Source organism: Neltuma alba, unplaced genomic scaffold (assembly GCF_004799145.2).
Source record: "Neltuma alba isolate B1F8T4 unplaced genomic scaffold, ASM479914v2 tig00012615_pilon, whole genome shotgun sequence".
In the NCBI taxonomy this organism is placed as follows: domain Eukaryota; kingdom Viridiplantae; phylum Streptophyta; class Magnoliopsida; order Fabales; family Fabaceae; genus Neltuma; species Neltuma alba.
Window position 1 is genome coordinate 353,061 of NW_021637057.1, and position 144,179 is coordinate 497,239.

General features: G+C 32.8%; 11 protein-coding genes and 2 pseudogenes across 17 annotated transcripts in view; 7 read left to right on the top strand and 6 right to left on the bottom strand.

The window, feature by feature from the left end:
* Nucleotides 1-10,680: 10,680 nt before the first annotated feature.
* Nucleotides 10,681-15,201, top strand: LOC114729238 (protein MANNAN SYNTHESIS-RELATED 1). Its single transcript, XM_028916225.1, has 6 exons — nt 10,681-11,009; nt 12,559-12,688; nt 12,804-12,874; nt 13,418-13,503; nt 13,840-14,419; nt 14,564-15,201. The coding sequence occupies exons 1-6, from the start codon at nt 10,911-10,913 to the stop codon at nt 14,840-14,842; spliced, it is 1,245 nt and encodes a 414-aa protein (XP_028772058.1). The 5' UTR covers nt 10,681-10,910; the 3' UTR covers nt 14,843-15,201.
* Nucleotides 15,202-17,338: 2,137 nt separating this feature from the next.
* LOC114729202 (calcium-transporting ATPase 9, plasma membrane-type-like) lies at nt 17,339-34,650 on the bottom strand (annotated as a pseudogene).
* A 2,857-nt stretch (nt 34,651-37,507) lies between these two features.
* LOC114729204 (60S ribosomal protein L7-2) lies at nt 37,508-55,773 on the top strand. 4 transcript variants are annotated; one of them, XM_028916186.1, is made up of 8 exons: nt 37,508-37,513; nt 45,399-45,400; nt 54,299-54,477; nt 54,576-54,673; nt 54,768-54,825; nt 55,033-55,112; nt 55,196-55,298; nt 55,381-55,773. In XM_028916186.1, exons 3-8 carry the CDS (start codon nt 54,301-54,303, stop codon nt 55,594-55,596), a joined length of 732 nt encoding a protein of 243 aa, XP_028772019.1. In that variant the 5' UTR covers nt 37,508-37,513; nt 45,399-45,400; nt 54,299-54,300; the 3' UTR covers nt 55,597-55,773. The 4 variants fall into 4 exon arrangements, with proteins under 4 accessions (XP_028772019.1, XP_028772017.1, XP_028772018.1 ...); XM_028916184.1 differs by lacking the exon at nt 45,399-45,400 and adding an exon at nt 53,564-53,605; XM_028916185.1 differs by lacking the exons at nt 37,508-37,513; nt 45,399-45,400 and adding an exon at nt 51,664-51,668.
* Nucleotides 44,533-45,558, top strand: LOC114729229 (uncharacterized). The gene is made up of 2 exons (XM_028916214.1): nt 44,533-44,805; nt 44,995-45,558. Exons 1-2 carry the CDS (start codon nt 44,533-44,535, stop codon nt 45,556-45,558), a joined length of 837 nt encoding a protein of 278 aa, XP_028772047.1.
* A 1,937-nt stretch (nt 55,774-57,710) lies between the features above and the next one.
* Nucleotides 57,711-65,776, bottom strand: LOC114729203 (mannosyl-oligosaccharide 1,2-alpha-mannosidase MNS1). Its single transcript, XM_028916182.1, has 14 exons — nt 65,218-65,776; nt 63,375-63,422; nt 62,735-62,923; nt 62,152-62,264; nt 61,650-61,715; nt 61,361-61,532; nt 60,748-60,837; nt 60,231-60,355; nt 60,000-60,065; nt 59,644-59,752; nt 59,448-59,546; nt 58,708-58,788; nt 58,456-58,626; nt 57,711-58,365 (listed from the first exon to the last, which is right to left on the bottom strand). The coding sequence occupies exons 1-14, from the start codon at nt 65,371-65,373 to the stop codon at nt 58,126-58,128; spliced, it is 1,725 nt and encodes a 574-aa protein (XP_028772015.1). The 5' UTR covers nt 65,374-65,776; the 3' UTR covers nt 57,711-58,125.
* A 10,460-nt stretch (nt 65,777-76,236) lies between these two features.
* Nucleotides 76,237-77,706, top strand: LOC114729206 (B-box zinc finger protein 32). Its single transcript, XM_028916187.1, has one exon. It carries the CDS (start codon nt 76,693-76,695, stop codon nt 77,419-77,421), a length of 729 nt encoding a protein of 242 aa, XP_028772020.1. The 5' UTR covers nt 76,237-76,692; the 3' UTR covers nt 77,422-77,706.
* A 2,908-nt stretch (nt 77,707-80,614) lies between these two features.
* Nucleotides 80,615-88,690, bottom strand: LOC114729230 (beta-glucuronosyltransferase GlcAT14C-like). Its single transcript, XM_028916215.1, has 4 exons — nt 87,539-88,690; nt 85,900-85,975; nt 82,534-82,649; nt 80,615-81,198 (listed from the first exon to the last, which is right to left on the bottom strand). The coding sequence occupies exons 1-4, from the start codon at nt 88,086-88,088 to the stop codon at nt 80,615-80,617; spliced, it is 1,326 nt and encodes a 441-aa protein (XP_028772048.1). The 5' UTR covers nt 88,089-88,690.
* A 1,261-nt stretch (nt 88,691-89,951) lies between these two features.
* LOC114729192 (kelch repeat-containing protein At3g27220-like) lies at nt 89,952-95,335 on the bottom strand. 2 transcript variants are annotated; one of them, XM_028916166.1, is made up of 7 exons: nt 95,017-95,335; nt 94,223-94,411; nt 93,727-93,956; nt 92,577-92,747; nt 91,813-91,918; nt 91,372-91,578; nt 89,952-90,397 (listed from the first exon to the last, which is right to left on the bottom strand). In XM_028916166.1, exons 1-7 carry the CDS (start codon nt 95,209-95,211, stop codon nt 90,227-90,229), a joined length of 1,269 nt encoding a protein of 422 aa, XP_028771999.1. In that variant the 5' UTR covers nt 95,212-95,335; the 3' UTR covers nt 89,952-90,226. The 2 variants fall into 2 exon arrangements, with proteins under 2 accessions (XP_028771999.1, XP_028772000.1); XM_028916167.1 differs by lacking the exon at nt 89,952-90,397 and adding an exon at nt 90,423-90,664.
* A 9,175-nt stretch (nt 95,336-104,510) lies between these two features.
* LOC114729231 (L10-interacting MYB domain-containing protein-like) lies at nt 104,511-105,546 on the bottom strand. The gene is made up of 2 exons (XM_028916216.1): nt 105,232-105,546; nt 104,511-105,149 (listed from the first exon to the last, which is right to left on the bottom strand). The coding sequence occupies exons 1-2, from the start codon at nt 105,544-105,546 to the stop codon at nt 104,511-104,513; spliced, it is 954 nt and encodes a 317-aa protein (XP_028772049.1).
* Nucleotides 105,547-114,630: 9,084 nt separating this feature from the next.
* LOC114729193 (uncharacterized membrane protein At1g16860-like) lies at nt 114,631-120,018 on the bottom strand (annotated as a pseudogene).
* Nucleotides 120,019-127,355: 7,337 nt separating this feature from the next.
* On the top strand, nt 127,356-128,252 carry LOC114729232 (uncharacterized). Its single transcript, XM_028916218.1, has 2 exons — nt 127,356-127,511; nt 127,737-128,252. The coding sequence occupies exons 1-2, from the start codon at nt 127,356-127,358 to the stop codon at nt 128,250-128,252; spliced, it is 672 nt and encodes a 223-aa protein (XP_028772051.1).
* Nucleotides 128,253-133,999: 5,747 nt separating this feature from the next.
* On the top strand, nt 134,000-135,032 carry LOC114729195 (ylmG homolog protein 1-1, chloroplastic). Its single transcript, XM_028916171.1, has one exon. It carries the CDS (start codon nt 134,071-134,073, stop codon nt 134,764-134,766), a length of 696 nt encoding a protein of 231 aa, XP_028772004.1. The 5' UTR covers nt 134,000-134,070; the 3' UTR covers nt 134,767-135,032.
* An 8,114-nt stretch (nt 135,033-143,146) lies between these two features.
* Nucleotides 143,147-144,179, top strand: part of LOC114729194 (uncharacterized membrane protein At1g16860) — a 5,363-nt gene continuing 4,330 nt past the window's right edge. For 2 of the 3 annotated variants that reach the window (XM_028916168.1, XM_028916170.1), the window contains exon 1: nt 143,147-143,324. The gene's annotated coding sequence lies outside the window, so the exon portion shown is untranslated. Of the gene's footprint in view, nt 143,325-143,489; nt 143,922-144,179 lie in introns of those variants that run through there. The other variant, XM_028916169.1, reaches the window with a different exon arrangement.

Here is a 144,179-nt window from a genome sequence, read left to right on the forward strand (position 1 = left end):
GCTTGGGTAAACATACCATGTATACGGGCTTCATGTAGACCCCTAATTAGGGCTTATAATGTGTATTAAGGATTCAAATCTTTCTAATATAATTTAAAAAATCCAATGATATAAAATCTGCGAAAACAATTGAATACATGAAAGAAAAAGAGTATATGAGCATCTAATTTTTTACTTTGAGAGAGAGAGAGAGAGAATATAATTTTTAATTAGACAATACTTACTTCAGCTTCCTTACATAAAAAACGTGACATGTTTGAGTTATTCTTGATTTTTTTTCTTTTTAATTATTGATTAAATTCTTGAATTTTGACTCACAAATGTAGTTCTGGTATTTTATGGGGTTAATAAGTTAGATGAATAGAGTTATTTGGAATAAAAAAAAGGATAAGATCTCACTTCTTCTAAGTCAAAAAAGTACAAAAAATAAGCATTTTCAAATCAAAATATAAACATGAATTAATAATTATAGAAAAGTTCAGAAACTAAGAATATACATCTCCTGTCCTAAATATAATACCCATTTTATAGTATAAATATAAGACCCATTTCGTGGTGTAGTTTGTACTATAAAATGGGTCTTATATTTAGGACTTGAGGAGTATTGATGTAACTCTAATGATCTTATGGACTACACTATAAAATAGGTCTTATATTTAGAAACGGAAGAGTATTAATGTAGCTCTAATGATCTTATGGGCTTTTTAATCCAAGGCATTGACATGCCATCCGTAATGTTTAATTTCGCAATCAGAATAAATTCCACAGCGCTTCTCATACAATACTCTACTAACTCCACTACTTCTAATAGAAGCAACTTTATCTATATATATATATATATAGACACACACACATTATATATATTTATATATTTTTTCCTGAGGTCTGCGAGAATTTTATAGTTGAAAACTTTAAAATGAATCTTCACGCCAATCACGCGCAAAGGAAAAAAAAAGGAAAAATTGCAAATAAAGACCCCTCAATATATAAAATAGCAATCAGGGACCTTGAATTTGAAAAATTGCTCACAAGGACCCGGTCCCAATTTGCAATTATGAAATCATGACCAAATTACCAAAATACCCCTCTTTAATTTTTTTTTTCAAAAAAGAACACCACTGCTTCGCCGGAATCCGGCCGCCTTCGCCGGAATCCGGCCGCCGGAGCTCCGCCACCTCGGCCGCCAGCCGCCGGAGCTCCGATGCCGGCAGCCGGATTCCGGCAGCCTTCCTTTATTATTTTTTTTTTGAAACTGTTTTTTTTAAAAAAAAATTGGGGGGAAGTGAGGTTGATCCCCCAACCTCATGCTTCCCAAAATTAGGAATGACCATTGAGCCAACAAATTTTTGCTAACATTATAATACAAAAAAAAAATAAGTTAACTCATTTACTCTTGTTCCAGATGATAACAAGAATACATTTGAAAATAACAAGTTCTGATTATAAAATAACAAGTCTGGGATTAAAATTTAACAACGCGTTTTTTTTTATAACAACACACTGTTTCAGGTGATAACAACAATACATTTAGAAATAACAAGTTCTGATTATAAAATAACAAGTCTGGGATTAAAATTTAATAACACGTTTTTTTTTATAACAACACACTTTGTTGCAGGTGATAACAACAATACATTTGAAAATAACAAGTTCTGATTATAAAATAACAAGTCTGGGATTAAAATTTAACAACACGTTTTTTTTTATAACAACACACTCTTTTTCAGGTGATAACAACAATACATTTAGAAATAACAGGTTCTGATTATAAAATAACAAGTATGGGATTAAAATTTAACAACACGTTTTTTTTTTATAACAACACACTCTTTTTCAGGTGATAACAACAATACATTTGGAAATAACAGGTTCTGATTATAAAATAACAAGTCTGGAATTAAAATTTAAGAGCACCCTTTTTTTTATATAACAACACATTTTATTCCAAGCGATAACAACAATACATTTGAAAATAACAAGTTCTGATTATAAAATAAGAAATCTAAAATTAAAATTTAACAACACATTTTTTTATAACAATTAATTATTTTATACTTTTGAAAAATAAATTATTTATAACTTATAAAAAGTATTTTAAATCTATTTAATTTGCTAAAAAAAATAATTTTTATCTCCAATTTATAATCAAAACTTGAAGTGTAATTTATTATAGATTAAAAATACTTTTTTATTGTTCAAATTTATAAATAAAATTTAGGGAAAATGACAACACACTTTTTTAATTTTTTTTAAAAAATTTTTAATCTATATATCTATACAACTCATTATAAATCAAACTACTTCTTATAAATTATAAATAGTATAATTTATTGTAGATTAAAAATACTTTTTGATTGCTTAAATTTATAAATGAAATTTATCTATAATTTATAATTAAAAATACTATTGTTTTAAATATAAAAACTATTTTTAATATTTAAAGAATGAAATAATAAATTATACTATAATATTTAAATACTTAATAATAAATTTTAATATTTAAAGAATGAAATAATATAAAAATATTATAATGAGTTATATAGATATATAGACTAAAAATTTTTTAAAAAAATTTAAAAAGTGTGTTGTCATTTTCCCTAAATTTTATTTATAAATTTGAACAATAAAAAAGTATTTTTAATCTATAATAAATTACACTTCAAGTTTTGATTATAAATTGGAGATAAAAATTATTTTTTTAGCAAATTAAATAGATTTAAAATACTTTTTATAAGTTATAAATAATTTATTTTTCAAAAGTATAAAATAATTAATTGTTATAAAAAATGTGTTGTTAAATTTTAATTTTAGATTTCTTATTTTATAATCAGAACTTGTTATTTTCAAATGTATTATTGTTATCGCTTGGAATAAAATGTGTTGTTATATAAAAAAAAAGGGTGCTCTTAAATTTTAATTCCAGACTTGTTATTTTATAATCAGAACCTGTTATTTCTAAATGTATTGTTGTTATCACCTGAAAAAGAGTGTGTCGTTATAAAAAAAAACTTGTTGTTAAATTTTAATCCCAGACTTGTTGTTAAATTTTAATCCCAGACTTGTTATTTTATAATCAGAACCTGTTATTTCCAAATGTATTGTTGTTATCACCTGAAAAAGAGTGTGTTGTTATAAAAAAAAAACGTGTTGTTAAATTTTAATCCCAGACTTGTTATTTTATAATCAGAACTTGCTATTTTCAAATGTATTGTTGTTATCACCTGCAACAGAGTGTGTTGTTATAAAAAAAAAACGTGTTGTTAAATTTTAATCCCAGACTTGTTATTTTATAATCAGAACTTGTTATTTCCAAATGTATTGTTGTTATCACCTGAAACAGAGTGTGTTGTTATAAAAAAAAAACGTGTTGTTAAATTTTAATCCCAGACTTGTTATTTTATAATCAGAACTTGTTATTTCCAAATGTATTGTTGTTATCACCTGAAACAGAGTGTGTTGTTATAAAAAAAAAACGTGTTGTTAAATTTTAATCCCAGACTTGTTATTTTATAATCAGAACTTGTTATTTTCAAATATATTCTTGTTATCATCTGGAACAAGAGTAAATGAGTTAACTTATTTTTTTTTTCGTATTATAATGTTAGCAAAAATTTGTTGGCTCAATGGTCATTTCTAATTTTGGGAAGCATGAGGTTGGGAGATCAAATCCCCCCAACCTCACTTTCCCCCAATTTAAAAAAAAACAGTTTCAAAAAAAAAAATAAAGGAAGGCCGCCGGAATCCAGCCGCCGGCATCGGAGCTCCGGCGGCTGGCGGCTGAGGTGGCGGAGCTCCGGCGGCCGGATTCCAGCGAGGCAGTGGTGTTCTTTTTTGGAAAAAAAATTAAAGAGGGGTATTTTGGTAATTTGACCATGATTTCATAATTGCAAATTGGGACCGGGTCCTTGTGAGCAATTTCTCAAATTCAGGGTCCCTAATTGCTATTTTATATATTGAGGGGTCTTCATTTGCAATTTTCCCAAAAAAAATTAATAGAGAAAAATCACATTATTTATAAATTATAAATATTGATGCTCATAACAAACTCCATAAAATTATATATTTTATTTTTTCTATGCTTCTATTGTCATTACATGTTTTATAAGATTTAAATATTTATTAAGAAATAATCAAAATGCTTAAAAAGTTTTTTCAGTAATTGTTGTCGTACGAAATTTGGTCATGGGCATTTGAACATTTTTATCCGAGAAGACAATAATAAACAAGCAGAAGCAACCCTATATGACAGTGAGCATTAGGTTTGAAAGGAAAAATAAGGGCATGAAAGTAGAGCAGCATAGATGAGAATATTAATATAGATATATACTACCTCCGATCCTAATTATAAAACCTAGTTGACTAATTTGAGGAGATTAAAGAAAGAATTTAAGTTAGTTATTTGTAATAAATAGGTGTTGTCTTTCCTAAAATATCTTTACTAATCAACTATATTGGTTAGAACTACAATTATTATAAGGACTACCTTGGAAAAAAATACATAAATATGAGAGACAAAGTGGATTGGGGTCTTATATTTAAGACCAAGATAAGAGTCAAACAGGGTCTTATATTAAGGACCAGAGGTAGTAGTCATACAAGAAATAAAATTCATAATAAATATACATATGGAGAATAGTTGACATGAAAGGAAATAACCATAGTGCAACCAACAAAAAAGAAAAAGAAGATAACCGCGGAAAATTTTTAGTAACAGATTGGAGATAACCATTGTTACATGCATAATTTTCTCTGTAACAAAACCCCGAAAAAAAGAAAGAAAGAAAGAAAGAAAAGGTAGACACAGGCATATGTTTATTTCTATTATCTTGATATAATTGATTTTATTGTTTTTTAACCAATAATTGATTTTATTGTTGACTCTTGTTAGTTTTTCTCAATCATAAATGTTAGTCCCTATACTCATAATCTATTAATTATGACTCGTATAAAGATGGATTAGACAACATATAAGTTGCCAAAAATGCCAAATGTAAAAAATATTACTACTTCTAATCTTTAATATAAAAACTAAATAACTAATTTGTAAATATTAAGAAAGTTAGTTAAGTTAATTTTTTTGTCAGAATTAGTTAAGTTAATTATTTGTAACAAATAAATATTATTTGTCTTAAAATACTTTTGTTAATTATATGTATTAGAATGAAAACCTCTTAACATGTGCAATCATAATATGGACAATTTTGGGTTATTTAAAATTATAAAAAGGATAAATTGAATTTGAATCATCTAAGACTTTGGATGGTCTATATTAAGATAAACATGATACTATACTTTAAGTTCTGAATATAAGAGCTAGTCAGAGATTTAATTTGATTATAAATATAAGATCTCAATTCACCTTGTGACACGTATTTATTTATTTATTTTCAAATAGTTCCTATTATAATTGTTCTTTTTTTTTTTTTTAATGTCAACCGATGTGAGTTGACAATATGGGTTTTGTTATTTTGTCCTTGGAGCGTAGTCATAGATGACGTGTTTAAGTTAAGGAGAAAGAGGAAGAAACATGCAACGTGGCAAGGCTTAGTGGAGAGTTGAGAAAGAAAAAAAATTAACAAAAAATAAAATAAAAGAGGGCAGCGGGCAGGGAAAAAGAAAAGGAGAGAAGCCTCATCCCTTAGGATCTGTTTGGTTTGAGGGGAGGGTAGGGGAGGAGAGGGAGGGCGGGGGAGGGGAGGTTTCATCCTCACCTTGTTTGGTTTGATTAAAAAGGAGGGGAGGGGAGGTTATTTAATGATCCCTTGTTTGGTTCAAGGAGGGGAGGGGAGAGATAGTAATAATCAATTTACCATTTTACCTTTACATATTAGTTTATGTTTTTTATTGATATATTATATAAATTAATTTACATCTTAATTTAAATCATATAATTTAATAAAAATTCAGTCTTATCATGTTAATATGTGTATTAAAAAAATTGGTACAGTAATTTTTATTCTAATTAATATAATAATATATTTAAAATAATCAAATTAATAAATTTTATATGCTCTAAGAAAAATGAAATTTTATTCTCTTTAGGCTATCTTTTTTTCCAACTTTAAAATATATTTAATAAATAATATATTTATAAAAAACAATTAATTTTATAATATTATAATTTTTTATTTAAATAATTTTTATTTTTAAATAATGTTTTATAATATATTTTTAATTATAATAATGTATTTATTTTTTATTTTTTTACTTAGAATAATATATTTTTTATTTGAAATAAATATTATAATAATATATTTTATGGGTAGAAGTGGAATATTGAAAAAACTATAAGGGCATAATGGTCCAAAAATTTGGCTCCCCTCCAAAAACCCCCAATTTGAAGGGGAGCCAAAATGAGGGGAGGGAGGGGAGGGAAGGGGACATTTTAGTTCCCCTCCCCTCCAAAATTTTTAACCAAATGAGGGGAGGGGCTCATTTTCCCTCCCCTCCCCTCCCCTCCAACCAAACACACCATTAAGGAAGAAGCATACGATGATGTGGAATGATGGGAACAGTGTGGCATGGGGCCACTTGGCAGTCAAAGAAGGGGTGATTGTTTTTGGTGTCACGTGTGTGTCAGACATGATTAACGAAAATGTTGTAACTTTTGCCTTATGATCACCAGTACGATTATGACCTCTCTTTGGATATTTTTTCCATTCAAATTTGAAACAAATTTCATTTCATTATGGATATTGCTACGTTTTACCAATTTTTAGAAGGACATTGCCAAAAAAAAAATTCCTGAAATCCATCGCTTCTCAACAAAAATTTTCATGATAAAATTGAATCTTAATCCATTATAAATAAAAAAGATTGAACTAATACTCTTTGTGATTCAAAATACTTCTCCGGTCCTTAATATAAAACTCATTTAACTAATTTAATTAGATTAAGGAAGTTAGGTAAGTTAGTTAATTATAAGAAAAATGACATATTTTTTCTAAAACACCATAATCACCTTTCTTAATACCTCATCTCCCTCTTCTATTTGATTATGGTTGATAGAGTATCCATAGGGGTAATTTGGAAAAAATTGATAAATATGAGAAATGGGTCTTATATTTAGGACAAAAACTAACTCAAGAATTAGGTCCTATATTAAGGACCGGAGGAGTATAAATTAAACTTTATCCATTCATGTTTATTAATAAATTAGTTAAAATCAATTTAAAACAATAAATATATAAAGCATGTATTTTTCTCTCCAAATATGTCCTTATTAATAAAGAAAATAAGTAAAAGATGTAATAAATGAATCTAAGAGGAAAGAGAATATTTAGAGATAAAATTAGAAAAAAGTTCATTAAATAGTTAGATAAAAGTAATGTTATCTTATAAAAAAAAAACCAAATTCCTTCAACAAAATTTAACTTATATTTTGAAATAGAGGGAGTATTATCTATGAATAAAAAAACTAGGAATTTAGAATAAGAACCTCACAATATATTGAACTAATTACATCTAGTGTTCAACAATACTTCGAATTGCTTTGTATAAAAAAGAAATGCATGTGCATATTAAAAAAATTATTGGAAAACAGAATTGAAAATTAATGATTATAAGGTTATCTTTAACAAATTAAAATGTCAATTTTTATTCATCAATAAACGAATATCACTTATAAATTAATTATTATAAAATTATAAAAAAAAAAATATAAGCATCATAATTATTGAAGTCATGAAACTATTCGTATTCTTTTATAAATAGAGAGATCTCATTTACAAATTAGTAGAAAAAGAATTGTATATATAATTTTTTCCCCCTTAAATAGATGAATCTCACTTAAAAATTTAGTGGTTGAAAAGTTATAAAAATAAAATAATTTTGAAAAAAATTGGAAACTAATGAACAAAAGGATTAAATTATTAAAAAGATATTTGATCCTTATTTTAGTGTTTTGAAATATTTCGGTCTTATCATTGAATTAATCAGTATTTCAGTCTCCAAATATCATTCACTAAAAAATAAAATAATGTTCAGCATCGAAAAATGATAAATAATAAAACTTGGTTTCTTAATGCAAATTCACCAATTCAAAATGATGCGGTGAAATCAGGAGACAACAAAAGATCCCAGCCTGCGTTTAACATCGTAAATTTCAACTCGTAATGATAAAATAATCATGCCGACAATACTTAATTCAATTCACTTGATAAGTAATTGACTCATGAGGAATTTGAATTTTATTGCCCATACAATGACATTATTAATCAGCCTCGAAGGCATATTTTGATATTAATGAACCTTTAACATCGAGCTCACCTAAACTTTTTCTGATTAAAAAAAGAAAGTTAACGTCTTTAAATATCTCAAAAGTATCTACAATAGAGCATTCAATATTTGAAAGTTTTTTAGTTCTTTTTATGTGCTGAAAGTTTATTTTTTTAGCAAATATACATGACTATTATCCATTATTAAATTTAATCATTAAATTATGTGGTTTCACCTCGTGTCTTTTAACATTTAAACTTAGAGAGTGTTTGGTAATCTTTAAAAATGTTTTTCCGTAAAACAAGACAAACTCTTCCACATATTTACTTCGTAAATCATAAAAACATTTTTAAAATCATAGTTTGGTTTCTATCCAAATACCTCCTTAACGATAAATAACGGTTTAAGACAGAAATTGTATGAAACAACTTTTTAAGTATGTTAGAGCAAAAAAATCTTTTGAGTATACTTTCATGATATTTAATGGCTTTAATCCTAAAAAAATGATATAATAATCCTAATCCCAATATTAATAACAACAACAACAATTATCACACTTTTGATGAAAATAATAATAATAAAGTGTAGATGTCATCGAATCTTAAATGATTCTAATTTACGCATTCAGACATTTTATCTAGTAAACACGCGCGGTCCACGGCTTAACAAAATCCTTGTCTTTGTCCATTATTTACGTTTCTTTAGATTACTCTCTATTATGTTAAAAAAATTATTCTAGTATTTAATGTTATACTTATAGACTAATCTAAATTCAAATTACATCAAATCTTTTTAAATACAAAACTCTCTCTCCTTCGCCCCCCTCTCTGTGTTTTTTTAATGATAACAATAAAAAAAATATTATGTATCATTTTATTTTTGTAAATAAATTTGATTTTTTTATAAAAAAGTTATAAAAAATAAAAATTACAAATTTAGCTTAAGAACCTCTCTTATTGTGGTTCTTTTGCCCAACCCAAATTCTACGTACATTGTAGTTTATCGTTGACATGTTTCTAATAATCTAACTGATAACTCCGCATTTATATATAATCTCAGACACAATAATATTAAATTCATTATTGAAGTGAAAAAACATTTTCCTCTTTAAAATGATTTATATATAATGTTTGTAATCAAGTTTGAAATGGTGGCAACAAAAAACAAGTTTGATTATTTAAAATTTTATCTAAATATATTTTGTATTAACTCTCCTAAACTTTTATTTTTGCATTCATATAAGCCCTCAAAGATGGAATTATATGCAGATAAATTTCTTAAATTTTAAGCCAGTCGCAAATAAATAATAATAGAATGGGTGTTATTTGTATAAACGTAAAAGTTCAATGAGATTTATTGTAAAATTTTAAACATTAAAAAAGTTATCTACGTTTAACGTAAAGTTCATAAAACTTTTATATAATTTAACTATATTTGAAATCTTTAACATTAAAAAATTAATATTCATCACATTTCATTTGAAATTTTGAATGAAAACCAACAATTTAAAACTTAAATAATTCATAACTATTTGTCATCATCTTCAACTACTCCTACCACAACTATAAAGCGAAATCCAACCTTAAGATTCTTTTCATACATTGATGTTACTCAAATTTAGCTCTTTTAGTATGACAATATTATTATCTTAATTAATCCCTTGTATCAACATCATCAAATACTCACATTTGAATATATCACTATTTGAATAATAAAAATGAACATTCTTTTGTTTTTTTTTCCCTGCTTTTGGATTCTTTCATAATTAAAAAAGTTTTTTTTTTTTGCAATTATATAATCCAAAGTTAATCGAGTAAATCAAAATTAAAAGCCAATGTTTTAGGCGGATTAGTTGGTAATTAGCCAATCATTATCCTCCAAGTTTCATTAGTCAAAATGTTCCATTTGAAATGGACTTATAACTACTATAGGTTACTCTATCTATTCCCTAACATGCACACTTAATAACATTTTCTATTTGTTTTCTTTTGTTTTTTTTTTAATTTTTTTTGAATGCGACTCTTCAATTACTTAAATCAAATAAATATCAGTCCAAAAATATCAAATAAATAATATACTTTATATAGTCTATTCTCTCTTAATGCATAAATATATGAATATCAATTATCCTAGCCTAATTTTTTATTTTGATAAAAAGAAATGGTTTGGTGCATTTGAAGACCAATAAATGTGAAAAGAAAAAAGTATAATAATTGGATGAATAATGATAAAATGTGAACTCGATATGAAGAGACTTTTTTTTTACATGAAAAAGAGACATTTTTATGTATTTATTTTATGTTAATGTATAATTAAAATTAACATTATATCTTAGGCAGCACATCAATTTTGCGGGAAAATTGTCGGTGATGTTACATTGTTGTGAGAAAATTGAGCTTGGATTTCTACTTAACACTCGTGAATTTCGCCGCCATGCGTTTCTCATATTCCGCTCTGAAAAGCTTTCTGGGTCTCCTAATTCTGCTGAAAGGTCAGATTTTTTTCTGCTTAGAAGTTTAGGGTCCCTCTGCTTTTCGCCAAAAAACACAAAAAGGAAACAAAAAATGAAAAAGAGATAAAAGAGAAAGGTTTCTTGAGTGTTCTTGAATTGTTCTCTTTCTTTTCACATTTCTGTTCAAAAGTGAGGAATTGAGGGATTGGGAGAGTGAGGGGTATCAGAAGAAGCTGAAGCCATGGGAGTAGATTTGAAGCAAGTGGTGGCTGCTGTACTCACCCTCGCCATGTTCGTGATGCTTGCAAATATGATCAAGAGAGATCATTTTGACGCTGAAGTAAGATTGTCTCACTCATTTTCATCTTCCATTGCACAAATTTCTTTCAGCTTACCTTCCTTTACTGTTTCTCTTTCGTCTGGCTTTCAATGTTGTTATCTTTACCTCCTTCCTTCTCTCTCTCGCGAACTCAGATATAGATGTGTTTTGATTTCACTAGCTGGATTCAACTAATTGAGCTACTCGTTCGGCTTCATTTTGTTCCCCACCTTAGATTTGGTGTTATCTGGTTAAATTTAGTATGTAACAATGTCAAATTATGCATTATTTCATGTTTGAAATGGAGACCAAGTGATTCAGATGGGTTCGTATGCTTCAAAATTACGATGAAACAAACAGCTGTCAAGTAGTCTTCTGAATTGCGGAGATGAGAATGCAGGAAAACTAAAGGGGCATTGAAGGGTGAAACCCATTATGTGCACATAGAGAAAGTAGCTCGTAGAGATGATAGATCCTTTAGTTTACTGACTAGGAGACAATTATTGAATATTGAGCGGGATATTTTATGTTTAACAAAACAATGGTAAGTATTCATGCCAGCAATGCTAAAAACTCTACTCGGATACCAGCCATTTACTTGTTTGAATTTTGATAACTTATTATGAATCTCGCAATATTACATGAAGTCAGCAAATCCTGAAGCTTCAACATAAGAAGTTAAGGCTTAGTGTAGCACACTTTCAGTTTGTTGCTAAGATTGGAAGTTGCGGCAGTGTTCCTGCTCATAGAAAAGGATCACTAAACTCTAAGGTTCAGTTTGGCTTGTGAAATAGGACTCCTATTCTGTCACTGTATTGTAATATCTATATTTAGTGTCAGATGTAGAAGGAAAGTCGCGAGGAGTCAAAATTTTTTTTACAGAGGATTGTGAGGGGGGGGGGGGGTAGATGTAAGAACATAAGGTTCACTTTTCATCCTGAAAATTATTTTTATTCTATTGTCCATTCTCTATGGCATCTACCAAATGAGCCCTAATAGCATAATTAAGAATCTGGACGGATTTAGTAAACTTAATTTATGCGGCTCGTACTTTCTCTATTGAATTATCTTTGAAACTTAAATCTATAATTAATTTCATTCGATCACATTGTCCGTCTCTCCCCCCATCCTGTCTCTCAAAAAATTTAAAATAAATAAATAAAGAAGTTTATTTTAATATTTTCAAGTTCTTTTCTCTGCATTTTTATGTCACAACTTTTTCAAGTATACAAAATGATTCATGAAAAGCTACAAGAAAACAGAATTTCACTAATACTCGTTTGTATTAACTTCTACATATCCTTCCTCTATATTTGTGTGTGGGAGGCTGCCGGTTCAAACTCGGATTTGAGAGGTGAGAGAAAAGAACTTTCACCACCAAGCCACAAGTTCGCTAGGCCTCTATTTATACTAATAGGGTTATGAAGTTCATTCCCTAGATACTATTTCCCTATTTACTCTTAATTACTTCTAATCCTTAATCCCATATAACACAGACAGATAATGATCATTAAGTTACAGTTACGATTAATCTACTTCACTGTCCTTGTTTTACCTTTTGCTTTACAAGGACGCACTTCCAGGAGCAGAGGGTGCTAACTTTGTGAGCGCAAAGCTTGATAACTACTTAAGAAAGAGGGCAGCACCGTGGAAAGGAGAAGCGGACAAGCTAAAACCATGCTGGCTAAAGCCTTATGCAGGTAAGATTTGATTTTATGGCTTCCAATGAGTAAGAGGCATATTAAACATATTAAAATCAATTGCATATGCTCAATCAGTTTTTCCTTATTAATTCACATTTTTCTTATCTGGCAGATGATGTGGAACAGACCAAGGGGTTTGTTATCTTTTCATTGACTAATGGCCCTGAATACCACATTTCTCAGGTATCCGATTCAGCCATTCTGGCCAACTTGATGCGAAATGCTTCTGTATGAGCTGCATTTATGTTCTATTTTTGAAACCTCGGCAAAATTAACCGAAGTCTCCTTTTCTCACCCAGAAATTTTAAAATAAAAATCTCAAGCTTTCTTCTAATGAATTCTGGTCTCCCCATTAAGTGTAATTTTTGCTATGTATATTACTGATTGTATTATAGTCTAATTGCTCAACCAAGTTATCTTTTCATGAATCGGTGGATAAAGTTCAAGTGGTTATTTCATTCGCCTCTTGACTCATATATTATCTAATATGTTCACATGGAGGAGGATAAAGTGGAAGGGAAGCAAAGTGAAAAATCTCCTTTTTGTCATTTTATTTGATTTGGTTTTGAATAAGAATTTTTTCTTTACTTCTTGTTCATTGTCCTTTATCCCAGCGTGCTCAGTCCAAAAACTTTTTTGTTACAAACACCATCTCTCCCAAAAAAAATAAAATAAAATAAGATAAAATAAATTCCCTTTACTCTCTAATTTTCTAGTGGTATTCAGATTGCAGACGCAGTGGTTGTTGCTAGATATCTTGGGGCGAAGCTTGTGCTCCCTGACATTAGAGGAACCCAACCTGGTGACAAGAGGTTTGTGATAAACTTCCTACTGAAAGGGATTTTTTGTTTTTGAAAGAAAAATTCTTCACCTTATTTAATTCTCTATCTATAATAGTTCTCTTTAAAATGTAATACCACTGCTTGGTTTCCAAATAGCTCATTAAACCATTAGGTGTGAGCTATTTGTGCTGATTATGCTGACAAGATTTTACTTTTGAACTCTTAGTTTCTTTTCCCGGTCTCTATATGCAGGTCTATTGGAACTTATTTTTCATCTTCACCCATACTAATTTATGTTTGGCTTCTTTATTCTACTTTTAGTTAGGACAAGTGCTTGTTACTAACTAATGTTATTGATATGTACAGGAACTTTGAGGAAATTTATGACGTTGACGCATTCATGAAAAGCATGGAAGGAGTTGTGAGAGTGGTAAAGGATCTTCCTGATTACATATCTTCGCAGAATATTGCTGCTGTGAAGGTCCCTAATCGCGTCACAGAAGACTACATAGCTGCCCGTGTTGAGCCAATTTACAGATCCAAAGGGAATATCAGACTTGCAACTAACTTCCCTTCAATAAACATGCGAAAGGGAGGCAAAAAAGGCGATAGTGATTCTGTTGCATGCTTAGCGATGTTTGGAAGTTTGGAGTTGCGACCAGAAATACATGAATTGATTGAGTCAATGGTTGAAAGACTAAGAACCTTGAGCCAGAATTCAGATGGTCGGTTTATAGCCGTGGACTTGAGGGTTGACATGTTGGATGGGAAGGGTTGTGAAGGAAGTGACAATAAACAAGAGAAAAGCTGTTTCAATGCACAAGAAATTGGAGTATTTTTAAGGAAGATTGGTTTTGACAAGGATACCACAGTATATGTGACTGGGTCAAGGTGGGATAGCAGCCTAGATTCTCTGAAAAATCTGTTCCCTAAAACTCAAACAAAGGTGAGTCCTTTTTTTTCTGCCTGTTTCATCTCTCTCACACACACATGTACACACGCACAAGTGCGCACACATTTTTGTCTAAACCATATCCATTGGAGCAGTCAAAGGGAGATTCTGAAATCTTTTGAGGATTTTTAAATGTAGGATGACATTATGCCCGAAGAGAAGAGGTCAAAGTACTTGGATTCTGAAGGTTATGAATTTGAGAAAGTGATTGACTTTTACATTAGTACTAAGAGCGATGTTTTTGTTCCAGCAGTCCCAGGTCTGTTCTATGCTAATGTGGCTGGAAGGAGAATTGGTTCTGGCAAAACCCAGATATTTCTTCCAGCAGTCATTTCAGATTTTTCGTTTTCTGCAACCGACTTCATCTCCCCTTATGTCTACAAGAAAAACCACTTCGCATACTCTTGTTACTGTTAAAATGTCAAAAAAAAAAAAAGGTGTTGGAAAGTGTTCTGAAGCCTCAAATATGGTTTTGCCTATTCAAGTTTGTGAGAGTTCACAGTAAAAGGATGTGAAGGGGGGAAGGAAGGGTTCATTCGAAAGAAGTAACTGGTATTTGGTATGTACACAGGAATTTCCGTCCATCATATGCAGTTTGTAAAAGTATTGTTGCCTCGTATGATTATTCACAGTTGGTGAAACTGGTGAGATGCATTTTTTGTTAGTTGGTATGGTGTTTGCACATGTCATCTTTATTACTCTCTTGTGGTCAAAGATGTTTTATTAATTGCAAAACATGGAGGAACCATTAGAAAGAGTTCATATCATTTACCAAATATTCAAAAGAAACTATTCCAATTCTAGCTGCGTTTAGGGCCAATTTTAGTTTTGATATATGATACTTCTTCTTGTTCCAAAGGTAAGAGTTGGATAACTAATTTATAGAAAATTAGTTAAATCAGTTATTTGTAAATAATATGTATCGGTTTTCTTAAAATATCTCGTTCCATTATTTGTATGAAAATTATCCCCAATAATAAAAATCATAGTTAGTATTGTGCAACCAATAGGATAGTTTGGAGAAGAATTATAAATTTGAGGTACAAATTATATTTTAGGGTCAAAGTAAATCCTTCTACATTTAGGACGGGAGGGAGTAAAATATATAACAATTTATGCTATCTATAGGCTGTTAATAGTTAAACTTATTCTTTAGATTCTGGGCGATAAACAGGAAAATGTGTTTAGTTATATCTAAAATGGATCAATAGATCCAGCTTATGCCGTACCATGAATTTGGAGCTTCCCATCCCTATTAAATCATATTCATTTTATCCAAGACGAGGCCATGAGTACTCTTGTGATGAAATCTTGCAGTTTATGTCCTTTGGTGGCCGCTAGTTCTTGCTGCCACCATTGCAAATAGTTATTGTTACCCAAAATTAAAGAGAATTGAATCATTGAACGATTGAAGGTAACTAGGAGTGGTGGAGGTTGGTGAAGTGTTGTTAGCTTTAATTGACGGATAGAATGGAGCTCTCATACCATAAAAACGAAAGGTGAAAGTGACAAAAAGATGGTAAATGGAGACTCTGATCTTTTGTAGCTCTAAACTATCTTGCAGGAGGAAGCCGGATACTGTGTGCGTGAAGAGAAGGCGTTTTTTTTTTTTTTTTGGGGGGGGGGTTGTTGTTACAGAGACTTCGAACTTGAAAATTGATGTGTGTGTGTGTGTGTTCCTTAGAATAAAAAGTTACATTACACAAGCTTCCTTCTACTTTTAAGATTTCGTTTGGCCATTGAATTATTATTTAACTCCAAAATATCCCATGTCATTACAAACGCTAATTCCAAGTTGTGAAATTCTAGTTATATTAGCTTAGTGGGGGGAAAATGGCGAGTTTATGCCAAACAGAAGTCATACAATGAAACAGACATTTTACTATTTGTGTATTTTTATTATTTCCAAGAGTCAATGCTAAAAAGCAGTTTAGTAGTCTAATGTTTATATAAACATTAGATTTAATCAAGAGATTTATATATATAATTTACGAGAACTTGGTGCTAAAAGAGTAAAGCTAAAAGACCCAGTCAAGGAAAAACAAAAGGTACTAAATTAAAAATTGGGAAAAAATATAAATACATTAATAAGGCAAAGTATTTATAATTGTTATTGCAGTTAATTTCAGACTCCACGCAACAAAGGATCTAAAAATTGAGAAATTGAAATGGACTCTTTAACCTAGAAAATAAACGGGAAAAAATGAAGGTAAACACACCACACATTATATTTCTTTCGCTAGGAACATGTATCTTTTTATTCAAAGCAATTTTATTTAAGACACTGTTAGAGACAAAATATGAACACCTTTTTAATGAAAATTTAAGTATTGATTCATGATTAAAAGTCAAATTGGTATATGCCTCAATGAAGAGGCATGAAAATGAGCCATGTTCGTCAAGCCAGTTTATGCAGACTCGAAAAGTTATTACGACTGGTTTTGAAAATCATGGAACTCTTCTGCAATCAATTAGGCTTAAAAAGACTAACCCTAATGGGCCTAGCAAGATCACAATTCTTGTTAGTGCTAGTAGTATGAAGCTACCAGTGATGGGAGTGGAGGTGATTTGTATAAATTCTCGATGAATTTTGATTGCAATTTTATGAATTTAGTCATAAATTTTGAATTAGATATTTATTTATTAAGCGATTTTTAAAAAACAGTATATGCTCTATGACCTAAAGTTAAACCGATATACATATAATATCAAATTATTAAATGACTAAAAAACAAATTTAAACAGCCTAATTTTATGACGAGTTAAATCATATGCAGACATTTCAAGGTATAAACAGTCATGAATCATTTTCTCCATATATTAAGTTTTATTAAAAAGTTGGCAAAAGACTTTTATTTAAAAAATAATGATTAAAAAAAGGCAATATGGAAACAAAATTAAAACAAATGCATATGTAGAAAAGTAATAGCTTATTAAAAAAGTAATAATATGTCATTAAAATATTCAACTTGTGATGCTAAAATTATAAGGTTATATATTTGGAATAAATATGCTCATATAAATAATGCATAAGCTGATCCAAACAATCACAAGTCCACTTCAATCTTCCGTGTCATTCGGCTTTGTCCCTTCGATCTCATCATTGCTTGTTTTCGCTTTTTATTCTCAGCTTCTTCTTCCATCTTTGATCTCCTTTTAACTTCTTCAATCTGCTTGATTTTTTTATATTATCTATTTTCATATTTGCTCTTCCTTTCTTCCCCTTCATTTACTGCCACTTGCTGGTTTTATTTCTGGACGAGATCTACCCGTCCGATTCCCCACTACCTACTTGCTCTGGTTCCCAGTTTTATTTTGATTCCCAAAAACCCAATTTTAAATACCCAAGCTGCTTCGACTACCTAAACGATCTGATGTTGTGAGACGGCCCATTGTCTTCAAAGGTCGTCCGCCCGGTCCAGTCCGAGCCTCAAAACACTGGCTCATATAGGCTTGGGGCCGAGCTTCTAAAATGGTGTTCTTCAGACTTACCCTTTTGGGTCCCAACGCTTCAAGGGCCAGCCCTAATTACCAGGGCTAGCTTCAACTTAATCAGACCATCTCCTAACACTATCTTGATTAGATATTGAATATACAGTATTCTACAAAGGAAAGAGTGAGGCAAGTAGAGTACTAATAACTTAGTATGGCTGGCGATCTCTGGGAGAACCTAGGCTATTTGAACACTTGTAACAACGCACGAGGCTTCCAGCACCGCCTCCATGGCTTCAAAAAGTACCGTGACACTGGTGTTTTTGAAACTGGAATTAATTTTCCCACTACAGCTAGAGGCCAGCTGCAATCAGCCCAGAAAGAGAAAAAGTGGTCAGGATTCAAAACTGAAAGCTGCTATATGGTGTTAAGACTATATGAGAAGGCTAACCTGAACAGCCCTATAGCAAGAGAAATAAGCCACATCTTCCAATTAAGCCTTACAGTTGATGTGAACTTGCCAAGGAACTCAATGATGAGTATCTGACGAATAGGAATAGAGTTAGCAGTGCTTGCAAACGTAAATTATATAAATGAAATGAGACATGAAGTGCCAACTCACCTGAAGTACAAAGGTAATTGCAACAATTCCCATGAAGAGGCGGTTTTTAGTCACTCCCCGGAAGACATTCATTTCGTCTGGTTTCCGAGCGTTGAACTCATTGAATATCTATATGTTGAATCATTACAAAATTGTGTAAGTAGAACTGGATGAATAAGACAAAGGGAAACAAGTTCTTTTAGGTTTATACTCTCAATCTTTCTCATATAATGAGGTAGAGGTTGCTGAAGCACGAGTCAGGTAATCGATACACTTTATTAAGTGATATGGCGTGTGGTGCATACAAAGCAACTGTAAGTTACACCGACATTTTTGTAACACCATAGTCCCTCAAATCTAATGACCTACTGCATTCTCACGTATAATCAATTCAAATATGCTGCTCATGAAATTAAAGAGCACGGTAAAAATTCCGTTATAAAATTGGGCATCTCATGGAAGATACCAGAGTAAATTATGGCACTTAAGTAGGGAACTAGTCCGGTAATAATTAACTATGATGATCGGTGAAAATGAAACCCCAGGCCAAAGGACAGCAAACATGCCAAAACAAAAAGAAAAATTCCGACAATATATATATGGACTGGTTCAATATTCTTATTTACATATAAAATTCACTTACTTGGCAGAGGACAAATGCATTGAATATCAAAGTATTCTTCAGTTGACGCGTACGAGCCCTAGAGTTATGCATTTGTAGAATTTGATCGCCGCCGAAGTTCAGAACAAGCAGAACCGTAACTTGATAAAGAGCCTTTAATGACATATCAATGAATTAGACAGGCCCCTAAAGCTTAATGTTCCAAATTCTACGATAATCCTAGCAAGTCTATTCATAGAACAAAATAAATTTTACCTGTACGAGCAAGTTCCTCCACATGACATTTGTTATAAGAGATTCCCTACAAGCCAAATATAAGTCCACTGTAAAAACTTTGCATTCATTTAGCCTACAAATACTTCCAAGATTACAGAGTAAATCTGACCATCACAAATCCAATTAAGCTTTCAACTTCTGTTTTTAAAAAAAAAAAATCAAAATCATATGCAAGAACACAAATAGAGAGGTTGGGCAGACTTTAAGAGTGAATGTGGAGATTGTAAAGGCACTTGAAAGGTAAATAAAAGAGAAAAGGGTGCATGCAAACTTTATGATAATCTATTACCGCTCATTTTCATGCTTTGGAAGGAAAATAATAGAAAGAAAAATGTGTAAAGCTTCATGGAAACACAGTTGTTTTCTTGGGAATACTTGTTTTGAACATAATCTACGACTTTTCTCTCCTCAATTTTCACCTGTACAAGAAACATGAAATAAGACTGGGTTGTTCCCTAGGCTTCCTTGAAACAAATGAATTCCCAAGGGAATGTATTCATTAGATGTACAAAAAGGACCGCACAGCTGTTTGAGGCTAATGTATTAGCCATGTCACCTTGTATGTTTTCATTTTAGCGCCAGAGTCACATAACTCTAAAACTAAGATATATATATATATATATATATATATATAGCACATTCAGAAAGCCGATCCAAACCTTCTGCCGACTGGTGATCTGTGCATAAGATGGTCCGTTGGCGGTTCAGTTGCCAATGCAAGGGCCCCAAGTGTGTCCATGATAAGATTGACCCACAAAAGCTGTGCAAATAGCAGCTATATCAGTAACCAATATGATTGTGCCCTCATTGCTATGTTATTGATTAGCCTATAACAAGTTAAAGATATATCGTATTTCTCAATAACACATGCGACATAGTTCTGAACAAGAACCATATCAACAGTTAACACATTCAGCAAAATCATAATTAAACGGACAACAATTTGGACTAATCAATCCCATCATTTTCCTTGTGAGCATTCACTAGAACAAACAAGACTTGATAGCTACTTTTTGTACGCATAGGATGCCTAATGACAGCTTTGCTTCCTTTGTAACAGGCTCAACTCACTAAGTCGAGAACACTACATGATCAAACTATGTTGCTTTCCTACATTGTCATTTGTCAATGTACTAAAATCAGGATGTCATCTCATCAGCAAGAGCATGCAATTTTGGGGTGATCAAACGATACAGTCATCCAATTTTACATGCAATATTAGTGTAAGAAATTATGCCAGCTCAAGCAGATTTAGGCCCTATTTGGGAGCATTGTTAGTCTTCTTCTACTACTATTGGACTGAGAAGACCAAGTTATGGTAAAATTATTGTGATAGCGCGTGTACTAGTGTGCTTACAAGGCAAAAGGTGCTTCGAGAGGTATATGAGGAAATGCTTCACCTTGAATGTTAACATTATCCTTTCTTCAATATGATGTATTAATTAAATTGTCATCTTAAATATTTATGTCAAGGCTACACTAATTTCTGTCCAAAATTTATTAAACATGATGCAATTGCAGCTGCTTTTACTGTTTTTAGCCCCAAAAAAAAAAAATTATAGATTTCATTCCACAGTAATTTTATCACATCATGATACAGTGTTTTTTAATTTCAACAGCAGTTTTTGAAAAACTATAACATTCCATAACAGAGTCCTGATGAGAAATAGAAAGAACATTCAGAATTCCATGGCCTAAAACACATGTTAAGGGCCCATGAAACGGTGAAAGGGTAGGACTGGGGGGGAGAGAAGGGCTTTCGGTCGATCACCAAAACAAGAGTCATATTCTTCTGGGGTGATGCATGATATATAAGCACATTATTAATTATTATATTATTATATCAGGTTTTACATATGACACCACACAGTAACTTGACTGTTTTTTATAACTGAAAAAATAAAATATTAAAAACAAACGATAGAAATAAGAAAAGAGAGGCACCTGTACTGCATTTAAAGGAACATCACCAGAAGATATTGCAGCCACAACATTTATAACAAGAGCTGCGACATTAACAGTGAGCTGGAACTGGATAAATTTCTGAATATTTGCATATACAGAACGGCCCCATCGGACAACCTACACAAATGGTAGACATCATATCCAAATTAAATATTAGGTTTGGGCCACTCGAGTGATATTTGTGTCTTAGATTGAAATAATCTTTCCCTAGGCAAAATGAAGCCAAAAACCCAGAACAAAACTACCTCCCCTACATCTGGTAAGTTGTCATGTCTCTTGAACAGTGTAAGTTTAGTCAATTATTTTAAGAGTATGCGTCAAAAGATACTATGCAAAAGCTGGAGTAACATGGCAAGGAACATGATATTCTCACTCGAGCATGAGATATTTCACGAGTTAACCACTGGGGAAAAAAGAACAAGCACAAAAGAAGACCACATAAGATGCTCATGAGATGATATTACTTTCTAACCTTTACAACTGATGCAAAGTCATCATCCAGAATTATGATATCTGAGCTTTCTTTTGCAACTTCAGTTCCTTGAATGCCCATTGAAAGACCAATATCTGCCTAAAATACAAGATAGTAAAACATGACATGAAATGTATAAAAATATATATAGATTATTATAGTAACTCACTGATAAAATACCACCTAAATCAAACAGATGAATGCTCAAAAAATGCAAGGAAAAAATTGACAACACCAAGGACAAGTCTCGTGAATTATTTGAAGCTGAAAGCTAGAATGCATCAACTTCACTATTATGCAGTTTAACAAGTTCGATAAATTCTACTCTCATATGGCCGACTATCCGTGAAAATAAAAATCCTATTGATGAATTGCACAACAAAAAGCAAAGATCAAGATACTGGCCAACCCCCCCCCCCCCTTTTCTGTTTGCCTGTGTTTCAATTGGTAGGTCAAAGACAAACACATTGAGATCATTTACTTTTGGTCCATGACCTCACCTTCCATCGTTCCAAGGAAGGGGATGGGAATCTGTAAAAGGCCTCTTTAAGGCGTAGGAAATTAAATTTTTTTGTTGGAATAAAGGAAATAAAAATTTATCAGATGACACTTTAGTTTATTCTATTTTATTTCAATATTTTAATTATTCTTCAACTTCAATTATCCTTTTTTTTTTTTTCGTTTCTTGAACTCTACATAAAGCATCTTCATTAATTACTTGAAAGTTAATTCCCCCCCCCCCCTAACTATTTTACATTTCTTTCCGTCTGGTTCTGTATCATGTAGCCTACAGAAAGCATACTTGAATGCATAACGTTCTTTTGCATAAAAAATGTTTTCAATGATTATAACCATAAATTCACATTCAAATTTGCAGGCGTTACTTATCCACAGTTTGCAAATGCAACATAAGCATGCTTCTATTGACAAGACTTCAAATGCCATGAAAAAGACAGACCTCATGAAGTGCAGGTGCATCATTAGTGCCATCTCCTGTGACAGCAACAACTTCTCCTCCCTTACGCAGTGCTTGTACAAGCAATAGCTTGTCATTTGGAGAAGATCTCCCCATAACCTGCACATATTAACTAACTCACTATTAACAAAAATTTTGCAACCCCTAGCAATTTATGTTGGAGGAAGTTAGTAGCAGGAGGATTTGCAGCTAGAGTAAAAACCAAAAGATAAAAAATCATAGGAGAGCCTTACTGTTATTCGTTTAGCAACAAGTTCCCTTTCATTTTCAGATAGTGAACGGAATTTCTTTCCTTCAATCACATTCGGCTCAGCAAGATCTTCATTTGAAGAAAGTATCCCACACTCCAAAGCTATTGCCTTTGCCGTCTGAATATTGTCTCCAGTAACCATGCGTACCTATGAGTAAACAAACATAAAATATGTTCGGTTCTCTTGATGATTTGGATTAACATTCATCCCATAACTAGGTGGGGAACCGTGCGTTGTGTGTGCGGAGGTTAAGCCTAATTGTTTCACAGCATTGAAGATTGCGGCTCCTATAAATTACATGCTTTATATTACATATTTTGACATTGATATTGATATCAAAAGCCACATTGTAATACTGCTATTAACTAGTTTCACATTAAACTCCGACCTAAACATGAAGATTTTAAGATTTAACCATTAATATGAAACTAAACTCATTAAGCATCAAACAGAAATATGATAAATTACCTTAACCCCAGCTTTAGTGCACATTTGGACAGCATCTTTGACTCCAAGGCGACAGGGATCCTGTACACACAGACTTATGCTAGCTTAGATGAGGGCTACATTGGAAATTGAAGGCATAAGGAAGTCAAATTTTAGTTTCATTATATTTCTGCCGCATAACGCTTTTGCTAGCTGCTATTTAAATTCTAGATCTAAATCTATAGCGTCAAACACAACATGAAGTAGCAATGATTTGATTATATAATTTTGTTTACATTGATAAGTTACTGCCTAATCGTGCCTGCAACCAATGCCCGTCATGGGGACATAAAATACGATGACTTTTCTGCAAATAAAAGGAAAACATATTGTCGAATTTTACCTTTATGCCAACAATAGCAAGCAAAACAAGCTCATGCTCGGGCAAGGACCACTGAGCCAAATCCTCCTCATTAGAGGGAACCTTGTCCGTTTCATATGATCTATATGCAATTGCAACACAACGCAAGCTGCGAGCAGCCATGTCATCAATAGCTTCCTTGAAAAAGTCCTGAAAAAGAATTTTAGAGATATATATTATCCCATTTACCCAAAACCTGGAATAACATCAAACGGGTCCTAGTTGCTATATCATAAAAGATCATTAGTCTCTTCTAAAACTAGGTTACAACCGAAATTATGTGCTTTAATGTGTTAGGCATATATACCCATCAAACATTCATACACAAATCAAATCTAACAGAAATTTCCATGATTTTTTTTTTTACCTCAAGAAATTTCCAGGAATTCGAAGAGTTAAAGTTGAGACCCGGAAGAGAAGTTTAAAGTTCTAAACTGTTTAATAGTGTATAATGAATAAATGAATTCGTGTTCAAGAACAATACGTCAGGTACGAAATCTCCTTTATCATTTTGTTAAGGTTGAGTCCGACTTAACTGAAACATTATAACCACGTTGGTATGCATAAACTGACTCAGCAGTAACCTTGTTCCATAGTTTTTCAGGCGAGTTAACTATCAAGGGTAAAATTTCTTGTATTCATGACAAATTTCAACCCTTTAGGAAAACTTTAGTATTTCTTCACACTAGGTAGCTTCTAACCTCTCCATCAATAGATTGCAAGTGACCATTTGAATCAAGATATCGGGTACATGAGCCTAGAACTATCTCCGCAGCTCCTTTCCAATGAATGTGTACACTAGAGTCCACCTGCCATGAAAATTGGAGTCACTATCTAATTATCGTGGAAAATATATGGACAAATAAAATCAATGAATCAATAAGAGGCATATATAATAGAAGTCAATGTTATGTTTGTACACAGTAAATCCATAAACTGTAACACCCAAAAAAAAAGAAAAAGTAAATATGAAATATCAACGGATTAAAAATAGATAACAGACCAAATAACACCTCTGATGATGACTTATGAAATATAATAAAGAGTACCAGCTTCAGCGCAACACCCCCTCGCTTTTTGTCAGAGTTGAAGGGAAAGACATGTAGAATTGTTGAATTTGATTTGATAAGATCGAATTTCATTCCCAACTGTCCCAAGAAAATAATGTGCGTGTTAGGATAAACTCTAGATATATGTGCATGCATCTTAGCAAGGGTACCTTAACAGCCCAAGAAAGGATTGCCTTTTCCGTAGGAGATCCGGAAATCTCTGCTTCTCCACCACCCTATTAAAGCAAGTCACAAAATGTGATGCCAACTAGATTTTAGTTCAGTGATTTAGAGTTTCTTTTCAAGAACACGCATAAAATTGTAACATATAACTATTTGTGCAAATGTCCGTAACCTATCTACAAGAATCGCAAGATAATACTCCTGTCTAATTCTAACGATAACTGCAATGAAAATCAAAAAAGAATCCTAGATAGTAGATATTACCGGAAAATGTAGTAGAAAGCCGTACCTTTGGCTCAAAAACACTTCCACTAGTATTCTGTGCAACGCCCTCATTTATTAGAGATATAACTTCTGGATGCAAATTAGGCAAGTCATCTGGCAGGTTTATATTCTTCTTCCCAACATATGCCTCAACTACAGTCATCTAAGATGCCAGAAAAAAAATATATAATTAAATCCTAATGATTGAACGATTGTGAACAGAATCTACAAAATGCAGATGCCTGAAGTTAGCATAATCAATTAATGACTTGTGTACAAATTGCAAAACTCAGACTATAAAATAGGATATATGTACAAGTTGAATGTGCATTAGCGGGTCTGTTAAACAAATTGAACACGTATATTGAACTTATGATCTACTCTACTAGTCACTTCTCTCTGTTTCTCCAGATTAGGATTGAGAGAATTTTCTTTTGCATATCAGAAAGATGGAAATGAACCCACGTTGATCCATCAATCCAAAATATAGTAATAATATGGTATGATATTCATCTTTAGAAAGCCATCCTGTTTAAAAGTCTGAAAACCATTGACATAACTATTTAACAATAACCCCAGGAGTAGCACAACTAAACTGAAAAAGTTTAGCAATGGAGGATCAATAGATGTGTAATAAACCTTTAATTATCCTGACTAACAAGAATATTAGCTGAATAACCTACATAAACTCCTAAACCTATTATTTATCTTTATAATGCAGAATATGGTCATTTCTCTCCAGCTTATCCAAGGTTCACAATGCGGAACCCACCTGATTCAATGTCAATGTTCCTGTCTTATCACTGCAAATTGTTGTAGCAGAACCCATAGTTTCACAGGCTGAGAGCCTTCGTACCTACAGATTCGTGGTTGTTAGAAAGAATGTTTAAAACATACGGAAAAGAATTGCTAAACCATTTCACTGAAGAACAAGTGATACCAAGGCTTTGTCTGCCATCATCTTTCGCATTGAATAAGCAAGGCTGTCATGAGAGTAAAGGGAAGAAAAATAACAAAGATCAGAAGAAATCAATAATATGAGAGGCCTAGCATTGGCCCCAACTTCTGTTGCCGAGTTAAATACCAGCAACTGATACATACGTTAAGGTAACAGCCAATGGAAGACCTTCAGGAACTGCAACCACCACAATTGTGACCTGTACGGCACTATGCTTAGTAAACAAACCCATTAAAACATAGAAAAGAAAGGGAGTAGATGTAGAGAACATGATCCAGAACTCGCACATACAGCTATGGTAAAAATTTTGATGACCCCATCAACTGCACTACTGATACTAGTCTTTCCACCAACAAACTCAACATGTCCATCCAGATCCCTTGTGTTCCCAGAAAAGTATCTACAATTCCAAAGCCATAACATAGCCAGTGAGAGATGGCAGAACCTTTACTCAGAAGTAACAGCCTACGAAAAGAATAAACTTAGTGTACCTTCCCAAGAGGACTGCCAACACAATAACAGCTACTGAAAGCCCTACTATACCAATAAAAGTCGCTACTCCATTCAAACGTACCTATCATGTAAAAGATAAAATATTAAAAAGAAAAGGAAAAAAGAGAGATGGTGTTCGGACATGTCACAATGCATGACATGACTATGCTAGACTATTATTTGAAAGTTATACGAAGGACCGAATGGAATGACAAAAGTAAGGCATAAGCAATGTATTCTTAAATGAGCAGGAAACCTGCAAAGGAGTCTCTTCGCCGGTATCCTCCGAGATACTTGCCATCAACAGTCCCCACTCAGTATTGATACCAACACCAGTTACCTACAGATAACAGTACAAGTCATGAAGGTGACGTGAAAATTAGTGAGGTCCGCTGCAACTAAATAAGAGTCTAGTATACATGTTAAGATCTGAATCACAACGAAGTTGTCAATAAAATAATTATAAAAAGAATCAAATGCATTGCAATATAAAGGCACGATAAAACTATAAAATTACTAATAAATAAAGCAACAAAAAATTCTGAATAGAAAATCAGGCCCCAAGTGTTTGCCACAAAAAAAAATATCCAATTAAAATATTTAAATTTGATATAGCAAAATATTTTCATAATCAGACATCCCAGCATGTCCTCAAAGAGATAGATAATTATATTGTGTTGGCTCAAAAGTCCATTTACAGTCCAGATTTAAAATCGTACAACAGTACATCATCAGACTATTAGCATCAGTCATTGCTCTTCTGCATATAATTACCAGCATAGCACCAACTCCATCTGCTACTTTGCAGCCAGACATCAAGAATGGTGCTTTATGGTCTTTGTGAACCTGCATAGCACTCACTGCTTGAGAATCAAAAGATACAAAATTCAATAATTATGCAAAGAGAAGGCATAAACAACATACAATTTTGCTTTCACCAGTCATGCTGGATTCATCAATGGCAAGTGAGTGGCCAGTGATTAAAACTCCATCAGCAGGAACCTGAGTACACCCCACGGAGTAAAAAATATGAAAAGATAATAATTCAAGTTCCAATAAAACAAACTGAAATTTAATTCACCTGATCTCCTATTTTAAGAGGCACAACATCACCAACAACAACATCAAAAATTGATATCTTTACTGTTCTACCACCTCTAATGACCTGCATAAGAGTTCAAGAGGATATGATCTGTTTAGCTCCCCAGTGATGAGTTGTGATCAAATAATATATGGCCACGCACCTCTAGTTGTATATTTTGTTTTTCTGCATTCAAATTCTGAAATTGCAGAGATTGCCGATAATCACTGACAGCTGGTAAATGAAAGGGCAGAAGGGACGAAATAAATTTAGTACAAGAAATGAAAAATCTTATCCATTTCAGGGTTACTGAAAAACAGAAGGCCAGAAAGAACATATATATAAATTACAACAAATGAACAAAAAAAAAAATGATTTACTTTGTCGTCTAAATCTGTTTGCTAATACCATGAACACTAATAAAAGCTTAGATAAGATTAAAACTGAAAGAGAAGATTAACATCAATACCTGTAACTACAATGACAAGAAAAACTGCAAAAGCAATGCTGCCCCCATCATACCACCCTTCTTTCAGACCCTACCAAATACAAATGAGGGGGATTGATAAGCCTTGATGAATAATAATTATTTTGATAGAACTGGTATACAAATATAGGGACAAGAATAATCATGACAAAGAACCAAAAGACAATCACTTACAGGGAAGCAAGGAGAAAAAGGAGTTCTCAAAAATGAAGAACGTAAGTATAGCAAACAAGTAAAATTTATTAATCCCGACAGCAAAAGAAGCCAGAACGGAATACTAATTTGTCAAAGGAATCTGCTCAATTCACTTCACATACTACTAATACTGGACAATAATCTGTATTTAATATCAAATTTATAAGAAACGGCACTATTCATAAGCCATTCTCAGATTTCATGCAATGGATAAGGCCCACATTTAGTTTTCCTAAAAGAAAGATTAAGGTAGTCACAATTTTTATGTTAATAATTTGATAAGTTTATATATTTAAGTAGTGCGTCCCATCTGACAACAATTTAGTTTATTGATTTCTTCATTTTAAGGATTTTTTTTAAAATGTTACAAAATCCTTAACGCTCGTATAATATACACAAGTTCTTTGACAAAATGGTTTGAGGGGGCTACCACATTTCGTGCTTCTCATAGTTGTGTTATATATGAGTCAACTTGTTCTTCGAATATAGACACTCTAGTCTCTTCCCCCAAATGGCATCACTCAATTGAATTTTGCATAACGACTCATCATATGAAAGAAAGTGTTTTAGACCAAGAGCTGGTCAAACAAATTTATCTCAAAATATTCTTAGACTTTTTTATTTTCAAGAGAGGCCAATGCCTCACATAGCTAAATGCAAATGTCCCCAGAACCCAGGTTCTCCCATATCCTTCCGCAAAAGTAGAAACCATTGAGTATTGACAATCCGCAATTTATGACCGGAATTGATGACAATGAGAAAACATAGAACATATGGGTGTTAAGACAACCTCTGTTTTTATTCCAAGTACTAATGACACTGCTGCTGCAACAATCAATATGATGAGGGTCAGATCTTGCCAAGCTTCCCATAAAAACCTCTGTAAAATAAACCACAAAAAGTTATCATCAGCGGAGCAAATTAGCATCTAATTCGTCAATTGTATTTTAGAATATCACAAGTTAACACCATGGCAACGTACAAAGAAACTCCTCCCCTTCTTCCGAGGATAAGTATTTGTTCCAAATGCGCTTCTCCTTCTTAATAGATCATCATTAGTACCATTAATTCCTTTCTCGGGACTTGATTTTAGTAAATTTGATAAACCTTTAACCTGAGGAAGTAACCATTGGATTACATTAGCAAAATAGTAACTTTTTCATTAGTGTAAGAACCCCAAAAATTATCTCAAGCAGACTTGCCCCTCCATATTGCTCTAAAGCAGAAAGGTCATGATCCTTAAACATTGAGACAAGTTCTTCCAGTTCAACAGCAAAATCACCGACACTGATTCGAGCTGGGGATAGCGCTGATGTAGTTATAACTGCATTGTCCCAAATATACGTTAAGAAACCATGGGTTCTTCAAAATGCAAAAACTTGCTATCATGTATGAGGAGAATTCCAGTTTCAAAAATAAACCAAGTTAACTGGCACTGACACTTCGCAAAATTGAAAGCAAGAAAGCAAGATTCCGACAACGGAATGCAGATTGGTTATAATACAGTGTTTGGCACATTGAACTCCAAATATATTATTACTGTAGTTTTGCAGTGGTGGGTCACCGCAGAAATTTCTAAAGTGCAAATGCGCTCAGTAATATCATACAGATTACAACTTATGTTACCCAAATCTAGATAATTCAATAATTTCTCAAACCATCATTGGTTGTCTGCTATTAGTTTATAAAAAATTTGCAAACAAAAAAAATCAACAATAAAAAACCACAGAAGAAAGACAAAATAAAAGAATTTTAGTCATAAACCGTTTAAGTTACACCAGAAGGAGAACTAAATCATGTTCATCACCAAGCTCATGAGTTTTAAATTGAGGCACCTAGAACAAAAATGAGCAACAACTAATCGCAGATGCTGAAGAACTGCAATGCTAGTGCTAAATTCTTCATTATTTTAGAATTTCTACCAACAATTGACCACTTCGATTGATTTTCTGTCAACTGTGTCTACAAATTACAAGCACAACCAACATCTGATTTGTTAGTTATTTGTTACAGTTACAGCGGGTTTCTTAACAATAAACTAATTATTATTAAAGCTCAAGGTAAATGAAGTTAACAAATCATTAAAAAAAAAAAATTAAAATCGAATTTTAGAAGTATACCTATTTCACGTTCACCAGCCAATTTGAAAAGCAATGCCGCCTAATAGAACAATTAGTTATTAATTAGAAAAGAACAAGATGGTTAGAAATTTGAGGCAACAAGATTATCAGATTCAGAAACTTTACTCTTATGACTTGTGCGTGGGCTCTAATCAAGTTTTTCTTTTTTGTTTCTCTTCTTCTTTTTTCAAGTCCAGAGTGTAGCGGAAACGCCGTGAGGCATTAAGCACTAGTGCTGCTTGCTGCAAATGAGTGAAACTTCAGTTCAAATGCCTTGCAAGTCACACTACGCCTACAATTCCTTGCTGATATTACATCAGTATAACACATGAACGTTTATCACTCGTACAAGTTGGTAAATTAGAAATTTAAAATAATCGATTTGTTTTTTGGGACCTGGAGAATGGTTACAGTTGAGACACGCTTTACAAGCTGTCAATATTTGGTGCCAGCTCACACTATATATGAGTCAGATTTGTCTTTTCAAAGATTCAATACTTTCCATTTCAGGCCAGAAAAAAAGTGCCTTCCGTCTGGTCAATTGACTGTAATGAGTTTCATTTTTCAGCTCTTCCATTAATATTTGACATATATTATTATGATTACACCAAGTGAATGCCTTTGCAAGTTGTTGATTTTCAACTCATTCTTTTCTTTTCAAACAAACTAAGCATGCATGCGTCCGCAAAAATGCATACATTAATGGCTCTAAACAGTAAATAGCAAAAAAAAAAAAAACCAAAGAAAGAAAGGAAAAAGAGAACTGTGACCGACGAGGTAGTAAATAATCAAATCAAAACGTCTGAAATCTAGACGTCCAGATTATTTTCATTCAGTGAAACAAAATCACACAAACAAAGGCATATATGCACACTGAATCAATGAAAACAATGTCGGCGGTAATATACATAATGCAGTATAGGCACAACACTAACTAAGCATCATGCAAAATGCATACGAATGTGGCATTGTGATAAAGAATTCCAGAAATGGAGTCCAACCAGATTCATGCAATATACATCAGCTGATCTATCTACACAAAGACGAATATGTGTCTGCTGGAGATCAGAAAGAACAATGTATTTAATTGCATGCTTACTCTCCATCGCTGGAGCGCCTCACGAGGCGCATTCTTGGTTTGAGCAATATCGAAAGGATCTTCCGGATCCACCGGCGAGTCGTCGTCCTGATCATGGACATCAATGTGGTGGCAGGTGGAGGTAGAAGGAGAGTCACCGCCAACCGGCGGATGCGAGGCGACGGTGATGTTGAGGAAGCCATTATTATCGGAGGCACCGTTGGAACCTCGAGATGTGGAGGTCATAGTTATGCCGTCACCAATCGGAAATCAAATGGTGACTGAAATATATGTTAATCATCAATTACGCGCGCGAGATTTTTGAAGAAGAACCGAAGGAGCCAGCAAAATTGATCGCGACGTTCTAGCTGTTCATGCGGGGCTCGCCGTTTCAGCATGCTGAGCCATTGGAACGGACTGATAACTAATATATCAAAATTAAACAATGTCATTGCTTTTTACGTAAAATTATAAGAAAATAGAAATAAAATAAAGTGAAATAAACCAAAGAGTTTGGGTGTGGACGATGTTCGCTTCATCTGTTGGCTTTTGGTGGATGCAAATGTAAACGAGATTTAATGGGTGTTTGACAACACATAAAAATATTCTTTTAAAAAAAATTTCCGTACAAACTCTTTTACCATGAAAACATTTTTAAAATTATAATTTAATTTCTATCTAAATACTCTCTTAAATAAAAAGAAATAAAAATTTCAAGATACAAATAAGCACATAATATGTATTTGTAGTTATTTAGTATTAGTATATATGTACACTACCTCCCGGGAGCTAATAAAGAGGTTTTCTTCAATTATAAACATAAAGATCTTAACCTAGGGTCTGTTTGAGATAGCATTGAGCCTGTTTGGATAGCATTCAAAAACACGTATAAGCACGTTTTATATAAATGGAGACAAAACTTTTCTCATATATTTACTCAAATTTCATAAATCACAATTAAAAAAACTACTTATAAACTATTTTAAACAGGTCCAAGCACTTATCAGTATGTTTCATATAAACCAAAAAAAATTCCTTTCACATACTTATCTAATATTCCGTAAATTATAATTGAAAAACTACTTATAAGCTATTTCAAATATACCTCTATTGTCTTATAGATTTATAATTATTCCCTCAAAATTTCCTAGCACAAATTAAAAAATGCCATTAAGAGATAATTTCTTGTGCAAATAACTATAAAGGCACTTTAGATAAATCAAAACATATCTTTTATAAACGATTAAGTTAATTAGTCATTTTAATATTTACAAATTAGTTAACTAATTTTTATTTATAACTGAGATCATAGTGTAAATTAGTTTATTAAAAATATGTTTAAATATTTTAAATAAAACAACCATCCTGCACTAATCAAACACCTACATTCAAATTTTTGGCAAACAAAATACCTATATTCAAATAAAAATTTTACTTTCTTCTTAAAACATTAGGGGACAAGAAAATACGTAAACAGCATGTTATTATTACAAATATCCAGAAGTCTGCTTGTATCACTCCTTTAAAAATATTAAATCTATGATTTCATACTTGAATGAAATCGCATAACACATGAAACCAAACAGGCACTTAAATGTCCTATATTTTATGCTTGTGTCATTGTAAAGATACATCTAAGTTTATTTTGGTTAGAACTGATCCATTGCAAAAGAGAATAATTTCTCTTGGATAAGCTAAGGGGGTTAAGAGTATAAACTTTGACAGCAAATGTTGTTTCATGTCTCAATTGTAATCAAAACTTCCACCAAATAATACTCCTCCGGTCCTTAATGTAGGACTCAAGTGTTGAATTGGTTTTGATCCTAAATATAAGACTCATTTCTTATATTTATCAATTTTCTCTAAATTATCCCTATGGATACTCCCTCAACCATAATCAAGTAGAAGAGGAAAAGAAAGTATTAAGAAAGATGATTATGGTGTTTTAGGAAAAATATGTCACGTTTCTTATAATTAACTAATTTACGTAACTTTCTTAATCTAATCAAATTAGTTAAATAGCTCTTATATTAAAGACCGGAGGAGTAATATATAAGCCCTACCAGTTATGCCATAAGTAACATATAGATTTCTTTTTCAAAATACTGCTTCTGGTCTTTAGTATAAGAACTAGATAACTAATTTATAAATATTAAGAAAATTAATTAAATTAATTATTGATAATAAATAAGTGTTATTTTTTTAAAATATTTTTATTAATCAGGTGTGTTTGACACTATTTCTAACTAGGATTTAAACCTTACACAGGACTAAGGGAGTGTTTGGGAAACCCAAAACCATGATTTCAGAAACACTTTTCCGCAAAACGAGGTAATCTCCTCTACATATTTACTTCGTAATCCGTAAAAGCACTTCTGAAACCATGGTTTGGTTTCTATCTAAACACCCCCTAACTCTTTCTTCTATATTCAAACCCCTTGGTGCTTGCCATCACCTTTACTTTGCCAATAGCTTTTTATTCTAATAATATAAAAACTCTTGATACCGCTTATAACCTCTATCTATCTCTTTTTAAAAAGTTAGAAGGCAAGAACTAAGAAGTAACTTATAAATAGGATCTAAATCATGACCTTCTCCTTATAAATAACCTTTCACGCCATTGGACTATAAGGTTATCATTGTTTTGTGCCTCTTTGAATGAAAGAGAGACCAAAACTTTGCCTTTTATTATGGCGAGGCTAAATGACAAAATCATTGAACTAAAATTTATAAGAGAGAGAGAGAGAGTACCGGGAGGGATAAGAGAGAGCGTATTGGATGAAGATGAGGGAACATAGAGTGTGGTTCTGCGAAACTTGCCTTAGGTCTGCGGCAGCATTTGGGACGAAGGAACCCGATGAACAAGATTGGAAATGTGCGAGAGCATAGGGGAAGAACTTGACCTTTCGAGTGAGCTTTAAGCTTTCACGAAGTTTCCACGAAACTTCCCCTACGGCCATTCATGATTGATTTAAAAAAATCAACAAAAAAAAAAAAACTTTGAAATTACCGACTCAAAAAACAAAAAAATTGTTCTCACACTTTAATAGATTTTAACAGCACTTGATTTATAAATAACAGTATATTCTTGCAGGAATTTTTTGTTTAAAATTTAGTAATTTTAAGTTTCTTTTTGAGATTCTCCCTATTTATTATTTCAAGAGTCGTTAATAAAAAAATTTTAAGATAAAAAATAATGACATTTTTCTCGTGTTTTATTTTTTTTTCTTTATTTTGAGTAGGGTGTCTGTAATTTTAGTTTTATTTGTTCATTATATTTTATCTATTTTAGTAGAATTTGATTTTTTTATGGTCTAATTATTTAAAATTAATTAAGAGTTCAAATTCAGCCATAATGGTTTAATCATTTAATAAGCTACTCAAAAGGAACACTGGGGTCAATGTTTAGTCATTTAATTTAGTTTAATACTATTAAAATGAAGAAGTGTCAATGGACATTTGGCTTTGGTTTTTTCCTCAATTAGTGATAGACACTGCACGCGGTAGTATCTGGTATAAGTTGGGTCAGCAATTCAACTTTCTAAAAAATTGCTAGTTGGGTTGACAAGACAAGCACCCGATTTATAAAGTAATTATGTAAAATTATGATTAATTTAAGTATATACTTTTATCAAAACAAACTAAATTTGATCTACAAAATTTTATAATTTAAAAATATTTTAAATATTTAAACACCGTAAAAAAAAAAAAAAAGGTAGATTGGCAGGCCAACCAATTAAAGTCATTCTATAATCCGTTTGATGACAGGGTCCAGTTTGAGGCAGGTATTTTTCAGTCTGGCCCACCAAAGATCATATCTACGGCTGTCCAGCTTGCAACTGGCGTTAACCAGTATTACGAAGTATTCCTCCAGTTTAAACTACAAAATAAATCTCGGATCGGACTAAATGCTAACAACTCTACTGAGGCTCACGAGAACTTTCTGATCTGGGAGCTGACGTCAAATGGAGAGTGGTGGGTATTTCTGTCTCTGCGTCCGCATCACCGTGTGCGTCGCGCTCAAAACTGTGTCGTTTTCAGTACTGAGCTGGTTTTTTTTGGTTTTTTAAATTCCTCCGCTTCTTTCTTCTTTTTTCCCATTTATGAGTTGGTGTCTTGGTGGAATCAAACTCATTAAACCCAAATTATTCAAATTTAAATTGAAAGGTTCAGGTTTAATTTTTTTAATTTTATTTTTAAAGAAATTATTTTAACTGATATAAAAATCTAAAATAAAAATACTTCCTTAACTGATATTATTAGAAAAATAATCTTTTATTTGAAAATAATCAATTAAAGATTTTGAATTGGGATAGTTTAGATTACATCTTGTCTAGGTTAGACCTAGAGGGTTGATATCCAATAAAATTGGATACTACTACTTCCAGTTCTAATTATAAGAGTTAGTTGACTAATTTGAGGAGATTAATAATAAATAAGTGTTGTCTTTCCTAAAATATTCTTGCTAATCAAGTGTATTGGTTAGAACTATTATTATTAGAAAAACTACATTGGGAAAATATATATAAATATGATAGACAAAATATATTAAAATTTTAATATTTAAGACTAAAATAAAAATCAAATGAGATTTTATATTAAAAACTTGAGATAGTACTACCTCCGGTCCTAATTATAAGACCCAGTTGACTTATTTGAGGAGATTAAGGAAGTAAGTTAAATTAGTTATTTGTAATAAATAAGTGTTGTCATTCCTAAAACATCCTTGCTAATTAAGTGTATTGGCTAAAACTATCATTATTAGAAGGACTATCTTGGAAAAAATGTATAAATATGAGAGACAAAATGGATTGGAATCTTATAATTAAAACCAAATAAAAAGTCAAACGGAGTCTTATATTAAGGACCGGAGGTAGTATTAAAGATAGGAGTTAGGATCATAGAAGGTAACTTGTAGATATTTACAACGGCGGGCAGCATTAAAGTGTGTCCCGTGAGAATCGAGGTTCTGAATTTTCTCCTCGTTGTGGGGCATCAGCTTTTATGATAGTTGGAAGTTAAATTTAGTTTATAAGATCTTTATCATTTTAATTAGCTTTTCAATTTATCTCATTTAGTTAAGTATATATACTCTTCCGATTCTAAATACTACTTCTGTTTCTTAATATAAGATTCTTTTGACTTTTATTTTGGTTCTAAATATAATATCTAAATTTATTTTATCTCTTATATTTACTCAATTTTTTCTAAGATAGTCCTTGTAATAATTATAATTCTAGTCAATACACTTGATTAGTAAGGATATTTGAGGAAATATAACACCTATTTAGGACAAATAACTAACTCAACTTACTTCTTTAATCTCTTCAAATTAGTCAATTAACTCTTATAATTTAGATCGGAGGTAATATATAATTTTTATATATACCAGTATAATAAGAACTTTATATTTAGGACCATAAGCGTATTATACCAAGGATAGGAGCCAGGATCAAGGAAGGCAACTTGCAGATATTTATAACGGCAGCCAGCATTAAAGCATGTCACGTGAGCATTGAGATTCTGAGTTTTCTCCTCATGGTGGGGCATCAGCTTTTATGAAACTCAGAGAATCACCAGCCAACCGCCGATTCATTTCACCGTCAACTTTTTTTTTTTTAATTTTTTGACCTGAATACCACCAACCATTAATAAACCTCGAATATTTTTGAAAAATTTCTAATAAAATAATATTTCAAAATGGAAATTTCAAAATGGTTATTTCAATAAGCAAAATCTGTTTATATACACTATAAGTACTTATAACCATATTTTATATAAGTTAAGATAAAATTTCTCTCATATACTTATTTCGTATTTTTTAAATTATAATTGAAAAGTCGTTTATAAACAATTTCAAATGGACGGTCATTTGTCTCAAAATGGAATTTTAACAAAGACGCTTGGTGGCTCAATGTTCACTTACAGCTTGTTTAAAGTTACAATATATAAGCATTTATAAGTATGTTCACATAAGTTAAAATAAGACTTCTATCATATATTTACCTTATGTTTCATAAATTAGGATTAACAAGATGATTATAAATCATTTCACACAACGTATTAGTCTTTTGGGATTTAAGGAGCGGTGGGATCGAATCCCACTTTAACCACCTTAGCCTAAAAAATCCTAACCCTAGTGTTGGGGAACCTTTTAGAATTTCAAATTTCAAATGTTATGAAATTTTGCCAATCTTTTTTCTTTATTTGGCTTTTTTAAGGTAAACACGCATACACAACTTTAGAAATTTCAAAAAGTTGTTAACCTAAGCTTGTGCGTTCATATTAACTTCCTTGTTGGACGGATAACATGCTCCTATTTTAAAGCATGCATTTCTTATAAATATGATTGAAGTCGCGGCCTTTCAACAATGGGAAAGTTTTTATACCATCAGGTTATAAATCTCTTTATTAAAACAGATTTATTATTACCATCAAGCACTTAGATCAATCGAAAAACAGATTTATTATTGATGCATGCTACTTCCGTCTTTATTTATGGGTCTTTAAATTTCTATGTTGTCTCTGTTATGTCTGGTGAGTACTATCTCAATTTATATCCATAATATTCGTTTATTTTATATTTAAATTGATACGTTAAATTAAAAAGAAAAGTCATTTAAATAATACTACCTCCGGTCCTAAATATAAGACCCTTTTTTATTTTTATTTTGGTCCTAATTATAAGACCCCAATCCACTTTGTCTCTCATATTTATGTATTTTTTTTCAAGATAGTCCCTCTAATAATTGTAGTCCTGGCCAATATAGTTGATTAGCAAGGATATTTTAGAAAAGACATTATCTATTTATTACAAATAACTAACTTAACTTATTCCCTTAATCTCCTTAAATTAGTTAACTGGTCTTATAATTAGGACCGGAAATAGTATTTGATTGGTTGTAAATTATATAAACAGTGGCTTGAATTGAATCGCAATCTTAAAGGAATGAGATTCCTGTTAAAGATGAAACTACTCCAATTTGCAGTGTGATCGTCACGTTTGGATGCGGTGTGTAAGTGAATAGCAAAAAGGAGGCGACATTCCGTGTATTGCTGCACATGCCTGGGAAATAGCGGGCCAGAAAGAAAGAGCCGGGAAAATGAGCGCGGAATCGAATAGGATGCTGCCAATTGCCTTGATAATGACATGCAGGAATCATCACCGAAAATAAGTCCAAATCAAAGCCGCATTCAGAGGAAAATTGGCAGCAACAATTAAATGCAGGATCACCGGACAGAGTGACATTCGGGGCATGTAGAAACTCTTAGAAACCATTAAAAAAAAGTTTTTTTTTTTTGTAAATTGAAATAAAATTCTTCTCCTACACTTATTCAATTATCTTGAATGCTGTAAAATTATTTTTAAAAAACTAATCCAAATACTTCTCGTTAAGCGTTTGAATATCTCTTCCACCATTCAAATTTGCCTTAATTCAATTTATCATTAACAAAAAAACAAAATCAGCAAAAGAAAAAAAATCCAGTTAATAAGAAATCAGTCTACACCTTGTAAGCACATGAGTTCAAATAATATTGCCGTCAATATGATGATTTTATTAATGGGTTTTTCATTTAGTTTACTCTGACCTTAAATATAAGATATTAATCACTTTTGCCTCATAAATTTGTAATTTTTTTTTTCAAATTATCCATATCAATTATAGAGGGATAATTCCAATGCACGTACATGACTAGAGATAGTATTTTAGAAAAATTAACACATATTTTTAACAAATAAGTCAGTATATTAGTTACTTAACTCCTATAGAAAAAGCCAAATAAAATATATTGTAAATATCTTTGTAAATACCATATGAATTATAAAACATATCTTAATCCTAGCTACTGAATCTTCAGAACTCAACCTATCTCAACTTTTTTTAAAAATAAGAGAGAAAAAAAGGGAAGTGCATCTATAAACGGTGCATTGAGATTATAAAATAAAGGTACAATTAAAAAAAAAGTACTAATATTGTGAATGTACATGAGTGTGTCAAAAGTGAAGTCTCTTATTACTTAAGAAAGAGGAAGTTTAAGTTTATATAAACTATCTCACACTCTTAAAGACAATGTCTTCGGCACGACTCGAACCAATTCACTATCCGGTTGTTGCAGCCATATTCCTACAACTAATAAACATTGCATTGAACTTTTAAAACAGAGAAAATAAACTAAAATATTGCATCTCTACCCAAGCTTGGGCAAGTTACTCGCAACTTCAATTTGAGAAGATGACATGTTTCTTAAGAAGCGTTGCGGATTGAACTATGGTTTAAAAAAAAAAATTTGGCCTTTCAACATATGGCATTACTTGAGCATCTATGGCAATCTACTTCGGGCTTGTTTGCACATACTTATTTTAAGTGTTTGTAAGTACTTTCATCTAAACTCATGCATATTCATATATTTACCTCATATTTTATAAATTATTATTAAAAAACTGCTTTTAAAAACACTTACATTTAGGTCACTTTTTAGTAAGATGAAGTTGTTTTCCGGGACAATGGAAAGGAAGAGAGATGTTTTTATTTATTTTTTAATAAAAAGGTGATTTTTAAGCTAAAAATATTGTTAGGTATGAACAAATCATGCTTTTTTTCAACATTGAAAGTTTGGTAGGATATGAAGCAATTAAGAAATAAAAGTAGCCACATGAAGGCAGTTCATACTTTATACGTGGCAACTGGCAAGGATAAGGTGATGTCTTTGTAGAGATTAAGGGCATTAGACTTCAGGAAATTACGTATATATTAGGTTTTTTTCTTCACATTCTTTAATCTTTATCTAATAAAAAGAACTCACACGCCTATGGCATCCATAGAAGGTTAAAGTCGCAACGTGGTACTTTGAGAAAAGTTTAAAGGAGGTGCTTCCTATTTTTTCTTTAAAAAAAAAAATCAAGTATGGCAAGCACATTTTTCCATTAAAAAAATCTATGATATCTAACTCCTTGTTCCATCTGCTTTCCTCCATTGAGGAGGAAACACAAAACAACAAGGCATAGTGTTCATATTATGTCGGTCACTTGAAACTATAGTATATAAAATTGGATTAGATTGGCTGATTTAACCAAAAATTTAGACAATTGATATCTATTTTGATTTGGAATCAACAAAAAATAAGAAATTGCCTCCAATCCTTAATAATTGAGAGTCAAATTTGATTACTATGATCTATTTTGTCTCATATATTTAGAATTTATTATTCAAAGTACCCATATTGATTACATATGTTAAAAGAACTTTCATTTAAGAATAATTATAGTTAAAAAGTATACTTTTAAAAAATTATCTCATATTTATTATAAATAATTAACTTAACAAAGTAATTCTTGCATTAAAATGGGAGGCAGTTTAGTTAAATTCAACTAAATCGATAAAAACTAATTAATCGGTTTGAACCAGTCAATTATTTATTTTTATAAATCCGAGCTGGCCAATTTGCGGAAACATTGACTTCTATGATATTTTGAACATTCGTGTTCATAAGTAATGGACCCACTCTTGTATCATAGCAACATTTAGGGTCTGTTTGGGTCAGCAAAAAGAACTTAAATTTTAAAATAAGCAGCTTAAATTAGGTGGACCTGTTTGGCAGAGTTTAGAACTGATTGAGCTTATATATTTTTAAGCTTTCTGGATGCTCAATTGGAATAAGCTCCAAGAAAGAGCTTATCAATTAAATCAGAAAAGCTTCTCGGGTTAGCCGTTCTGCAATGTCAGAAAGGATTCTTTTTTTCCTCTCTTATCTGCATTTTCCTTCTAACTCGATCCCTTCTTTTTCACCCCTCAGTCTTCTTTTTCATCTCTTAGTCTTCTTAAAATATTTTTTATGATTTCTTTAAAATTTTAAAATTTAATTCACTCATTAAATTTGATTTCTTCATATTAAATTATTTTAATTTTATTATATTATGTGAAACCAATTTTTTATCATGTTTCATTATTTATTAAAATCCATACCCATTTTGGTAATTTTTCAGCCAAACTTATTTTTACTCAACTATAATCCAAACAAGATTTTACTAATCTCACTTTTGCAAACTAACTTTTTTGAAATCCAATCCAAACACAATTCAGCTTATCCAATTTAACTTTTACCAACTTTACTTTTCTATAAGCTACTTTTCCTATAAGCTGCTTTTCCAATCGCTGATCCAAACAGGCACTTAATTAGCGTCGACACAAGGATTGACACGTGGCATGCCTCTTAAGTGACCTAGTCAAAACACACATGCCCACACAACTGGCAGGTGAAAGTGAGAAGAAAATTTGCAATATATGCTGTGGAGCTTGTGCACTGTTTCTTACTGGAAAATCTCGAACATGATTCACATCTGGTTTGCAAAAAGGTTTGAAGGTAGCCTCAGCTCGTAGATTGAGTAAATACGATACACATTAAAAAGCCAATGTAAACCCAAGTGTTTATGATAAAACGAGATTGATCTTAAGGGAAATTGGTTAATACTTGCCAGCCCGCAGACTACAGGCCAAGTTGGCCTGTGGCGGCCTAAGCTTGTAAAATAACCTATCTTTATTGGGTTGGTAGGTTATTCATCTTTTTATTAAAAATGAATATTTTTAAATATTTTTTATTATACAATATACAAAAAAAAATATAATAAAATTTTTGTTTTTCATTCAAATATTTCAAATATAATTCTAATAAGTAATAAAACTGAAAAAAGAATAAAAGGGTGGGTTAGCCCTCCTATGGACTAACTAGTAGCGAGTTATTGACTTGGTGGTATAGGTTAAAAAGACTCTTTTATTATTGTATTGGCTTTTAGTCAGTTCTAACTCTCAGTTTAAACACATATTATTAGCTTTAAAATTATAAAATAAGAAATGGCAAGAATTTACTATATAAGATCGAGTGTATACAAGGTATATTGCTTTTAGAAATGATGATAGAATTGTTATAAAAAAAAAAAAAAAAGAAATGATGATAGAATATTTTCATATAAAGTGCCCAGATCACAAACACCCAAGTTTGATATTTAAGAAGATTGAAGTGAGTAAGTGACTATTGACAAAAACAAAGATTTGGCACACCGTTGATGAGCAGCTGAAATTGTTGGCAACCCAAAATCAAAATGCATAACAGAGTAGGGCAATTATTGACAAAAGCAGGAAATTGCTACTAGCTCCCGTCCTAATTATAAGAGCTAGTTGACTAATTTGAGGAGATTAAAGAAATAATTTAAGTTGGTTATTTGTCATAAATAGGTGTTGTTTTTCTTAAAATATCCCTGTTAATCAAGTGTATTGGCTAGAACTATCATTGTTAAAAAGACTATCTTGGAAAAAAATACATAAATATTAGAGACAAAGTGAATTTGGATCTTATATTTAGATCAAAATAAAAGTCAAATAGGGTCTTATATTAAAGACTGGAGGTAGTAATAATTTTTTTGGAAATCAAATCCTTGTTCACAAACACACCTACTTGTCGTCAACAATCCCTCAATAACAAAATGTGTGGTTATAAAACATGTAATTCTCAGCAGAATGGATTTGAAAACCAAATGCAATTGAGCGATAAAAACCCTTTTTTCCCTGAAAAAAGTTATTTTTGTTATGAATATTGCATGAGTGGATGTCCATAACCCCTAACCCTTAGAATTCTCATAGGATTCCTTACCTTCAAGTGTCATAAACTACATAACCTCTCTAATGAATGACTTGGGTAGAGTTTCTCATTGTTAATGCCATTATGATGTTCTTTATTTCTTTGTAACCTTAGTATAGGATTTCAATGCTTGGAGGCCTATAAATAGAGGGCATGCATGAGACATTTGTACCTTGAAACAAAGTGAATGAGAAAAGGCCATTGTCTTCTCTATCTCTTGCTATTCTTCATTCTTCTTATTTCTAGTAGTTTTACAACACATTATCAGCACGACTTTGCTCTGAAAATTTGAGGTATAAACCCTTCGTAAGATGATGCACTCTTCTCATCGTCTAATTATCTCCTTACTCAATCATCATAATATATATCTATGTATTGACTACATATTAACTTTATATTATCTCCTTTTTTTAATTATCATGCTTTATATTATATAATGTTACTCTATTGTTCTTTTCTTTACATTTTAATTTTTTCATTATGTTATATATTTTTATTTTTTTATTTTATGTTAACATTATGTTATTTTATTTTTCTCCTTTTTGTGCTTTATATTATGTTAACATTCTGTTTTTATTTTAAGTCATTTTATTTTGTTGTCATATTGTAAAATATTATGTTTGTTTTAAATAATTGATGTAATTTATGTATCATCTCCATTTGGTATCTATGGTGTTTTACATTATTTTATCTGTGTTGTACTAACTCTCATATACATATATATAATTCACACTGTTTATATTTTTGTTTCTATCATTATATCATTATTTCACTGTAGCATTATCTTTGTTTTTAATTTAAATTGTTATTATATATTAGTAAGTCTATTGTAATATTTATATATTTATTTATATTACTGCTTTCCCCCCTTCCCCCTATATATATTTATATACATTGTCTCTATATTATTATTGTAACTAATTATTTGTGTTGTTTATCTTTTTTTTCCTTCTCATATATGTTTATTTGTCATTATTTATTTATTCATTTATTTTGTTTATAATTTTAAAGGAATAATTTATTTATCAATGACTTTTGAATCCTAATATTTTATTTATTATGTTTCAGTGTGTATCAATTTTATTATAATTATAATTTTTGTTATTATCATGTTAGTTTGATCCATGGCTAATCTTACCAAACTCGAGTTTACGGCTCTTGATATCACTAGAAAAAATTATTTGTCTTGGGTCTTAGATGCTCAAATCCACTTAGATGCCAAAGGTCTAGGAAGTACTATTTTACTTGGAAATGAAGCAACTAGCCAAGACAAGGCTAAGGCCATGATTTTCCTACGCCACCATTTACATGAAGGGTTGAAAGCTGAATATCTGACAGTGAAAAACCCGTTAGAATTGTGGAATAATTTAAAAGAAAGGTACAATAATCAAAAAACGGTAATTTTGCCTAAAGCTCGTTATGAATGGATGCATTTGAGGTTCCAAGATTTTAAATATGTGACTGAATATAATTCAGCAATTTTCAAAATAAGTTCTCAATTGAAATTATGTGGTGAGAAAATAACAGATGAGGACTTATTAGAAAAAACATTTTCAACTTTTCATGCTTCAAATGTGCTCCTGCAGCAACAATATCGTGAAAAGGGTTTTAAGAAATATTCTGAATTGATTTCATGTCTTCTTGTGGCTGAACAAAATAACGAGCTATTAATGAAAAATCATGAGATCCGTCCCATTGGATCAGCTCCATTCCCTGAAGCGAATGTGACTGTACGTAATAATCATCATATACGTGGACGTGGTCGTGGTAGGGGATGCACAAATTACCGTTATTATGATGGGGGAAGTAACAATTATAACCCAAATACCCACCAAAAGAAGAAACTTGGTGATGGACAGAAAAAAGATAAGAATGGCCCTTCAAGAGTTGTTGAAAATCAATGTTACTGGTGTGGCATGAAAGGACATTGGTCACGTACCTGTCGTATGCCTAAGCATCTAGCAAAACTTTATCAGGCCTCTATAAAAAGAAGTTCAAATAATGTGGAAGCAAATTTGACTTTTCAAACTGATGATGTGGAGGCAAATTTTGCATACAAAAATGATGATATCAATGAGCTAGATGATGCTAATGGCCTTGATGCTATGGAACATTTGGATGTGGCTGATTTCTTTGAGAATCATGATTAGAAGAATTTGGATAATTTCAGTTTGCTTTATTTATGCTTTTTAATTTAGTTTATGTTTATTATTTCTCTTCTTTTAAGAGTATTATTAATCATGATATACTTCGAATTTATGTTAATGAATGTTTTTTGTGTGTGAAGAATATGGATGTTTCTCTTCCTTTTACTGGGCACAAGAATGAAGATATATGCTTGATAGATAGTGCTACAACACACACTATACTCAAAGATAGAAAATATTTTCTCATCTTACAATAAATAGTGCAAGCATCAATACTATAGTGGGTAATACAAAACTAATTGAAGGCTCCGGAAGAGCAATTATAATATTACCCAGAGGAACAAAATTTGTTATTAGTGATGCTTTATATTCCTCTAAGTCTCAAAGAAATTTATTAAGTTTTAAAGATATCCGCATAAATGGATATCATGTTGAGACTATAAATGAGAAGAACATTGAATATTTGCATGTTACAATGGTAAGAAATGGAGAAAAATATGTCATGGAAAAATTATCGACATTATCTTCTGGTTTGTACTATACAAATATTAGTACAATTGAAACAAATGCTACAGTAAACTAGAAGTTTACTGATAAAGATACATTTATTGTTTGGCATGACCGGTTAGGCCATCCCGAATCAGCTATGATGCGAAGAATTATTGAAAATTCACATGGACACCCATTGAAGAGCCAGAAGATTCTTCAATTTAAAGAATTTTCATGTGCTGCTTGTTCTCAAGGCAAATTAATTATAAGGCCTTCATTGACAAAAATAAGAGTTGAATCTCCTACATTTCTAGAGTGTATCCAAGGAGATATATGTGGACCTATCCATCTACCATGTAGACCATTCAAATATTTTATGGTTTTAACAGATGCATTTACAAGATGTCCCATGTTTGTTTGTTATCAACACGTAATTTAACATTTGCTAGATTACTTGCTCAAATAATTTGATTAAGAGCACAGTTTCCAAACCATGTAATTAAGACAATTCGTCTTGATAACGCTAGTGAGTTTTCATCTCAAGTTTTTAATGATTATTGCATGGCAACTGGAATAACAGTAGAAAAATCGGTTGCTTATGTCCACATTCAAAATGGCCTAACAGAGTCATTCATTAAACGCCTCCAATTGATTGCTAGACCAATGCTCTTGAGAACAAAACTTCCTATTTCAGCTTGGGGGCATGCAATTCTGCATGCAGTAGCAATTATACGCATAAGGCCAACAAGTTATCATGAATTCTCCCCGTTACAATTAACTTTTGGTCGAGAGCCAAATATTTCCTATCTTAGAATTTTTGGATGTGTGGTATTTGTCCCTATTGCTCCACCACAGCACACAAAGATGGGACCTCAAAGAAGGTTAGGGATATATGTTGGCTATGAATCTCCTTCTATAATTAAGTATTTAGAACTATTAACAGGAGATTTGTTTACAGCACGTTTTGACGATTGTCATTTTGATGAGATAATTTTTCCAATATTAGGGGGAAATAATAAGCAGCTGGATAAAGAAATTATATGGAAAGCATTATCATTATCTCATCTAGATCCTCGTACACAACAATGTGACCTTGAAGTTCAAAGAATAATCCATTTGCAAAACATTGTAAATCAATTACCAAATGCATTTACTGATCCTAAGAGAATTACTAAATCTCACATTCCAGTTGAAAATGCTCCAATTAGAATTGATGTCGCAGCAGGACAACTAGAAAGTGCAAGTGAAACCAAACCACGCCTGAAGCGGGGTAGACCAATCAGTTCCAAAGATAAAACTCCTAGAAAGAAAAAAGGAGCAAATAATCATGATGGTCATGATAGTCAAATTGAGGAGGAAAGTCCTATAGGAGAGGACCGAAACATAACTAATCAAAAGACCTCAGAGGAGACTCAGGTGCCTAAAAATAATGAAGAGATCTCAATAAGTTATGTTACTACAGGAAAAAGATGGAACTGAGAGAACACAGTTGTTGACAATATTTTTTCATATAATGTTGCTGTTGAAATAATTAATCAACATGAGGATCTTGAACCTACATCAGTTGAAGAATGTAGACATAGAGATGATTGGTCAAAATGGAAAGATGCAATTCAAGTAGAGTTAAATTTACTTTCAAAGCGTGAAGTTTTTGGACCTGTAGTCCATATACCAAATGGTGTGAAACCATTTGGATACAGATGGGTCTTCGTGCGCAAACGAAATGAGAAAAATGAGATTGTTAGATATAAAGCACGGCATGTAGCACAAGGGTTTTTACAAAGACCTGGTATTGATTATGAAGAGACATATTCTCTTGTGGTGGATGCAATCACTTTAAGATATATAATTAGTTTGGCAGTCCATAGAAAACTTGAAATGCATTTAATGGATGTTGTTACGGCATGTTTATATGGTTCTTTAGATATTGAGATTTATATAAAAATCCCTGAAGGATTTAAATTGCCGGAGGCATGTAAGAATTCTCGAGAAAATTATGCAATTCGTTTGCATAAATCCTTATATGGATTAAAACAATCTGGAAGAGTGTGGTATAACCGACTTAGTGAATATTTGTTGAAAGAAGGTTATAAAAATGATCCAATTTGCCCATTTGTTTTTATAAAAAGAAATGGATTAGAGTTTGTTATAATTGCTGTCTATGTGGATGACTTAAATATAATTGGAACTCCCGAAGAGCTTCAAAAAGCAGTTGATTGTTTAAAGAAAGAATTTGAAATGAAAGACCTTAGAAGAACAAAGTTTTTGCCTTGGCTTGCAAATTGAGCACTTGGCAAATGAAATTTTCCTCCATCAATCAACTTATACTGAAAAAGTATTAAAGCGATTTTATATGGATAAGGCACATCTATTATCTACTCCTATGGTTGTAAGATCACTGGATGAGGATAAAGATCCTTTTCGTCCTCAAGAAGATGAGGAAGAACTTCTTGATCCTGAAGTACCATATCTTAGTGCCATAGGTGCGTTAATGTATCTTGCTAATTCAACATGACCTGATATTGCATTTGTTGTTAGTTTATTGGCAAGATTTAGTTCTTTCCCAACAAGAACGCATTGGAATGGAATTAAGCATATATTTCGATATCTTCGAGGGACAATTGATATGGGATTATTTTACTCTAATGAATCAGAATCACAATTAATTGGCTATGCAGATGCAAGATTTCTATCAGATCCACATAAAGGCAAGTCTCAAACAGGATATTTATTTATTTGTGGAGGTACAGCTATCTCATGGCGTTCAACAAAACAAACTTTATCAGCTACCTCATCAAATCATGCGAAAATAATTGCAATTCATGAGGCAAGTCGAGAATGTGTTTGGATGAGGTCAGTGACTCAACATATTCAAAAAATGTGTGGTTTTTCCCTTGAACAGAAGATTCCAACAGTATTATACGAAGACAATATAGCATGCATAACTCAATTAAATGGAGGATATATCAAAGGAGACAGAACAAAACATATTTCTCTAAAGTTTTTTTTCACTCATGATCTTTTGAAAAGTGGTGATATAGATGTTCAGCAAATTCGCTCATGTGACAACCTTGCTGATTTGTTTACCAAGACACTACCGACTAGAACATTTGAGAAGTTAGTGTATGGTATTGGAATGCGCAGACTTAAAGACTTAAAATGATGTTATCATTAGGGGAAGTAAATATTATGTACTCATTTTTCCTTCACTAGGTTTTTGTCCCAATGGGTTTTTCCTAGTAAAGTTTTAATGAGGCACAATGCTTATTATGGACATCCGAGGGGGAGTGTTATGAATATTGCACGAGTGGATGTCCATAACCCCTAACCCTTAGAATTCTCATAGGATTCCTTACCTTCAAGTTTCATAAACTACATAACCTCCCTAATGAATGACTTGGGAGGAGTTTCTCATTGTTAATGCCATTATGATGTTCTTTATTCCTTTGTAACATTAGTATAGGACTTCAATGCTTGGACGCCTATAAATAGAGGGCATGCATGAGACATTTGTACCTTAAACCAAAGTGAATGAGAAAAGGCCATTGTCTTCTCTATCTCTTGCTATTCTTCATTCTTCTTATTTCTTGTAGTTTTACAATAATTTTTTTTTAAAAAAAAACTTTTTAAATTTACTCTATCGTAAATCTCTTAAACACTAGATGAAAATTTCTGAACTATAACATCAATTTTTCGTAGCTCTTCAATCTATTGTAGATCAATTTAGTTCTCTTGTTTCAACCTTTCAGTCACTCGTACTTTATACATTTTTCATTTCTACTAAACAGTCTTTTCTAAGTTTTATTATCACACAAGTTTTTATACAATATTTCAATTTAGTTTCTTAATTTTTTTCCAAAAATATATTTTTATCTTAAAATTATTAGTTTTAGATGATGATTTTTTTTATGATAATCACAGTTATTTTGAAAATTAAATTTAATATGTTAACATTTGAGAATGTTTTGTCAATGTTTAAGATCTCAATGTTATTTTTTTTGTTAATGATTCGAAAATTAAAGGAATACAAATATATTTCTTAAAGTTAATAAAATAAACTAAAACTTTGCATAAAATTAAAATCATACTTTTACTTTATTTTAATTAAAAGTTGATACCCTTCCTCATGCTTCATATGAAGTCTATAGAATAATTCATATATTTTTCTTAAAAATATTGTCATAAGATCCCACCTACAAGAATTAAATATAAAAAGGTCTATTAAAATCATCAAATTATTCTAAATTCTTAAGGAACCTCATTACGAGAAATTTTATTTATTTAATTATCAAATTGCCTTTTTTTTAGTTATGCATTGATAACTAAATAAGCAGTCGTTAACAACCTAAGGTGTAATGATTAACAATTATCGCAACAGATATTAACAACATATTTTCTTAGCTCATCATAAAAAATATAATGCATGAGTTGTCAATATCTATCACGATAGTTGTTAATTGCTACACTTTAAATTATTAACGATTGCACTTTCAGTTGTCAATACATACTTTAGAAAAAACACTACAAAAAATATGTATTTTCTAGAGGTTAAATTACGACTTTTCTAGCGGTTTTAACCGCTATAAACAGCCTTTGTGGCGGTTAGAAAAACTGCTAGAAAATCAAGTGTAAGAAACAGTTTTCTAGCAATTAAAGGAACTGCTACACAGTATGGTCAAAACGCTAGAAAATTTCTAGCGGTTAATAAAAAAACAAAAATGCAATAAATTTTCTAGCGGTTCAAAACCACTAGGAAATTTTCATAGAATCGCTAGAAAGTTGTGCACTAAGTTTTATTTTTGCCAGGAAACGAAATTTTCAAATTATCACCAAACTTTTCTAACATTATTAACCGCTAGAAATTTGGCACAAAGTGAACTGAATTTAAATTTTACAAAATTTTCCAATTTTTTTAAATTTTTCTAGTGGTTTCAGAACCGCTACAAAATTTATTCCAGGAAAAAAATAAAATTCAAAATTTCATTATTGTAAAATATAATTATTAATCAAAAATTATTAAATAGATTATATCAGAGAATTATGTTAATATGTGTATTTACCAATTTATTACATGTTATATATTTAAATTTTGTGATGATAATAAGTAATTAAATTATAGTTGTGTCAAATGAATTGAATTTAATTGAATTTAATTTAATAAGATAGTTAAATTGAAGATGAGATAATTTGTAGTATTAAACCTTAACTTTTATGTTGAAAAGTGGTTGAATTAGTTGAGAAGGGCATGATAAATATAAAGAAAAAAATTTGAAAGAAAAAATAAATAAATATGTTAGTAAACTATATATAAAGATAAAAAAAGAAATTAAGATTTATAAAATAAATATCATTTTACCATATAAATAAGAGAGAAAAACTACCATGTGAGAGAGCAAGAAGAAAAAAGAGAATTATAAAGAAGAATAGCAGAGGAAGGAAAAGAAATAGAGTAAATGAATAATGAGGCGAGATGGTATTTATAGAGATTAGTGAGAATTTTTTAGCTGTTGTCTACTATTTGCAGCAGTTTTATATCTTTTCTAGCGGTTTTGTTAGTTTTTTGCAGTTATGTAACCGCTACAAATTACAATTTTTTTATTTTTAAAAACTGAACCAATTTAAGAGTAACGGTAAGAATTTTCTAGCGGCTAATAACGGCTAAAAATTATCAGGTAGGAGGGAAATCTGAATTTAAAATTTTAAAATTTCTTACGACATTTCTAGCGGTTCCATGAAAACAACTAGAAATTTCTAGCGGTTCTATAAAAACTGTTAGAAATTTGTAGCGCTGCCTCCCATTGCCACCTGGATGCAACCACGTGTCTAGACTCTTCGGGAAAAAAAAATTATTTCTAACGGTTTTCAGGGCAACCGCTAGAAACTTTAATGAAATTTCTAGCGGTTTTTGAACCGCTAGAAAATACAACATTTTCTAGCAATTCCAGCAACAAAACAGCTAGAAATTAAACGCTAGAAATATAGTGCCAACTTCACGCCAAATAACACCACAGTTGTGGCAGTCATTTTCTAGTGGTTGAGTCAAAACCGCTAGAAATATGTGAGATCTACACCATTTCTAATCAAAACGCTGTAGATTTTTTACAGTTTGTGTTATAACTATTAGAAATGTTTATTTTATAGTGCTTTTTTTTAACGGCTAGAAAGTGACTGCTGGTAATTCACTATTTTTTTGTAGTGAGACAAGGACAATTCGGTAATTAAACAAATAAAATCTCTTGCAATGAGATTTCTTGAGACTTTAAAATAATTTGATAATTTCAAGGGATATTTTGTGTTTAATTCTCTTAGATGGGACCTTATTGCAATTTTTCCTGTATTTTTATTATTTATAAATATGAAAAAAAAACTTATGTCAAGTTCCTTCTAACTATTACCTTTCCAATCAGATTCTGCCATGTATTCTATTTTTTTTTCTGTATCATCCTTTGGGTTAAATACTGAAGAAAAAAATAATACCGGTGGCAAAGTATAATGTATGTTGATTCTAAAAAATTTGACCTAAGCTTTTGCCCCATCAACTTTTTATTCTTCATGCTGAGTCTGAAGAAAGACATTTGAATAATGGTCTAAATAATTTGAATAAGTAAATAATTTTTTGTATATATATATTTTTTGTTATTTTGTGAATAGTCTAAATAATTTGTTATATGTGTTTATACATATTTTGACAAAAAATATATGTATATATATGTTTTCTATTTTTCAGACTGTTGATTTTTTTGGCCAGCATGTAGATTTTATTGTAATTGCTTTTTTTTTTTGCTACTCATAAGTATTCTTTTAGAGGCAATCATATTCGAGATACTGTTTGATGTTAATTGTAGGTACCTCTCTCAGTAATAATTGTTTTAAATACTGAAGAAAAAAATAATACTAGTGGCAAAGTATAATGGATGTTGATTCTAAAAAATTTGACCTAAGCTTTTGCCCCATCAACTTATTATTCTTCATGCTGAGTCTGAAGAAAGAAATTTGAATAATGGTCTAAATAATTTGAATAAGTAAATAATTTTCTGTATATATATTTTTTGTTATTTTGTGAATAGTCTAAATAATTTATTATATGTGTTTATACATATTTTGACAAAAAATATATGTATATATATGTTTTCTATTTTTCAGACTGTTGATTTTTTTGGCCAGATGTAGATTTTATTGTAATTGCTTTTTTTTTGCTACTCATAAGTATTCTTTTAGAGATAATCATATTCGAGATACTGTTTGATGTTAAACGTAGGTACCTCTCTCAGTAATAATTGTTTTAATTTTGTTATCAAATTATATATCTACATTTTTTGAAGCCTAACTAATTGTACATTGGGCTTGCCCTGCAAAGTCATTGACCCAAGGCACGGATACTCTAACTGGGCCGGTGGGCCTTTCATCCGACGGCCAGGAAATATCTTCAGACTAGCACGAATCCGGACCGTTCCACAATAGCCTCCGCTTACCCGTCCTTACAAAACCCTAATTCTTCAAAAGCCAGGCGAAGCCGTAGATTTTGCTTGGATTCAGTGGAGCTTCCGCAGCCATCGTCTAAGTAAGTAGGCATTGGATACCTGTGTTCCCTTTCAACTTGATGCTTTTTCCTGTAGATTAATCTTTGTCGACGAGTGTTCTTTTCTGAAAGATGTATAAGTTCCCTAGTGTTATTGCGTTTTTCTCAATCCGCGATTATGTGTAGTATATGTGGGTTTACGTCAATTCGATCGCGTTCATTGGTTAGTCTTTCATGTGATTTATTGGTCCCTTGTGGTGGGAATGGAGAATTTTTCACATTTAGAGGAGAAAATGGTAGCGAATGAGTTAGTCTTAGAGATGATGAGTAAATCTGCAGAGGCAGCCCTTATTTACAATGCGTCTTTTAGCTATCTTTATGGGTTCTATCTGGTGTTCCTGTTCAATTGCTGCAAGCTTGGAAAATTCCGGATTTTTACTCTAGTTTAGGAGAGTGGTGTATGACCCCATTTGTTGCTCTCTTGTATATACTTTTTTTTTTTTTTCATGTTTTGTACCTGGAACAAGCTAACGATGGATTGAATAACTTGATTCCTTATTCCCTGATTGAGATTTTTATTTTGAATATTACTGTTTCAGATTATTGAAACTAGCTTTTTCGGATGTCATCTTGCATGAGATTGACAGGGTCTAATACTTATTTTGATTTCTTGGAATCAAGAGTTTCGCTACATTTGTTCATAAACTTACCTTGTGTTTTGTTGATTCCCTATAGAAATGGGTGAGGAGGTTAAGGCAATTGTTCCCGAGTCTGTGTTGAAGAAGAGGAAGAGAGAAGAGGAATGGGCATTGGCCAAGGCACAGGAGACCGAAGCTGCAAAAAAGAAGAGAGCTGAGAGCCGAAAGCTGATCTACAACAGAGCTAAGCAGTATGCCAAGGAGTATCAGGAGCAGGTAAATATCCCTTGTCCTGTCATATCTTTTGATGATAATCCAAATTTGTGATAATAACTACGTATCTCCTTACTGTTCTCCGTGTTTTCTCTTTTTAGGAAAAGGAGTTGATTAGATTGAAACGTGAGGCAAAGCTGAAAGGTGGATTTTATGTTGATCCAGAGGCTAAACTCTTGTTTATTGTTCGCATCCGTGGGTGTGTATTTTTTTTTTTTTGTGTGGTTATTTTCACTATCTCTACAACTTCAAACATCACGGAACTAATACATGCGGACTTTAATCTTTAACAGTATTAATGCCATGCACCCAAAGACAAGGAAAATCTTGCAGCTCTTGCGTTTGAGGCAGGTACTACAAATGATAATAGAGCCCTTGGCAGAACTTAAATTCCTCTCTGTTACACCCTTTTGTATCTCGAGCTCCAAATTTTAGCATAGGCTCTATGGAAACTGTTTTTGTTTTTGTTGTACATTCGAGAGAGCATTCACTGAGAATTTGAAGTTCGTATGTGTCACATAAAGGAGAGGTAGTCATTGTTGTGTTCATCTGAAACAGATATTCAATGGCGTGTTTCTTAAAGTCAACAAGGCTACAATGAACATGCTTCACAGGGTCGAACCTTATGTGACCTATGGGTAAGCAGTTTTTCCTGTGTTATTGGGGTGCTTCTGGTGTTTCTTGCTCTATTCATCATGAGAGTACTCTGGTCTTTGTTTAGGTATCCAAACTTGAAGAGTGTAAGAGAACTCATTTACAAGAGGGGCTATGGTAAGATCAACAAACAGAGAATTGCTTTAACTGACAATTCTATCATTGAGCAGGTCTGTATTTGTTTATTTCCATTTTTATTTATAGTTACTATTTTTTACTGCATGCTTCTGACCATCCTTGATCTCACCTTAGGCACTGGGTAAGTATGGAATCATCTCCACTGAAGATCTTATCCATGAGATCATAACAGTTGGACCCCACTTCAAGGAGGCCAACAACTTCCTTTGGCCCTTTAAACTCAGGGCACCTTTGGGTGGACTAAAGAAGAAAAGAAACCACTATGTTGAAGGTGGTGATGCTGGAAACCGGGAGAATTTCATCAATGAGCTCATTAGGAGAATGAACTAAGCTGTGCCAGTGTCTGGTCACTAGTTAGTGGATTCAGTCTCTGTTTCGATTAATGGCTTTAGAACAATTTAAAATTCCAATTTTCTTATCAAAATTTTGGATTTTGATAATATTTTATTTCAACATGAGAATTATGAGTTGCTTGTTACATTCTAGCATGAATGCTTTTATTATGCTTAGTGTATTTCCATCTTTGGAGTTCGTTATTCCTGCTTGTTTCATTTTGATTCTCCTACGAGCATTGCGATCTAGTTTTGGTTCTACCTGGCTTGTTCGGTTCTGTTGTAGCGGTCAAAATTACATATTCAAGTTTTCTTGATTGAGGCTAAAGTCACGTGGAGTAATTGACGAGAAGGTAATATTGGTGTCTAATGTCGGATAACGTTCTGCTAGTTATGATGCCCCATAACAATCTCATCATTTCTCGCCCTCCCAGTAACATACCATTAGGTTTTATGCCTGCGAGGGCAGCATATAATCTAGTCCTGCATTTCGAGTTATCCAACAGAGGCCTCGTGTTTTCAGGGTTTTTGGATTAGAGTGCCATTTCATTAAGTTACAGTATGGTCGTGGTAAAGCTAACAGTATGTGCAACTGGATGTTTTTGACTTTGTTAATCACACTGGGCGCGCCACTTTGTGATGGATTCATTCGGGATAATGGTGGTACTTGGATGTGTGGTTTCGTGAAAAAATTGGATCTTCACCAAGAACTGCGAAGTTGTGAGTATTCAAGAGGGATCAGGATGAGGTTGTGCGCGAACTCAGGATTCTTGTGATGAAATCTCGACACTTACAGACTGACGTGTGTGTTGGTTGATTGGGAGATTATTTAGCAGCATACCAGTAATTACTTGAATTGCTCACTTATTCAATTTCATAACATGGGTATAGATTCACAGCTGATGTTCGAACCTCCGGAGAACCACGGGAACTTGCTCCCATTTGATTCCTTTCAGCTTTTGCAGTTCCATTGTACTCATTAGTTCTGTTTTACTTATGAGCACTAGGAAAAATCTTAAAATAAGTGTCTGAAAATTTAGCAATTTTCTAGCCTTATTTATCTAAATTGTAATATAAGACTTAATTAATTAATTTAGAAAAATTGAGGAAGCCAAGAAATTACTTATAGTATTTTTTTTATCCTATTAAGAAAAAATCTTAAATTTTATTAATTCTTATTTAAAATTCAGTAACTTTTCAACTTTATTTCTATTTAATATACATTATATCTCGTGTAAACAAAATCAACACAATAATAAATAAAAGATAAAATTGTATATCCATATAAAAAATTTCTTTTGGTGCCTTATAAATAAAATCAAAAAATATCCTTCTCTTTCCTATAAATAAGACCAGAAAAGTATGTTATATAATCTCTTTAAAATACTTATGTGTTATATTATATATCAATTTACAAATCAGCTAAATTAATTTTTAAAAAAATGATAAATGTAAATCTATAAAGTATTTTTTTAAAATTTTTTTAATCTCTCTAAATTGGTTAACTTTGCCTTATATTAAACACTAAAGGTAGAATCTACACTTTTTAAGAAAATAAATAATTTATAATAACAATCTATATGAAAACTAAAATAATACTACCTCCCATCTTTAATATAAGAAATAAATAACTAATTTGTGAATATTAAATGTGTAATCACCATAAAAATTATTTGAGGACAAAATAAATAAATATTAAAGACAAAGTGAATTTACGTTTTATATTTACAACCAAATTAAATATTCAATAAGCTCCTATATAAATGTTAGGAGATAATATATTCACATAAAAAAATTAATAATGTAATTTGTAAATAGGGGGAAAAAAATTCTTTCTACCTTAATAGGATAGGACGGTAAAAACATGCTTCGCAAATAGACAGCCATCCAGAAATGGGTACCTAAAAGACAATACTACGTGCGAACCTATTTATAAAGAACAAGAAGGCTCGGAAGTAGGATGGCTCATCACTCTCTGAGGTCAAGTCAAAATTTTGCATGAAGCACCAACCACACATCTTGATGTTTCCCTTAATCAACCAAGCCATAAAGAAAAGTAGAAGAACAACCAAGCCATATAGAGAAGTAGATAAGCAGAAAACTGTCTTTCTATTGAAGGCGCATAATATATGCCTCAATTTCATACATTGTATAACTAACCTTCCAAATTTAATTCTCAGAAAAAATAATCATTAGAATCAAAAGGGCACAGCCCCTTAAGTTTTTAAGAAAGGCCATTCATCAACAAAGATCACGTCGTTCTGAATAAACCTTGTTTGTAAGAACTACAAAGCAGACCTGTTTCCTGTGTCACATACCAATCTGCAGCAGAATGATCCCCCAACTTACAATCAAAATACAATGGCTTCCCAGAAATGGAAAGTTTCCGCCATGTCCGCTATAATCTGCCATGGGGATTTGCCAACGTCTTACAATCTCTACAATGGAACAAATTGGCTCTCACCCCTGAACCTTGATAAAGATGGAGGTTCAAGCTCAACCCCGTACGGTAATGTAGAACGTATCTCTAACCCGACCGTCCTTCCTTCCGGCCACCTATTCTAAATTTTGATTTTTGTTTCTCATTCAGGTTCCCTAATTTACCTCCATCGAGCCGAGGTGTAATCCTCAGAGGGTGTGCTTCAGTGTTGAATACCCATTCATCCAATGAGATAACTGATGGGGGTGAAAAAAGAAGATAGAGATATTTCAAAGTCTCAGCTAGGAAGAAGGTCTGCATCTTATTGTCCTTGACACCGGTATTAACCTGAAACATGATCGTAGCTATATGAATATGCAGACTGGTTGCTTAATGCATACAGATGAGCAATTAGATGTGAAGTTGAGGTGTGCTTACATCCTTCAGTCCAACATATCCGGTCTCTATGCGCGAGTTCTTCTCGAAAGCTTGGAAAATATTCCAACCCCATTCTTGGTAGGTCTTATTGCCTGTTAGACGCCACATATAGAAGAGCGACTCGACTGTCTCTGGTCTTAGAATGTTCCATGACGTACCCACACCCATGTCCTAAACAAATTCAAAATTTTAAAATGGTTATGTAACCAGGAAAAAAGTAAATTGCAAATAACAAGTGAACTAAAAACTAACCTGGCCTTCATGAAAAAAATAGTTCTCTCCAGCCAATTTAGTGGGAGTTGATTGGTAGAAGTTATAGCATGTCCAAGCAAGCTGCAAAGTAAAAGCATATATAGTCATTCTCAAACTCAGCTGGTGAGCACTTATATGACCTTGTATAAATCAGAATCAGTGCGCAAATATCCGCTCCCAATAGAGGACAATTATCAGTAACCATTCCGGTCATATTTCCTCATCACAGTAAAAGACAAACACACACACACACACACAGAGCAACAAGCTAGCATTGGACTTGGTGATCTTGAAGTGAACGGTAAAGCAGGTATTGAGTGTACAGAGTGTTATCATATTACAAACCAGCCTAAAAATTTTTACAGCCACTTTCAGTTCAACACAACAGGAATATCAACAATCATTTCAATACATCGGATGAAAGTCGTTCTGTTCCCCCCCGGGGGGGGGGGACCTGATGTGGCCCCATCCTGTATATTGAACACACACCACCCATTTAAGGTGATCCAACATCCACTCATCATAATATGTTTCAAGACTTCATGGTGTCAGGAAGCATCACACAAATAAAATTGCTGACATCAAAATTTGAGGTAAACCAAGCATCTCTAAATTGGACCAACAGAAGTCATATCATTAACCAGTGAGCTGTGCCAGTATACTAATTTCCTGGTCAAGGCCCAGAAGAGTCAGTCAAAAGAAGTCCTTTACTGTATCTTTAAGAAGCAACTAAGCCATACCTCTTCTGCAAGTGACAGAAACCTCTTCGAATCTTCAGGACCATAACCAGAAGACCCTAATGCAACCATTCCAGGTGCAAAGCATGCTAGTTCATCCATCTGCATGTCCACAATTGAATGAAAAATCATGAGCATACTCAAATCATCACATGTAAACAATGGATCTAGCAATAACTGTAAGGTACCACAATGCTACCTTGTCTGTAAGAGACCCTCCATTCTTCTCACATATATAAGCAAAAGAAGATGGTGTTGACCTCCTAACCAAACTCACAAGACCTTTCATTGATTTCTCCCACATATCTCTGTTTTCAATATTTCAAGAAGCAATGAAAATCATTAATTAAAATACTTCTAATTGATTTTCTCCTCATTCAAACTCCATTTAAAGGAAAAATTAATTTTCGTCAATCTTCAGAAGTTGAGTTCCACCATTCAATTAACGAGTGGATTACAGCGCTTTTTTTTTTGACCTGAAGGATTACAGCTTGAACTCCTCAACAAATAATGGGCAATGTAATGCGAAAAATAGAGGAGATAAAGTATTCCTACCTATACAGTTTTACAGCTGGAGTTTTATTCCCCTGGATCCAAACTTTGAGCAAGTATTCATAAAAGCTGCAAGATAATTGTATCAATCACAGTCCAAACGAAATTAACAAATACATGGGAAGATGATAGAATTTTACAATGTAGACCATCTTAAAATGCAGAACATTTACTGCACTAACATTATGTAAAAGATGTCATCAGAGTGCACCAATCTTAATTCTATGTCAATACCTGTCACCCATGGCCCCAAAAGTGATGGGCGAGTAGGCTGTTCTTCCACTATGAGGATCAATGTAGATAGGAAGCAATCCATCATCAGGAAATGTTTTATTAATATGCGTAATAACATTCTCTGCCTGAAACAGCAAGAATATGATCTAATCACCACATATCTTAAAAAAAGATGGCCCCATAAATAATAAATAAAATACCAGAACAGTTAGTACTATGGAACATTGGCAGCACGTCAAACTTCTTTAATTTTTTCCCTTTTACAAAATACCATTTGGGCTACAAAACAAGCACAAAGAAGGCTAGCAGCATAACTATAAACTATCTGGCAATGATACTACATGCTGTACATTATTATTCAAATTTGGTAGAGAAAGAGGGATTAAACCCATTAACACATGACGGGAATTGCAAATTCTTAATCCTCATACATACAATATTAAACAACAAACCTGCAACACCCCTACCCAAGCGACAAACAAAAATAGGAACTATAGAATGGAGGAAGAACAAAAACCTTCTGCTGATACTTTGGATCACCAGTCCTTTGGGAAAGAACAATAAATTCCAGTTGTTCAGTGCCAGAATCCGCCAAAATACTCTCACCCTTGAAACAAGAGAGAAGATTAAAAAGAATTAGATATACTGATAAACTACATGCAGCATATAGCCAATACAATGACAATCAGAAATCAGAAACTAATGCCTAACGTGAAAGTTCCATTAACCCAGAACCACACAGACACAGAACTAGTACCACCAATGTCTGCATTCTCAACTGGTCACAAAATTCATGCCTTAAAAACAAATCTACCAAAATGATATAACAGATTCTAATTAAAAAATTACAAAACTTCAGAAATAAATGCTGAGCCAATGCAATCACGCTAGCAGAATCGATTCTTGTCTAAAAAGAAATAAGGCAAACAGAAACAATAGCAGAGTTTCATCAAGCTAGTAACAAAAGTTTTCAATTTTTCATCAATATAAGACTTATCAATGGCCTCAAAAGATGGGTATTCTTTAAACAGTCACATGCTTAAAAGTTATATGAGGACTACATGGAATCCTTGACTGATACCAAATGTTTAGTAAAGGTGAACTGCACGTATAGAATACTAAGAACATACCCCAGTCCAACTAGGATTGTGTGGATTTCCACGTGCCAAATTTATTATGTTATAAGGAATTCCTGTAGGTGTATCCCATGCAGGCAGCAATCTGTCTGCGATGTCTCTAGCCTTGTCAAGGAAAATTTTGTCTCCGGAAAGATCATATGCACTGAGGAGTCCACCTACCACTCTGTATTTTGGCAGAAATAAATAAAAAGAAAATATCAGAAACAGAATACATGGTCAAAACTCAAATAAAATTAACAGTGAATGAACATCAACTGCAATGTAAACCTTATAAAGCAACCTTATAGTTGTCTCAAAAACGCTAGCCTCATAATCTTTGTTAAAATCCAGCGAGTTTGCAACCCATCTGTTACAGAACAATGTGCACGAGAAATAATAACCATGAGGAACACAGTCAACCATTAAACAGATTCACATAACAAGCCACTGGAAAAAAAAGGTGAACTACCCACTTAAATTTAAATTATGAGAAAGATTCAAGACCTTCATAGAACAAAAGGGAAAAAATTATGCCAAAAAATCAATCAACAGGAGTTAAACAAGTGAATAGTGCCTCGAGGAGAGTTTATAAATTGATTTTCAATCAGAAATTTGATTGAAAGAACAGATTCACCAATGAATAAATTTAAAAGAAAAAGACATATTTCTTATTTGTCAACGCAGAAGCACCTTAACCAAATACAACTGACAAGTCTACCTCACGCTATAGATGCCAGCGAAACATATATATATATTATATGCACAAAACAACTCAGTGTCACAGATTCAGAAGTTATACTCACTCTCTTGCTTTCTGAAACTGCTCAGTGAGACCCATAATATACAATGTGTCAAGAGAATCAACTAAGGTTGCTCCAAGACCACCAAAGCTATCAACACCATTCTTTGACTGGGGCTGGTAGAACCAAGAAAATAACCTTTAATCTTGAAATATGTAACATAAAAGATAAGAAAGATACATCACGTAGAATTTTAAGGCCATACATTTGCTTGATGAATATATTTGAATGACCACATTAAAACCTCATAATTTGGTCATAACTCATAAAATAAAATTGGTGGTATGCCACAGAAAAAGTGTCCGATCTAAAGGGCACAAAAATGTCCATTTTCATGTCTCTTCTTTTTCCATGACACAAGCATAAACCACAGAATTGTTATTTTTCATATTAAAGCTGGAAGCCATGAGTAACTCATATCCTAATCTGGAAGACTTCATAAGTTTTACTCCCAATGAAAGAAGTAGAACTTCTAAACTTTGCAACCCAAAATTTGGATGAAGGGCAAGAAGTTCACAAGGGAGAAAACGAAAAAAGCAATCATTAAATATAAATTTTGATGGTAAGTAAAGGGAATTAACAGCACCTGAAGTTCATCTTGGCCCCACGCATATGTTTCATATGATCTCCAAGCATGAAGCATAGCTTCTTTTACTTTTTCCCTTCTCTGAACGTCAATAGGATCATCTTGTGCCCCTTTATTTGACAAAATAGTTTCCCTCCTAGGATCAATGTCCTTGATTGTGCCACCTTGGGCATTACTTAACTCTTCCATCTGAAATTAGTATAAGAACTGAGCCCTCATAGAGAAAATTTTTTTTCTTAAATAACGAGATGCTACAACACATCAAATTGAATATGGAGGCCTGCACGCACCAAACAAAGAACTACAAGAAAAAGCATCACCAGGATAGAGCATTATGTAAGAGAATTGGGAAAGAGAATTCACAAAGGAGGAGGTCAATCAATATTATCTTATGGTGGATTCACATAAGAGATGCCAAGTGTACTCACAGTAAGGCCTTTATAGTCGCCCTTTGTTGGTTGCATAAGAGAATGAGCAATGTATGAATTTCTTTTAAAAGATAATAAAAGAAAACAAAAACAAGATAAAACCAAACAAAATAGAAAGATCTCAGCTATTTGAAGGTAAGGACCTCAAGACCAGAGCACAAGGTTAATCATCTTACTATTTTTAAGCCCAACAAAAGATTAATTTTTCATACCAGATTCTGCAAATGAGCCACTTCCTCCCGTAATTTGTGAACTTCATCCTGAATTTCACAAAAAAATTATATACTGGAAATAAATTGAAGTTATTTTGATGCCAAAAGTAGTCAACAAACTACTTCTGTCCACCAAAAATGAGTGATAAAGAAATTTACAATGAAAAGAAGCTATAATTATCTGACATCTCAACCACATTAGCATTACTTGCTACAAGAAACTCACAATAACAGGTCAAACAACCATAGAAACTTCACATGCTCATGCACTTTGATACAACACAACATTTAACCTAAGAAGCACCAGCTTGAACACTACGACACAGTAGAATATGAAGTGTCAAATGGCAATGGGAATCGTCACACCTTTCCCGGTACATGTACATGCATGTCATATACAGATACATCTCCATTTTTAACTATTTGAACACTATTGCTTATGAAACTACCAAAAAGTTGAAAGACTAAAATTCTTTTAGAAATTTTCTTATCGAAATTCAAAAGAACAACAACTAAATCAGAATCCAACAGTGCCCCCAATACAAATCATTAGCTAGAAAATACGGACACAGGCATGGTGTCTGGTTCGTATCCTATTAATCCTAATTATTCACAATCAAATCCTAGTCAAACGTAAAAAAAATGAAATCATAATCAACATCAAACCATATCCTAATCACCAAGTTTAGAATATTGTTCTATTCAATGAATAAAACCCTTCTATTCATTTAACATAATTTTTAGTTGCTACTTCTTATACTAACGCATGAATAGTTTTTTGTATCCCTCAAACTTCTTAGTGTAAAACTAAAAATTTCCAGTGTAACAATCTTCAAGCATCTTTGGAAGATAGATCACAAAATATTAATTTAGTTTTCCGCTGAAATTTGCTCTCTCCACACTTTCAAATGGAAAACAGAAAAGCAGAAGGCCAGACATCTTCATAGCGCCTATTAATCTTAAAATAATCTGTTTGCATATCCATTTGCAACAGAAAATTTTTCAAACTCTACTGGATAGCTGCTCAGATTCTGTAGTCCAATGCCTTAGTACCTTGAGGATAGCTTTTTCCTCAGATTCAGAGAAATGCATTACCAATAATCAAGATGTAAAACAAACCGAAAGGCATTAAACATGAATAAGTTGATCACATGCAGTATTAGAATTTCAGAAGTCAATTATTAATTAATTAATTATTATTAATTGTACCCTTGAAAACGTGTGAAAGGGTGATACTGTAACGAAAATTTTTCAGGGGAAGCTATTCCTCAGCATAAGCAGAGCTCTAAACTTTATTTTCGTCATAAGACCTAAATTTGACCACACCCTGCCCCTTCACTTTCCTCAATTGTAGATATCGAAGTTTATAGTATCATGCCATGTTATATGTAACAGATCAACAAGCAATGTCAGCCGCTATGCTTCTTCTGCCCGACACCAATTGAATAAAATACTTGCCGGCAATTTATTAAACAAGTGAACGTCCAGAAGAACCGAAAAAATTTATGATCTCCAAATACAACATAGGATTCCTCTAAAACAGGTGACAACATGATCAACGTCAACACTCTGGGAGGCAAAGAATCAAGTCACTTAATTCTGCTGTAACTGAGCAAGCATGATCATTGAAGTTGAAACGATGCATAATGCAAATTTTGAATTTTGTATTCCGGGGCAATAAATGAAAAAACTGATCCAGTTTTAGTAGTTTCAAGCTGTTGACAACCACCAAAGAGCGTCCTATATTTAGAATTGACATTTCATATTCTCTTTCTTAAACTTCAGACAACCGAATTGAGCAAGTCAGGGGGGAAATCATATAAAAAAGAAGGTGAAGTAGTACCTCGTGTTCTCTGACTAAAGTTTGACGATCCCAGACAACCAGAGAGGCACAAACAAAGACAATGAAGAGCAAAGCTAGACGCTTTGGTCTCTTGAGGTAATACAAGGGGTGGCAATACCTAAATTTGTGAAGCAATGATCTACTACTTCTAGCCATTGCCAGATCTTACCCTCTTAAATTCCAAAACTTGGAAATCCAGAATCCCCAAAACAAGACGGGAACACTCCTCTATCGTCTATAGCTCGAGCAGAAACGATCTAACAGAGACCATAAGACAGGAACGATTCAAGACATCAATCAAACAAGTTAGGTGTTCCCATTTCTTGAAATCCACGATAGAGTAAGGAGAAGAGGCTTGCAGAAGGGACGAAGGTGGAAAAAAAACGCAAGGGAATTTTTTCCCCCTTTGGGTTAATTTCTGTGGGGATATTTTTCGTCTAGTAATATTGGGGAAGCCGAGTGGATGAACTAATCGAACTCAAAAACTTCACTCAGTTTGCAATTTGCGATCGAACCATAACCCGAAGCCGAAGGCCAAGACTTCTTCCATGGGTCCGATTTCGCAGTCAGAAGTCAATTCCTCCAAAATCAACGTAGAATAGTCAGTCTTCTTTGCAAGTCAACCCAAGTGCCCAACCCAGACGCGTCTTACTGTCGTCTTCAGCGAAACACCACCAGGCCCATATATTTTCGGAAACTTTCTTGGACTGTTGTCGTCTAAACAGACTTATTCAAGTCGGCCTGCAATTCCATTGAAGCGTTTCTAATTTGTTGAAGCAGCCGATGCATTAACTCTCGAGTCGGTTTTAATCCTAATTGTGTTCCTTTTTTTTCAGTTTTGATAAAAGAAGTTTGAGATTTTAGAAGTTGAGAGTAAAAATCAAATTTTTTTTAATGCAAATATTGTCAAATCCTGTGAAAAAATAATTATTAATATAAATGTTATACATATTATATTTATTACTCCTCCAGTCTTTAATATAAGACCTAATTGTGGAGTTGATTTTGGTCTTAAATATAAGATCTATTTTTAATATCTATCAATTTTTTTCCAAATCACCCTTATTGATACTCCTCAACTATAATCAAGTATGAGAGGAGAGAGGATATAATGAAAATGATTAAGATATTTTAGGAAAAACATATCATATTAACTAACTTACCTAACTTCTTTAATCTAATCAAATTAGTTAAATAGGTTTTATATTAAGAACCAGAGAAGTACATACTAAAATTATTTTTTATTTTAAAAATAAGTTAAAGTTATTTTTTTTCCTTAGGGATTTTTTTTTGGATAAGGATCAGATTGCATTAATAAATAAAATAATAAACAGAAGCTAAAAATAATGGACAACAATTAAGTAATATAAAATCGTTTAATTCTATCCTATGTGCTAATTTAAAATAAGACACAGAAAAAGTTAAGAAAGGAAGAAATGTCTTGATGCAATATGTTGACTGAAAGCTTGTTGGCATCTATCTTGGAATGAGTTGCTTCTTGACATAGTATACTTGCAATCTTTCCTTAGGATTATGAGATTTTTGTTAAAAGTATTTTTTTAAATAATTATATTTAGGGCTGTATAAATAACAAGTTGTCTCAGTTATCAAACTTTTTAGGAATTAAATAAATATTGAAATTATCTCCTCTAGCATTCTTCAATTTCTCCCCACTATCTTTTGTCTCCCTTCCCTCTTTTTATCTCTTCTTCAAGTTTTTCTTTTGTTACAAAAAAAAAAAAGTTTAAGTGAATTGAGTTCCAACTTCCAACAGCTTATCAGGATTAAGGTATACCATCAGATTTAGAGAATGCTTACAAAGATACTTACATATCACTTACCAATAAAGTCTTCATATTGATAGCGGGATTCGAATTCATTACCTTATAGGTTATGGGCTGACTCCTTATTAATTAGATCAACTTTTATTGACATCTCTTCAATTTTTTTTGGGTCCTTGAAGTCACAAAATCTTGAACCAAACCCTGCAAACTCTTGTTTTTTTTTGTTGGGATGCACTAAACCCTACAAAGTCCCGCAATAGTCTCTTATTATTAGAGCCAAGTCTTAATAGCTTAAATATATTGTCTAAAAAAGAGTTGATTTTCCTTCACTTGACCTAATCACCATTGTGGTAAAAAAGCAATATTAGTAGTTGACAAAAAAAAAATGCAATATTAGTATATTAAATCATTAACACTTTCTTGGAATAGAGTACTTTGGTAAAGTTAGAAATAAGTACTACTTTAAGGAATAACTTGATCATTTTGTTGTTTAACTTACAATATACAATAATTAAAAGTTTAACATAGTTAATAAGATTTTATTTTTCACTGACAAGAAAGAAAGACAACTTGAAGTGGAGAATAGATATTGTCCCCAGAAAATAGTTGAAAAATCAAATGAACAGGGTTGAGAATTGGAAGCTTCTCAAACTAAAAAAAGGAGAAAAGTTTTTTTAAAAAAACTAAATGGTTATATTTGAATTTCATTAATAAGTTTCTAAGTATGTATCTAGATTATTAGATCCCTTGACCTAAAATGAAAAGATCATAATGGTGAGTTATAAACAGGGCCTATTATTATGAATCTATGCCTCTTTTTATTATAAGAAGCAATAAGATGACTAAACTTTAGAATCCATAATTAGTATATACATTGTGGATATTTTGACTTGATTAATTTTTAAAATTGGATATTTGATTTTTCTTTGGTATGATACTTCAAGAGACCCTTGTATGAACAAAGTCAAGGTAATTTTTTCCCTCATTATAACACCAGATAAAAAGAATTCCATGAATCAAACAAGTATGAGAACATGAAGTTGAGTTTGAGAGGGCCTAAAGTAGTTTGCTCAGAAATGGCCCAAGCAAATGTGAAAGTGGATCAACCTTGGTCAATTTTTATTTTGGGGGACTGGAGGTATACTGTATACATTTAAGTTGGAATAAGCCTTATTTTAGAGGTAAATAAATAATATAGACTCATATTTAACATGTAAATTAGTAAATATAATTAAGGGTTAAAGGTTATTTTTATCCTAATAGTATTTACAACAAAAAAAACTGTATATATTCAGAAATTATTTTGGTTATATGTTACTTTAGAAGCATTAGAACATGAGTCAGGTCGCCATTTATGTAAAAAAAAAAAAAAAACTAATGTTGATCATTAACATTTTTAATGACAAGAATAACATTACTCATTTTTTAATTAATAATTTTGGGGGTAACATTAGGTTAGAAGAGAAATTTACAATGTCCATATATCTTTTTACGATGTCCATCGATCTTTTTGCGAATTATTTTTATGGCAAAAATGACCCATAATCATATAATTAATGAGAGTAAATACATAAATATACGATTTTTTTGGGTGAAATTTATGTTATGTGGGTTTTTAGTCCAACTTTATAAATGTTTTTTTTTTTTGCCCATCTTATTGAATGTGCTAGGTGAAAGAATTCATGTGTGTTAAACTATTAATTATTAAACTTCTAAACCAGCCAGCCTGGAAACATCGTCCCTTTTTGAAGTTTAGGTTTTAACCATCCATGTGATCTTATTGATTTGCCCTCATAATTAGGTCATTACTCATTATAACATTTTATCATTGAATTATAATATGATTGATTAATTAAAATTCAAAGTAGATGTAAATCCGATTTTCCTAACTTTTCAAATAATTGATAAGGCCCCTTAAATTAAGAGTGATAATTAGCTATTTTCCTATCTGTTACTACAATATCCATGTCTTTTACAAATATGTGGAAAAGTAATATATACTCCTTCCATTTAATACATAAGATTATTTGAGAGTTTGAGATTAGTCCTAAATAAAGTCTCATTTCATCTTATTTCTTACATAATAAAAAGGTGGTTTGAAAAAAAAAAATTAACTATTTAACTTGGCTTTAGGATGCTAGAGGTATCTCAATCCTGTTATATTTTGATATGATTATTTAGAGAAAAAATTTCACAAACAGAAAAGGTTTGAAACTACTAAATTTCAAATAGAAAATTTTAATAAAAATACATTGTTATTTGTAAATCTAATGTTATCAAAACCTGTCAAAGTATTATTATCAAACTTGATAAGGTTTAGTAAATTCAAAATTCTTTTTGCAGGGTTCTCTCTTATTTATATGAATAGTATTTTGATTTAAGGGGGTGTTTGGGATAAAAATATTATTTGATTTGTCGATCCTTAAAAAAAAAAGAAGCAAAGTTTCATCAGTAATTGATAAATGGAACATTCATATTCATGAAAAGTTACAATCACCACCTTGCAATAGTGAGTTTGCAAAGAAATTCTGAATTCACAGTCATGAGCTATCCCCGATGGTGTAAAAATGATACGATTGGCGAGATGCATGGATTATGCCATTGTTTCAAAATCTTGGACTGACATCTCTGATTTAAGAGGGTGTTTGGATACCCTAAAATCAATTAAAAAATTTTCATATAAATCGAGACAAAAGTCCTCTCACATACTTACTTTTTATATAATAAAGTTACTATTAAAACTATGATTTGTTCCATCAAATGTCTTATAATTTGAAGATTGGGTTAAGGTGTATCCAATATTTCAAAATATTTTTTCGGACATATTTAACACCCTAAAGTATTTGGTGATGCATCTAATACCCGCGAAATATTTTTTAATACATTCAGTACTTTGAAATATTTTTTAAGTGCCTCCTACAATCAAAAAGTATTTTTTTAGTGTGTTCAATATTAAGATAAAGAAATACCTCACGATGCTTGACAAACCAAAAAAATATTTCTAAATACTGAGTATATTATAAAATATTTTAATATAGTAGATATTTTTTAAAATTGGAACCAGGTTTTTTGGATGGTGGAAGGAGAATCCAAAAAGTAGGCATGTGTTAGGAGAGGGCAGGGATGCGGAAGGGCGTATTAATGAATTCAGATCTGACGTGGGAACAGTGTGGGCGGATCAAATCTGGACCATAGATTCCCAGGCAGCGTTCTCGTCCAAGGAAAGCAAAAGGCCTGAAATTGAAAACACTCGAGTGGGCCCCACAGCCACAAAGTCATTCCCATTCACAAGCATCTCCTGACGACCCATCATCCCACCGCTCACGCCGCGCCCCTCACCTCCGTAGCCAATCATCCCTAACACGTGCCCCCTCCCCTCTGTTTTCCCCCTTTTTTAAGATTATTTTAAATTATTTTGTGGTAATTAGAGCCTCCCCCCTCTCAACCTTGTGTGGCTCTTACTTCTTTCCTTATTTATTACGCTCTCCCCATTCTTTTATACCACGACGCCACTTTTGAATTTTGAATTTTGGAAGGTGAGTAAATTGTCCTGTTAGAAGCTTTTGCTTAAGAACATTGGGTATCCAGAAATTGTTTTGAATACAAATTCATTTTGAAAATTTAAAACCATAGTAATTTCATATTTTATGTTTGAAAATGTTAACAGTCAATATCACTATTTTAAGGGTCAATTTTAGTTTTTTTTAATGATGGGGCAAAATTACTATGAATTTAAATTTACAGGGTAAATTTGTATCTCAAAAAAACTTTCAGGCGCCCAACACTTTTGAGTACAAAGTTGCACCTTAACTTTACTTTTATCCTAAATATAAGTCACCTGAAGAGTATTTAATAATCCTTCTCTAATTTTGTCTTTATTTAATTATTATTGGAAAAAAAGAATGAAGAAAAAAAATATGAGAATGATTTATTGATAGAGAGAAAGAAGTTTTTAGCAAGGGCAGATGTGAAAAATTTAATCAATTTAATGGACCTTGATATATGAAAATGAATTACAAGTGACTTATAATAATGATCAAAGTGGTAACATGCACAAATCTACTCCTTTTAATATTATATGAGCTTGATAACTAACTCACATAAACCAAGAAAATAAATTAATTATTTATAATAAACGTGTTTGATTTGAAAACTAGACTCATTAACTGAAACTCCTTCAGTTTGTTTGGTTAATGGGATTGTTTGGAAGAAATTATAAATTTATAAGATAAAATAACTTGCAATAAAAAAAAACTCGTGTTAGCTCTTAAGTACGTTTGTGGTGGGGAGGGTATGTTATTTCTCCACCACCTTTTCAGATTTTTTTTTCCTTCCTTCATCATAAATCATAATAAGCGCCTCTTCCAAATTTTGATTTTGTTAGTCAATTATGATGATGTGGGAGACAGTTAGGTAAGGGAAGCTAGATATTTTTCACCCCTCTCACCACACATTTTTTTAATACTACGCATAAATCCTCTTTTTTCATTCCTACACTACTTTTCTATTTCTTATTCATTCTTCCACCTAAATGTCAATTATGCACTCTCCAAACTTGATCATATCCACTACCACCTCAACTTGTCTATGATTCCTCTCTTTACAATTTAATTTTAATTTAAACTTTTTTTAACAACTCGTACACGCATTTTATCTTTTACAAAGAGTCCAAATTCACCACCTCACGCTTACTCTATGTCTGGTATGAGAAAAATAAAAGAGAGAAAAAACTTTAATGAGGTCGATTTAAAAAATTAGAGACGTGAGATTTTAAAATTTTAACATACAGAAATTACAAGATAAATGTCTATTAAAATTTTTACCTCACTTATTCAATTTTTTTAAATTGAGTCTATTAAAATTTTTCCTCTCACCAAATGGACCCTATTGAATTATTAAAGAAAATGTTTTAGACAGACATTTGATGTAATTGAACTATAAGTTCATAAATTAAAGTTCAGTTTCTTTATACACACAAACCCCACAACCAATTTCTGAAATTTAATTAGATTAGTTTAAGTTAAATCTAAATCTAGCTGACTTTTAAGCGTCAAATATCATATATTTTAAAAAAATTCTTATTAATATGCTCATATTTTAGGATGAATTCTCCTTTTAAAACCATACTTAAAATGATCACAGTGTAAAACTCTTTCAATTTTTTTTTTTTTTTGGGGTTCAGGCTCAAAACTCGAACTCAAGACTTTTTCTCATAGGCAATATAAGAAATACCAAACCAACATAAGTGAGTTATTTTTCAATATAGTTATATGATCTCTAATATTCTGGAGTTTGTGAAATTGACATCTCTCTCAATATAATTTTTTTCTTCACAAGATTTAAATTATATTTTGACTTAAAGGGAATTCAATCATTTTTTTCCCATTCAATCTAGTTAGCGGGGGTTGAATCCATTGTCGTTTGTTTACAAGTTATTTTCTTTTTCTGGATACATCATTTGGTTTCTAGAAATACATATAATGATGATTGGCTCTAATTCATGCGGGTGGGATTATATGACTATAAAGTCTTCTCTTTTTCACCACATCATATTTTTAATATAACATCGAGTTAATTAATTTGAGAAAATTAAGAAATCTAAAATATTATTTAATTATAACATATGTTACATGATTTGTTTAAAATATTTATGCGTATCATTATATTATATATCAAGTTATAAGTTAGATAAATTAGTTTGAAAAAAATAATAAATATAATATTTTAAAATAATTTATTTAACTTTTATTAATCTCCCCCAATTAGTCAAGTAGATATTAATATTATATTAAGGATTTGGAAGTACCTTTTGTTCTTAATATAAAACATAATTAACTAATTTAAATAAATTAATAATATTGCTTAAATTAGTTAATATGATATTTTTTTTCTAAAATACCCTAAATATCTTTCTTAATTTCTTTTTTCCTTATCGTACTTGATTATTGTAGAGAGTATCAATGGGGTTAATTTGAAAAAAAAAATGATAAACATATAAAATAAGTCTTACATATAATATCAATATCTTCTAGGGTACTCTTTCCGATCTTAAATATAATTACACTACAAAATGACTCTTATATTTATGACAAGGGAGATATCATTTTTCACCCAGTGAGGGAACTCACGCATGCTCATGGAGGGTCAAGCATTGAACTCTAAGTTTAATAATAAGTAAAAGTTAAAATAAGCATTAAGTTAGCCGGGTTAAATAATTTTGACGGATATAAAATTTTCCTTCTCATACAAGATTTGACTAAGAAAGATCTAGATGTAATTATGTTATGGCATACACGTAACGGGCTATGTGTCCACGAAAAGTATTGAATCCATTCCCCCCAATGTTTTTATATAACTTATTCTGATTATTATACTTACACCTGTGAGTAGGGACACGTGGGTAACAAATATTAGTTAAGGTTTCTTTAGAATATGTTCGAGATCAACGAGGTTTCGGAATTCTCTAGAATGTCAGGCCTAAAAAAAACAAAAGAATTGTCTAGAATGAATGAAAGAGAAAAATAACACCCTGGCAAAGTAAAAGATGTCTATCTTGCTCTTCACATTTTGTTGACATGGTTTCACAGCACCTTCTTATACACACACATTACCTCCGATCCTAGTTATAAGAACTAGTTGACTAATTTTAAAATATTAAGAAAGTAAGTTGAGTTAGTTATTTATCCTAAATAGGTGTTGTCTTTCCTAAAATATCCATACTAATTAAGTGTATTGACTAGAACTATTATTGTTAGAAGGGTTATTTAAAAAATATATATATAAATATGAGAGACAAAATGGATCGGGGTCTTATATTTAGGGATAAAATAAAAATCAAACAGGGTCTTATATTAAGAACCGGAGGTAGTATTTATATATATATAAATTTCTAAACATGTGAAGTTTTCTAACATTTTTTGACCTGATGTTTTTTTTTTAAAAAAAAAATTAACTCTGACAGATCACTGAATTTTAATCTATAAGAATAACTTCAATTTGACGTCTATTTAAACTATAAACTTCATAGCAAATATACTACCCAGGGGTCAAAAACTTTACAACCTACTGATATGGAGGTTCATTTATAAAGATAAAGTTGTATGTTTAATCCGCTTGTAACCTTTTTAATTAATTTGAAAAAATAGCCATGCTTAATTTTCAGATTCAATACAACCATTTTGCATCATTTACAAATCAAACTTATAAAAGAAAATCAAATTTTTTATGATCTTTATATTTGTTTTTAAGGAAATTTATGAATAAGATAATCTAAATCTGAACGGATGTAACCTTTTTTTTTTTTTTTTTAAAGTTATATGCAACTTATCTTTAATTGTATGTAAATGACTTTTAGTTCAAAGATTTTTCACATAGTTAAATATATATTTCATAAAACTAAAGAAGAGTTGCATTATTTGACGATTTTTTACTTCAGGTCCCTTTAATAAAACTCCTCATTAATGATTTACATGATCAATTAACATTACAAACATTTTTATGCCAAGCAATTATCTCAAGCTGGCTATAGTTCTTCCCTTTTGCTACGTTTCACTCAATAAAAAATATAGGTTAATATTAGTTTTATAGTTTAATTAAATTTTGATTTCTGTTCTTATAGACTCAGATTATTAGTTTTGATCCCTATAATTTTATAAGAATTGGTATTAGTTTAACAAATGGCCCATATACCTTTAATGAGTATTAGTTTTGATCCATACACTTAAACCCATATTAAGTTCTTATATAAGGGGCAAAATAAACTATTTGAAACTGCATGCAACTTGTTACTGAGATGAGCAATGAAATTAGTTTCATGAATCAATAAAGTTAAAATTTAATCAAGGATAAAAAAAAAGTTAAAATTTAATCAAATTGTAAAAACCAACAATGATATTAACACCAAACAAATTTAAATTTATAAAATTACATAATTGCAAAATTTTCCAACTTCTCTTGACCCGAAAAATTTGACTCTGAAAGATCATATAATTTAAAACAATATTAATATCAATATAAACTATAAAATTTATCACATATCCATTGTCGTTGGCTGGATTTTAGCTTTATCCAGTTCCCTTTCATCACTTAAAAAAAACATAATATAAATGTATAAAATCATTATAATGTCCTTTCCAACTCTTTTTTGGCCCTAAAATTTTCTGACTAGGAAAGGTCACATAATTTAAATAAACATTAGCATTATTTATTACATACAAAAGAGTAGAAATTTATTTAAAAAACTTAATATTTATAAGGAAAAAAGAAACAGTTCAGTACATTTTTCGTACAATGTTCTTCTTTCAAAACTAAAAATACGATAGATAAACAATTTAGTAGTACATGATAAGTTCTGATAAAAATATAAAAGCCTAATATAAACAAAAGAGAAGACAGAAAAACCAAACAACAAGATAATGAACACTAAAACGAGAAACAAAGAACTGGCTGAAACAAGATTATCCGCACAACTTGAAAATAGTTGACCTCATTTTCCGGATTTCATGCTCTCATTTTTATGCCAACGCAAATAGTTTAAGCCGACTTGTTCTTCACGTTTATTGGATAAGCTTGGCCTAATTTTACTCATTTAAGAAAATAAACATAATATCCATATATGGAAGTATAAAAAATGTCAAAAATTTATTAAATACAAAATAACAAAAAATTATTACTAAGTTAAAGATAACTACAAGCAATTTTCAAATTTCATACAATACACGCAATATATATAGAGAGAGAGAGAGAAATTTATTTGTGAAAGTAATGAATTAATAGCTCCTAAAACTTAATTTGACAGGGATAGTCAGACAATAAATTGGTGAACAAGTTGTGTATGGTCTTGTTAAGAATTTTAAATGGATGTTGTATTTTTTTTTTATTGTGAAGTTTAAAATGATAGTACCATTTTAAATTAAAAAAATAAAAAATTTAGTAACTTGATTAACTACAGTTCAATCATAGTTGGATTATTAACCTTTGAACAACTATTATGACCAGTTTAACGGTCAATTCAGTTTTCAGTATCTTAAATTTTATTCAATACAAAATGATGAACATGGATAACAAATTCACTATTTTCAAGTTAAAAAGCAATACCACTAATTTTTCAAATTTCGTACAGTATGGTACTGTGCATTCTTTATTTTTTTTTAAAAAGAAATTTAATTTGTGAAAAATAATGGATTTTTTCAAAGAGAAAGATAAAGATGAAGAAGGAGCCACGAGACTTGGTTTACATATGCTCCTTGAAATTCTCCATATATGTGAACGAATCGCGAAGGAGTATTTAATAAATTTCACATATGAGCCATACATCCATTTCCATCACTGGCTGAATAACACCTAAGCCATATATCGTCACCGCCTCTCTCTCTTCCTCTCCTATATATCTCTCCCCTCAAATCTCTCTCTTCTCCCTGTGTGTTCTATTTTAACCCCTAAATCTTTTTCTCTCGTTCTATTGACCCTCCATTGAAACCACAGATTCTTATGGTATCCCTTTGATCTCTCTCTCTCCCTCCCACATTTTCCTTTCCAACCAAAGCCCCTTCCGCACATCGATCTCTCTCTCTCTCTCTCTTCTCCTTCCACACATTTCTGTTCGGAATTTTTCAGAGGAACGCCGAGTTTCTGTGTCAGGTTATTGTTAGAGGCGGTTTGTTTTGTGATCAGTTGTTTGGATCTATTGAAAATGAAGCCGAGGATTTGTGAGTTGTGTAGCCAGGAGGCGTACCTGTATTGTGCCTCGGATTCTGCGTTTCTCTGCTGGAAATGTGACGCTAAGGTTCATGATGCCAATTTCTTAGTTGCTCGCCATATCCGGGAGGTTCTGTGTTGCGATTGCAAGTGTTTCGCAGGAAGACAGGTTTCCGGAAGCGTAGTGCCGCTTGAAACTATGTCCTGTCGGAATTGTTCGCCGGAGAAGCACTCCGATGAGGAGGATTGCCTGTCTTCGTCTTCCATGTCGGCTTGCGTGTCAAGCACGGAGTCCTGTGCTACAGGTCCGAAGAAGATTCGTCATCGGACGGAGACAGTGGCGTCGTCCGGTTCCGTCGCGGATGAGAGGTGCCCGGCGGAAGGGAAGAAGAAGAATCCTGGGCGGTGCGCGGCGGAGGAGGTATTCGTGAATTGGAGCAGAAAGTTAGGGTTAAATGGCAATTGCGTGGCGTCCTTGGCGTCGCAGGCGATGGGGAAACTAATGGCGGCGGTTCCGTTCAGAGTGGCGGTGGCGACGTCGTTTTGGTTCGGCCTGAGATATTGTGGCGACGGGCAGTTACGCACGGCTCAGAATTTGAGAAAGTTGGAGGAAATGTCGAAAGTGCCAGGCAAGGTGATCGTGGCGGCCGAGGAGAAGCTGACACGTGTCCTCAGACCCAAAAAAGCTAGGCGCGAATTCGAGGAAGGATGGGCCGAGTGCTAACCCTTCCTTGAAATCAACTTATTAATATTCTCTCTGGTTTTTTTTTCCTTATCATATCATTAAAAAAAAAGAGATTTGCAAAAACGGATCACTATTAAGCCTTTGATCTCTGAGTTTCTGTCCCTTTTGTTGTTTGATCTTAGTAAAATTAGTTCTGTTCTGTTCTAGGACAATCAACTTATTTAGTTTGAGAAAGTTGAATTTAAATTGTAGCTTATTATATCAAACAAATTAAATTCGCGCTATATAGGCTTTTGAATATCAAATTCAGCTAATTTGAATTGAGCCGAGCGTTTTGATAATAGTATGCTGATAAATGATTTTCTCTTTATTTCGAAAATGAAGATGATCAAAAGGAGCAGGCTTTTGGACAAATTGACATGTTAATAGTAGTCTATTATGAATCAAATTGAATGTTTTTTTTGGATAATAGTATGCTAATAAATAATTTTCCCTTTATTCCTGAATTTGAGTGTGGAGGAAATGGACAAATTGGCATGTTGGGGTAATGGATCCAAACAAAAGAGAGGGAAAAAAAAAGAAGAAGAAAGGGAAATTAGGGACATGTTTCCTTGCAGAAAAAGACAAAGTGACATGAAAAAATGTGTTGAATTGAACATAGGAATGAGAATTAATGAAATGTCATAATCAAAATGCCATTGGTCTGTGTTTCGTCTACTCAGTTGTCCTTCAATAAAGACATACCAACAGTTCATGATGATGCCTTCACGTTTCTGGCCACTGCATTACCTACTTGTTATTTACATTAACTAGCCTCTTGTACATTCCACAATACTATCAATCACTTATATTTAGTATAATTTTGTCCTTTAAATTTTAGTCATTTAATCTCTTTGATCCCTCCACGCTTAACTCTTTATATATACATATATATTATAATTAAATATGCACACACATACAAACATGTCAACGCTAAGTTGAAACTCGGAATCGCATCTAAGTATGACGAGTGGCGTTGCTGTTGAGATAACTTACATTTGACAAGTTATCCCAACTCATACTTCATAAGTTTATAGTATGTCACGGTTAGATATGAATTAATTAATGGCATTAATTAATATATAAATAAAGTTTTCAAATAAACTATCTTTACTTTATCTTCTCTCTAATCCTATATATAAGATATGAATAATCAAATTACATAGATAACAAAATTAGTTAAAACTGGTTGAATGTAATAAGTGTGTAAAAGAGTATTTTATTTTTCAAAAATACTCTTATTCATAAAAAGAATGAGCAAATAGGAAAAAAAGTGATAAGCAAGTGATATAATGACATACTCCTCCGCTTTTTGATATAATACCTATTTAATTAATTTGATTAGATTAAGAAAGTTAGGTAAGTTAGTTAATTATAAAAAAAAATATGACATGCTTTTCTTAAAACACCATAATCATCTTTCTTAATATCCTTCCTTTCTCACTTGATTATGGTTGAGAGAGTATCCATAGAAGTAATTTAAGAAAAATTGATATATATATATATATATAATAAATAAGTCTTATATTTAAGGTTAAAATTAACTTAATAATTGTGTCATATATTAAGAATCAGAGGAGTAACATGCAATTAACAAAAAGGCGAAAATAGGAACAAAAAAAAGAGAGATTAAAATTTTAGACATTCTTTAAGTATATAATATAAATAGGACCACATTTATCCTAAAAATTGTATCTGACGATGTATAAGGTTCAAAGATTAGGCGATTTTTTTGTTTGTTTTAAAGTTAATTGGGGACCAATCATTTTGATATGGTACGGCTAACTATTGCTTTTCTCACACATAGCAAGGAAGGGGGTCAATTAGAAGAAGATGTGAGGTGTAAATGAGGTACTGAAAAAGGTGGGTGAATTGAATGTAACAGCAAAAGCAATTCTTACATTGTGGTTGGCGTTTAAAGCTTTTTTGAAAGTATCCAATAGGTGGATTTGGAGGAAATTAAAAAAAACAATAAAAGAAAATATTATTAAGATTCTTTATGTCCCTCTGGGGTAATTTAAACCACATCTTTTTATGACCTCAACAACTAATAAACCTCCCATTATTGGCTTAGCTGTCCTGCTTCATTCTTAACCATACGTTGGCCTTCTTAATTTGTACTCTTAGACTTGTGGTTATAGACTTGCTAACTGTTCATGTAATTAAACAGATCCATATATATGTGTGCGTGTCACAAAAAGCATAAATTGTTTTATTCTCTTTTACATTGCGTGTGGAAGACTTGGGTGTTTTATTAGCCACATATGAAACAAAAGGATCTCATTTTTACACTTGTTATAATTAATCATTTGTGTCAAATTAAATGCGTTGCACTATTTCAATCATCAATCAAGCATCAACCTAAAAAATGGAAGTATTTGAGGACAAGAAAGGACACAATAATATTGCAAAGAAAATTAAAATTAAAAATGGTATTAAAAATTTCAAACAGGTTATTAGTTTTGGAAGATAAATTGGGTGAGATGTGAAACAGGTTATTAGTGTTTCTTATAAATTGGGAAAAAGTTCCCCATTAAAAATATTATTGAATCCAATAAATTTTTATACACAAAAAGTATTAATACTTTGCAAATTTTATAGTATCAATATTTTGATTTAAATCCTTTTTACCAATAAAATTTTTAACGTGGGACTTATTTTAGCTTTCCCAAAGATTGTTATTAAAATAGTACAACAAGGAGGAAAAGAGGAAAGGGGGACTGAAACTCAAGCGCGAATATGAGGTTTTCACCTCTCCCCCTCTACATATATTGTTCCTTATTATCACTAGTAGGAGGAGATCTAAACTCGCTTTGATTTAAAAGTTTTTGGCATTAATTGTTGCTGTGTTTTCTATTATTATTGATAATCTCAAGAGAGTAAAGTAGAAATATTTGAAGCCAAAATGAAACAAAACAATATTGCACGTGCAAAGCAACAAGTAAATAAGACACATGCATCATATTTTACTTTCAACATAAATTCCTGTATAAGTAATTGAATAAAACAATAAGAAAAAGGAGGTTGGGGAAGCCAAATCCAACTATAAATGAATATGAATACTAATCTTCTCCCTTCACTTCACAAAACTTCACAACACCTCATTGTTCAAACTCGTGGATACAAGTTTCAACAATTCCCCCTCTTTCCATGTTCAGATCAAAGACTCATCAAACTATACTTTTCATTTAGATTATTCAAAGTTTTTGACATGACTAGTACTATAATCCCTCCTAACAACTTCAGAAAGTAAAGTTTTAAGCTTGATACCATAAGGCCCAGGCTTTACGGCATCAATATTAGCAGAGAACAACATTAAATCTTGAGTCTCTGAAGAGGAAGAAGAAGAATCTATAATGGTGTCATTACTATTGGTATTCTTATCATTTGTGTCTGGTTTTGATGAGCACCATTGTCCGGAAACAACACCAGAATAAGAAGGACATGTGTTGAGGATGAGATCATCAATCTTGTCAAGAACCAAATCATTGTGAGCAAAGGGACGAGCAAAGGCAGCCCCACTTTCCAACAAGGAATCATAGTGAGAGAGATCAAGGAATTGGGACTCAGAAGGGTCAGTGTCCCAGAGAGAGAACATGAGGAAGTTGTCAATGGAGGTGTTATGGAAATCAATGGAGTTGCATAACAGCGTGTGGAAGTAGGACTCAATAGGGTAGACCATGTTGGTGAAGAACATTAGCAGCTTCCTAGGTAAGTTGTCCCATCCACTCACACAATAATCCATGAATGCTCTTGTGAATACCACCCATGGTGATCCTATATTATTACATTACATATCACATCACATCACTCACTAATCATTCATAGATTATATAAGCTATCAAAAGAATGACATCTTATTAAGTCTCAAAAACTTAATTTAATAACGGATTAATAAATTTTTGGTTTTTGAAATTTGGGTCTATTTTAGTTTTGGTCATTCAATTTTTAAACCAGCGAGTGGTTGTAGTTCCTAAACTTCGTTCAAGTATAATAGTATTAAAATCTGTTGAAGTGTCATAAATGCTGTTAAAGTGATTATGTAAACTTACCCGATTACACCTAATTGGATCTTGTATGGATAATAGAAAAAAGAAAAGAAAAACCTCTTGAAATGCCACGTGGAGAACAATTATAAAATGTGGATAGGTTCTCAAAACACAATGCAATGAACAACTTCTCAAAAGAACAATGAAGAAAAAAAAGAGTGCTAAACAACTGCGTTTTGAGGACCTATTCTTTTTTTTCCCCTGTTATCCACGCAAGATTCAGCTATGTGTCATTTGGTAAGTCTACATCACTATTTTAATACTACCTCTGGTTCTAATTACAAGACCTCATTTGTAGTCTACAAACGAGGTCTTATAATTAGGATCAGAGGTATTATTACATCTTAAAGGTTGAAAATTAGAATAAGTTGTAGATATCAATTCAGATGGCTGCAAATATGAGAGTGATAGTTGCAAATCAAGCATTTGAGTTTTTGTGACAATTGCAACTTTCAATGATTTATAATTGAGATTCCACTATTTGAAAGTATTTGAATCGATTTTTTAATTAATTTTTGAATAAAATTAATTTTGTGCCAATAATCCTTTTGTTATCTATGATTGTACTATTTCATTAACTAAATCATTATATATTGGTGACACTACTTTACACTTTATTTTTGCGTAACCTCTTAAACTTTAGATTATGTACAAAAAAAATTTCCTAAATTTTTGTCTTCTATGGATAGATCCCATAAATTGCCCAACCACGCTAATGAAGTAACAAAATAATCAATGAAAAATAAGTTATTTAATTACATATATTTGAAAGTCTAAGTAGGTTTATAGAAAAATTGGGAAAAAAAATTCTCCATTGAAAATTTATTGGCAAGAAGGACTTGATAACATTTTTATATGAAGAAAATATCGGCACTCTAAAAATTTTGTACAGATAAAGTACCGGTATTCTAATTTATCCTTACCAATAAAATTTTTAATGAAAAACCTTTCTTCTGTTCTTCTTAAGTTCATTGGTAAATTTTTAAAACCATGCAGATTATCTATACACAATCCAAAATTTAAGAGAATTATGATATCGTGTGTGTTGTGAAAGTTAACTGACCTCCAAATATGTTGAAAGTATCAGGTGGATCTCTAGACTCCACAGCAAAGAAAAGAGGGGTGCTGGTTTCATAATATAAACTGGGGTCCACCACTATTTGATTCAGATCTCTTTGCCTGCATCATCAAATCAAATCTTTTTCCATTATTTTGTAACCAATTTGATTCTATAATTCAGAATAAATAATCTAATTCCCTTCAGCTCAAAAAAAAAAAAAATCTAATTCCCTCTTCGCTTTTTTTTTATGGCCAACTTGCTAGGTTGGTTGGCCCTTTTATGGTCAGGATAATGCCATGTGATTTGAGTGAATATGTGAATGATAACAAGAAAAAGAAAATGATTTGATTTATGGATAATGAACCCCAAAAAAAAAAATCCTTGAAACAAACTTTTCTTTCTATTTGTTATTAAAAATTGGTCCTTTTAATTCATATTGATTGTGTTAAACTAAGAGAGACTTTGCCACTATTTGTGGTGAGACCGAGCAGTTATACTCTTATGACATAGACCACTACTAAAGATCTCAACAGACAGCATTTATATATGCATTAGGTAAAGGTCAGTGTTAAGCAACTTCAAAACTTTTTTTTAAAATCTAATTTGAACAAACACGTACGTAAAGATGTCAACACCAAACTTAAGTCTGAAACTTCGTCCAAACTTGACGGGTGGCACTATCATTAGGATACCTTGCCATTGACATTCAAAGTCTTTTTAGTACTTGAGCACTAAGGAGTCTCTGTACATAAAGTTACCACCAATGCAAAACTTGAGTGGTTACAGAAGGTTTTGAACCCAAACCTAATAAGAGGTTAAGGTGTTTTTTGATTTCTTACAATGAGACAATGGCTTCTTTCAACTTGCATCAGTAAAACGATCAGCTTCAATAGCTTTTCACAGGAGAAGTACCCTTTTGCCATTTCTTCTATATTTCATTCTATGGCTTAGCAGATCTTGTAGATTTCATTTCACTCTGTATATACAAGAAACTTGCGCACTTAAAGGCCCCCCCCCCCCCCCCATGAGAGTGAATTTTATGAGAATGGAGATAAATTTCAAAAACATGTTTTCAAAAAAAAATTTACTAATAGATTTGAAATCTCAGATATCTAGTCCTAGCTCCTTTTCCAATTTAAAAAATGATTTCACTTTTATTTTGTTAACGGAAGATACTCATTCAAATAAAAACAATTTCATAATATTGTCCGGCAAACGTCATCTTTATTAGCTTCTTTTTAATGTTAACATCAAGTTGCTTCAGTGATAGTGCCACCTGTCATGTTTAGATGAAATTCTATAGCTAGACATATTTATATATGTGCATGCATTTAAACTATATATATATATATATATATGTATTAGCTCTCTTTTGATAATAGGAGAAAAGATAGCACTTGGAGATGCGAATGTTTAATAGCACAAGACCACTATAACACATATCTGACATGATTGTATGAATGATGCATCCTATTGTAAATTTTAAAATTTTATATTTTATAATAATATTGATAATGACGTGTCAATATCAATTGATTTTAATTCTACAGGTAAACAAAAGACAGTTTGGGAGGTGAAGGCACTTATTGTCAATCCAATATATGGGCAATTTTGATTGGAAGAAAACATTTATGGACTAAATTGACATAATATCTTTGAAACATCCAATTGAAAGGATGAGAAAAAAACCAAAAGAAAGAAAGAAAAAATAGAATGGCGATATTATATGGATTAAATAATTGAGAAGACCCTTTTTAAAATTAAAATTATGATTTTTTAAAATATCAGATTGACAAGAAAGTACTACATTAGGGACTGAGTCATTGATGTAGTAAAAAGAGCATAAATAAAAATGAAGGAAGAAGACTAGATATCAAACGTGTTTTTTATTTAAGAAAGAATTAGGAATAAGTGCAATAAAATAATAAATAAGAAAGATAATAATTAAGTGTTTTAACTTGTCATATCTTTATTGAAAATTACACGATTTTTTTGAAAAATAATTTGAATATCCTAAAATGAAGATGTCTGTAAAGTATGAAGTCCTTCTGAAATAGAGAATCACGTAATAAATAAGAAAACTATTATTAATTATTTTGTCAACATCTTATATTTCAGATCAATTTTTTTTTTTTGGTAGAAAATTTCTTGTTTTATGAACCGATGAGTATGTTAATTAATTAGAAAGCGCAAACTTTTCACTTTAAAGAATATAATTTCTCTCTAAATCAAATTCAGATATCTTGTGAACTTTTATATAACTTGTTTAACACACCGACCTGATAAAGAAATATCAAACACGTGATTATGATACAAAGTCACATTTAAAAAAAGGTTTGCATGCTTATAATTTAATACTCCTCCGTCCCTTATTATAAGATCTACTTTTTTTGAATAGGTTTGTTCCTTTTTATAAGATCCTCTTTGGGTTTATCTGAGCATTTAATACATCATTACCTATTTTACTCTTAATTTAATGCATTTAATACATTCTTCTTCTTCATTTATCTCACTATTACTCTCTCACATTTACCTATTTATATATAGGGGTATATTTGGAAAAAAATTGTATTTACTACATATTAATTGTTTTTAACTAATTTTAAATATTTTTTTAAACCTCATAATTTAGTTAAAAGGATTTTATAATAAGGGACGGAGAGAGTACTAGCTTTAGCTATTCATGTTTTATTTGGACATTAGTCTTTTTTTTTTAAACAACTTCATGGTATTCTAATCCAAATTCGAGTATTATTAGGTCTCAAATGCTTGTAGCATTCTTTTTATGTGATTTTTATTTTTAAAAATTCATATGACTTACAATCATATTTTAAAATTATTTGTTTTTTTTCATTTGCCTTAATTTCAATTAGGGAATTATTCAATTTATGGATATTATAAATGCTTTCTGTTCATAATATAACTATGATTTAACCACCGAATGTAGATGAAAATAATAGCTAAAAATTTATATCATTAAATATGTAAAAAATTTATAAAAAATTTCAAATATACCTCATTAAAATTTAATACAGTACTACATTAATTCTAATGAATTAACTACTTATAAAATTTTAATTATACAAAAGACAAAAATTGGAAAAAAAATGCTCTAACTATTATGCTCATATTCTTGATCAAATCAAGCTTAAGAAAAAAAAAAATTTATATATAGAAGAGCATTTATGAGTTGGTAATAAACAGGTAAAGTAAGGCTATCTGCTCAAACCTAAAAGAGTGAAAAGCCAAAATTGATAGGCTATTTCAACCACTATAATTGTGATAATGATGCTTTTAATTAATGAAACATAATAACTTAATGCACATGATTATGGGAAGAAACCTGACCTTACTTCAAGGATTACTTACTCTTTCCTGATGGTCTTGTTTGTGAAATGAATGAAGTTCAGATCTTTTGGTAAGAAAGTAAAAGCATGCAGAATATCTGCACAAATAGAAAAGCAAGTTTTAACTAATTGTGCCACTTTAGTCAAAGTTCATTAATTCATGGAGCCTATAGGTCTTAAATGACACTGATTCAGAGTAATTAAGGGCCATTCTAAGAAAAAAGTTTTTACCCAAAATACTACCTGATGTCATTAATATCAGAGTTAGTTATAATGAATTTTATTTTAAATATAATATCATTAATATCAAAATTAGTTATAATAAATTTTATTTTAAATATAATGTCTCGGTTTACTTTATCTACCAAATTTATAATATTTTAAAAAATATATTCTTATTAATTGTCAGGGGTTTCCTAATAAATAGTTCCATCACATGATTAATGAAGATAATTTAGAAAAATAAACACATATTTGTTACACTTGATCAACTCAACTAATTTATTTAATTTATCTAAATTAGTTATCTAACTCTTACATTAAGTATTAAAGACAGTACTAGTGGATAGAAATATTATTGTAAAGACTATCACTTTTTATTACAAGGTAGGTTTATCATCAGCTTTCTTAATTTACATGGATAAAATAACTTTGAAATGAACTGTTTATGACCAAAGTTTCTTCTGCAAAGAATTTATAACGAGGATAGTTTTACCAAAAAACGGAATAGTAGTGATAGCGAAGAGGACCTATATTATGATTTAATCTTCGGTACTTCCTCCGTTTTCAAGCAACAGTAGTGAGGAGTTAATTACTTTCCAACAATTTTCATCTTAGAATTCTAATACAACATTAATTAATTTTTGACCATTTTATCCTTCAACAATAACAATTATAATTAATGAAATTAAAGCTTTTACCTAGAAATAATAGATAATAATGTTATACTACCTCCAGTCCTTAATATAAGAGCTTGTTTAACTTTCAATTTAGTCCTAAATATAAGATATCAATCCACTTTTTATTTTCTATTTATCTATTTTTTTCAAAATAGTTCTTATAGTTTGCACATGTTAAATATTTCATCAAATAGTAGTTTTAGCTAATACACATAATTAGCAAGGGTATTCTACGAAAAATAATTCCTATTTATTACAAATAACTAACTTAACTAATTTTTTTAATCTTTCTAAATTAGTCAACTAGGTTTTATATTAAGGACCGGAGGTTGTAGTAAAGACTAATGCTTTTTTTTTTTTATTACAATGCAGGTTTATCAGCTTTCTTAATTTACATGTATAACTTAAAAGCAAAAGTGTACTTTAATCATCTAATTTTATTATAAATTTTAATTTAGTTCCTTGATTTTATACCCATACCAATACTGTTATTATTCACCAGCAATTGTCTCTTTTTATTATATTTTTTTGGACACAGAAAACATTTATACCCACAAAATCACTTTCTTTATTCTGTTTTTTCCATCATTTCTTTCCATTCAATATGCCAAAACGAACCCTTAGATCTACACATAACTGCCCAAACAAGGAAGAAGCCAATCTAATATTTCTAACAATCAATTTCTCATGAACTTATAAACAAACCAAACATTGAAAAAAAAGAAGCAAAATTCATAAGCCAATAACATTAATCAAACTCACCATCCTGAGTCATAAGAGGATAATCTGAAGCACTCAAGGTGATGAACCAATCCCAATCCGCATTGAGTTTCAGAAGCAGAGCAGCAGCATGAAGAATAGCAGAAAGACCCGAAGATCCCATCCTATTGATGGCATAGCTCTTCCCAATCACATCAACATTCCCAAATGCCTCAAACAATTTGAAGGATTGAACTGCTTGAGCCAAATCCAATCTCTCAGAATCAGATGAAGAATCATCAAGTTGAAGCAAATAGCGATTTCTGGGATGATATATGGCTTTCAATAATCTCATCATCTTCTTGCTCTCTCCTTTAGTCCCACAAATCCAATATGCAAGAACTGGAGGGTACCCTTTTCCTTTTGATATTACCCTCTTTGAATTAAAGTTCTGCAATTTATTGACTGTAACAGAAGAAGAAGAGGAAGAAGAAGAAGTAACTTTTGGTATATTGAATCTTGAAGCTGTTATGATCAGCAGAATACTCACTGCAATAGTGAGAAGACAGAGACTGTAATTCAATCCTCTGCATGGGAATTTGATTGTTCTCATTGAATTGGGATTTTTTGTTTTCTGGGGATTTAAAGGAAAGTTGAAAGATTGATCAGAATGAGATGGATATTGGGCTGTGAGGAAGAAAAGAAAATACAGATTATGATGGAATGTAGCGAGAATGAAGATGGGAGATTTTAAGATACACTGAAGGAAGAAGATGGAGGAGAATTATGAGTTTATGGATAAATGATTCAAGTTGAAGGGACTAAAGTAAGGTGAAAAATCAGTGTGAAGAAGGTCAGACTGAGAGAGGAAAAAGGTGGGGGATGTTGAAACTTGTACCTAACGTTTGAAAACTTGAACTTCAAGATAACAAAAAGTATCTGAGCTTTTTCTTTTTCTTTAGAAAAAAGGCTAAAACACTAACAATCAATAAAGAGGAGGGAGTTTCAATGGTCCAATTTGTATAATTTGAACTCTCCGGGGGCATTCTGTGTCTATAGTGCGATTTAGTGAAGAAAATGTCTGATGCACTCTTTTAAGTTCCACAACATTGCATACCTAGCCCTTCAGTTTTGTCAAAATAACACAAGTAAGCTTACTGATTATGCTTAAATTTTGGGTATCTCTCCATTTAAAGCTATAAGGTTTGGTATCCTCAGGTAAGATAATTAAGCTGCCATTGCCATTTTCATAATATGATTCAGCAGGGATGGAGGGTGATGCTTTGCATATAGATCAGTGAACAAATTTCATGCATTTCATCACACACAAAGCATCATAATTACATTTATTGACACAAAAAAAAGCATCATAATCACATGAAACCTCATAAATAACATTGGGTGACTCCATCTGTACCAACACCAGCACAATAATTACAGCCCTGCTTATGTGTTTTTCTTCCTAGGATCTTCCTCTATTTCAATGGTGCTCCAATAAAGAGTGTTTGAAGAATAAATCATACTCCCTCCCCGTCTTTAATGTTTGCAAATATTGAAAAAAATCAGTTATGTTAGTTATTTGTCAAAAATATATGTTGATTTTCATCAATTATCTTTTTAAACTATTTGTATTAAAAACTACCCATTTGATGGAAGATTTATGCATGTAGAAAACAAAGTAAATTAGGATTTTATATTTAAGAATAAAAAAAGTAATATTTACTATTTGTATGCGTATTTACAGGCTTTTTTGGTTGCATAGCTCTTTAACTATGTTGAGAGAGAAAGAATTATTAATATCAATATCTACATAAAATATAAAAACTTTAGGACAAATTAACTTACTGATCGGCACGCCCTTCTTGTAAAGTTCATTCCGTCTGCTAAATAAGGCCATTATTTTTCCCTTTCCTTTTTCCTCTTAAACAAGGCTATCATTGCACTATCATATAATTGAATTGAACAGGCATTAGGGGGGGGGGGGAATCATGTCCAAATTACACATACTATTATGAATGTCTATGCTTCCATCATATAGAATAAAGTGCATCTTTAGTCTTACACTAAATTCTATTAAAAGATAATTTTGGTCATTTTTAACATCAAACCAAAGACACCACGAAGCAATCACTCGACATAAAACAAATATTTGTTAAAAGACATCTTGCTGTAAACATATCATTTTTGTTCATATTTAGAATTTAGCGAAGGGCAATTTCCATTGGATTTAACTCACTGGTCAACGTAGCAGTAGTCTAAATTTTTCAGAATAAGTTATCCTTTACAACTTTAGTTGACTGAACTTGTACCGAAGAGTTTACCTAATTGAACTCTTCTAAACCTCTCATGCTAAGCTTTGATAATATAAAAATTTGATCATTAAGATAAATAAACAACTAACTAACTTTTCAAAAATGTAATCATTACAATAACAATCATACATGCCTAACCTGAATATATCTTCTACCCACCGTAATTTCAAATGGACGGAAGCAAGAGATCGTATTCACAAAATTGTTATATTGACATTGATGTTTCCTTGGGATAAACACCATCAAACTAAAATATAAGGGAATGAACTGTAACGAACTGAGAATACAAAAACAAATAAACACCCAGAGGCCAAAAAGAATAAGTGCTTCACTTCCCTTTTGTTAGGAGAGAGCAAAGGCTACAGAGCTAGAAACAGTATACGACAAAGAATGATAATGCATCAAAGTGAAAAAAGATTCCATAATCAATCAGAAATGATCACGAGTTCAATTTCAACTTTGTTCTCCACATTTCTCCAATGACCTTTTTAGGAGAAGGATCATCTGGCCCCTTGTCTCGCTGTCCTGAAGTGAAGTATAGCCATCCATTCCAAAATCCAACTAAAGTGGTTTTCACACGGTAAGGTAATTTCCCAACCACTGACCACTTCTGCAAAACAGATAACACAACGCAATTAAACAAAAACTGACAACAGAGTATGATGCTCTCCAGCTTGCAATTAGAATCTAAGGTTGTTGTCTCTCTCTGCAGAATACAAACCTAAGACAAGTACAGGTGCCCTAAAACTATATTCAAACAAAACAGGTGCTGTAATAAGTACACTTTATTTAAACAAAAAGCTGACAACAGAGCATGATGGTCTCCCACTTGCAAGCTAGATTATAAGCTTGTTGTCTCTATCTGTAGAATGCAAACCTAAGACAAGCACAGGCATCCTAAAATTATATTAAAACAAAAATATGTGCTCTAATAAGTACACCTCAATATAATAACATAAAGCAGATAACCAGCTGATTTGGCAAACAACTTCACACCAAAAAAAAAAAAAAAAAAAAATAAATATGGGCTTCCATTCTTTTAACCGAAGGAATTCTACTTCAAAATTTTCATTTCTTGTGTGGCCTCATCATTCTTTTAACAGTCGGAATCCTCTAAGTTGCATTACAGTTCTTCTCTTCATAATTAATTTATTTAATCCCCTATAAAGACCTTAAAATGCTAACCGTATCCATTGCAGTCTTCTGCTGACCACAATGGATCCGTGTCATTCCTTTAAATGACTTTATAAGCAGTGCATAGCGGGCCAAAAAATTACAAATTTTGGTATAAAATAATGTAGATTTAGGAGTCCAGTATATATTCTAGATTCAAGGGGAAAAATCATGGCACAAAAAGAAAGCAGAAACAGTTTTCTTGGCTGGTCCCAATAGTCAGGCTCTAGTGCCAGAGGAAGATGCCCAAAAAAAATACTAAAATGGGCACTGAACAGATGAAGCAATACATGCATCGGTAACAAAATATTAACACATATGCAGACACTAAATACATTAGTCACAAAATATTAACACATATGCAGACACTAAATATATTTCCCAAGTGGTCTATAAGAGAGAAGTCAGTACCAGAGTATTCAAATTAAACTGCATTACTTCTCCGTTTAAAACCATCTTCTTGGTTATAGGATGCTTCTCTGTTGTGCCTCCAACAATAACTATAGAATTGTTCACAACCACCCAAGCAAATTCAATATGTGAGTTCGGTTTTGGCATGGGAGGTAGCACTTTCCACTTCATCTCATCATCCAGCATGTAAACATCAGTATACACCACCTGAGACAGCAATATAAAATGACTCAGTGAGCCAAACTATGAGGATGGACGGCAATGTGGTTAATTGCAGTTTATAATGATTGAACATTACAAGGAGGTCAATCATGTATAGTATCCATTCTATTTGGAGAAAAGGAAAAAACAAGCCAATACATGCACTGGGTTTACCAATTATCACTAAAAGACCAAATGGAGAGAGGAAAAAAAAAACAAAGAGTTTTACCCATTGCTTACCTCTGGCCTGCGTGAACACTTGAAAATAGGTGAGCCAGGTTTGGCCATAAAATCACCTTCTTGACCACCAATAACATAAAGACGATCATCAACCACGACACAAGCCCTGAAAGAAGAGAAGAGAGGAGGGAGCTAAAAACCTGTAGATGATATATGCATATTGCATTGACATGTTACAATGTCAACAAACCTAGACTAGTTCGACTCAAAAGAGATTTGGCCAAAAAAACACTCAAAAGAGATATCTGTTTTTTCCAAATTCCAAATTTTATAACCCACCTATCTCTTGAAAGAATATAAAAAAATTGACTCTTTAGTGCCATCCATTATTAGTAAAAAGATATAAAATGACAATTCGAGTTAAAATTGGCAGCATAAGATTTTTTGGATAATTTAAAAATTTCAGGTACGCATAGCACTTAAGCTCTACTAACTATAAGGTTATGATTCATGATCTCCAAGGCTGCCTAAGAGGGCAAGATGGTCCAAAATTATTAAGACGTAGTTATTCTACTAGACATCGTAAATAAATTGTGATTAGGAAAGATCATGAAGGAAAAAAATGATAATTCTACTACTACTACTTCTTCTTCTTCTTACCAGTTTAGGAAATAAATATTGTAATTTATAAGTTCCAATTGATACCTTTTATATTAACTATAACAAAAAAGACTACCACTAAGATCATATTTCTATATACTTGCTGCTGAACACATCATATCAGTTCCATCAAATTTGTAAGAGACAATTCATAATTCATGAACCTGTGAGGTCCGCCACGGGGAATGGGTATCTCAGTTCTCCACTCCTTCTCCAATGGTTTGCCACCCTTTACAGCAAGACTCCAGTGCTCTAATCCAGGTGTATGTCGATTCTCCTTGCTGCCACCCATGACATGCAGTCTACCCCTCCAAAGTTGAGTTGCCGGTGCATACCTGAATATAGCATAGTTAAAACCTCCATCCAAAAGATGATACAAGGAAGAAAAAAGAAATATGTTGGGAAATCTGCCCATATCTCACCCCATATCTTCAAGAATTTAATCCCTGATCTCTGGGGATTAAAGTCATCTTCTTATTGCTGTGGCTTAATCCCATTTTATGGCCTAATGTCACTATCTACCTATGGACTACATGTGATGGCAGCCATGTGCCTTAATATGTTATATCTTGTTCTTTCTTGGTTAATGCATGAAATCAGATTCTGCTAACTGATTTTTCTACAAATTATGTACATAGTTTGCTCTGAGCCGAAAAAAGTTAGATCACTGAAACACAGCTAATGTAATGATAACCTCTTAATGAGTTTCTTTATTTGAACTCATAAACTATCTATGCCTAAGGATCCAGTTTATTATCAATAAAAATTCTAGCATATGTATGATTTTAAGAGAGATCGGGATTCTGAATTCTTTCTTTCATGAGGGTTAAACTTATGAAGTACTTGTCAAAGCACCTTAACCATCCCCGCAGAAACACAACACCAAACCTACCACCAGCAGAGACATTAAAAAGCATAATAAAACCATAAAAGCATATACTGATTTCAAAGATACTCCTTCTACTTCAAAATATAGAACTTTTAAGTTTTAAGGTATCAGCACACAGATCAAGAAATGCAATTAATACATAAAAATATTGACTACATTTAAATTTTACTCCTAAAGCTTAATAAATGCTCTTTGAAATTGCTGGAGTAGATAAGGATATACTATGGAAATATGTTAATGAATGCTGCTTTGAACTTCTAAAAGAACATATAAAATGAAGCAAAAATATTTCCCTAAAAAGACTTATATTCTGATGCAGAGGACGTATTATATCTTAGGTGACATATTCAAAACATGTTAATTTCCAAGGAAGATCAATAAACTATTACGGTGTATCACATGCATATGTACCAGACAATACATACCTAGGGACTGGTAGAGGAGGCAGATCCTGCCATTGCTTAGTGTCAGTGTCAAGCACAAACGTATGAGCTGTAGGCCCGCGGCACTGTGGGCCATATTGACCGGTGACTATATAAATGTATCTTCCATCAGTTACCATTCCTAAATGCGAATGTGCCATCTCTTTAGGCATGTCAAATCTTCCTCCCCAAGTATTATCAGTAAAATTGTATATATCAACATGTGAATGTACCTTAAAATATGCCAAATAGAAACATTAGATGTCTAAGTCATAAACTAACTAAACAGCACAATTTCATAAAACACAATTAGGTTATACCAACTATAAGTAGTCCAACATGTGGTTATCAAGTTGGCTCAAATCCAAACATATGAAGAAACAAAGCAGTAAATAGAGGAAGGTTTGTATGACTCCATTAGCTTGAATCGCACTAGGGTCTAAATTCTTAAGATGAATTAAAATAAATCAGACTCGAATGATCTGCAAATGGTTCTTACATAGTCAATTGTGCCATACCCAGCAAAAACATAAAGAAGATTTTTAATTTGTATAGCTGCTCCATCAAGACGTGGCACAGGTGCAGTTGCCCGTTTTTCCCATTTTAATTCTGGAGCGGGCAAATCAGCGTAAGCTGCTGCTAGGACTCTTCCAGAGGCAGCATCCTTCCCATTCTTGTCATCTTTTCTCTGTATTAAACATAAATATGTCAATAACTTATAAACATTGATAAGAAAGCTAGCAAAATTTCTTCACTTAAACCATCCATAACTTCAGCTTTTGTTAACGAATACACAAAATAAAATTACAACAGCATTGCCTTAATGATAAAAATTCTAGTCAATCCTTCAATATAAAACAAGATTATTTTCTTATTAACGATAAATCAAATTCAGTGGCAACCAGCTGAACACTACAATGTGCAAAAATATGCTGATAGATTTCGGTTAGTTTCCAATGATCCATAAAGGCTAGTTCTATCAACCTCCCGAAGATTTTTAGCTTTTCAGACATCTCAAGAATGCGTCTAATAAAGATATTGCTAATATCCATGCTTATGTCTGACGCGTACTTCTTTTCTCTTTCCGCAAGAAACAGAGCAATTCTAGTTCATCATAATCACCTAAAAGCAATGGACATAGCTGGCACTAGATTATTCATTCATATCTCCTAGTAAGGAAAAATCCCATTGGGAGTAGGCAAACCTGCTGCCCATTTTCCTAAATGGGTCAACCCTCCAACATCAACAAGAAAAATTAAAAGAGAAATGAGGACGAAAAAACATCATACCAACCTCGTTCCGGTTTTCTTTACTAATGGCGGTATTGGACACAACTATTTTGGTGGAGGCAGAACCTTTAGAGGTCCAATTAGACGCCAAAGTGGAGGAGGAAGCCCAGAGAAAGTCAGCGATAAGAGCGAATCCGAGAAGGCAAATGCATATCACCACCAACTTGGCCGAACCAAGCTTCGCCGATGGCCTTACCATTTCACATGGAAAATAAAAGACCTCACTGAGATTGCGGACTCAAAAATTGCTCTCTAGACAGAAAAGATTGAATCGAAGCTCGCTGCAGCTCTAAAGATCTAAGCGAAAGCGAGCTTTCACCGACATAGATCTTGAGGACCCGGTTCCCTGTCATTCGCAGTTCATATAGATTTTGGTTTTTCTCCCTTTTCTGTTTTTTTTTATTTTAAATATTTAACATCCAAGTGCACTTGAACAGTGGAATTATTAAGGACAAATAATATAATTTAAAATTTTACGAACCAAAATGTAATAAATCACATTATTTATAATTTATATTTTTTTTAAAGATTAATATGCATAACCCAATTTTGTTACTTAATATAATTTCATATAGAGAACATTTTTAATTGAATTAATCAGAAAATGCCTTCCAGTACTTGCGTAAAACAAATGTGGGTAAGAAAATCCACCCTACTAAACTAAAATATCCCCTTTGCATTGCACCGTGGTGCTCAACTTTAATTTTTTTTGGCAATAAAGAAAAGAGAAAAGTTAAAAAAAAAAAAAACCCACGCCACATACATACAAGACACAAAAATTTATGTGCAAAGTAATACTGTCCAGCCTGAAACTTAAATTGTCTTGGTCATTTTTGTAAAATCATAACTTGGTTTTTTTGAATATTTAATATGTTTTTACCATTTTGCTCCTAGTTAATTTTATACATTTAATATTTTCTCTCATCACTACTTTATTTCTCTCTCTTGCTTACTCCCTTATAAAGAAGGGTATATTTAGAAGAAAAAAGTTTATTTCTTACATATTTATTATTTTTAATTAATTTTAACTATTTTTTTAAACCATATAATTTAATTATCTTTTAGGGTCTAGCGTCCTATGCTGGTTTATCCTAGAAAGAAACACAAGGACTAAGGATAGTTAATGTCAGTTTATGTCAGTTTTTGTTCTATGCCTGTTGTCCTATTTTAAGTTGTTTTTAATTATGAATTTGTTCAAGACAGTTATGCTGTCAGTTATTGATATTAGTCCTTTAAGTATTATATGATCAGACTATGAAAACATGACAAGTATTTTTATATATTTTGAGGATCATAAGCACAATACTCCATGGTGGAGTAAGAATCCATCGAAAAGACCCCATTCAAAGTTTGGGTTTCCAAGGTTTGAAGGGGGAGATTTGACAAACTCAATTATTTTTATATATTTTGATATCTTTTATATGGGTTTTGTCAACTTAATTAGTCTTTTTAGCCTTAATTGATTATTAATTGATTTAATATATTTTATTTTGAATTAATATTTTATAGGGGTAAAATTGTCATATTTTGGTAATTGGTTTTTGAGGACAATTAATGCTACCTTATTCTTAAATTTTGTTTGCAGGTTTTTGGAAGATTTTAAAAAAATAAATAATAAAAATGAAAATTTAAAAAAAAAAAAGAAAAAAATATAATAAAAAAATAATTTAAAAAAAAAAGAGAACAAAACGTTGCGTTTTGCTCCCCCTACTAATAACCTATTATTATCATCTAAAGATGGCGGAAGACGCAACACGCGGAGGCGAGCTAAGCGGCGCTGAAAACAGAGACGCAAGCGAGCTGTGGGCGGCGGAAAAAAAGAAAAAAGAAACAGAGGAGAGCGGCGTGAACAAGGAGATAGAGACGCGCACGCGAGAGAGAGGTGAGGGAGTTGATTGAAGTAGATTCTGAAATGCGTGGCTAGAGCTTTGAAATCCTCTAATTCAATAATAATAGTAGGAGCTCGGATCATCAAAGGGGAGTTTTAGTTGCTTTAATTTCCTATTCAATAATTGTTTAACAATTCTTAGGTCTTAGGATAGTTTTTCTGATTATTGGGATAATTGTATTGCTTAATCTGATTATATTTGGGGATTATTGTGACTGGATTATTGTTTAGCATTTGATATTGGGCTGTTTATAGCTTTGATTTCAATTATGATGTTGTGGTTATGACATTCATATTGATTTTGGAGTTTAGGATAGTTTTTCTGATTATTGGGATAATTGTATTGCTTAATCTGATTATATTTGGGGATTATTGTGACTGGATTATTGTTTAGCATTTGATATTGGGCTGTTTATAGCTTTGATTTCAATTATGATGTTGTGGTTATGGCATTCATATTGATTTTGGAGTTAATATATTGTGATTTTCTAAGGTGGCTTGGAATTTTGGATCATATTGTCTCTTGCTAGCTATAATTATATTATTTTGGATTTAAGAATTCTAATTAAGCATTGGCTTTTAGCATCCTTAATCTCATTTTACTATTCTGGTTGCAGTTAGTAAATTAGGATTTTAGAAAAATATTTTGTGGCAACTCAAGGTGGCTCGGTTGTTGGATTAAAACTTAATTATAATTCTTAATTCATTGTCTTAACTCCCACATCTTTTAGAGTGATGATTGCCTGCGTTGTTGAATTGGAGGATTGATTATTATCATTGTTATTCGTGTGTTTCATTTTCATTTCTTTAATCTTCATTCATTTTAATCACTTTTATATAAAAACAAAAAAATGGTATTTTAATTTCAATTTGATTTGTAGTATTTAATTAATAGTTTTTCAAAATCAAAAATCCCTTTTTATAGTTTATGTTACTTGCATTTATTTACTAGGATTTAATTTTATTTTCGGCTCCTCAAAGTGAATACGATCTGGATTGTGCACTATATTGTATTAATTCGGTTAATTTTTTGGAGTAACCCCAAAGCGACAAATTAAGGGCAGTTAACTTCAAGTGGCGCCGTTGCCGGGGAGCCAAGAAATTGGTTCCCTAGTAATTAAGTGTCAGGTAGCCTTGATTGGGTTCATTTGTTGAGCCTTTTTAGTTTTTATTTTTGTTAGTTTTTGCATTTTCTTTAGTAGTTTGCATTTGCTTCTTTTGATTTTTCATTGCTTTTCTTTCATTTGCATCAAAATTCTTCAAAAATACAATCAAATATCTTGATTTTTCTTTGTTTTGCATATAGATATAAACACTTGCATGCCTTTGCATCATAATGTTGGATAGCAAAAATTTGAGTTTTCAAAAAATTCAGTTTGCTGGAACTAAAAAAAATTTTTGCCTAGAAAATTCTGAAAATTGGTATTCTAAAGATTTTGGGCATTTTAAGCAAGACTAATAGCATACTATTAGCCCCAACAAATTTTGGCCAAATTCAAACGTTTTCCCTACTTTTTCTAATTTTCTTTCTTTTCTGGAATTTTTTCAGATTTTTCTGTTTGTGTGTTTTTGTGTTATTTTTATGATTTTTCTAGCTTTTTAGGATTGTTTTGAGTTTCTTTAGATTGGCTCTTGTTAGGAATTGATTGTGTGACTCATGGCTTGGTTTAATAGCAATCATGATCTATCCTCGCACTCTCACTTTTTTGCAGGAAATAGTACATGGAATGAATCACCTTCTAATTCAACATGTTCTTAAGAGATTGAAGAGTTGTTACAACAGTTGGACTCCTTCCAAGCTCAGCTAGAGTCTCAAATGCCTAACCACATCTATACCCATGACCCTTCTTGGATGAACCATCCTCCACATCAATCACCTAACTCATCACTCCAACCTCACCAACCATACTTTAATCATATATCTCTACCATATGCACACCACCAAGAACCACCTCCTTTTCCATATGAATTCTACCACCAATCCTCGTCCCAATCCAAGTACCATTCTCTCCCCCAATCTCATGAACATCAATTCAATGAACCTGACCCATTTCTTACTATTCCTAAGAAGGATCAGATACGATTTTTAAGAGAAGCTTATGACCGCTTAAATTCATACTATCATGGATTACTTGAAGAAGCACGAATATCTGATATTTCAAAGGAATCAAAGGAAGAGTTAGGAGAATGTAAGAGTGCATTGGAGAAGATCTTGAGTGATATAGCTCAAATTGAATGCGAGACTGGGAATGATGAGCCAAAGTGCCCAGATTTACTCATACAAGAAGCTGAGATGAAGCAAGAGCATCTACAAACTCATAAGGACTTGTGTCCTACATCAGGTAATATTGATCCTCTTCTCGAGGAGATTGATCCTTATACTCTAATTACTATTCTTGTTGAAACTATTGATGATGTGAGTAATGATAAGGTGGATGAAGAAATTGTCTATGAATCCCCTCATGTTTTTGAACATGCTAATACTCAACCTGTTGCTCTTAGTGGTAGTGATTTGGATGAAGATGCTGTTTTGTGTGATGATTTACATGCCAACCATGTTCCTCTTCACAGTGTTGGAAGTACTGTTATTAACAAGTATGAGAACATTAAGGTTGCTAAATCTTGTTTGAGTGCAATTATTGATGACAAATGTGAGAATGATCATTGCCGTGAGAACCAATTGCATGATAATTCCTTTGAGTTAGTAGCTTCTAGTGTTGTTGAGAAAGACTCTGAAATTTAGAATGACAAAATTATGCATGTAGATGAGTCTTTTCAACAAGTTTTGTCTTGTGATTTGTCTCCTGATTTAGTTAGTTGTGTCAATAGTAGTACTTTGCATGAATCTTCTTTTGCTTTCATGCTTTTACCTCCCACCTCTTGTGAATGTGATAGTGATGTGCTGTACTCCAATAACTGTCAATTGGATTCTTCAGTTTCCACGTCACATGAACCTACGTGTTTTGAAACTTTAAATGATTGTTTGACTCCTACTGATGGGAGTATCATTGACTTTCTTGGATGCTATAGCTACTTGAAGAGCCTAGATCATAAAATGTCTTTACTTTATTTGAGATCTCTCGAAGTCTATATTGTTAGATTTGGTACTGCTGCTAGCTTGTTTTCTGTGCAGGCACATAATTGGAAGGGATCTCCTCAACACCAAACTCCACCATATGCTCTTGGACCTCTTTCAATTGACCCTGAGCCACCACCAAGAAAGTACAATCATCAAGAGCAATCCTTTTTGCTAAATTTCATGTTTCTCATTATTGATGAGAATTTCTCTTTTAAGAGTCTAAGGCGCTTTAAGCACAAGGTTGTCTCTTTCCTCACTTATTCTCTCTTAACTTTGCATCAATTAACTGTGCTTAACTGAATAATTGAAGAGGATAAGTGTGGGGGAGCTAGTCCAGTAGAAAAGTAACCTTGTTTTTGTTTACTCCCCTATTGATCCTCTTTTTCTCTTGTCATTACCTTACCCTTGGATTTTTCATTGAGGACAATGCAAAATTTAAGTGTGGGGGAGTAAGGATTGTTGTTGAGTTGTTGAGCTGTTTTTGAAAAAAAAAAATTTTGCCTTTGGATTTGCTCCTGTTTCCTAAGTATTGCTGTTATAATTACTCTCTTCTTTGCCTTATTGGTTGATTTCTGAATTGCATAACATGATTTGAGAGTGATGCTTGCTTGGGAATTTTGTTGCTGGTTTCTATGTCCTCCCATTTTCACTCGCCTCAATGTTATGCACTGCTGTATAGGCGAGTTGCTGTTTTCTCTGTTGCTGACTTCACTTTTGTAATCATTGGGCATCTCTTTTTAAAATCCTTTTGCACAATTCTTGCGAATGTTGCACGGCTGAGTTTGATTGCATTTGATTGGAAGTGATTTCTGTTCTTAGTTGATTAGCATAGTAGGATACCTTTGGTGCAGTATTATTAACCTTGTTTCATAGCTTGATCCTTAAGGAGAAAACATCTTGGAGAAAGCCTTGATGGAAGGATTTTTGAGCCATGTATTCTTTCTCATCTTGTGTGATTTTCACCTAGTTTTGGTTAACCTCTAGAACTTGTTTAGATTCTTTTTCAAAGCTGCATTAATACCTAGGTTTGTGAAGATGATAGGGGCATTCATTTCTAAACCTTTACCCAAACACAAACCACTTCATTTAATCTTTGTTCACCCCTTTGAGCCTTCACTTTCATTCTATTCATTGCTTTTTTTAAGCAAGTGTTTTGCATGAGTTACATTTGGTTTTTCATTTTGAAAAGTACATCGTTAATGTCTATATCTTTGCCTTCTTGGGTTTGGATGCCAAAGAAAAAGAAAAAAAAAAGCAAAAAAAAAGAGAGATAGAAAAAGGCAAGAAAGAGAAGAAAATGTTTAGAAAAAGCCAAAGAAAGAAAGTTATTAAAAAAAAAGAGAAAATAAGTTGCAACAAAAGAATAAATTTGAAATAAGGCATTCAATGGTGGTTTGAAGAGCAAGGATTTCTGTTTCAAAAGTTTAAAATATGCACTTTGGTGTTCTTTTATGATTGTACTTAAGCTCACTTTGAGTTGATACTTTATTACTCATGCATTTCACTTGTTAATCCATTGCATTCATTTGGTCTTGTTTTTCGACATTACAACCCTTCAAGTCCCCTTGATCATGAACCTAAGGTATGCTAGTGGTGGAGATATTAGAATCTCTATAAGCTTATGGTAGGTGCTAATCTAGGTGGATTGAGTGAAATTTTTCCCATTAGAGAGATGAGTGAAACACTTGCACCCTATGTGAGCTCTATGATGTTTCTCTTCCTTTATCATGCTATGTTTCAAGTGTTAATTTCTTTACACTGAAGTACTCTATGATTGTTGATTGATTAAAAATAAAGGTTGCTTGAGTTAATTGCACATTCATGCTTAGTTAGTTTTATGTTTGCTTGCATTGAGTGTCTCTATTGGATTCTTCTTTAATGATGTTTTGCCCAGGAGTGCAAAAGGCTAAGTGTGGGGGAGTTGACAAACTCAATTATTTTTATATATTTTGATATCTTTTACATGGGTTTTGTCAACTTAATTAGTCTTTTTAGCCTTAATTGATTATTAATTGATTTAATATATTTTATTTTGAATTAATATTTTATAGGGGCAAAATTGTCATATTTTGATAATTGGTTTTTTAGGACAATTAATGCTACCTTATTCTTAAATTTTGTTTTGCAGGTTTTTGGAAGATTTAAAAAAAATAAATAATAAAAATGAAAATTTTAAAAAAAAGAAAAAAATATAATAAAAAAATAATTTTAAAAAAAAGGGGAACAAAACGTTGCGTTTTGCTCCCCCACTAATAACCCATTATTGGGTGTGTTTGGATTGGCGGTGGAGAAGTAACTTTTTTTTCAATCTGACTTTTCCAGAAGTCAGATTGAGTAAAAGTCAGATTGGGTAATGTGATTTATGTTTGGATTGGGTTTCAGAAAAAAGTCAGTTTGAGAAGCTGAAACTTGTTTGGATGATAAATGTAAAAGTAAGTTTGAATGTAAAATGACGTAAAAGGACATGAATTCTATTAAATAGCACATATCTAATATTAGATATTTAATTATTAAAAGTGAAGAAGTAAGGAAAATAAAAATTATTAAAAGTAAAGAAATTTAATTTAGTATTATAAAAAAATTATATATATAATGTGACTATTTGTCATAAATAAAGTAATGAAAAATAAAATTATTAAAAATAAGGAAATTTAATTTATTGTTATAAAGAAATTATATATATAATGTGACCATTTTAAAAGAAGTATTGAAAAAAAATTATTAAAAAGAAAAAAATTAAGTTATTACTAGAAGGAAATTGAAAAATAATAAAAAACTTAATTAAATATATGTAATGGATAAATATGTAAATTAGAGGTCATACATACGTAGCATTTTTAAACTAAATACATCAAATAACTAATTGGATGCCATGCTCAATACAATTTGGTCTCTGATTGTGTCACGCACATGATTCATTTGTCTTGATCTAGGTAAATTTGAAGAGGATGTCTCACCAGCTTCATCATGATTGTCTTCGTCAATTGTACCTTCAGATTGAGCTTCTATGAAATCTTTATCAGTTTCAGAATTTCTTCGGAGGAAATTATGTATAGCCATTGTAGCACAAACTACTTGGACTTGAGTTTTATACTTGTAACTTGGCATCTTATCTAAGATGCGAAACTTATTCTTCCACACCCCAAAAGTCCTTTCTATAGTGCACCTCAAACTTGAATGGTAGTAATTGAAGACTTCGTTATAATTTTCAAATCCCGGTTGTCGCCTGAAGTCTGGAAGGTGATAGCGCTCACATCTGTACGGACCAAGATATCCTGGTGGAGTTGGATAGCCAGCATCGACCAAATAATACTTCCCTAATAAATCATGAAATTATGTTGACATTGTGAAATTAATGAAAATATCAAATGAATTTGATATAATTAAAATTGAAGTTACTGAAAATATACCTGGAGGTGGATGAGGGAAATCCAAGGCTGGAGTTGAGACAGCAGTGTTAAACACACGAGCATCATGTGCAGTACCTTCCCATCCCGCTAACACAAAAGTGAAGCACATGTCCCAATCACATACAGCCATAACATTCTGTGTCGGATATCCCTTTCTCCCGATATATTTGTCTTGCTTCGAAAGACTCACCACACATCGTACATGAGTGCCATCAATTGCTCCTATTGCATCATTGAAATATGGCGAATATCGTTTATCGTTTTTTATTTTTGGGTGAGTTACAGAAAACGTAGGATCGAGTGGTTTGATATATTCCCTGGAAAGACTAAGGCAAGCCTGTAATACTCTATGAAAATGCCTGCTTACAGTTTCTCCTGAATGTTGAAACCTTTCTTGAATCATCCTATTACATTGTCCATGACCAACCGTGTTCAAAAACATACCAACAATTTCTTCCACTCCCAGATACTTGGAATTTTTTAAACCATGTTCGACCAGTTTAGAGCATAATCGCATGAACATTTCTTTTTCCATTCGAAACATGTCATAACACCGAATTTCATGATCTCGCAAAATTTCTTGCACCCATAAATTACCTGTTTGCTGACTAGTTCTTCGTGGCTCTTTGCACACATAAGGCATCACATATTGACTCACCAATACAGCTACCTCTTCATATTGTGTTATCTCTTCATCTAAAAGGGAAATCAATTGAGACTGTTCATCTTCCTCTGACTCCTCTTCAGACTGTTCATCTTCCTCCATCCAGTCAAACGTAAATTGATTGTTCCAATTTGCCATAGATAATGTCACCTGTGAGTGTGGTTAAATTCAACTGTAAGAATTTTTTTAAACGACAAATAAATATTTTTACGTATGTGCAAATAAATATTTCTTTCTGTTAAACATGCAAAGACATAAAAATTAGTCCAAAAACATTCATAAGCTGCAATTACCATTATAAATAACACATGTAACTTAAAAACATTTAAAACATTCATAGTCAGTTAACAAGTTACATAATTTCATAGTTCCACAAACATTAACTGAAAAACATATAATAACAACTCTGGTCCGAGTTAGACAAAATAAAATCATAACATGCGTCCTAAAATATAGTTCAAGCAGGCGGGGGTTTCAGCCATGATGGTGGATTGTATGCCATATCCTGTAGCCATGCAACCAAGTATTCTGGCTGTCCTTTTAGTGAAACAACCATTTCCCGAACACTCTTGTGCAACAGAAGTCTTAAGCACCGGTTCCGGAAATCAGAGTCACTTGTAATTTCCTCAAGGCAGAGCACTTCGGCCGTAACCTCAGAAATTGATACCTCTTTTATTTTCTTAAGAGTTGCAGCTCTATCCTTAGATGCAGTAGCTATTTCACTAACTGAATCCGCTATTTGTCTTGAGGCTGGAAGTTTTTGCTTTGTTTGCCTGCTAGACCCTTCACCTCTCTTCCTCTTCCCATGGCTTCCTGAACCACTAGGTGCAGTATTTGCTGTTAAGTTTACGCCTGCCATCTCATCCGTAACTCCTATACTAGCACCTCCAAGATCTTCTTCGCTATCCCCCGATCCTTCAAGGAGATCTGTATCAACTCTATACACATTCTCTTCATCATCCTCTTGTGTCTGAGGTTGGGTTAAAGACGGTGCCAACATATCCTCTCCAGATGCTATCACACCCTTGAATATCGTGTTTAATTCATGAGCAAACTTTAACCCCTGGTACCTAAACTTTTCATACTGGGGATTCTCCTGCAAGAATACAATCAACAAAAATAAAAAGCCTATAACAAGTAATAACACAGTTCATAACTCAAGATCAACAATTATATACCAGTTTTTTCTTCTCCCACCACTCATTTGTTGCCACCACTGTATTGTTTATAGGGTCCCAACCTACACCAGTTTCTTTGTTCAAATCAACCCATGTCCTCCAATCCTTCCTCAAGCTATCAAGCCTATTTTTCAATTGCTTCCTCTCATATGATTTTCCTGTTTTTGCATTGAATGCAGAATGAATGTTGTTCCACCCAGTCTTTGAAAATGATGTTCCTTGACGATTTTTCCGGTAGATTTGCTCCATGCATTCTTTAAGTAACACCTCTGTGGTGCTTGTATCCCATGTTGCCTTACCTTTATCTTTGTTCATAATTCTATTGAAAAATGTCAATCAAGAATGCAAAAGGGAGTTACAGTGAACCAGAGCACTTTTCTTCCAACAATGCAGAAATATTATACAAATTCAACAATCTTAAATTAGAGGCACTTTACAAACAACTTCCCGAGAGGCAGACACCTAAAAAATATCAGATATTTATGTTTCAAAATTCTTTTTATGTTTCTCTTGTAAATAAATATGACAGGAAATATCTAATATATATAATATTTATGAATTATAACCTTCACATTTTCGGACTAAAAATAAGCGCCACATTAATTGAAACACTGATCTTCACATTTTCAAACTAAAAAAACGCCAACTTTTCGGAGCTTGTCACAAATAATTAACAGGAAAGGGGTACTCAGAACTACAAATCATCATCAGAAGAATCAAAGACCAGCGGTTCTGCCTCCTACGATACTACCAGGTCATACTACCATCAGTTTTTCCTACTACACTACTACCATTCGACAGCCAGGCCACATTAATTGAAAGAGCATCAGATCAAGAGCAAGAACATCAGATCAACACTTCTAAAATTAATAAGGCTATGGGTCCGACTTATCTACCAATGGCAGCCAACAACATGAATCGAACACCAGCAGATCTAGGACCAAAAACATGTATCTCTTACCAGTTGAACGAACGAGACTTGTGGATTAGGTGCAACACGGTCGGCAGCGGATCAAACGGACGGACTGCCCTGCAACCGAACAGAGGAAGAAATGATCAAACGAACAACCCAGCAGTGTTTGGAGGAGCTGAACGAACGGCCACAGTCCAAAAGAACCAGAACAGAGGAGACGGTGGAACACGACGGAGACACGACGGGAGACGGCGGTGACAACGGACGGTGACCCTGGAATGCAACTGAACAGAGGGAGAAGAGCGACAACCGAACGATCTATGGAGGATCTGAACGAACGGCCACAAGCCACCCACTCCCACACAAGAACCGGAGATGACACGGCAGGAGATGGCGGCGACAATGGACGGCGACGCTGGCTTCAACCGGGCAGAGGAAGAGGAAGAACGACCGAACGAACTGGAAGAACTGACCGAACGACTGAACGACCGAACGACCCACTCCCACACAAGAACCGGAACTGATGAGACGGCGGAGACACGGCGGTAGACGGCGAGTGCACGGCGGGGATATGGCAGAAGACGACGTCGTGAGCGAGCTCCCTTTTTCAGCTTCAGATCGGGTTTGAAAATCAGAGTGCCGAGTGCGTGTGTGGGTATTTTCTTTTAGCTAATAAACATGCAGAGGGTAGGTAGGTAAAAATATTTAACATGCTACCAACGGTTTCTCAAACGCACCGGCCTCCAAAAAAAAGCTCCACAAATCAACTTCTCCCATAAGTCCATCTGAGCCTCCAGAAGTCAGATTGGGCCACTGTGAATCCAAACAACTCAAAAACGCAGCCACATCAGAAGCCCGATGGAAACGCACGTTTGGGCCCCCAAACGTGATGCCAAACGGGCCCAATTTATCATCTAAAGATGGCGGAAGACGCAACACGCGGAGGCGAGCTAAGCGGCGCTGAAAACAGAGACGCAAGCGAGCTGTGGGCAGCGGAAAAAAAGAAAAAAGAAACAGAGGAGAGCGGCGTGAACAGGGAGATAGAGACGCGCACGCGAGAGAGAGGTGAGGGAGTTTATTGAAGTAGATTCTGAAACTATGCGTGGCTAGAGCTTTGAAATCCTCTAATTCAACAATAATGGTAGGAGCTCGGATCATCAAAAGGGAGTTTTAGTTGCTTTAATTTCCTATTCAATAATTGTTTAACAATTCTTAGGTCTTAGGATAGTTTTTCTGATTATTGGGATAATTGTATTGCTTAATCTGATTATATTTGGGGATTATTGTGACTGGATTATTGTTTAGTATTTGATATTGGGCTGTTTATAGCTTTGATTTCAATTATGATGTTGTGGTTATGACATTCATATTGATTTTGGAGTTAATATATTGTGATTTTCTAAGGTGGCTTGGAATTTTGGATCATATTGTCTCTTGCTAGCTATAATTATGTTATTTTGGATTTAAGAATTCTAATTAAGCATTGGCTTTTAACATCCTTAATCCCATTTTACTATTCTGGTTGCAGTTAGTAAGTTAGGATTTTAGAAAAATATTTTGTGGCAACTCGAGGTGGCTCAGTTGTTGGATTAAAAACTTAATTATAATTCTTAATTCATTGTCTTAACTCCCACATCTTTTAGAGTGATGATTGCCTGCGTTGTTGAATTGGAGGATTGATTATTATCATTGTTATTCGTGTGTTTCATTTTCATTTCTTTAATCTTCATTCATTTTAATCACTTTTTATATAAAAACAAAAAAAAAGTATTTTAATTTCAATTTGATTCGTAGTATTTAATTAACAGTTTTTCAAAATCAAAAATCCCTTTTTATAGTTTAGGTTACTTGCATTTATTTATTAGGATTTAATTTCATTTTCGGCTCCTCAAAGTGAATACGACCTGGATTGTGCACTATATTGCATTAATTCAGTTAATTTTTTGGAGTAACCCCAAAGCGACAAATTAAGGGCAGTTAACTTCAAGATTCGTGTGGATGGTTTATGAAGGCAAAAAAGTATTTTAGATATTATCAAAACCCCGAGGAATTGAAGGTTGATGTTGCAGCCTTGTATTAGAAGGAGATGCTTTAGATGTTTTTTCTTGGATCTCATCTGGAAGAACCATTCAATATTGGGATGACCTGGTCACTGTTTTTCAGAAAGTTTTGGTCCAGCAGAATATCAAAATCGAGATGTATATTTGCGCAATATTAAACAAATGGGTACTGTTCATGAATATAGACAAGAATTTACAAGGAAGGCTTCCTGTGTTCACGGATGGCCTGAGCATTGTTTGTTGGGTGTTTATATTAATGGGCTAAAAGAAGAATTACAGGCAGATGTGAAGATACAAAAGCCTAGAAATGTGTATAGGGCTGCAAGTTTGGCAATGGAATTTGAGGCAAAACTTCAAGCCCAAAACTCAATTAAACTAGTTTCACGAGTCTATGACTCCAGGGCTCTAGAGGGGAATGTTAATTTTCGCGAAAATAGAGTTAATGTTCCTAGACAATGTTTTAACCTCTCATCTGGTAGCTTTTCTTTAGTTATTCCCTTTACAAGCACTAACCCTGCAGTTACACAATTTGCAATAATTTTGGAAACTAACAAGTAGTTAAGAAGAGATAAGGGGTTGTGTTTTAGATGCAATGAAAATTTTTCTCCTGGTCATAGATGCAAAAATACTTCCCTTGGACTAATGGAGATAACGGAAGATCCAGGTGGACTCAATGAATCAAAGAATTTGGCTGAGGAATCTACGGACCACAACTTGGCTGAGATCTCCCTACATGCCATTTTAGGTGGTAACTCGTCTACTACAATGAAGTTGAAGGGAACCTTACTATCTAAACCAGTTCTGATTCTCATAGATAGTTGGTCTACACACAACTTCATTTCTGAAAAATTGGTAACTGCACTAAAGCTTCCTATGCAGCAGACTGCTACATTTGGCGTTTAAGTGGGTAATGGGAAAATAATTGCTTGCAATTCTATTTGCAAGTCACTTGAAATACAAGTTCAAAGTCTAACCATTCGGGATGGGTTCTTTCCTTTTCTCTTGGGGGAGTTGATATGGTCTTGTGAATTAAGTGGTTGGCATCTCTCAACACTATCGAGGGAAATTGGCAGAAAATGTACATAATTTTTTGGGTTGATGGTCGCAGGTATAAGTTGTAAGGGGAACCATAACCTCACATGGTTGTCTCTCTTTGTAGCTATATGTGTACCCCTAATGCTGAGGAAAATGAGCAACTAACAAAGATGTTACTTCAGTCCTTTGAGGCTGTCTTTCAAGAGCCACAATCATTGCCACTATTGCGAGACAACTGTCATGCCATTCCTTTATATCCTGGTTCAATCCCTTCTAACATTGGACCATACTGCTATCCACATTCACAGACAAATGAAATTGAAAAACAGATTGCAGAATTGTTAAAGAAAGGTTTTATAAAACCTAGTGTAAGCCCCTTCTCAAGCCCAGTGCTTCTTGTTCCCAAGAAAGACTCTACCTGGAGATTTTGTGTGGATTACAGGGAATAAAATGAGTAATGGCGCCAGATAAGTATCCAATTCCCACTACTGATGAACTAATTGATGAGTTACATGGAGCTGTGTACTTTTCTAAAATAGATGTTAGGTCTGGATATCATCAAGTTAGAGTTCTTCCTTCTGATGTTCATAAAACTGCTTTTCGGGAACTCATTCTGGTCACTATGAGTTGTTAGTCATGCCTTTAGTTTAACTAATGCTCCAGCAACTTCCCAAGCTGTTATGAATGACATTTTCAGGCCCTATCTTCGAAAATTTATTCTAGTCTTCTTTGATAATATATTGGTTTATATGAGTACTTTCCAAGATCACCTCACTCATTTGAAAGCAATTTTCCGAATCTTGCAATAGGAAAAATTCTTTGCTAATCACAAAAAGTGTCAACTTACACAGACAAAAATTTCATTTTTGGGACATATCATATCCAGTGCAGGTGTGGCAGTGGACCCTGATAAAATTGTTGCTATAAAGGACTGGCCTCAGCCTAATGATGTGACAGAATTACGTGGCTTTTTGTGCTTAACTGGGTATTATAGGTGATTTGTTAAGCAGTTTAGGCAATTGGCTAAACCTCTTACAGATATGACAAAGAAAGAGGGGTTTGAGCGGACTGAATCTTCACTAACTGCTTTTGATAATTTAAAGCACGCTCTCACTCATGTCCCTGTTTTTTAAGCTTCCAAATTTTCCCAAGCCTTTTGTAGTTGAATGTGATGCTTCCTCCTATGGAGTTGGTGCTGTATTGCAGCAAGATGGCCATCCTATTGCATTCTTCAGCAAGGGATTATCTTTACCAAAGAGACACAAATCTGTTTATGACAGAGTTAATGGCACTAGTTAAGGCTTTGAAAAAATGGCGACATTATTTACTTGGAAGAAAATTTGAGGTACGCGTAGACCATTTTAGCCTCAAGTATTTACTTGACCAAAGAGGCACTACTCCTAAGCAACAAGGATAGCTGCTACTATTTGATTTTAATATCATCTATAAATTTGGATCCTCAAATCAAGGAGCAGACGTCCTCACTCCGCTACCTTCTTCTCCTTGTTCATTCCTCATGCCTCAATTTTTAACGACCTTCTAGTCCAATTGCAACATGATCCATACACAGCTTCTATAATTGCTTCTTTACAATCTGATTCTCATTCAGTACCACACTTTGCTCTTTCGGCTGGCAGGCTTTATTATAAAGATAGATTGGTAATTCTTGAGAAATCTTCTTTGAGCCATCTTCTTATGTCAGAAGCGCACACTTCTCCTATTGGAGGTTATGGAGGCACTTTGAAGACTTTGAAGCATTTGCAGCAGCAATTCTTTTGGAGGCATATGAAAGATGAAGTAAAAACTTTTTGTCCAGAATTGCCTTGTTTGTCAATGCAATAAGTATCTTCCTCAAGCATTAATAGGTTTGCTTTAGCCTTTACCGATTCCAAATCAGATATGGGAGGATATATTATTAGACTTTATTACTGGGCTCCCTAAGTCTAATAGTTTGGATTTGATTTTGGTGGTTGCGGATATATTTAGTAAGTTTGCTCATTTCCTTGGCCTTTCCAGACTATTTACTTCTAAATCAGTGGCTACTCCATTCTGTGGAGAGTTCATCAGATACCATGGCTTTCCAAAATTGATTATTTCTAACAGGGATTTTTTTGAGCATTTTTTGGCAAGATCTGTTTAAATTAGGTAGCACCCAGTTAAGGATAAGTACCTCTTATCATCCTCAAACCGATGGCCAAACAGAAGTTATGAATTGTTGCCTTGAAACTTATTCACGTTGTTTCTCCCATGATCATCCTAAGTCTTGGAGCAAGTTTCTTCACCGGGATGAATTTTCTTATGACACTGGTTTTCATTCTGCATTTGGTTTCTGTCCTTTCAAGATAGTTTATGGCAGGAATCCTCCATCCCCTTTGCCTTTTGTGAAAGGTGAAACTCCAGTAAATGATTTGGCTGAGTATTTTATGGAGTGAGATGTTGTTTTGGCAACAATCAAGGAGAATTTACATCTTGCTCAAGAACGGATGAAAATCAAGCCGGCTTGTCACACTGTGATCTTGTATTCCAAGTGGGAGACTTAGTTTTTCTCAAAATACAACCATACCGCCAATGGTCTCTGGCCAGACAAAAGTTTGAGAAATTATCTCCCAGATACTTTGGCCCATACCCCATTGTGAAGCAAGTTGGTAATGTCGCTTATGAGTTGCAGCTTCCTCCAGAATCCCAAGTTCATCTTGTATTTCATGTCTCCTTACTTAAACCTGCCAAAAATTGCCAGCTACAACTACCCTTGCCTCCCTTGCCCTTGTCAGATGAGTGAGAGTTGTTGTTGGAACCTGAGAGAATTCTTAACTCCAAAATTTCTGAAGTTGATGGCCTAAAAGATGTTAAGTTGCTAGTTCAGTGGAAGAATCACCTTTCGGAAGACGCTACTTGGGAATCTTATGATCTTCTCTTAGCTCAGTTCCCTTCTTTCAGCCTTGAGGATAGGGCTTATTTTCTTTTGGGGGGGTAATGGTAGGGTCCAGTGTCCTATGCTGGTTTATTCTAGAAAGAAACACAAGAACTAAGGGTAGTTAATATCAGTTTATGATTTATGTGTGTTGTCCTATTTTAAGTTTAAGTTGTTTTCAATTATGAGTTTGTTTAAGACAATTATGCCGTCAGTTATTGATGTTAGTCCTTTAAGTATTGTATGATCAGACAATGAAAGCATGACAAGTATTATTCAGACAAGATATCCTATCCTTCTTTAGAGTTCAGATTTTGACTCTTGTCTATCTCTCTCTCTATCTCTCTCTTTTCCTTTTTCTCCTACTCTCTCCTATTTTTCTTTCAATTTTCTCAGGATCTAATATTATCAGGTTCTTATAAAAAAATCCAAAAGAGTGTAACATTAAAGAACTATCAAAATGGGCTGACCTGGCCTAAAGAGCTTGCCAATTGCCATTGATGAGCTAGGATTTAAAAAGGTAGGCCTCAAAAATTTCCATATCATAAAACTATTATATTATTGAAGCTTAACTATTGAACATGTGAGCTCAACCTAGACCTTCAGGATTTCATGTCATTTTATTAAATTTCAACTTTTTTCAACCAAGTATCTAAAAGTAAAATAATGAAGGGTTAATATTATTACTGATCCTTACAAGTTAATTCATTTTGGTTTTTGGACTCGGTTTTCATGTCATTTAATTAAATTTCAACTCTTTTCAACCATTTTGAAGTATCTAAAGATAAAACAATGAATGGTTAATATATCGTCAATCCTTATAGTTTAATTCAATTTTGATTTTGATTTTCATAGTTTTGAATTATTGATTTTAGTCCCTATATTTTCATAAAGACTTGGTTTAAATTTAAGTATAGGGATCAAAACTAAAATTCGTTAAAAACACGGGGGTTACTTATTAAGCTCATATCAAAAATTATAAAACTGTAGGAACTAAAACTAACAATTCGAAACTATAGGTATCATAACTAAAATTTGATCAAATTATAATAACTAACAATGATATTAATCCAACAATGAATCTCCCAAATTTTTAATTCAAATTATAAATATTAGTAAAATAAATTGTCAAGCTATTGTCAAAATTTTCAAAACTAATACAGATAAAACCTCTACCACTAAATAAAACATCATCCAATCTTAAAATGGACCGAAAGCAAATAAAGTAGACAAATCATAAAGATAAAAACTAAGTAAATAAAACATAGAACCACCATAGTCCATAGCAACATCAACACGCACTACTACTAAAAAGTTTTGGAATAAAATTGAATGTTTTTTATAGTTTGATTGTTTACTGCATTATTTGGTTGCTAAAAGTTGCTATCCCTTTTAGTTCAATGCAGAGTGTTGACCCAAATATATTTTATTCTCTTATTAAGAAAATAAATTTAGAAATATGAATCAAACATGATCTTGAATTCTACTTCAACTATTGTAAGGATAAAACTCACGGACCCTTGTAATGAGAATAAAAAAGTACATTTTCTGCGTTTTTTTTTGGGCCATTTATTTTCTACGCATATAAATTGTTGTTAAAACACACTAGGAATAAGGGGAAAAATTCTACACCCTTTGATATATTTGTTGACCCAACATACCAACAAATTCATATTCATAAATACTACCTCCGGTCCTTAATATAAAACCCTATTTAATTTTTATTTTAGTCTTAAATATAATACCCTAATCTAATTTGTCTCTCATATTTATACTTTTTTTTCTAACGTAGTCTTTCTAACAATGATAGTTTTAGTCAATACACTTGATTAGCAAGGATATTTTAGGAAAGACAATATCTGTTTAGAACAAATATCTAACTCAACTTACTTCCTTAATCTCCTCAAATTAGTCAACTGATTCTTATAATTAGTAGGACCGAAGATAGTATATTGCTAAAATAAGATTAGAGCAAAAAATGATTGAAAGTAAAACTATTGCTCCTGCTACTTCTCATATCTTACAAAAATTGTTGACAAAATATATTTACATCTTACAGATATGGTTCACATTTTAAATATGAAATTTGAATTGCCTCCATCCACATAATTAAATGCATTTGGAAAAATACGAACATAAAAACAAATGAGGATGAGGAGTTATAACCCCACACACAATCACCTATTTTTATCACTTTTTCTTCAAACATATAAATAAAACACAAGACATCCACTTTTTCAATTCTAATAATCCACTTTAAAATAAAACAACCACTGGGATTAGTTAATAAAATTATACAACCATGAAAGTGACACAACTGAGAGCAGAGAAGGAAGTTGTATCAGAAGAAGGAAATGGAAAAGAGTTGGTAACACCAATTATTATGGAGATCACGATGGCGATGACAAGGACGACGATGATGACAACTCCTTTGACCTTAGCTCACTATGGATAATTAGCTATATGGTCGCACGATGTCATTTCTATGAGCAAGTAACTTTTCATATTGCAAATATCACCAAACACAGCTGACTTTTTTTCACAGCATCAAACATATTAGCGTTAGCCAAAGCTTACATTCCCTAAACGAAGAATAATACCAAACCAACCCTGAACAAGCTAGCTATACAACAATCTAGCGCGTAGGAAAAAAGAACACAACCTTGCCACCTTAAAGCTAAAATACAATAATAATAATCAGTCAATCAGATATCCCACAACCACTAATACTAGAGGGGATAGTTATACTTCTTTGAAGTGAGAAGGGCCAATTAGACGCTGCAAACATTCCGCACATCACATTGCATATCGCTTGCTTAGACCGGGATCACATCATTCTTCGATGTGTCCTCGCATCTAAGAACAATGCCCTCAAGGCTTGCAGGGAAAATACACTTGCTCCATTGGCATCCTGTTGTGATTGGCTCAGATGGAGGAACGATCATGAGCACATTCTCATTCCTCTGAACAACCCCCATTACACTTACCGTACTTCCTTCCTTGATATACCTACATATCACAGATCAAGTTTCAACAGCTTAGGTCTCTAGCGTATTCAATTCCATAACGATAACAGAAAGCAAGAAGAGGGTTAGACAAAATCTCTTTAAAAGCAGTTGGCTTCAGACATGAACCTAAAAGCTCGCAATAAACTGGGTCATTGATGAGGTCAAGAGGTTTAAATATATGAAATCAAGCACAAGTATTAAATCAACTTTTACGGGTCAGGATTGTCTAAAGTAAATGCTGATTCTCAGGGTATCACATGGTTGCAGATTGAAAAAGATTCTTGGTGAAATCTCCCGGGTTCCATCTCATTACAAAAGAAATTAGAGAAGCATGTTTTCAGAAGGAACATAAAAGAGGGGGTTTATACCCTTCTTCCAACCGCATGATGCGATCATCACTCGAAAGATTTCTCTCACTCAACCACCTGAGGAACTCCTGAGACAGCTCATCTTTGGCTGGATTAATGTCGATGACAATTGAGTTATCAACATAAGGGGTTACCCTTGCTCCATACCCAGTTTTAACCAATGCTCTCAAACCAGACTGAAAATCTGAGATGTAGAAGTCCACCACGCGCCTCTGTCACATGCCATACAATATTCCAGTCAAAATTGGAAAATCAGCAAATAAAACTATGATTGATCTTTTCACACTTCGCTAGGCAAACAAAATCTTGCCCATGACTTCTATTTTTCAAAAAGAAAAAATCCCATAATAAAATGAGGGAACAACCACATGCTAGTCAAAAAACGAAATGTGTCCACTCCTCACAAATAGTATTGTACTATTAACCTACAACAATAATTTGCCCTTCATATTTTACTGCAAGAAGAAATGGCTTTCAATTTCATGATCAGAAGTGAAAATTACAAAAATAAAAGATAATATATAAGATTGCAGATTACTGTACAAATAGAAATGATACAAAACTTGGCAAAATTAAACCAAATGACATTTTTGGTAACTCACTTCCAGTGATCTAAGGCCCCAGGTAAATCGGCGGTGAGTAGGATTGGCTGCTTTTGATTCCCATCCTCGGTACTCATATAAACTTGTTGATGTATATACACATCTAGGGACTTTATTGAAAGATGACTCAAGAGGCATATTACCGCAGGTAACAACCTGCATATATCACAATCAAACACAACTTGATTAATGTCACTAAAAGAGTTGCAGAAAAGATGGAGACCCAAAAAAAAAAAAAAAGGCAATATTTTCTTCCACATAGGCACATTTATTGGAAAATATTCCAAAGAAAAATTTTGGTCTGATGATATTTTAAATGAGAAATAGCCAGAATATATGAGGAACATGTTGATTGTAAACTTATAAACTGTGAGGAAAAATACATCAATGCAAAACAACATAATAGTTTCAATGAAAAATAAAAGAACAAAACACAAGGTTCAAATCATAACATTACAAATCAAACACTCAAAGGTGTTACAAAGATGCTACTTCCATTGTCCAACACCCACATTCATCCATACCAGCAGCTATCATAGTTGTACAAAAGTACATGCCAAGAAAGGTAAAGCCATTTCCTGATCCTAGGAATGACTTGTTTCCTAGCTAACACACAATTTCTAATCGTTCAAAATATCGGGGTTCAGAATTATCCAATGCCGTGAGTTTCTAATTTCAGTCATTTTGACATAAAATTAAACATCTAAAACTAAATGTAAATTATGAGACAAGAACAAAATACACCAAAAGCTAGTAAAATACAATTATAATTATAATTAAACAAAATCACACTGGCACCAGGGCCGAAACCAGCCCTACAACTTTGGAGGAACAGAGTTTTTTAAAATGAATGTATACTTATTGTTATTTTAAATTATTTTTAAAAATAATTTTAATGACTTTGTGTCATCAATAATTGTGTATGATTATATATAATATTTCAGAAACTTAAAAAGTATGAAAATGACACCATATATATATTTATTGGCCAGATATATCTGTACATTATTTTAAGAAAAAATTATAATGAATACTTTTTAAAATTATATGTTTTGCATACTCAAATGAATCTTACTCAATATAATCTACAAATTAGGTAAGAAAAAAAAATAAATGTGTATCCATACAAACGCTCAACTTTTACAATAATTGATATGTGATCCTACGGAAAATTTAATCAGACAAAAATTCTCCCTCCAGTGCTAAATGTTATAGCTAGTTGAGGGTTTGTTTGGATCCTAAATGTAAGATTTCAATATGCTTTGTTTCCTAAATTTATAATTTTTTCCCCAAACTGTCCCTATCGCACATATTAAAGGAGAAGTTTCATCAATTAGGGTAGTTTCCACTACAAATAATTAAATGGGATATTTTAAAGAACTCAACACACATTATTTACGAATAACTAACTTAACTAATTTTCTTAATATCTGTAAATTAGTTATTTCACTTCTACATTTAGCACAGAAAGGATTAATATGTAAGTATAAATACTACTTGTAAATCACTTGCCAATATACCCACACACACAAAAAAAAAAAAAAAAAAAAAAAAAGAATGAACTAAAGAGCAGCAAGAACTTACCCCAGAGACCTTCACGAATTGCCCATTTTTCGCTGTTCTAAGCTCTGAGTCTGGATAATGACCAATAAATCCCATAATAGCTCTTCTTCCCCAATAAGTATTCCAAGTGAATGATGCAGCAACTAAGCCAAAAGCACCACAACAACAATGAGGAGAATGGCATTGTGCACTGCTCCAAGAATAAAACCACCAGCAATGAAACCCATCACAAAAAGCAGAATTAATGACCATAACATTGCCTTGGGGAAGTTCCTTTTGAAGGAATACTCATCATCTTGACTGAGAGTAGTTATGGCATGATTATGGACAGCAGCAGACCCTTGCAACTTCATTGAACCAGTGGCTTCCAAAGGACCAGAAACCTTCCGAGGTGCCCCTGAAGAATTTAACGGGCCAGATGATATGGGGCCAGATGTAATGAGACCTGTTGCAGGAAGAACAGGAGGAAGAGGACCAGAGTTTTGACGTCCAGTTGGTGTTACTCCACCAGACTGAGGACCAGAAGACTTCTTTATAGGTTCCCCGTGCTTGTTCAGAGGTCCAGAATTCGATTTCTTCATAGAAGCTGAACCAGGCATGCCTCCAGAAGTCATAGGACCTGAAGTATAGACAGTACGGGCAGCATTATTAGGTTGAATTGGTCCTGAATGAGAACCAGCTCCTCCAAAAGACCCTGTCCTTGAAGAAGATCCTGTTATTGGTCCGGATTTCCTAGATTTAGAACCATCAACGGGAATATCAAACATTTTCCCCAGTTCTCCTGACTTTTTGATGTCTCCACCAGTGTATGGCATTGCTGTTGAGCTCATAGTTGGTGTCCTTTCTTTGGGCTGCTCCGGCCGTCCTGATACATAGAGGCCATTACTAAGCTGATGAGATGGGAATCTGGAACCCATCTTTAGAAGACCCTTGATAATTCACACAACAGTACCGCAAGCAGTTGCTAATGGAAGTGTCAAAAGGTTCTCCTGAAAATTGGGGAAAACAACCAAAGGAATTAAATGTTATTGCAATATGCTTGCAGGCTATCTAGGCACTTAAAAGCATAGCTAAGCTAATGTGATGGGAATCTGAAACCCATATACCTTCTACTGAAGAACCCTTGAGAACTCATGCTACAGAACCACCAGCAGTTGTAGAAAGTATCAAAGTCCTCCTGAATAAGGAAAAAAGACTGAAAAAGAAGTCAAGAGGATTAAAATGATTGCAACGGTATCATGATTTGACATGATAAGCTTCTATGTTGCCCAGTAGAAGGGAAACAGGACAAAAGCTTCTATTGTTGCCCATATTGAACTATCATAGTCAGAAAATGACAAGCTTCCGTACACATCTTCTCCGCTAATCAAGTAAAAATTAAAAGACAAGCATCCATCCAATCAAATTACAAAAGAAAGAGTAAATTATTATCAAAACTTTGTTTTAGGGGGAAAATCCACATGAATGGCACTGGTGCCAGACACAACGCCCTCTAAAAGTGAAAATTTACAGCCCGAACGGATAGAGAAAATTCAGTCCTCCACCGTCATTTGGGAAAAAAAAATCAAATTAAGGGAAAAGATCTCAGAAAAAGTGAGTGATCTTAACGCTCAAGGGTCCAATTACAGTACAATGGAACCTAATCAACCGGGGCCCCATATATATCTAGTGTAATCTATCCAACGTCCCAACTTACTATTTACTTCCTCCAACATTATCAAAAGCAAGAACCAAAAATACCACCAAAAAAAGAACCAAAATCCGGTTCCGAAATAGAGGGAGATGAGTATCTTCCATATTTAGAAAGTTTTCACTGAACAGCGCGAGCAACGAACATTACAGCACAATCAAGCACCAGAAATAAAGAGAAAGAAAGGAAAAAGAAGAGCAGAGAAGACCCAGTTTGTACAAAAATTAAGAAAAAGGAAAGGATCTAAGTGGAAAGAAACCAACAAACAGAAATTCCCCAACTTACTAAGAGCTGGAAGAAGAAGGCAGCAAGAAAAAGCAGAGAGGAGAAGAAGCAAATGGATTTAGCATACCTGAAGCGGAAGGCCTTAGAAAGAGAGTGAGAGTTGAAATCAGAAGATTTGGACGCATTATAGGTGGATCAAAAAGAAAACAAAAGCAATCTGAGCGAGTCTTGTGGAAATTTCAGAGTGTAACTGATGATATTCTGGGAGTCCCAGGTTGGAGAGCCGCAACAAAACTTGTGGGTTGTCAGCTCAGGCAACTCCAAAGCAAAGAAAATTTTATTTAAAAGAGGAAATCTTTGTTAAATTATATAGCTGCTCCCTCCCCCCTCTCTCTCCCCTCTCTCTCCTCCCCTCTCCCTCTCGTTGGTTCAGCTTACCGCGGTTGGCCCCCAGCGGGCAAGGGGAGACCTGGAAAGTATGTAATCCCCAAAATACCCTCAACTCTGAGGATGACTTTCTGACAGGTTCCCTTCTACTCTCTTGGGAGAATTGTAAAGAAAAGACCCATATTTAACATTAATTGTAAAACATTCCATTTATAGTAACGAAAAAATTAGAGTTTTTTATTATAAATTATTTTAAACGTAAAATCAATTTCTAAAAATATGAAAATCGTTAAATTTCATCTTACTAATAATGTACTTAAACATCTAATGAACTTTTTATTTTTTGATAATCATCTAATGAACCTTTTTGTTGACGTGAGGTTGAGTTCGTCCTTTGTTGTAATTTTCGCTTTTGTTTTTGTCCAGTCACGGACGTGAGGATTTGCGTCTGGCATTGGTTGCAGTTTTTGCGGCAGATATTTAAAATTCTTACATGAATTTAGAATCAAAATGTTATGACTTTTTATAAAAAAAGAATCATTTCATTAATTTTTTTCCTCAAATAAATAAATAACACTGAAGTTCTTTTATTACCGCGGGCTCATGAAATATATGATTAATTTTTAAAATCTAGAAAAAAAACTAACGCGTGCATTTTTTTAATATATATAATATGTAAAAATTTTGAAAATAAAGAAAAATAATTAATGAATGGGATAAAAAGGGAAAAGGCGGTGAAAGCAAAATCTAGCATATCTTTGATTTGATGGAACAAGGAGGAGCATCAATCGGCATCAATTTGCTGCGCTTGTGTCCAATTTGTCTGCGATGGATCCTCTCTTCTTTGTTACTCTCTTCTCCATCATTGCCTCACCTGCCCTCGGGCTAAAATATGAGCAGCCAATTGCCTCTACTATCCCTTTTTATTTTTTTAATATAAAAAATATATAAAATTAAAATGTAAATTTGTTTTTAGAGTTTTCACTCATGAATGCTGAGTATTCAAAAGAAAAATTTATATTTAATATTATCTTAAAAATTTAAAATCGTAACAATTTTATTTCATACTATTACAAAACTAGTAATACCATTAAAATAGGTAACATTGTCATAAATATTTTTAGTTATAGAAAAAAATTATTATAATTTTAAACTTTTAAGTCAATATTAAACTCAAAACTTCCGAGTGCATAACATTTTCAAGTAAAAAATTTTTAAATAAATTTGCATCTTAATCCAAATATATATAAGCGAAAACAATATTATGTATACAAGAACTTTTTTTTTGGTAAAGGACAATCTTATTAATAATCAAGTAAAATGATACAATAAAAAAAGATTTCAACAGCTAACGTATCAGCAGTAGAATGAAACAAAGACAACAAGTACATATAAAGAAACATAAAGACAAAGTAAAAACACAATGACAAGGAGGTGTAAAAAGAGGCTTGGATGCTCTAGCAAAGGGATACTTGGTATTAGACAAAAAAAAATATTTTTTTCGTAAATCAAAATAAATTTTTTCACATATTTATTTTGTATCTCATAAAATTATTTTTAAAATCATAATTTAGTTTCCATTCACGTATTTTTTAGATCCAAACAAGCATCTTATCTTGCACTAACTAACGCAGCTCTGTGCACAATCATACTAAAGGCTCCAAAATTTTTCAGAAGAATCTCGGCAAACACCCCATAAAATTGTTCCCATAAGTTAACTCCGTCGCAAGACATGAGCACAAGTCATGATCTCACAATATCTCCACCATCTGAGGAGTTGAAAACGAGGTTGATTATGGTGCCATATCCATGCAACAACAAAATAGAACCAAGTTGATGATGGTCATGAGGCGGCAACAGCGTTGATGAGGGAAGCTGGCGATTATTCAAGAATAAGCCTGCAGAAACCTTTAAAAGCAAGCCAACCTAATCACCCAAAATGGTTATATAATTCAAATATTAATTAACTCTATTTAACTTCGTCCATCTCAAAGGAATATTATTGAAAACAAGGTAAAATCGACGAAATTTAAATCCGGACAAATAAATAGAAATAAGAAAAAAGTAGTTTTTTATAGGATACGAAACAAGTATATGGAAAAAAAAATTTATATCAATTTGGGTAAATAAGTATTTTTAGGATGTGACTATGTGAGTGCATGAACCAAATTAGAACAACTCAAATTAAAATTGAATGCGCCCAACAAAATAGTTTAAGGTTATGCATGCACTTTAATCCTTTGTCTGTTTTATAATAGTTAGTGCTCGTTTGGATTAACGATTAGAGAAGTAGCTTGTTATCAATTTAACTTTTGAAAAAGTGAAGTTAGGTAAAAGTTAAATTAGATAACTTGAATTGTGTTTGGATTGGAGTTTAGAAAAGTTGGTTTGTAAAAATAAGATTAGTAAAAAGTTGTTTGGATTATGATTGAGTAAAAGTAAGTTTGGTTATAAAATGATCAAAATAAGTATGAGTTTTAATAAATAATAAAATTAAACATGATTAAAAAAATGATTTCACATAATACAATAAGTACCTGTTTAGGTCCGCGTTTACTGGCCCAAATGTGGCTTATAATTGAAAATAAGGTCAGTGGGAGTTTTGGTTCGTTTGGCAAAGCTTTTTAACAATTGGGCTTATTAATTTTTAAGCCACTTCAACCCACGATTGAGATAAGCTGGTGAGATGCAGCTTATGATCACATGAGAAGAGCTTATGACCATTCTGAGATGTGTCAGAGAATTTATTCCCTTTATTCTTCTCTTCCATTTGCCTTCTTATTCCTTTGTGAGGCTCACTTTCTTTTTTTTAACCCCAAGCTCCCACCCTTGCTTTGTCTTTGCTCATCGAGAAGGTCCATCATTGTTTACCTCCCAGAAGGTCCGTCGCTAGTGACCGTGAGCTCCATCCCATCATCATCATGAGGTCAGCTGTTGGGTGTGGGGTGTGGGGAGGTGTGGTGTGCGTGGCCTGGTGGATGCTGCTTGTTCATCGCAAGTCGAGCTGCTCTCACCATCTTCAACTGAGGTCGTTGCCGTCTGCCTCTGCATTTGAGCTGTGTGTGGTCATGGATGTTGTTAATGATTTTTGCATGTTGAGGACCGACTGGTTGTGACATTGAAACAAGGGCTTTATGTTTCAAATTTTATGGTTTTGGGTTACTGCAATCTTTTGTTGCATTTTGCTTAGTTGTTTAGAGATATTCACTGTCAAAGCTTGGTTAAAAGTTTCAGAGATTGGTGTTGGATGCTCTGAATTTTTGAAGGAGGGAACCTAGCTTAAAATTTCTGGTTGCATGTGGATTTTCTTCCCCTCTTTCCAAGGCTGAAACAGGGATTAATGGTTCAAGGAAATGGCTCTAGCTTAATGAGAAAATGAAGAGTATAAATGTATATATGACCAAAAGCTTGGGTATGTAGTGTTGGGGATTTAAATTGATGTGTATATGTCTATGTTGTTAATGGTGAGAGGTCTAACTCTGGAATTGCAATTTTTAGAATTACAATGGTTGTTGTTTTGCATGTCCCTAGCGTCAGGTTCTTGGTTTTTGTGGTTATAGAATTCAGTCTCTATGAGGGTAGAAGAAAATGAGGTAGTAATGTGGTGTATATATATGTATACATGTGTGTTCGGGTGGTTCATTGAGAGAAGGGGGATTGTTAAATGAAGTTATAAATTAAAGGAGGGGTTAGAGTTTTCCTAAATGAAATCAGAAAGTCATTGGTTTTAAGTTACTGGAGATTTGTAGAAGTTATTAAAGGGTAATTGCTTAATTGGAATATAATGCTAATGAATATTCACAATTTAAATCGCTAATCAATTTCACTTCTTCATATTAAATTAACAATAATTCATTGTATTATGTCAATTCATTTTTTTTCATATTTCACTTTATATTTAAAATATTTTTTATGGTTTTTCTACAATTTTAAAATTTAATTCATTCATTAATTTGACTTCTTCATAAAAAATTATTTTAATTTCATTGTATTAAGTGAAGTCATTTTTTTTTATCATGTTTCATTATTTATTAAAACTCAGACCCATTTTGGTCATTTTATAATCAAACTTACTTTTACTCAACTATAATCTAAACAATCTTTTACCAATCTCACTTCTGCAAACTAACTTTTTTGAACTCCAATCCAAACATAATTCAACTTATCTAATTTATTTTTTACCAACTTTACTTTTTTATAAGCTACTTTTTCAATAAGCTGCTTTTCCAATTGCTCATCCAAACAGACCATAAAATTAAAATAATTTAATATGAAGAAGTTAAATTTAATGAGTAAATTAAATTTAAGAAGTCAAATTTCATATCTAGTTGGCCTCCAGCTCCTCCCTTGTGTTCTGCTCCCCGTGAAAAGTCAGAAGATGAACAGTGCCTAACTAGTCTCGTCGACTACCAGAAAAAGGTCCAATATGTGAACTCTCCCTTTCCAATCAGAAAAAGACGATGATCACTGCTCCTAAAGTCGTCTTAAAAGCACGATTTCATAAACCATGAGCGGGAGAATTCTACTTCTTTAATCAGGCTTAAAAATTGCAGCTTTTGGCCATAAGTAAGATTGAACAAAAGTTGAACCAAATATCTCACTGAGAAGTCAATCGTGCTTATACCTTCAAAAGCTACTTACAACTGTTTGGCTAGACATTTTAGGCACCATAAGTGGCTTATAAGCCTAAAAAAGCACGATTACAAATGTTAACACTGTTTGATTAAGCGATTGGACAATATGGTTTTTGTATGAAAAGTTACAATAAGCTATAGGCTAAAATTGATAGCTTATGTGCCTGTTTGGGTCAGCGTTTGCTGGCCCAAACGTGGCTTATAAGTGATTATAAGCTCAGTGGGAATTTTGGACCGTTTGGCAGAGCTTTTTAACAATTGGGCTTCTGAATTTTTAAGCCCCTTCAACGCGCGATTGGGATAAGCTGGAGAGGGGGAGCTTCTGATCATATGGAAGGAGCTTATGGACCGTTCTGATAAGGAATCTATTCCCTTTACTTTTCTCTGAATTCATTTGCTTTCTCCTATTCCCTCGTGAGCGAGAGAGTCCTTTTTTTTTTAAACCAAGCCCCCATGCTTGCTCTGTCTTTGCTTGCCTCGATAAGAAGGTCCGTCGGTGGTCGCCTTCAAGAAGCTCCGTGGCTGGTGATCGTGAGCTCCGTCCCGTCATTGTGGTGAGGTCGGCTGTTGGGTGTGAGGTGTGTGTGGCCTGGGGATGCTGCTCGTTCATCAGAAGTCGTTTGGTGTTTGACCGTGAGCTCCGTCTGTGGTCGCCTCGACCAGGTCCGTCGGTGGTCGCCTCCAAGAAGCTCCGTCGCTGGTGACCGTGAGCTCCGTCCCGTCATCATCGTGAGGTCAGCCGTTGGGTGTGAGGTGTGCGTGGCCGTGTGGATGCTGCTCGTTCATCACAAGTCGGAGCTGGTCTCACCGTCTGCAATCGACGTCGCCGTTGTTTGCCTCTGCATTTGAGTCGTGCGTGGAGTTCTTCTCTTCCCAGAGCAATACACCGTCCGATCTACCTCTGGCAGGCTTCGGTTGGTTGGATCTGTTACAGGTTGGCCGGTTTAATTTTGTTATGTTGCTTTTCCGGTTTGATCCCTGTGGTTGAATTTGTTGTCGTCCTTGAAATTCCTGTGGTCCTTGAATTTACATGTTGTTACTGATTGCTGCATGTTGAGGACCGACTTGTTATGACACTGAAATAGGGGCTTCATGTTTTGAATTTTATGGTTTTCGGTTATTACAATCTTTTGTTGGATGTTGGTTAATTGTTTAGAGATATTGACTGTCAAAACTTGGTTAAAAATTTCAGACAGTGGTGCTGGATGCTCTGATTTTTTGAAGGAGGAATGTAGCTTAAAATTTCTGGTTGCATGTGGATTTTCTGCCTCTGTTTTTGAAGGACGAAACAGGGATTAATGGTTCAAGGAAACGGCTCTAGCTTAATGAGAAAATGAAGAGCATAAATGTGTGTATATGACTGAAAGCTTGGGTGTGCAGTGTTGGGGATTTAAATTGTTGCATATAGGTCTATGTTGTTAATGGCGAGACATGTAACTCTGGAATTGTAATTTTCAGAATTACAATGGTTGTTGTTTTGCATGTCCTTAGCTTCGGTCTCTTGGTTTTTATGGTTATAGGATTCGATCTCTATGAGGGTAGGGTAGAAGAGAATGAGGTGGTAACATGGTGTATATATGTGTATATATGTGTGTCCGAATGGTTCATTGAGGGGGGGCATTGTTAAATGAAGTGATAAATTAAAGGATGGGTTAGAGTTTTCCTAAATAAAGTCAGAAATTCATTGGTTTTAAGTTATTGGAGATTTTTACAAGTTATTAAAGGGTAATTGCTTGACTGGAATATAATGCCAATGAATATTCAAAATGTTTGGCCGAATGATATAGGAAATAAAAGAAGATAAGAATTGATACATATATCACCGTTACATTTGGTCTCTCCAAGTAAAGCCCAAACAAACGTGATTGATTACTTTTATCAAAAAATAGAGGCACAAACATTATCATTCACTTGCAAAATAATTGACTTATTTGATAGAGCTAATTAACGGCGTTGATAGAGCAAAGTAATAAGACATTAATTTGTACTATACAAAGAAATTAAGGACTATGTGGGTAATTACTTAAAAATCATTTGGAATTAATTTCGGGAAGTCTCAATCAAAATAAATTTAATGTTGTTCTTTCTCCTGCTATATTCTCTTACTTCTCTCTAATATGATATTTATTTAACTAATTTAATTATATTAAAAAAGTTAGGTAAATTAGTTAATTATAATAAATATAACATATTTTTGTAAATAATCTTGTTCATCATTCTTAATTTGGTTTTTATTTTACTTTTACACAGTTAAATTGGGATAAAAATTAATCAATGTAATGCAGTTTAGGTTCAATTTATATGATATATTGAAAATTTAATTTTAAAATGTTCACAATCAATTACCACTGGAAAATAGTGGACATTGACGTTGTGATTATATATTTATAATTTTAAAAAATATTGAATAAGAAAACTAAACAACTTATGCAATTAAAATGTGTTACTTGGTGATATATGTTTGTTTGGTTACAACGTATGTGTTATATAATACGGCTTTTATTATTACATATTTAGGGCTTTGGTTGATTCAGTTACTCTTATCTCGATCAAAGGGCGTAGAGAAATGGATAATGACAGGGGAAAAGCGACATCGGATCATTACACGACAAAAATTCTAATCGATGTTTGTGTCGAGCAAATAGTGCACAAAGAAAGACAAGGAACATCGTTTACAAGACCTGGTTGGGGGAAAATTGAAAAGAATTTTCGGGAAAGGAGCGGGAAAATGTATGACAGGAGGCAACTGAAGAACATATTTGATGTATTGAGAAAAGATTGGAAGTTGTGGGAAAAACTAATGTCTGGGGAGACTGGCATTGGTTATGATGCAGCCACAAATAGGGTGTTGGCCTCTGATGAGTGGTGGCAACGAAAAATACTGGTAACTATTTGTGTTAGTTGAGTTTTAATTTTGAATATCAGAAGGAACATCGCTTAATTATGCCTAATTATGTTCATGTAGGTGGACCCTAATTTTAAGAAATTTAGACATCAGGGGTTGATGTTTGCATCAGATCTGATGAAAATATTCAGAGATGTTATGGCTTCGGGAGAGTATGCGTACGCACCATCAGCCTCACAGCCTTAGCTAGCGTTTGCTCCACAGCCTGACACAGAAGAGGAGGAGGATGTTTATAGAGTCGGGCTAGACCAACAAGAAGGGTCAAGGGATAGTGAGGATGAAAACTTTGGTGTGGACCCAACAGCCAGTGCAGGGTTCACAGATGACTTCGCTGCTTGCAACATAAACAACCCCGCAAGCACTGGACCAAGTAGCTCAGGAAGCTATGGAAAGAGAAAGAGGGGTGAGACATCAGATGCAAAGAAGAAGAAGAAAGTTGCTGCATCTACATTAATTTCTGATAGCATGAGTGTCATAGCAGCTGCTTCTGACAAGCGAGCAGCAGCATTGGTTGAAGATCCCCAAGTAGTTGATAAGGTTTTGGCACACCTGACTACCGTTGAGGAGCTTAATGATGACAATCAACTATATTATGCATGTGCCAAGATGCTTACGCTGTTGAGGTGGGCTAGGCGAGCCTATTTGGGGTTTATGCATGATAGAACCAAGTTGTTGGCGTGGTTGATACCGGCAGCACAAGACCCAGACACATGGAAGTGACCTGCAGAATAGGATTTAGTTTAGGACTTAGTTGTTTCACTATTTTATTGCACTTGTTAACCTGAAATACCTGCTGTTTTAACCTAAGCTGATGTGGCATGTTGTAGGAACTTTATTAATGATTATGTAATATATTTACGCTAATTTCTACTTGTCATCTATGCGTTTGGTTTTTTTGTTTGTAGTATGAAAATTATTTACACTTTGGTTAGTGTAATCCTTATAATGCTTACATTTTGTTTTCACCACAGTTACAGGGTTAATTCCAGAAATGGCTAATTGGAACGATGATTCACTATGGAATGAAGATACTTTATGGAATTGGAATAACGATTCACGGTCAAATGAAGATGACCATTCAACACGGTTATCCATAATTAATGAGGAATTAACACAATATGAAGCAGTAGGTGCATTGGTTGGTCATTATTGTGAAATGTACATGTTTAAACAACCGTGCAGAACTAGTGAGCAGACAGGAAATTTATGGGTACAAGGCATTATGAATGGGCATGATGATCGATGTCATGAAATGTTTAGAATGGATAAAGATGTTTTCCACCTCTTATGTACTAAATTGGAGGAACATGGTTTACAAAAGTCTAAGTACGTAGGAATTGAAGAAATGGTTGCGATGTTTTTAAACACGGTTGCACATGGACAATGCAATAGGATGATCCAGGAATGATTTCAACGTTCAGGGGAAACTATAAGTAGGCACTTTCACAATGTACTACAAGCTTGTCTTAGCCTATTGAGTGAACTTATTCGACCCATAGATCCAACATTTCGTGGAACTCATAGAAAAATTGAGAACGATCCACGTTACTACCCATTTTTTAAGGACGCAATCGGAGCAATTGATGGCACTCATATACAGTGTGTTGTCCCCGCTGCAAAACGAGACAAATTTATTGGCAGAAAGGGAAATCCATCACAAAATGTCATGGCTGTATGTGATTGGGTATGTGTTTCACTTTTGTCTTGGCAGGATGGGAGGGATCTGCACATGATGCTCGTATATTTGATAGTGCTATTACAAATTCATCTCTTAATTTCCCTCATCCACCTCCAGGTATATGTTTATGTGTTCCAATCATGCATGTTTTTTTAATTATTTCATACTTTTATTCATTTCACAATCTCTCAAATTGTTTCATGAATCATTAGGGAAATATTACTTGGTTGATGCGGGATATCCAACACCAAATGAATATCTAGGTCCATACAGATCTGAGCGCTACCACCTTTCAGACTTCTGACGACAAGTAGGATTCTGAAATAGTAACGAAGCCTTCAATTATTATCATTCCAGTTTAAGGTGCACAATAGAAAGAACATTCGGTGTTTGGAAGAATAGATTTCAAGTCCTACGAAACATGCGCAGTTACGACTTCCAAACACAAGTATATCTGGTTTGTGCAACAATGGCCATTCATAACCTTATAAGGAGACATTCGAGCTCCGACTTGTTTTTTGAACAAGCTGAAAATGGTAATAATGTGGGCGAACATGATCAGGCTGAAGCTAGTCAACCATCATCTTCAAATGTTACATCACAGTCTTTATCGCATATGAATCGCATCCGTGATGCAATCAGAGACCAAATTATCCATAGCTTATCTATTGATTAATTATGTAATATTATTTAGTTTCACTTTGTTGCAATACTGCAAATTGGAGTTAAAAACATGTTTACCCATTCAAATTATGTTTCGTTTTATATTTACAATTTTTTTCTATTTCTCTTATGTTTTCAAATTTAATTCCCTCGATCAATTTCACTTCTTCATATTAAATTAACAATAATTCACTGTATTATATCAATTCATTTTTTTCATGTTTCAGATTATATTTAAAATATTTGTTATGATTTTTTTGAAATTTTAAAATTTAATTCACTCATTAATTTGACTTCTTCATAATAAATTATTTTAATTTCATTGTATTATGTCAAATCATTTTTTTTTATCATATTTCATTATTTATTAACACTTATACCCATTTTGGTCATTTTATAACCAAACTTACTTTTACTCAACTATAATCCAAACAACTTTTTACCAATCTCACTTCTGCAAATTAGCTTTTCTGAACTCCAATCTAAACACAATTCAGCTTATCCAATTTAGCTTTTACCAACTTCACTTTTCCATAAGCTACTTTTCCTATAAGCTGCTTTTCCAATCGCTCATCCAAACGGACCCTATGAGTTATAGCATTTGAAACATGGAGAGGAAAAAAGTTAAGAAATTTATTATCTCATTTGGTTCTTATTATAAGTCTCAGATAACTAATTTGTAAATAACAAAAAATCAGTTAAAATTAGTTGAAAGTAATAAATAAGTTAGAAATATACTTTTATTTTTAAATATGCTCCTAGAAATATACTTTTATCTTTTTCATGTTTCACTTTACATTTAAATTATTTTTTATGATTTCTCTAAAATTTTAAAATTTAATTCACTCAATCAATTTCACTTCTTTATATTAAATTAATTTAAATTTATTGTATTATCTCAATTCATTTTTTCAATGTTTCACTTTATATTAAAAATATTTTTTTATGATTTCTCTAAATTTTTAAAATTTAATCTACTCATTAAATTTAACTTCTTCATATTAAATTATTTTAATTTCATTGTACTATGTGAAATTATTTTTTTAATCATATTTCATTATTTATTAAAAATTATACTCATTTTGGTCATTTTATAACTAAATTTACTTTTATTCAATCATAATTTAAATAACTTTTTACCAATATCACCTTTACAAACTAACTTTTCTGAATTCCAATCTAAATATAATTTAGCTTATCCAATTTAACTTTTATCTAACTTTATTGTTTCAAAAACTACTTTTTTAATCGCTGATCTAAAAAGACCCTTAATCAGTGCTCAAATGCTGATCCAAACAGGGCCTTAGATTTACATCACACTCGACTTCTGCTTTCTTTCTTTTTTTTTTTTTTTTGGCCGGAAGACTTCTGCTTTCTCACACCTTGTGTCCCACGTGCACCCCCCAAGCTTTAGCCCGCTTTACATCACATCGTCCGAGTTGCGTCAAAAAGTTTTTGCTATCTTCCTGTTGTTTTCAGAGTTTTTTCTGCTTGCTGGTTCTGCTATCTCCTAGGGGTTACCAGGTGCTCCTTCAAAGCTAGAACTCATCCCTCGCCTCTAGTCCCGGGTTTATTAATCATTAGCCCCTGGACTTGCAAACCAATCATTAGCCCCTGAACTCATCCCATGGCTTTTTAAATTGATGAATTTATATGAAGAATTGTGTTTTTACATAAATTAATATATTTTTATATAAAAAGTTATACAGGAAATTACAATACTCTTTCGGTTTTAAATATAAGATCCTTATACTACTTGATGAAATATTGTGTTGTTTTCTAAGATAACTGTACGTATTTATAAGATGTAACTCTTGGCAGAAAGAATATTAAATAACTTTTACTTTTAATTATTTAAATTATGTTGGTTCATACATGGTTGTGATTTTTAATTAAAGAAGTATTTTTCTAAGAGACATCTCTTCAAGACATCATTCATAGACCATTCACCATTATTCCATTTGAACAAGAAAGATAAAATACAATACAAATACACCAACATCAAATTTATTGTTTTTATCTTTGAGAGCACACAAAAATAAAGTCAAATTATTATTTTGTAAAAATTATTGTTGTCTTGATTTAAATATTGAGAGAACAATCCGTATTTAATATTACTTCCGGTCCTTAATATAAGACCCTATTTGAATTTTATTTTAGTCCTAAATATAAGACCCCAATCCATTTTGTTTATCATATTTATACATTTTTTCTAAAGTAGCCCTTCTAATAATAAGAATTCTAGTCAATACACTTGATTAGCAATGATATTTTAGGAAAGACAACACCTATTTAGGACATATAATTAACTCAATTTACTTCTTTACTCTCCTCAAATTAGCCAACTAGTTTTTATAATTAGGACCGGAGGTAGTAGTTTTCATTGTTTCTGAAAGAAATTCGTGAGTCACCTATTAATGTGTAGTGTATGGAATAATGTATCTAGTTTCTACAAAGAGATATGTATGGTAGAACTAATTGGTTAAAAAAAAAATGCATGTTAGAATTAGAGTACCGGGTGTGTTTGGATGAAACCAAACCGTGGTTTGGAAAAGTGATTCTGGAAAATAGATTTTGGGAAAAATAGATTCTGGAAAGAATAGATTTTATGAAAAAGTGATTTTGAGAAGTGAGAGTGTTTGAATAGTTGTTATCAGAAGCACTTTTTATATATACAAATTACTAAAAAAAAGACATAAGTTAATATGATAATTACAGAAAAAATAGATTTTATGATATATTTTAATTTGAAGGAATAAAATTGGTAATAATATATTTTTTATTAACATAATTAATAATACATAAGATAATATAATTAATAAATAATTAATATGTATATATATTTATAAAATATAAGATTAAATATGTTTATAAAAATATGTTTATAAAAAAAATAACAAGACACATATCCTATAGACTCTCACACTCTCCCTTTTTTCTCCAAAAGCAAAAATTTTTTGCTTTTTCCAAAACCATGGTTTTGGTTTTTGGGTGGGTGTTTGGGTGATTTATTCCTCAAATCATGGTTTGGGGTGTCACCCAAACATAGCCTTAAAACCATAAAATTCAAAATAGATAATTTTTTTTATAACCAATAAATACTGATATTTAGTCATAAGGGATTAAGTATAGAAGATTGCTAGAAAAATTAATCTTTTGGTCCCTATTATTTTCACTCATTTGTAATTTAATCTTTATACTTTGACTTGGTGTAACTTAGTCTCTATAGTTTTGACTCGGTTGTAACTCAGTCCTTAAAGTTTCACTCGCTGCAACTCGGTTCATATACTTTTAACCATTTTATAATTTAGTCCATCCTTTTATTATATACTACCTCTGGTCCTTAATATAAGGCTTTGTTTGACTTTTATTTTAGTCCTAAATATAAGATTCTAATTCACGTTATCTCTCATATTTATATATTTTTTTCAAGATAGTCCTTCTAACAATGATAATTCTAACCACACACTTGCTTAGCAATGATATTTTAAAAAAGGTAACATGTATTTGTTACAAACAACTAACTTAACTTCTTTTCTTAATATTCTCAAATTAGTCAACTAGCTCTTATAATCAGAACCAGAGGTAGTATATAATTTAACTTTTTAAAAATTAAATTATAAAATGGGTAAAACTATAGGGATCAAGATGCAATGAATTAAATTTTAAGAATTAAATTACAAACATGTCAAAACTATGAGGACAAAAGACTAATTTTTCCAAAGATTACTAAAGGCCAACACTCAACTTTTTGATTACTGAAAACATTAAATAAAAATTTTAATGTCAAATAAGAAATTTTATTATTCCTAAAAGAATTAAAAATAAGTATATTTAATTGTAATTAATATAGAGCTAACTGACTAATTTGAATAGATTAAAAAATTAATTAAATTAATTATTTATAATAAATAAGTATTATCTACTCTAAAATATTTTTACTAATTAAGTGTCATTTGATAAAATATTTGACATGAGCAATTATTATAAGAATTATTAAAAAAATGATAAATGTAAACAATAAATTACATTTTTATTAAATACGGAGGAGATAGTATTTTTTTCGGCGGTATTTACCTCGGCTATCTCACCAAGCGCCTTGCAACGAAAATCTAATGTGAATTTAGGCCATTTTATCCCTAGCCAACTGGTGTTTGCGTAGAGGCAGAGCAATCGAAGAAGATAGCTTCATCGGCTATGGCTTCTTCCGCTCAATTCCTTCACTCCTCCTTGCCTCTTCTTCCAAATCTCAGGCCCAAATACAGTCCTCACTCTTCTCTCTCTTTTCTCCCTCCTAAACCCGCCATTACTTTCCACTCCAATCCTCAATCTCTCCGTCATTTTCCACTTGTTCGTCCTGCCTCGGCCTCTTCCTCTTCCTCTGCTCTCTCGCCGGAACTGCCCCTTCAAGCTTCCCCACCCTCAACGCCGGAAATTCTCAAAGGTTCAACTCGCACTCTTGCTTCGATATTTGCCCTAGCTTTATCTCTATCTCGCGTGGTTATCAAACTAGTTCCTGGGCCGGAGCAGCTCGCCGCAATTCTTAACCTTCAGAGAAATGCTATCTCCACCGCCGGTCCTCTCTTCTTTGCGTCGTTGCGGGATCGTCCTGCGGGTTCGTTGAACACGCCGCTCACTGTTGTGGCTGCCGGACTTGCTAAGTGGCTTGACATCTATAGTGGGGTTTTGATGGTTAGGGTTTTGCTCAGTTGGTTCCCCAACATTCCTTGGGAGCGTCAGCCTCTGTCGGCTATACGAGACCTTTGTGATCCTTATTTGAACTTATTTCGGAATATCATTCCCCCAGTATTTGATACACTTGATGTTAGTCCGCTCCTAGCTTTTGCGGTACTAGGCACTCTTGGCTCAATTCTCCATGGAAGCAGCGGGTGATTGGGTGAAAAGTTCAGCTGTGTATGGAGTAATGAAATGCTGTACGCAGACTTTATTTTCAATGTTAGCTTTATCTTCCGATATTTTGTATTTCGTTGTCTTAGGGATACAAGTACTTTAATAAGTTCGTCAGGATTCAATATATAAATTTTGACAGTTTTTGGCATTAGCTTACTTGATTAGTTGATTTTGGGACTTTAATCGATTGTATTCTGTTATAGCTACGCTGAATAACAGATATTTGAATATTTCTCCAATTTCTTGAATGTGTTATCTCATCCGTTTGAAGATTTTATTTATTTATTTTCCATATAGCCATGTGGTGAAGCAACTAAGAGTAATAAAACGTCTTAGTTCAACTTGGAATCTGAAAGCAGGTGTTCAAATTCTTGGACCTTTGGTCTGCACGACTCTTATCTGTCCATCAAATGTGATGTGTATCACAAGTCAACACATAGTGTGCGTATTTATGATTACATATAACCAGAAGTTAAGGTCTTGATGTTTTCCTGAGTTACTGAATTAGTTGGCAGTCAGGTCCCTTTGCTTGTGCCATTGTGCTACATGTTGTACGTCTCTTGTCTCTTCATTGATTATTTTTTCCTTTCGATTTCAAATACTGAGATTTCTGTGAGATTTTGTGTCCATTAATTATTCCAATGTTGGTGTATCTAAGTAGAAAAATATATTATTGTTGTCTACTTGGTTTTTATTCCACATAAAATTTCAAGGAGGATGATTTGTGGCTTAGCTCTGCTAGAAAATGCAGCTGCGGTCATGTACTGGACAGTATGAGGATGATGGTTAGAGGTTTGGCCTTTTGATACTAATTTTGCAGCGTACTGGATCCCATAATTTCTAAACCACGTTGACAGCGATCCATTTCACTAAAGTTAGTCACAAAGAAATCCACCATGGGACACTAAGAATTTATATTGATTGAATTGGCTTTTCTGTTTGGTCTCTGGTTCTCACTTGTCAATTGTGCGTCACTTTGTGAATGCTCTCTTTCTTGCTCTACATGTCAAGGACTATTTCCATAGCTTCATCATGGTTTTCCACTCAAATTCTTTTAAGGGTGTCTGTCTTGGATATGCAAAGAGACTGGGCAGCATTGCTGCATGTTTGGCTCTTTTTTTCTTTTGCTTTTTTTTTTTTCCTGCGTTACTGCTCTGTAATTTCACTTTCTTGGAGGATTCCAAATCCTCCTCCCTTGGATCTTCTTTCTTGATCAAATCCTTAAAAAGTGAAGTTCACACTTCACATCCTTTAACGTGCCTGGTTTGTTCATTTTTACTGCATGTTAATTGTTGGGATTTTATGTTCTCGGATATCAGGACAACAACTTTATGCAAGTATAGAGAGGAATGAAATGGGTTCCTGTGTTGTGGAAATTGAGATGCATTTGAAGTTTATCCCTCTATTGGAAGAACATTCATGCTTTTTTCTATGTGCACAAAGTGTTGTACTCTCTCTCACACACATAAATATACGTTGCTGTTTAAGAGTTAGTCTCTGTGTAGATATGCTGTACTCTTGCAAACGGAGAAACGAAAGAAAAGGGATAGAATGCTGTGCTACACAGATGCCCTCGAGGCAAGTTGATATGTTGTTGCTTCAGTATCTGTCTGAGGACTTATTCCTTGTGGCCAATTTTTGAAGTGCTTAAGATGGTAGAGGATAGGCTTTAAAAATTTGACATACTAGCCTTCTAAATATACCTTGGGCATTTAGCAGTTTGGATGCCCTACATCCACAAAAAATGGATGTGGAGGGTGCATACAAGGAGAGGCAGAGAGAAGAGTGGATGAGTATAATTGAGATGTACATCCCATGTATAGCCTCATTCTCTAGTGATTCTATCTTTGGATGCATGAATAGATGAATGAAAAGACTTCAATCTGGAATTCAAGAAAAAGCTTGTGAGAAGGCTGTTATTGACCAGCAATAAGAGGAAGAGGGAAGGAGAGAAGGAAGACCTGGGTGATTAGTTGGGAGGTATCTAGCAGCCTCCAAGGGCCTGGAGGTTTTACTTTTTTTGTTTTTTTTCTGTTTTTTTTTTTTGGGTCCTTTTATTTGTTAGTTTGGCTTGTTTCCTATCTCTAGATTTTATACTGTCTCATTGTTAATTCAGAATTTCTTCTCTATTTTTCACATCTCTTCTGTTTTCCCGAATTCTTCCATAGGATTGAGTTCCATGAACTTCAATGTGATTACGGCAGTATTATGTCTTTGCATTTTGACGTTGTCGGTCAAATATTGTTAGTCGAAATTCCGTCTTTGCATAGGAAAATGGAAGAAGAGAGGAAGTAAATCAAATTCACACTTATATTTTGTGTAATTCACAAAGGCTGCATCCTTCCTCCCTATATTTTTTTGAATCAAACGAGAAAGAGAACTTTTTTTGGTCGTTTCCCCTCCAAAAACCTCATCCAAATTGTGTTATTGTTTTTAAGCACTCGGTAATAAATTGTTCATCAAGCGATTCGTGTGTGCCATGCGTGTGTGCGTATTCTGGCAGGAAATTGCTCATTATCCCAAAGGGGAGATGCTATATCCCTATATTGCTATGTACTGTGAGATGCTAGTGGCCAAGTTTCTTCAAGAAACAGTATCCTAGGATTAGATCCCAGCATGATGTGTGTGTGAACACATGCAAGTTGACCCAAGTGAAAACAAAGGTCATTAATGCACTAGACTACAAACAACCTTAAGCTGAGCATAGATGTTTTTTAATGGTTAATCAAATTTAGGATTCTTAAACATTTCAATAGCGATTGATGTCAGCTTAGCCTTTTTGTACATTTAATTGTGTAGATCTCGTGGGAAATTTGAGAAATTATGAATTTTTAGAATATAGTATATATACATATAGAGAGAGAGAGAGAGAGAGAGAGAGAGAGAGATGGAAAGGGTGTTTACAAACTATAAAAAGTCTGCCAGGTTCTATTCATAGAGCAGCGCTTTTTTGATAGTCTATCCCACAAGGTGCAACTTGAGGTAGGACAACATTTCAGCAGATAATTCTCATAGGCATTTGAGCCCATAGAATCTATATATACTAGGATCCTCTCAACTGACGCAGCGCAGGTTGAATGTGTCTTCTTGAAGACTTCACTTGACGTGTTAGTGTTAAATCTAAGGAACAGTGTTTCCTCACATGGCAACTTGCATCCTTAATTTAATGATAACTTTTATTTGGTTCAATGTCTTCAAAGGATGTAACGTGAGCTACTTAGACGTGTCTTTGTCTTTGTAGATACGCAAAGCTTGCTTGTCCCGCTACATGCATGCATACGCACATGTTGATGATGTTAATGTTGTCAGTATAATTGCAGTATGCAGGTTTTGTAACCAAGGCTCTTCTTCTTCTTTCTTCAAAAGTTACCCCTCAAAGCGCTCCAATCAAATCATGCCGCTCACCAGCCTGGGAATCATGACAATACCCGCATAGCATTTTACTAGTTTCACGCCTACTATCATGTTCATATATAATGCTACTAGTATATGGGAACTTGCACATGCTTTTCTATATTTTAGTGTCAGGTTTTTAATATAAAACTGATTGACTAATTTGAGTAAATTGAGATAATGTATTAAGTTAGTTATTTGTAATAAATATATATTGTCTTTTCAAAAATATTTTTACTAATCATATGTATTAGCTATAACTATTATTTAATGGAATATTTACATATGTAACTACTACAAAAACTATTTTGAAATAAATAAACAAATATAAGAGACAAAATGGTTAAAATTTTATATTTAAAACCAAATTAAAAGTTAAACTAGTTTTTTTTATACACAACTAGCTCTTATATTAATAGTTGGAGGTAGTATATTACTACAATCAGACATGAAGAGTGAATTATGCAGATCGGATTTCCTCTTTTGCTTTACGTGGGTGAGAGATTCGTTGGTAACTGAGGTTAATTTCCTTCTGGGCATTTGAGGATGAAGGATTAAGGTCTGTTTGGCCAACCTCCAAAACCATGGTTTTGGAACCCAAACCATGGTTTTGGTTCCAAACTTGCCAAACAAGGGAAGAAATTGACAAATCATGGTTTTAGATCAAAACCATGGTTTGGTTTCAGAAGAAGTGAATTTATTCTGCTTCTGACTCAAATTGGAGAGTATGATTGTGTTTGTTAGAGTAGATCTCAACAATAATATGATTTTAACATCATTCAATTATTTTTTTTATAAACATATTTAATTTTATATCTTATAAATATATACCCATATTAATTATTTTATCTTATGTGTTATTAATTATATTGGTAAAAAATATATTATTAATAATTTTATTCTCTCAAATTAAAATATATCATAAAATATATCTTTTTGTAATTATCATATTAATTTATGTTTGTTTAGTAATTTATATATATAAAAAGTGCTTCTGATAACAACTATCTAAATACTCTCACTTTTCAGAATTATTTTTTCACAAAATCTATTCTCTCTAGAATCTATTCTCTAAAAGCTATTCTCCAAACTATGGTTTGGTTTTATCCAAACACCCTCTAAAATAGTGATTATTTCAAACAGCCTTGAATATGTTAGAACACTTGTAGGATATTATGTGGCATGATTTGACTGATATAGACTGCAGTACATTATGCAAGGATTTAAAACCCCCCCCCCCCACAAAAAAAACCCAAAAAAGGCTTCCACCTTTCCTTTCCCCCCAGGGGGGGACCAACTTCCACATTTCCATCGTATTTATAAAAGGAAGTGAAAATAATCAAGCATTTGGTTCAACCGGTAAGGAGTTGCATCAACCTAATTTGAAATCTCCGGTTGAAGATTTGGGAACCCAATCAAGTTACTTGCCGTAAGAGCTTTGTTATTCTCTGTGATTCTCATTCAGCTCGATCCAAATTAGAGTGAGGCAGGCCCAAGTCATATGGCGGTCTTGCGCTTTTTTTTTTGTGTAGTTTTTTTTGAGTAGGCAAGTAGAGCTTGCAGGCAGGGATCGAACCCTGATAAGGGCCACCAACGGGCAGCTACCATGCCATTGCGCCACGCATGCGCTGGTGCAGTCTTGCTACTCCAAAGAACTACAAATGATATGAAGTACGGGCAAATAATTCGTTTGGCTTTTTTTTTTTCTTTTGGGCCCCCGAATAAGAGTAAATGCTATATAAGAGAAAAAATGTTTAAATGTTACGATGAGGTAAAAGAAGATGAAAGAACCATGTCAACAGAATAATAATAACAGAAATCAGTTAAAAGAAAAATGATATCTAGGCTTTTATAAATAGGCTTTATAGTCGTGTAATCCATAACAAAGGTACGCAAAGACACTTGCTAATTCGCTTGGTTGGAGGGGGAGGAAAAGAGAACAATTTTTAATGGATTTCCATTCCTCTCCCCTTTTCTTTCCTTATTTTCTCTCCATTAAAATCTCTCATTTCCTTTCCCCATATGCAAGGACTAATCTAGCCCTGTTAATTCCTTGTCTTAGTGCCTTTGTTCCTCTCCCTCTCCTACCTATTTTTAACTTCCCGTCCGTTGAAATAGTCCTTCCCATCCACATCTATAACAATTAAACTTAGAATGATTTGGTTAAGGAACAAGACTTCCGACAGCAAATCCATAGCTTGCTTATGAAAAGTAGGAAGTAAGGTCATTTTCGTTACGAAGTATTAAAAATGAAGATATGAATTAAAATTAAGATTGAGAAAATCTACTAAAAGAGTAGTTAGCATAAAAGATTACTTGTTTTATTGGATTAGTCAAACCTATATATGATTGGAGAATATTATTAGGGGAAAAGGTATTTTCCAATTCTATCTTTATGAGTTTATTTAATATCATGTAACAAACAATCTCTCATACTAAGTATTCTTTTAATAAATTTTCTTAATTATAATCTCAGTCTTTATTTTTTATTTTCAATGTTTCGTCGTAAAATGACTTTAAGATAGTTTTGATGTTGAATGAAATTTATAGTGATCTAAAAATAATATATGCAATTCTAGAAGCAATTCATAGCTGGGATGGATTGCGAGGGAAGTCAAAGGGAGCATGGAGTATTGCCGTACAGATCATGCTTTTGACACTTGAAAAACGGTGTTTCCAGCGGGCAGCGATGTTATTCTTCTCTATTCATCATTTCATTCAAAGTACTATAAATATAATAATATAATTCAATAAACAACCTTTCAAGGGAGTGAAAGATTCCTACTTTTATTGGTGCGAAACAAACAAGAAAATTATTCATATTTAAGATTCTCACGTTACGGTAAATCATGGGCTGAGATGATGCAGCGTATCTTAATTATTGTTTTAATTAATCACAAGTTACTTTCATACTTTTTACACTAAACTCAATGGAAAAATGGGTAAGACGCTTCTCATTAGGGAATTAATTGTGCAAAAGTGCCTAAAAACCCGTATCCTTGAACAGTTATAGCTCATCTCTAGCTGTATGCAACATATGTTTAACCATGTATAAATGTCTCGCATTTTGTAACTTCTTCCCCCCCCCCCTTAATTTAAAGATAGCGTAAGATTACAAGTGGGATCGAACTCATAATTTCTCACTTATAAAAGAGTGTCAAGGCTATAAGGTCTTTGACTCATGTTTCTATATCTAATTGAAGATATATTGCACACAACTACAGAGTTGTATCTGCTGTGTTGTATCTGCTATTCTTCATAAATATTCTTTCGGTCCTTAATATAAGTCGTATTTAACTAATTTGATTAGCTTAGATAAGTTAGTTAATTATAAGAACTATGACATATTTTGCTTAAAACACCATAATCATCTTCCTTAATATCCTCTCTTCTTCTTTTACTTGGTTGTGATTAAGGGATATTCATAGGGATAATTTAGGAAAAACTGATAAATATGAGAAATAGATATTATAATTAAAGCCAAAATTAACTCAACAATTAGGTCTTATATTAAGGACCAGAGGAGTAAATTTTAGGTACCTATGCATAATTAAGTTTTAAATCAGGCACTTTTGAATAATTTTCCCAAATTTATTTTAGTTTAATATATCTGCGGGTCTTATTATATTTGCAGTATGCAGCCAAAGTCTGTCATTGACTAGAATCTCAGAATAGTTCTACACATTTTCTTGGAAGGCTCCGGATGAGAAAATTCGGGTTGTGAAAAAACCCCCAACTTTTTTCCAACATAGAATTTAAATACTACCTCTGGTCCTAATTATAAGAGCCAGTTGATTAATTTGAGAAAATTAAGAAAGTAAATTGAGTTAGTTATTTGTTTTAAATATGTGTTGTCTTTCTTAAAATATCCTTACTAATCAAGTGTATTGACTAGAATTATCATTGTTGAAGGGTTACTTTGAAAAAAAGTGTATAAATATGAGAGAAAAAATAGATTGGGGTCTTATATTTAGGACCAAAATAAAAGTCAAACAAGCTCTTATAGTAAGGACCGGAGGTAGTATTAGTTCAAATTTGAATTGCCTTAGGAAAGTTCTACTATTTTATGTATTCCCAACATTCAAATTGTATACCAACTTGCAAAAAAGATCACAAACATATACACAACATGCAAAAAAAATCATCAAACATCTCAAACCAAATCAAAGTGCCTTTTGTTTCATTAGTCATTTATTCTGCCTTCAATTAGTTGGAGGATAATTAGTAGTATCAAAATTTGGTATATTATAAATGAAAAAAATCTCCTAATAATACTTAAAAATAATTTAATATAACATAATATTATTGGATACTGAATAGGTTTATCAAAGAATAAATATAATAATAGAAAGTTATATTTTTCAGTTACTCACTTTTTGAACTTCATGTATAACTTGTAAGATTGACATTGTTACCATTTACATTCAAACTAACAAGGTTTCGTGCACCGTTTGTTTTCCTATTTGCGTTCACATGAATTTTGAAATGTCTGGTTTCTCTGTCTGCATTTGCATAAATTTCGAGACTATCAGTTTCTCTGTTTGCCTTCACATGAATTTCGAGACGGCCCGTCTTCCTGTCTGCGTTCACATGAATTTCAAGATGAGTGTTGATGAAGAGTGTTTTTAAGTTTTTATGTTAGTTATTAATTATTAATTTTGAACTATTTTTAGTGAATATGAGTTAATAATTATCTTCTAAAAAAAGAAAAAGAAAATAACCAATGCAAGGGAGGGGACAATAAGAATGAGGGGGTGTTGCGGAAGGTGCGTTTTGGAGATATAATAATTAAACATTAAAAAAAAACCTAAATAACTAAGAGAAAATATGAGCAAGAAAATATTCTTTTCCTTTGTTTGGTGGTTTTTGCCGGACGAGACAACCTGCTCCCAGTTGTTGCGGCTGTTTGAAGAGAGAGAAAGGCTTTTTAATAGTGAGAGAGGGGGGGGGGGGGGAGAGAAGCACAGAGCAGCTTCATTTTTTCTTTTTCATAGAGATGGCGACTGCTGCTTTGAAGATGGGATCTCACTCTCAGACTTAGACTTCCCACCACAATCACTCTCTCCTACTCCTCACAACTACTCTCCATTCTTCTTCTTTTCTGCATCGTTGTCTCTCTCCTCTTTCCTCGCCGTTTTCTTCTCCAGGTACTTTTCTTACCTTGCTTGTCCCTCCTTTACTCACTCTATTCTTCTCCATTCGCATCTCAGTATCTACATGTCGTGTTGGTCTCTTGCCATTGCATTCTTACTATTTAAATGCGGTCTGGGTTTGCTTTGTTTTTCATTTCGGGGATGAAATTGTTGTAATTTTTTGCTCCTGAGGATCACCATCGGATGTTAAATTTACAATATGGGTCTTTTGTCTCTTTCTCGAAGTTTTCTGGTGCTGTATCTTGATGCTCATTGGATGATGAAAGGGAGAAAAATTTTGCTTCTCGAAACAAATGTACATTTGAATGAGGGGGTTTGTCTCTGTTTTGCACACTGCTTTACTTTGGATCTCGGAAAATACTTGAATTTTGAGGTTTCCCTTGCTTGACCTGGAATGTTCAGAGATCTAGTCGGACCACGGCTCCCGAATTTCATTTTTACTTTGGATCCACTCTCTGGTATCCTTAGGTGTATTGACATGGTTTGTAATGATCGTGGAAGGACAAGGTGTAACCAGTGGCCGAATTAATGTCATATGTCCATTCGTAGTCGAGGAAAAACTACTCACGGTTCAGTAATTTGAACCTGAAGGTCTATAAACTTCTAACTAATTGACTAACTATTTCACAGTTCCCTTATCTATGTTGAAAGATAATGTATATTTGAGCTGCTATCCGTAGGTATAATTCAGTATAGCAAATAGATAGCCAATTAATCACCTAATTTTGTTGGAACTTTCATGACGTGTTGTTAAAGAACGAAACAGGTGCACTTACTACTATAGATGACCGCAGAATTTTCTACTCACTCACTTTAATCATTTCCAGTAGATCAAAAAAGTAACTCTAT

Excerpts from the sequence above, each read along its gene's own strand:
- LOC114729195 (XM_028916171.1), top strand. The coding sequence starts at position 134,071 with ATGGCTTCTTCCGCTCAATTCCTTCACTCCTCCTTGCCTCTTCTTCCA.
- LOC114729232 (XM_028916218.1), top strand. The coding sequence starts at position 127,356 with ATGTATGACAGGAGGCAACTGAAGAACATATTTGATGTATTGAGAAAA. Across the intron at positions 127,512-127,736 it reads GGTGGCAACGAAAAATACTG|CCTGACACAGAAGAGGAGGA; the intron begins GTAACTATTTGT and ends TTTGCTCCACAG.
- LOC114729238 (XM_028916225.1), top strand. The coding sequence starts at position 10,911 with ATGGGAGTAGATTTGAAGCAAGTGGTGGCTGCTGTACTCACCCTCGCC. Across the intron at positions 12,689-12,803 it reads CTGGCTAAAGCCTTATGCAG|ATGATGTGGAACAGACCAAG; the intron begins GTAAGATTTGAT and ends CTTATCTGGCAG. Across the intron at positions 13,504-13,839 it reads ACCCAACCTGGTGACAAGAG|GAACTTTGAGGAAATTTATG; the intron begins GTTTGTGATAAA and ends TGATATGTACAG.
- LOC114729231 (XM_028916216.1), bottom strand. The coding sequence starts at position 105,546 with ATGAACAAAGATAAAGGTAAGGCAACATGGGATACAAGCACCACAGAG. Across the intron at positions 105,150-105,231 it reads GGTGGGAGAAGAAAAAACTG|GAGAATCCCCAGTATGAAAA; the intron begins GTATATAATTGT and ends GTATTCTTGCAG.
- LOC114729206 (XM_028916187.1), top strand. The coding sequence starts at position 76,693 with ATGAAGCCGAGGATTTGTGAGTTGTGTAGCCAGGAGGCGTACCTGTAT.
- LOC114729203 (XM_028916182.1), bottom strand. The coding sequence starts at position 65,373 with ATGGCTAGAAGTAGTAGATCATTGCTTCACAAATTTAGGTATTGCCAC. Across the intron at positions 58,627-58,707 it reads ATTTTTTTCATGAAGGCCAG|GACATGGGTGTGGGTACGTC; the intron begins GTTAGTTTTTAG and ends GAATTTGTTTAG. Across the intron at positions 58,366-58,455 it reads GATATGTTGGACTGAAGGAT|GTTAATACCGGTGTCAAGGA; the intron begins GTAAGCACACCT and ends ATCATGTTTCAG.
- LOC114729229 (XM_028916214.1), top strand. The coding sequence starts at position 44,533 with ATGGCTAATCTTACCAAACTCGAGTTTACGGCTCTTGATATCACTAGA. Across the intron at positions 44,806-44,994 it reads GGTACAATAATCAAAAAACG|CAACAATATCGTGAAAAGGG; the intron begins GTAATTTTGCCT and ends GTGCTCCTGCAG.
- LOC114729204 (XM_028916183.1), top strand. The coding sequence starts at position 53,753 with ATGTGGGTTTACGTCAATTCGATCGCGTTCATTG. Across the intron at positions 54,826-55,032 it reads AGCTCTTGCGTTTGAGGCAG|ATATTCAATGGCGTGTTTCT; the intron begins GTACTACAAATG and ends CATCTGAAACAG. Across the intron at positions 55,113-55,195 it reads GAACCTTATGTGACCTATGG|GTATCCAAACTTGAAGAGTG; the intron begins GTAAGCAGTTTT and ends GTCTTTGTTTAG.
- LOC114729192 (XM_028916166.1), bottom strand. The coding sequence starts at position 95,211 with ATGGTAAGGCCATCGGCGAAGCTTGGTTCGGCCAAGTTGGTGGTGATA. Across the intron at positions 94,412-95,016 it reads GTAAAGAAAACCGGAACGAG|AGAAAAGATGACAAGAATGG; the intron begins GTTGGTATGATG and ends TGTTTAATACAG. Across the intron at positions 90,398-91,371 it reads AGTTTAATTTGAATACTCTG|AAGTGGTCAGTGGTTGGGAA; the intron begins GTACTGACTTCT and ends TCTGTTTTGCAG.
- LOC114729230 (XM_028916215.1), bottom strand. The coding sequence starts at position 88,088 with ATGAGAACAATCAAATTCCCATGCAGAGGATTGAATTACAGTCTCTGT. Across the intron at positions 82,650-85,899 it reads AACAAGACCATCAGGAAAGA|GCAAAGAGATCTGAATCAAA; the intron begins GTAAGTAATCCT and ends TTGATGATGCAG. Across the intron at positions 81,199-82,533 it reads TACTTTCAACATATTTGGAG|GATCACCATGGGTGGTATTC; the intron begins GTCAGTTAACTT and ends GTAATAATATAG.